Source organism: Myotis daubentonii, chromosome 15 (genome assembly GCF_963259705.1).
Source record: "Myotis daubentonii chromosome 15, mMyoDau2.1, whole genome shotgun sequence".
NCBI lineage: Eukaryota > Metazoa > Chordata > Mammalia > Chiroptera > Vespertilionidae > Myotis > Myotis daubentonii.
The window spans coordinates 18,204,279-18,316,468 of NC_081854.1; the positions used below are offsets into that span (position 1 = coordinate 18,204,279).

The following is a 112,190-nucleotide window of genomic DNA, read 5'->3' on the forward strand; positions in this document are numbered from 1 at the left end:
CTGACCTTTACCGTGAGCTGGGTCACCCCAGACCATGAGAATATAACCCAGACTCAGAAACATCAGGGATGCACCCAAAACCCAGCCCAAGACACCCCAAAATGAGGACTCTAGGCCCTGCCACCATTTGCCTCAAACCTCCAGCCCAAGACACTGATAGGATAAGGGAGATGGGCTCAGTCACCCCGACATAAGTGCCAGTAATTCCACACGTCACCCCAAAATTAAGCACCTAAACTGGACCTTCCTCATTGAACCCTAAACAAACATCAGGACCCCAAGATAAATCACCTGTGACCTAGCCAAATGGGCCCTCAGCTGCTGTAACCCCACTCAGCATGTGACCTCCATTCTCAATAGAAACCAGGAAGTGGAACTGAAACTCAGTCACCCCTCAACTAGGCAACCCCAATCTTGATCTCCAGACCCAGTCAAGCTAAACTTAGACTCTGGGCCCCACCAGCTTAAGATCCCCAAACTAGACATCTGGTTCCCCAGACTAAGTTTCCACCAGTGGTTCTCAGCCTTCTGGCCCTTTAAATACAGTTCCTCATGTTGTGACCCAACCATAAAATTATTTTCGTTGCTACTTCATCACTGTTATGTTGCTACTGTTATGAATCATCATGTAAATATCTGATATGCAGGATGGTCTTAGGCGACCCCTGTGAAAAGGTCGTTCGACCGCCAAAGGGGTCGCGACCCACAGGTTGAGAACCGCTGCACTAAACCAAGATCAGAACTCCCTCCACCCCCACAGCAGCAGCTACTCTGACATTAGTCATCTAGGTCTCTGCCATCACCCCCAAACCTTGCATCAGGAACCCCAGCATCAGCTGCCCTTAAAATACATATCTGAGCTCCGCCCCCCTCAGTCATCCCGTCATAAGACTCACAAACTCCCCAATAAGTGACACTGAAGCTTAATGATACCCAAACTACACTCTGGTCCCCAAGCTTTAGTTACCCACACGCTAACCATTAGGACCTCATAGGCTGTTACCCCCCTCAAAGTGGGCAAATCAAGTGAAGAGCCCCCACATCAGGCATCAGGAGCTGACCCCCAAGGTCAGCCATCCTAAGCCAAACTCTCAGAACCCCACAATCAGACTCAATCTCAGAATTTAGGGTGCCTGCCTCAAACGCCCCTGTAGTGTGTTGATGGTAACCCCTAAAAGCCCATGTTCTAAGCCGGGGCTTTATTGGAAAGGGTCTTGGCAGATGAATGAAGTGAAGGGTCTCCAGATGGACTCAGGCTGGATTAACTGACTGACAGCAGCAGGTGCAGCCACCAGCGGAGGAAGGAGCCTCCCCAGGAGCCCTCCGAGGAGCTCGGCCTTGCTGTCACCTTGGTTTTGGACTTCTGGCCTCCAGAACTCTGAGAGAATGCAGTTCTGTTCTTTTAAGCAACTAGTTTGTTACCAACAACAGGATACTAAGTCTCCCAAGCCACGCCTCTGTATCCTTAGACCCAGTGACCCCCAAAACTAGGGATGTGGACCTACACAGACAGCTGCCCCAAACTAGCTCTAGTCCCCAGACCAGCATCAGACCTGCAATCACCCCTAAATCTGTTAACTAGACCCTGAGGCTCAGGCAGCCCAAGGCGTGCACATGAAGTCACAGCCACCATCACCACTAAATGAGCCTTGGGGTCCCCCACAGGCAGTAACCTCTAGCTTCTTCATGGTCACAGCCGCAATTGACGGTTGACATTGAGACACCTCAAAATGAGGCACTTGGGCCCCTGGTCTCAGCACCCCTAAAAAATAAGCACCAGAGCCCCATTAGTTGGTAAACCCCAGACTCAGCATTTGGGCCCAAGGTTAGCCCATCCCAAACTAGGTCTCAGACCCCCAAATTAATTTACCCCTAATCCAGTCATCTAGGCTCCCCAAGGTCTGAGCCTCCACGCCAGTCACCCCTAACTAGGTACCTGAGTAATTAAACTCAGATACCCGCATACTAGGCAATAACACCCCAAACTATCACCCCACGCCAGGTACAACGAACCCCAGTGATAGTCACCTCATCACCTTAAACCTGGGCAACTAGGCTTTGAGGCTTAGTGAGCTCCAAATTGTATGTAAGTACTAGGAACTCTTAACTCGGCAGCGAGTTTCCCTCTCAAATGACCTCAGAACTAGGCATCTGAGTGGCTTTCCTCAGCTACCCCAAACTAGGGATCTGGTGTCTGTCCATCTAAATTGCCTCTAGCCCTAGCTGGTTTGGCTCAGTGGATAGAGCGTCAGCCTGTGGACTGAAGGGTCCCAGGTTCAATTACGGTCAAGGGCACATGCCCAGGTTGCAGGCTCGGTCCCCACTAGGGGGCGCGCAGGAGGCAGTCGATCAATGATTCTCTCTCATCATTGATGTTTCTATCTCTCTCTCTTCCTCTCCCTTCCTCTCTGAAATCAATAAAAAAGATATTTTTTTAAAAATAAATTGCCTCTAATTTGGCATTTAGGGCCCCAGCTTTAGTCCCCAAATTAGAATGCAGGCCACAGTCTCGCTCACCCCTAAATTAACCTTCGGGTCCCTACAGTCAGTAAAGCCATAGTGAGTCACTCTCCACGTAGGCCTCTGAACCCCCAGCTCGTCACCCACAGGCTGGTCATCTGGTGTTCCAGAGCCAGATATACCCACCAAACCAAGGTGTGGGACACCCAGGCTCAGTGACCCCCAAACTAGTCCCCAGTAGGACTCCAAAATGAACATATGGGCTGCCAAACGTGGTGACCACTGAACCCTAAACCGTCACTCTCAACTGGATAGCTGAGTCTCCAGACTCACTCACCCAATCTTTTTTTAAAATATAATTTTATTGATTTCAGAGAAGAAGGGAGAGGGAGAGAGAGATGGAAACATCAGTGATGTAAGAGAATCATGGATTGGCCGAAACTGGTTTGGCTCAGTGGATAGAGCGTCGGCCTGTGGACTGAGAGGTCCCAGGTTCGATTCCGGTCAAGGGCATATACCTGGCTTGCGGGCACATCCCCAGTAGGGGGTGTGCTGGAGGCAGCTGATTGATGTTTCTCTCTCATCGCTGTTTCTAGCTCTCTATCTCTCTCCGTTCCTCCCTGTAAAAAAAAAAAAAAAATCAATAAAATATATTTTAAAAAAAAAAAGAGAGAATCATGGATTGGCTGTCACCTGCAAGCCCCCCACTGGGGACCAAGCCCACAACCCGGGCATGTTCTCCTGACCAGAATTGAATCCGGGACCCTGCAGTCTGCAGGCCAATGCTCCATCCACTGAGCCAAACCAGCCAGGGCTCACTCACCCAATCTTTTTTTTTTTTTTGAATTTTGTTTTATTGCTTAAAGTATTACAAAGAGTATTACATATGTCTCCTTTTTTCCCCCTTCCCTTGACATTCCCCCAGCCTCCCCTACCCTCACTCACCCAATCTTGACAGGTCCACTCTAGGCATCAGTAGCTCCTTCAGCCCCATATAAGTCTGCACCACTGCAGATCTACAGCCTGGCTTTAGAGACCACAAATCAAGAACATGGACTCACAAATGCCCAGGCTTTGGCAGAAGGGACTTCAGTCACCCCAAGTTCATTATTTGAAATGCAGGTTGGCCAGGTGCTCAGTGGTTAGAGCACCAGCCCTTGGACAGAAGGTTTGCAGGTTCGATCCCTGGTCCTGGTCAGGGCCCGGGCAGGAGGCAACTAGTTGATGTGTCTCTCTCACATCAATGTTTCTCTCTCTCCCCTTCTCTGTCCTCCTTTCCACTCTCTTCAATGGAACTTCTTCCACCAAGTGAGAACACAGTGAGAAGTCACAGCCATGAACCAGGATGTGGGTTCTAACCAGAACGTTAGCATGCTGGCACCCTGATCTTGGACCTCCCAGCCTCCAGAACTGAGAGAAATCGAGTCCAGGACCGGGGTTATGTTTACATGAGAAAAACGACAAAGCTGGGTTCTACATGCAGAAGGACTCGGGACAAGTAGGCATCGCAGGCTGGCGTTAATGAGTGCTGCTCAGAGTTCCACCGACGACTTTGGACTTTGACTATTTGTAAAGCAGGTTGTGTTCTACAGAAACAATCAACTCTCAATGCCAACAGAAGCAACTGGGAGGAGATACATGAATATTTGGCATCTTGAGACTATAAGCAACTTGGACATACACAGGTATTTAGATGTGACTTTTGTCTGAAGATTAGTTTCCATATCAGAAGAAGAAGCCTCCATTCTCATGACTAGGACGGGAGCCATGTGATGGCTCAATAAGGCATAAAACTAGAAAGAATACTTGACATCTTTAGCATGTAAGCAAATGGTGTCATGTGTTGATTTATGCTTCTATGTCCTTGCCAGAATAGCTGAAGAGAAAGTTGTGGTGCATATTCGGCAAGAGCCTAATTAAAAACTTAGGATGGTGATCCAACAATCATGTTTCTCTCAAAACTGTGGCCCGGGTGAAGGTTACAAGTAAACCAGGATTGCTGTCTTAGATGACACCTAACAATATTTAGTTCTCCTTGTTTAGTTCATTTCCAATTTAAAAAAAATAAACAAGACAGAACTGCACAGATTTAATGATCTGTGTAGGAAATTTTTTCTGATGAGTTTCTTCATTAGATTTTTCTTGGCACCATTTGAAAATTTTTAAAAGTACTGACAAACTCATAATATTTTTCTATTTGAGAAAAAAAAATAAAGATCAATGGAAAAACTATCATTGGGTAAGGATGAAAAATAAATAAATAAATAAATAAACAAACAAACAAACAGACAGATAGACAGATAGATAAATGAAATGAAATGCAGCCCATCTCCCCACAGTAGGCATCTGGGTTCCCAGTTTTATCATCTGCAACAGCGCATTTTACCACCATAACCATTTGCCCCTGAAATAGACTGACTCGTAATCCTATTGTATCTGATAAAGGCATCTGAGCCCCCCAACCCCTGCAGGGCCAGAAGGCCCCCCCAACTCATTTGTTGTGCCCCAGCCTCAATCCTTCCCACCCCTGGTATCTCTACCCCAGCGTCTGTCGCCTCCACACTCACATATGGAGATGCCCAGCCTTGAGAGCCATTGGTCTTCATGTCCTAGGCATCCCCAAGCTCCTCGAGTGGGTCCTGGGCCCTGGGGTCCTGACCTCCTGACTCCCTGCTTCAGTAACCCCCACCCCAGGCCACAATTGCTCAGAAGTCCACATTCATTCAGGTCCCCCATTCCGGGGAGTGGGGACTCCCTGACTCAGTCATGTGACAGCTGTCTCAGACTCAGCTGCATTTGTAAGGCACTGAGTTCCTAGGCTCTGCACCCCAAACTAGGGGACTGGAATGACAGCTCTGACCACCTCAAACTAAAAAAGCCGCTCCTCAGTCCCATGGCCTCCAACTGCATAGCCACACCCCCAGGCTCTGTGCCCTGAATTAGACAACTGGCCGCCATGTTGCCACACACTACACAGATTCCTGGTCTAATGCCCCAAACTAGACCCTGTACCATAATCTCTGTCATATGAAGTTAGGCTCCCACAGCCATAGTCACACCATCCCAAACAGAGCACCAGACCCTCAGTATGAAAACATAAGCGGTCTCCACAACGTCATGTCATCTCACATAGAGCCACTGGACCCCCAGTTTGTGCCTCCCCAAACTAGACAACTGAGCTAGGCTGTCACCCCAAAATAGACTACCAGGACCCAAGTCGCTGAGAACCCTCCAAGGTACCCACAGGACACAGACCAGTCCCCATCTCATTTCCTTCAAACCCACCAGAGTCCCCAATCTTTGTTACCTCATCACCCACAAATAGATAATGAGATCCCAATTCTGTCATCCCAAGCTACATGACTTGCCCCATAGTTTCTAAACTTAAACTGAATTATTATTCAAAGAAATTGGCCCCAGACCCAGAGACAAGCAGTCAGTGCCATCTGAAACTGAAAGACTGTATCCCCCACGATGTCACCCCAAAGCAGGGCCTTTGACATCTGGTTTCATCATCTGATCCCAGTCTCTGTCTTCTCAAATAGGACAAAAGGGCCCAGTCATGTCACCAAAACTAGAAAACAAGACCAACAGTTTCTGTCACACCATCTAGACAACTAGACCTACAGCCTGCCACCGCAAACATGACAATGGATGACTAAACTCTGCCACATCAAACTAGACAACCAGAACTCAAATGGTCTCCACAAGTTAGCAAGCTGAGCACCCAGTCCTCCACCCAGACTCCACAACCAAACCTCCAGTCTCAACCACTCTGCCACCCCACCCCAAAATGTCCTGGGATGCCAGCCTCTGTCCCACAAAACTAGACAATCAGACCTTAATCTCTGCCATCCTGAACACACTCTAAGATCTCAGTCATTATCCTAGCAAACTAGACCCATAGTCTCTGATACCCCAAGTAAATCCTGGGGCCACAGCCTCTGTCCCCTCAAACTAGACAACCAGACCCCAGTCTGTCACCTCAAATACAGCCTGGGACCCCAGTCTCTGTCCTATAAAACTAGATAGCCAAATCTCCAATCTCTTTGCCCAAGTGCTCCTTGCTACCCATAGTTTGTTACTCAACACTTAACAACCAGGTCCCAGTCTGTCACCCCAAATATGTCCAGCACCCAGTCTCTGTCCCGTAATACTAGACAACCCAGCCCCCAGACTCTGCTACCCAAACAAGACAATGGTACCTCTAGGCTCTGTCACCCCACAGTGAGCAATAGATGCATAACATGTCACCTCAAACTAGAGACCTGGACCCACAGCCCCACTAACCTTCATCTTCTGGTCCCATTCATTCCAAAGCAGGCAAGCAAACTCCCATTCTAAGTCGCCCAAAACTAGACCCTGTGACCCCAGTGATTTCTTCTCAAACTGGACAACCGATCCCTCATCTCTGCCATCACAAAGTAGACAACGATCTCCTGGTCCGTCACCCCAAGCTCAACTTCCGAGTCTTTGTCAGCACAAGCCAAGTCCTGGGATCCCAGAACCCCTAGTCTCTGCCACCCCAATCTAGACAAATAAACCCCACTTTTTAAAAAATCCTCACCTGAGGAGAATATTTTTCCATTGATTTTTAGAGAGTGGAAGGGAGGGAGAGAGACACACAGAGAGAAACATCAATGTGAGAGAGACACATCGATTAGTTGCCTACTGCATAAGCCCTGACTGGGGTTGGGGATTGATCCTTCAACCAAAGTATGTGCCCTTTACTGGAATCGAACCTGGGAATCTTCAGTCCGCAGGCCAATACTCTAATCACTGAGTCAAATGGGCTAGGGCAACTTCTGATGTCCCAAATTAGCCATCTGGACACCCAGCTTCTGGGACTCCACACTAAACAAAGAAACCCATCGTCCTCTGAGATCTCAATCACAACCACATCGGTAATCTCTGCTCCCAAGCCCAACAGTAGGACTCAGTAGGTCTGTCACCTCAACTAGGAAACAGACCTGGAGTGTCTGTCACCTCAACCTAGCCCGGTGATCACCCACTGTCTCTCATCCCAAACCAAAGCTCTGAACCCCACTGTCATGCATCATCCCAAGCTAGATAAGTAGTCCCTTGGTCTCTATAACCCCACGCAAGACAATTGGCCTTGTGTCTCTGGCATCCAAAATGAGACTAGAAGTCTTAGACATCCCCATAGAGCCCACCAGACCCCCAATTTCTGTCACTACAAACTAGTAATTGAATGCTCAGTCTGGCATCTCAACCTTAAAATTTTGGTGTCTCATTCAGCAACTAGACTACCATTCTATCACCCCAAAAGAGACTAGGCCCCAATTCTGATATCCCTAAAGAAGCTCCACTTTTGGTTACCCCAAACTAGACAATCAGACCCTCAGTCTGTCACCCCAAACTAGACCTTAGAATTCCATCCCCCGTCACCTCAACCTTGACAAGAATTGTAGTCTCTGACACCTCTAACAACTCCGTCCGTCATTCCCAACCAGAAAAAGAGTCCCTAATCTGTCACTTAAACTGAGAACTAGACCCACTGTGTTTTTCAGACCAAACTAGACAAGCAGATATTCCCCAAACTAAACAACACAATCCTCCCAGTCACTGTCACCTCACACTAGGCAACGAGACTCCCAGTATCCGTTGTCCCAAATTATACAACAGGACCCCTGGGCTTTGTCACCACCAACTAGACAGTGTTGGTGCCTCCAGATCCCAATCAGGTTGCCTCCAGCCAAGGGGACACCCTACCATGTCATCCCAAATGAGGGCCTGGACTCCTAGCATCATCACTCCCAATTTGCCACCTAGACACCCAGGCCTCAAGAACCCCCTTCTCTGTCACCCCAAGCTAGATAAATGACCACCAGTCTGTCATCTCAAAGTTGGCAATAGATTCCCTATTTCTACTACCCCGAACCAGAAACTGGGTTCTCAGCCCAAACAAGACAACCAGATGCCCCGTCTGACTGCCAAAAGGAGGTGCAGGCACTCCCTGGCTCTGACACGCCATACTGGACAACTGGATCCCTTGTCCTTGTCACACCAAACCGGGGCCCACAGGCTCTGTAATCATGAACTTGACAGCCAGATCCCTAATCTGTCACTCCCAATCAGCCTCCATCACCAAAACTGACAGCCAGACTTTTGGTCTGTCTCCTTGATGAGACACCAGGCCCCCAAAGCAAACCTCTGAACGCCGGCGTTACTCAGGCAGGGATGGATGGGAAATGGTCCCTAGGCCTTGACAACCCTGCATGGAATCTTCCGGTCTCGGCATCTCAATAACTCAACATCAGAATCAGTGGCCTGTAGTCAGTCACCCCCAGGTTAAGCTTCTGGACTGAGTCTCAGCCTCCCACTGGCCCCTGGCCCCAGGCTGCTGACCACTTGCCTCAGTGACCTCAGCCCTGGGCCCCCAGTCACCTCCAACCAGGCACCTGACCATACTCACTCCAGACCCAGCAGCCTAAACTGGATGCAGTGACCCCCCCCCTCCCCCCCAGTGTGAAGACCTGGTCTTCCCCAGGAACACTGGTATGTGAATCAACAGACAAAATGCTCCCTGTTACCCCCAGATGGGGTTGGGGATGCTGGTCTCCCAGTAACCCAGGTGCCTGACTCTGGGCCTCAGGCCCCGGGGGGTCTCCTCTGCAGGACACATCCATTTCTGGCTCCCTCCTTGGAGGTCTGGATTCTGGAAGAAGCACGTTCCGCCCTCTGGTGGCTGCCACTGGAAGCGCGTCCCTGGTAGGACCAGTATGAACCCAGACACCCAGGCCTCCTGGTGTTTGCATCCTGCTGGAAGCCTGAAGTGTGGGATGACCCCTTCCACTCTGCTCCCACGCAGGTCAGTCACCAAGTCCTCACCCTGTTCCTCCTGAATCCACCTTCCCTGTCTCTCCTCTACATTCCACGTCCCTGCCTCATCTTCCCCAGCTTGGCTCATCCTCCCTGGTCTCCCTCCCTCCAGCCCATCCCCACATCACCCCAAGGGGTATTTCTAATGCTCACACTTAACCCTATCCCTTCCCTGCTCCTCAAAGCCCTTCCATGGCTTGCAGGTCCTGCGTGATCTGGTCCCCAACATCGTCTCCTAAGGCTGTCCCCTCACTCCTGAGCATGGCCAACCTCAGGGCCTTTGCACTTGCTGGTCCTTCTGGCTGGAATACTGTTCCCCCAGATCTCCAAGAGGCAATCTCCTTTTCACTGCCCAGCGAGGCCCTGCCCTTCCTCAACTGCTCTCTAGTCTCACCCAATCCCGTTTTATTGGCTTCAGTCTGCGTACGACTGAGACTTCCCCGCTGCTGGTTGTCTGGCCCAGGTATTGCACCTTCCCACTGAATGTGAGCTCTGAGTGAGCAGGGCCTTGCCCACTTGCCACCCTGACATTTCCCCAGCATTTTAGCCAGCGAGTCCAGTAGGAACAGAATCCGAGCCACAAATGTAGCTTTACATATGCTACTTAATCAATTATGAAAAATGTAAAAGGAGAAAACAATTTAAACCAGTATATCTAACGTATTATCCTTCCAACACATAACCAATATAAAAAATTGAGACATTTTACACTCTTGTCCTACTAAGTCCTTGCAATCTGTTGTTTTGCCCTCACAACATGTCTCAGTTGGGACCAGCCATGTTTCAAGTGCTCAATAGCCACACGTGGCTGGTGGCTCTCATGACTGACAGGATGCTGGGTCCTCCATGGGCACTTGATAACATTTGCTGAATCAGTGATGAACCATGAGTTTTGGTGATGAGATACAATGTTGGAGAGGCCATGCCTCTGCTTAGAACCCTTCCCCTCAGCCCTTCCTGTGGCTCGTGTCCCTCAGGGCTCACCGAAATGTCACCTCCTCAGAGAGCCCTCCAGGATCAGCCCCATCTGAAGTAGCTTTCCAGGCCCTCTCTGTCACCTCACATTGTTGTCATATCTGTCTAATGCTTTCCCTACCAGGTGTTTCTCTTTTGTCAGTATTTCCACACGACAGTCCTCACATGACAATGAGAAGCAATTCCTGTCCCTTTCGTCTCAGAGTAAAACCAGAGCCTGCACTGAAGCCTGCAAGGCTCCCAAGTTTTTTTTTTTTTAATTGATTTCAGAGAGGAAGGGAGAGGGAGAGGGAGAGGGAAACATCAATGATGAGAATCATTGATTGGCTGCTGCCTGCACGCCCCCTACTGGGGATGGAGCCGCAACTCAGGCATGTGCCCTTGACCAGAATCGAACCTGGGACCCTTCAGTCCACAGGCCGACGCTCTATCCACTGAGCCAAACCGCCTAGGGCAAGGCTCCCAATTTCCCCAGCTCAGCTGCTCCAGCCACCCCAATCCTCAGACCTCCAGAAACACTGTCATCTCCAGGCCTTTGCACCAACTCCCTGCTTCCTCTGCCCATTCTCCCTCCCAAAGATCTGCAGCTATTCCCTCATTCTATTTGGGTCTTCACTCCAGAACTTTGTGCCCTTAACATAGCAGGCCCGGGGCTGTTGTCCTTAGAGCCGCCTGCCTGCGTGTGGGCCCTTGGCTGGCATCTGGGAACTTGGACTTCAGGACAGTTCCCACCATTCCCTGAGAAGTGGCTCACGTGGCTGAACAGTTTGTGAAATGCTATTGTTTATGCGGAACACCTGCTTTCCTCCTGGGGGTCTGGAATTTTGGTCCATGTCAGGCAGGGGACTTCCGTGGCCAGCCCCGGGGGAAAGCCTGGGCCCCGAGACTCTAGGGGCTTCCCTGGCAGACACTCCCCACATGCTGTCACAGGTCACTGCTGGGGGAAGGAGCACGCCCTGTGCCTCCGCTGAGACGACTCCGGGACACTTGTGCCCGGTTCCCTCTCCACTTCGCCCCATGTGCCTTTATCCTTTGCGATTTTGCTTTGTATCTTTTCACAATAAATCCCAGCTGTGTACCAAGTCTTCCCAGTGAATCATCGAACATGGGAGCCCTGGCACAGTCTCCCTTCCCAATTCTTTTCTCCTCCTTCCACTTACCACCACTGGCGATGCTCGAATATTTTAATTATTTATCCTGCCTATTGTCTTCCCTGCACGGCAGGGCCCCTCTGCCTGTCTCTGAGGTGTCCCAGCATCACCCCACACCGACCCACAAAAAAATATCCAGGGAGAGTATGGTATGTGCTGAACGACAACTACAACAGCTTTATTTCCAAAGCTGGTTCCCTGGGCTTATGATGGGAAGGCAGCTGTTGGCTGGAGTAGCAGAGCTGTGCGGGCAGGGACAGGGATGGGCAGCTGGCTCTGGAGGCTGGCAGACCCCTCACACTGGCTCCATCTGCAGCTCTTCCCCATCCACGGCCTCGATCTGGTGGAAGGCGGCGTGGGAGCCAATGACCACAAGGGTGGCTCCTGCAGAAAAATGGACAGTTCAGGGCCTTGCTCCCTCTCCTGGTACCCACCTTCCACCCCCACTAGCCAGACCCTGTACTTACCCAGAACCCAGAAGACGGCTGAGCCTGCACCAGCCAGCCAGAAGAAGGGAAAGGAGACGGCTCCAGCCATAGCATACTGATGGGCTGGGCTCAACTCTCGGCCTGGGGGACAGACAGCATTGGGGCAGCTGCTCTCTCCCAGAGTAACCCCGAAAGCCCCTCAACAGCCCACTGGGAGCCTCAGGATCACCCAAACTCCTCAGACCAAGGCCCTCCAAGTCCAGGCCAACCCGTGTCTCCAATGTCTTCACTGTGAGCACACCTTCCTCAGCCTTCCCCCTGCCTCCAACCCCACTTCCTCTGGGAAGCTCCCGGCTCCCACTCCCCCCAGATTAGGGCTCTCCTGCTCCAACCGGCTCTCACACAGACCAGGAGTCTCAAACTGGTGGCCCAAGGGCCAAGTCTGGCCTGTAAACGCACAATGTTCCCCAAGAATTTGACTTGAGGCTGACAGAGAAACCAAACTATTTCACGTAACAGCACGGACTTCCGGTTTCTCGGCAGTCTAGGACAGATGTGCAGGCCCCGGGCGGCGGCAGCTGACACCAGGCCGAGGCTGTGTTCCAGCCGCTCCCTCCATGCCCTGTGCTTGCCCACCATCCTCTCCACCGGCCCACCTTTGTCATGCACGTAACCTGCAGACCCCTGTAGGACTACCTGCTTATCGGATCCCAACGCCTCCCTATCCCCACTCCAAACCTTGAGCACCCCCACCCAGGGACTCGGGCCCCTTTCTTCCCAAGGCCTCAGCTTCCCTCTCTGAGAAGTCTCAAGATTTTTCTGATCCCACCCTATGAGGCAGGACAGGGATGGGGACAGATCTAGGGCAGCGCAACGTCGCCACCTGGTGTCCAGTGTGTGTTTCTACAGCTGATGCTTTCCTCAAAGAGTAAGTTTAAGGGACAGGAGCAGGTGGAGAGTGGGTTCCGGGTACCTCATCCTAGGTTTGGGGAATAAAAATGTGGGTGGCTGAGTCTGAGTGGAGCATCTGGTGCGTCTGAGATTTTAGGGTTTGGGGGGGTCTGGTGTCGATCTAGGCGTGGGCAGACTTGGGTTTGGTTCTCAGGCTTTTGTTCCAAGAGACCAGGAGGCCCCTAGACTCTAGGGATCCATTTGCAGGGGATTTCTCACCAAAGAGTACGAGCTTGGATTGCAATGTGCGCAGATAGAGGATGTAACAGGCACCAAAGAAGACGGCCAGGGCCACCAGCAGCATGGGAGACGTAACCCTGCAGGAGGCGGGGAGGCATCGGTCAGGCAGTGGGGCTGGCCCAACCAGGGGGACCCGGACCTTACACCCGCGGATGGCGGCTATGTCCTTGAGGTCTGGCAAGTTCTGGTCACATTTGGTCAAACTGGACAGGCTGATTGGGAAGTAGGGACCAGATCTTTGGTGAGAGAGTGGCAGAGCTGGGCCTGGCCAGAGAGAAGATGGGCTGGCCGCTGAGGGCTGGGCCGACCAGCAAGACCTGGTCGGGGAGGGTCCGGGCGGGGCCTGGCCGGTGCGGGAGGGTCCGGGCGGGCGGGGCGGGGCCGGGCGGGGCCTGGCGGAGGGCACTCACACGCAGTACACGATGAGGCCGAGGAACACGAACACATAGTTGCTCTGGTAGTACTCCACGTTTCGTACGAGGCGCTGGCACAGCTCGCCCAGGTTGCGGGGCCGCGAGAAGCAGCGCTGGTCCACGAAGGCGCCCCAGGGCCGGATGGCGGCGCGGTGCCGCTCCAGCCACTCGTGGCCCACGCCGGAGGGGATCAGTTTCGGCAGCAGAGTCCTGGTGGGCAGGGCCAGGTCAGTGGGAGCCGGGATGGAGGCCGAACCCCCCCCCCCCCACCCCAGAAGGCTGCGGAAGCCCAGACTCTGGGGTCCTGGGGCGTCAGGGTGCAAGGCTCCTGGACCCTAGGGGATGGGGGCTGAAGGCCCAGACTCCACAGTCCTCGGAGAGGAGACCAGAGGCCCATACTCTAGTGTCTGGGGGCCTGGATTCCTGGGACCCGAGGGAGGAGGGGGACGGAGGGCCCGGGAGGGTCTCGATCAGGGGGGCTACAGCCAGCCTGCTCACGTGGCGCTCAGTCCTTCCGCCTCGGCATCCTTCTGCTGGTCCTTCTCGGCTGCCATGTCTGCGTCGTGAAGGGTAGAACCGCTGTAACGAGTCCTGGGTCCTGCGGACCCCGCCGGCCCCTCGGGAGCCGGGCCCCACCCAGCAGAGCCTACGTGGCGCCGTTCGGGACTGGAGTTCTGTCGCTAAGCATTGTGGGAGTTGTAGTTCTGTTGGTGTCGGGGAGGGTGGACGCCGTGATGGTGGTCCCAAAACATCTTGGGAAATGTAGTTGCGTAAAGTGACGACAAGCGCCTCTGGGCATTGTGGGAGTTGTAGTTCCAGAAGTCTGGCGTGTGGCGTCGGGAAGATTGTCACTAGTGGCCATTAAGGGAGCTCTAAGGCAGAAGCAGGTGCTATGTACAATGGGGACCGTGAATGCTGTCGTTCTGACTCTAGAGGGCATACGAAACACTTGGAGACTTCATAAAAACACTGATTCAGCAGATCTGGGGTGAGGCCCATTTATCTGATTTTTACCAGTTCTTAGGTGATGCTGATGTTACTGGTGCATGGACCGCGTTTTGAACAGTGAGACTGTAGAGAATTCATGGGAATCTTATTACTTCCTTCCTCAAGAGGCAGAGACTAGTGAGAGGGCCATGGCTGCTGGAAGGAGTATCTGAGGTGGGGAGCAAAACTTCCCCCACCACCCTTGGGCTCCCAGAGATGAATGGTTTAGGACTAGGAATCATAGGGACACCCCCTCCACCACCACCACCACCCTCCGTGAGTAGGAAGAGGGAAGTTGGGAAAGGGAAAAGGTTGAAATTTTTAAAAAGGGAGTTGTTATAACCAAAAGAGCTGAGTGAGAGGTGAAAATCAGGTTGTGTTGACCTCATCAGCTCCCTGAACCTCAGTGCATTCACCTGGACAATGAGGATCCTGACAGTACCCGCACCCAACGGGGTTGTGATAATTCAGTTACATGGTCCATGTAAAGTGTTTGAGTCTTGACACTTAGTTCAGTAAATGGTAGGGGATGTTATTGCTCCTATAGCATCATGCATGTTATGATTATGTCTAGAGTTCAGCCTTCTCAAATTTAACAGTAAGATATTAAGGGCTGCGGGCCCCTTGGATATCCCAAAATCGGAGACCTGGGCCTTTTCCCCTAGTTTCCACATCCGTGTCTCTCAGTCTTTGCCCCTACCCTGCCTCTGAGCGAGTTGTGGGAAAATGACTGGCATTCTAAAGGGTGCACAAAACAGCCTCAGAATGTGTGTGAAGTGCCAGGAAGCCTAGACTGAGGGCCTCATTTTCCAAGGCTGGATTCCCACGTGGGATATCCAGGTGACTCTTAACCCCAATTCTTGTTTTCCAAGGTCCACATCCCTTTTGGGTTTGGGCTTTGAAGTGGCAAAGAGCCAGTCAGCTGGGGAATAAGACACAAACTTCACAGGATCAATTTGGCATGGGCACAGGGTGATCTGGGGAGGCAGGAAGTGATTGCACCCTAAGGGGCCTCTACCCATGCTCTCACCCAGGAGGAGCTGGGAGAAGGGTGTTGGAGGGCACTTCCAGGAGTTGGGGGACATCCTTCTGCCTCAGGGACTAGTGGAGCAATAGGAAGGGAGGCCCCTGAGGAGGGTCTGAACCTGAAGCTGAAGGAGCCACACTGTGAAGACCCGATTGGCTATTACTGTTTATCAGCGCCAGCTTTGGGCCGAGTCTTGTTCAGGTTTCCCACTTGGCTTCAAGAAATCAAAGGACAGTGAGTGCACACTTAGCCCAGAGTGTTAATGGGGCAGCAGCACCCGAGTTCAAAGCGGTGGGGGCAGCAGGGGTCACCAGTGAAAGAGCCCCCAAGAGGAAGATAAATACCGGGGAGCAGAGAGTTGGAGGCAGAGGTCCAGAGTAGCTCCCTTGGCCAACCTGGGGAAACTTGGATTTGACTTTTGTTATAAGAGCTGTTGGGTGGCCTTACAGGAACTCAATGAAAGTGATTGTACTCCATAACCCACCAGTACTTGCTCTGAGCAGACATAATGGGCAGAGGCCTGAGGTGCTGAACACATGGGCCATGGACGGTGGTGGGGTCCAGAGGCCAGGACATTGTTGGTGAGGCCTCTAAGCAAAGCATGGGAGGAACTTTGAATCAAACTTTGAATCAAGGGTTTGGGGAGATGGGGCCTTGCCCCAGGGTCAGTGTGGAAGAGGAGACCCCTGAAACAGATATTGTAGGAGATGGGGCCCCACGGCAGAGAGAGATATTGTGAAAGATGGGAGAATCCCTGAGACAAGGGGATAGTGGGAGATCAGGTCCTTGAGAGAGGGGGCCTATGGCAGGGGGCCCAAATTAGGGGGATGGTGGGAGATGAGGGGGTTGCCTGAGAAGAGTGTGGGAGGTGGGCCTTGGCCCCACAAGCCTCTATCCCAAGGTCTCCTTCCTGCCTCTTGGATCCTCCGAGGAAGAAGAGCTGGGAGGGTGAGAAGACCTTAGTACAGATAATCAGAAACCTGGGTTATATCCCTGCCGTGTGACCTCAAGAAAGTCCCTCCCCTCTCTGGGCCTCTGACTGCCCCCATCTCTGGGAGCATTTCTTACCTGGTACCCGATGAACAAAGTAGTTTCTGCAGCCTCCGTAGGAAAGGTCCAGGCTCATGCAACCCCGCCCCTCAGATCAGGCACTCCTTCAGCATTGTTTGTGCAGTGCACATGTGCACGCACTCACTCACACTTGTGAACTCAGCATCCTGGCCCCAGCCCCTCCTCTGACTCACACCTCCGGGCTGTGTTAGAAAGGCTGCCTCAGGGAAGTGGTATACCTGCCCAACCAGAATGGCTAAAATTCACAAGACTGACTATATCAAGTGTTGACAAGGATGTGGAGCAAATGGAACTTTCATGCACGATTGTAATGCAAAATGACGCAAGAGCTTTGGGAAAGGTCTAGCTGTTTCAATTAAAGCTAAACAGATTCTACACCAGCCGTGGGCAAACTATGGCCCACGGGCCGGATCCAGCCCGTTTGAAATGAATAAAACTAAAAAAAAACCAAAAACCGTACCCTTTTATGTAATGATGTTTACTTTGAATTTATATTAGTTCACACAAACACTCCATCCATGCTTTTGTTCCGGCCCTCCGGTCCAGTTTAAGAACCCATTGTGGCCCTCGAGTCAAAAAGTTTGCCCACCCCTGGTCTACACCATGACCAGTCGTCTCACTGCTATGCATGTACCCAATGTGTCAATACTAGAATGTTCCTATTCCTAGCAGCACCAATTACAATAGCCCTCAAAGTGTAAACAACCCGAATGTCTATCAGCAGGAGAATAGATGGACACATTTTGTTATAGTCACGCAGTGGAATGCCACGCAGCAATGAAGAGGGGGCCACCGATTACATGCGACAATGTGGCGTAAGGGATGATGCTCCAACCACCGGAGCCACACTGGCCCGTTGTACAGTGTGGATGTAATTTTTTACACTGCTGAGCTGTGCCTTTAAGATTTGTGCACTTCACTATATGAAAGTTTATCTCAATAAAAAGAGAGCGAGCCCTGGTCAGTGTGGCTTAGTTGGTTGGAGTGTCATCCCATACACCGAAAGGTGGCAGGTTCGATTCCCAATCAGGGCACATACCCAAGTTTTGGGTTTGATCTTTGGTTGGGGCACTTACGGAAGGCAACCAATTGATGCTTCTCTCTTACATCGATGTTTCCCCCCCTCCTCTCTCTCTCTCAAATCAATTTAAAAAGAGAGAGAAAAAATAGCACAGTGACTTAGAGCTTGGATAGCCTCTACAAATCTCAGATTTGTCTCCTCTCTGCTGTGTGACCTTGAGCAAGTCACTTTCCCTCTCTGTGCCTCATACCTGTGAGGATTAAATGTGTTTATATACATAGAGTGCTTAGAAGAGGGTAGAGCACAGAGTGGATGCTCAATGAATCACCACCATCACATCATCACGTTGTCACTGTCATCGCCTCCCTGGGGTCCTATTCCAATATGAGAGGATCCGGAGTGTGATTCTCTTCCTCTCCCCTGTTCTGATCCCACAATCCCATCGCCCATCGCCTGTCGCCGGTTGAATCCAAGCTGCTTGCTTTCACTGTAACCCTGAGGTCCTGTGCCTCCCAAGCTGGAGCCAGTCCACGTTCTTGGCATTGTGTGAACCCCCAGCCCCGTGTGCCAGCACGGGGGACGCCTTCCCGCCCCCTCTTCCAGCCCAGAAAGCAAGCACAACACACACGTTTCTCTCTCCCCACTGATATATTTGATAATTGTCCAGAACCAGAGATGGCATCAGCCAGGGTGAGGGACGCTGAGGGGGAGTAAAAAAGAGCCCAGGGAGGGGGCTGGGAAGTAGAGGTGAGGAGAGGGAGAGGAACAGAGACACAGAAAAGAGAGGAGAGAGGCGGGGACGGGGGGTAGGGAGGGGTGGGGAGAGAAGCCAGCAGAGGGAGAGGGCTGGAGATACTTTGAGGGGGTGGGGCCAAGGTGGGGACCAAGGGGAGAGAGGACCCCTCCCCAGAGAATACAAAATTGGGGGGACTGGAGGGGGCTCTCCTGGGCTTCGAGGGCAGGGAAGAGATGGGTGAGGTGGTGGGGTTGAGGTCAGTAGTAGGTTTCCTTCTCCACCCAACCTGGAGCGGAAAGAAACAGACACAGAGAGAGACAGGCATGGAAAGAAGCACCAGGACAGAGAAAAAGAGAGAGAGACACACACAGGAAGGAACCAAGAAGGAGAGAGACACACGTGGAAAGACAGAGAGGAGGCCCAGAGAGGCAGGGAGAGGAAAGAGTTGGAAAGGGAAGGGAGAGACGAGGACATAGAAGGGAGGTGGGGAGACAGAGAGTGAGGTTAGCGCCAGACCAGCCGCCGGGGTGCCGCCCCGCCCCGCCCCCGCTGTGCCTGCCTGTTCCCTCAGCCACTCCTCTGCCCCGCCCTTCTGCCCCTGTAGCCCCTCACCCCCGGGGTTCCTGCGCAGGATGAGTTTGCGAATTTCGTCATAGACGAAGATGAGGAAGCTGTAGGGGAAGGCACAGAACCACCAGCTGGGCCTGCGGAGATGGGACAACAGGAGGCGTCAGTGTGGGGCCGAGATGGGGCGGTGGGCAGAGTCCCAGAAGACGGGGGGGGGGGGGGACACACGCAGAGGGGGGTTCTCCCTTGACCCCTCCTACCCACAAGAAGGGGTACCTCGGCCATGGCAGCGGGCCGGGCTCTTCCGAGCACCCACTGTGAGGACACCCCACAGTGGAGGGGAGGCTTGGTGGCTGCAGAACAGGGGCTGCAGTGGGGACCCAGAGAAGGGGGTTCTGGGAGACACCAAGAGAGGGGGCCTGTGAGGTGGCCCCTGGGGAGATTCCTGTAGGGTCCTCCCGGCGGCAGGAAGTCCTGGGAGTGTGAGGGGCACTCACTTGAGAGGGTACATGCGAAGGGCCACGTCCATGCCGGGGCAGTAGGACAGGAAGGCAGCGAGGGCCGTCTCCTCAAACAAGCCGAAGATCAGGATCTTGTTCCTGGAGGCACAGGCAGGGCTGGAGCAGCAGCCCTAACCCACCCACAGACAGAGGCGCCCCCAAGGCAGGCAGAGAGGCCGGCACAGAGACACAGGGACACAGACAGAAAGAGGCAGAGAGGCAAAAAGGGAACCGGGCAGATGGCCACAATGAAAGGTAAAGACAGGAAGGCAGAAACCGCGACAGACACGCAGGCAGGCAGGTGCGTGAAAAGGTAAAGCAGATCTGGAGAGGGACCCAGGACCACACACACACACACACACACACACACACACACACACACACACACTACAGAGATGCAGAGAGAGGGAGAGGGATCAACTGAGAGGCAGAAAACGGGAACAGCGGGAGGGGAGGCAGCCGCGCACAGCCCTCACTTCATGCCCTGCTGGAAGACCGAGTTCCTGCGGGTCTTGCAGATGATCAGGTCGGCCCACTGGACGACCACGATGCTCACAAAGAAGGCCGTGTGGCACGTGAACTCCACCACTTTCCTCTGCTCGTACGTCTGCAAGAGCCATGACAGCGTGCAGGACGCAGTCAGTGTGGCTGCGGCCCGGCCCCAGGCTCCCTGTCTGCACCCGGGCGAAGCAGGGACTGTCCCGATGGGGTCCCCCAGGACCTCAGAAAGGTCTCCCCTCTTAGGCTCATGCCCCATGGGAAGTCAGGGATGTACTAGGAAGGAGAGGTTAACGGTGACCCCAGTCGTCAGTTGGGGACCAGGACCATCTCTGGCATCGAGGGGTGTGGGAGGAGGTCGAGGACCCCATGGGCCTCCGAGGGGACAGCCACCAGTAAACTTTGAAGGGACAGACAGCGATGGGAAGAAGGCAGCGAAGGTGTCTCGCCTGGCAGGGCAGAGAGTGTGTGGCCCGGAGGCACCAGGCCCTGACAGGCTGGGCCCAGGGCTCCGGAGGCCCTGCGTGTCCAGCAAGGGTCTGCATCTGGACTCTGTGGCAGAAGGGCCGGCGTAGGAAGCAGGACAGCTTGCCTGGGGGACGCTGGCTGGGAGCCCCTGCCATGCTGTGGGGCCAGCCCCACTCACCCACTGCTGCCCGTAGCTGTCCTCAAGGTCATTGATGGTGCGGTCATCCCAGTTCAACCGGATGCCCACCAGGTTGCCAGGCAAGAAACCATTTTCTGCCAGGATCACAAAGTAGGAGAAGAAGCCTCCGAGAGCTTGGATCATCCCTGAGAGGAGGAGAGAGGGAGGCACGGAGAGGCTCAGGGGGCCGACAGCCAGCCCACGCACCTCGGGGGCCTCTTGAGACCCCCACCTGGCGGACGATGGGCCGCCTCAGTCCTCTTGCTAAACAGCATCCGGGGCTGGGCTCTCAGAGGCCCGTCTGGTGGCGAGCGCCTGAGATGGGTCACCTGGGACAGAAGCCTCGGGGAGAGGGCTCCCCAGACGGATAACCTGGTGGCCCCCTCCCACCTGACGAGGCCCCCTGAACACCAGGACATCCCCGAGGACGCTTGGGCTTGAGTCTTAACCATGGGCAGGAATGACCTCCCCAGGCTTCTGATCACCACGGGGAAGCCTCTGCTTCCTGGAACATCCCAGTGACGGGGAGCTCAGCCCCTCTAAGGCTCAGCACACATCACCTCTAGCAGCAGGTTGAGGAGGGGGCAGAGAGAAAGGCCCTCATAGAGCTCACAGGCTGGTCTCATCCTTCCCATCACGGAGGTGGGGGAGCAGCCTGGGGCCAACCCTGTTCTGCTACTCAGTGTCCCATGTGCCCCCCGGGTGCGCCCCCCTCCAGGCCTGTCCCCCACCGTGGTGACCACCACCCATCTGTAAGCCGCTTCTTCCAGACCTGCAGCACCAAGTCCTACTTGTTCTCCACTCATTCGGCACAAGGTTTCTGGGTGCCCACAGTGGGCCAGGCACTGCGCTAGGTCCTGGGCCCACAGCCGTAGCCGAGACAGGGTCCCCAGATCCTCACCGATCTGCCCGTAGGCCATGCTGATGAGCCGCTCGTTAACCAGCTTGTCAGTGCGCGGGTTCCTGGGCTGTCTCTTCATGATGTCACTCTCTGCAGCCTCGTATGCCAATGAGATGGCAGGGACCTGGGCGGGAGAGGCCAGGTGAGCCGGGGAGTGAGGGACCCTGCCCCCAGGGCCCTGGGCGTGGCTGTGGGCTCACCATGTCAGTGCCCAGGTCGATGCAGAGGATGGTGATGGTGCCCAGAGGCAGTGGGATGTTGGCCATGATGAACAGTAGGAAGGGTGTGATCTCAGGGATGTTGCTGGTCAGGGTATAGGCAATGGACTTCTTCAGGTTGTCAAAGATCAGGCGGCCTGTGGCAGGGACAGGTTCAGACCCCGGGTGCTCACACCATCGCACCCTATTCCCTCTGCCCCTTCCCTGCCCAATTCACGGGTCCTTGCTAATCCATCTCCTCACCTGCCCACTGTCCACACAAACGTCCAACCATCTTACCCCTGTCCAAACTGTTCTTGAAATACAACCGCTTTGGGAGACGGTTTGGCAGTCTCTAAGGTTAAATCTCCCCTTCCCTATTGACCCAGTAAACCTGCTCTAGGCTTCTACCCAAGGGAAATCGGTGCTTCTGTCCACCAAAAGGCAAGTGTGGATGCTCAGCATAGAGTTAGTCACGATAGCAAAAGCCAGAAACGACCCCATGTCCATCGACAGGGGAGTGGATAAATATACCAGCCCATCCACACAGTGGAATACCACGCAGCCAGGAAAAGGATCAAGCTGAGTCACACCCACCTCCATGGATGAATCTCACAGATGGTCCACTGAGTGAAAAAAGCCACACACAAAAGCTTTCATATTGCACGATTCCATTTAGATGAGATTTGAAAGTGATGTATAGAGCCAAAAGTCAAGCTAGTGGTTGTTTCTGGGAGCAGGGATAAAGGCTGGAGGGGACCTGATGAAACTCAAGGGGCTGGTGGTTGCACAGATATGTACATGTGTAAAAGTCATTGAGCTGCCCACCTTACTGTACATGTCATAATCCAATAGCCCTGGCTGGTTTGGCTCCGTGGGCGGAGCATCGGCCTGCGGACTGAAGGGTCCCAGGTTCGATTCTGGTCAAAGGCACATGCAGGCTCGATCCCCAGTGTGAGGTGTGCAGGAGGCAGCCGATCAATGATTCTCTCTCATCATTGATATTTTTATCTCTCCCTTCCTCTCCCTTCCTCTCTGAAATCAATAAAAATATATTTAAAAAAATTCAATCAGTTACAGTGTATACAAAGTACAAAGAAACTAAATACGACTCCAGCCAGCCCCTTACTCCACCATCTCTCATGTGCTGAGAGACAAGAGCAACAAGATATGTCGTGAAGAAGGAACAGGAGCCCTGGCTGGTTTGGCTCAGTGGCTAGAGCGTCGGACCAAAGGGTCCCAGATTCGATTCCAGTCAAGGGCACATACCTTGGTTGTAGGCTCCTCCCTGGCCCGGGGCCCTGGTCAGGGCTTGTGCAGGAGGCAACCAATCGATGTGTTTCTCTCACATTGATGTTTCTGTGTCCCCCTATCTCATCCACTCTCCCTAAAAATCAATGGAAAAATATCCTCAGGTGAGGATTAACCAAAAAATAAAAATAAAAAAAAGAAAAGGAAAGAAAAAAATGAGGGACAGGAAAGCAGGCTGCAGGCAGGTATGGATGGTTTGGTCACCTTTGTGTAACAAGACGATTAGGTGTTTACACCTGCTATTCCCTTTCCCTCTAATGCAGTGGTTCTCAACCTTGGCTGCACATGAGAATCACCTGGGAATCTTTTTAAAATCCTGATTTCTGGGCCTCATCCTCCAGTAACTCTGTTTCTTTGTTACTAACGTTGTGGCCCCACCCCATACCAAAGAAACAGAATTTCCGGCGGATGAGGCCCAGAAATCAGGATTTTAAAAAGATTCCCAGTGATTCTAATGTGCAGCCAAGGTTGCGAACCACTGCTCTAATGCATGCACTGCTCTCCACAAACTAGCGGTATCTCACCCTAAGACATGTATGGATGAAACAATTACTTAAATGTGCTTGAACGTGATCCAGGGTGTGTAGTGGGGGAGGGGAAATGAAACAAGATCTGCATGAGCTGTAACCGTCTGAGCTGGGTGTCGGTGACAGCGGGGCTCGCTATGCTGTTCACTCTGCTTTGGAGATACCAGGGACTTCCCCTCATGGGAATTAAACTCTGCTTTTGTCACCCCAGGGAGGCCTGTCCTCCCTCTCTGAGGAGGAAGGAACCCCGTTAGTATCTGTCATAGCACCCTACTTTCTTTCTTAGCACTTATCGCAATGTGCAGTTATGCATTTATTTGTTGGTGAACTTAAAGCTGTCTCTCCCACAGAGGGACCATGCCTGCTCTGCTCACAGCTGTGTCTCCAGCACCCTGCGTGATGCATAAAGGAGGATCCTAGTAAATGTCTGGAAGGCGTGAGCACGCATGTCCATGCGTGTGTGCATTGCTTATGCGCAGATGCACAGGGTTAGCCATGGTGTCCTCTGGGAGGCAGGAGACAAGGGAAAGGGCATTTAATGTGTCACTTCAGGCTCAGCTTTCCTGTTTGAATTCTCTCTTGCACATAGTTTTTTACACGGGGGACATTTCCGATGGGGAGAGAGAAGCTGGGAGAAAGGACGCCGCAGCACGAACAGTGATTACTTGTGGGTGGTGAGGTTCCGGGCAGTTCCAACTTCCTTCTTCACGCTTCTCTACATTTTAGATAATTACCACGAGCTACTTCGACGATCAGAATAAAAGTAAACGTGAACAAGCCCCAGCCTGGCCTGTGCGGCTCAGTTGGCTGAGTGTCCTCCGGGCACCGAAAGGTTGCTGGTTTGCCCGCTTGATCCCCAGTAGGGGGTGTGCAGGAGGCAGCCAATCGATGTTGCTCTCACACTGATGTTTCTCCCTCTCTCTTCTTCTCCCTTCCTCTCCTTATAAAAATCATTTTTTAAAAAGGAGAACAGGCCCCATCGGTGGCTGTATCAAGACCCGTCAGGAGGCGGGGCCCGGGCTGTGTGGCCTGGGCTCCCAGGGCCCCTGTCTCACACACTCAGGTTCGTCTGCCTGCAGCTCCCTCCCTGGCACTGCCCACGTGGTCCTGGGCAGCTTCCAGGCCCCTGACCCCCGATGGGTGAGGGCTCCTGCGGGACCCTCTGCTCCGTGGTTGCACTTACAAGGGCTTAAAAATGCTTCTGAATCTTCTCACCAGCCTGGGCCTGTGCTGGGCAACGCCGGGACCCAGGAGGGCATCCTCTCGGCCCTGCCCCCAGGAAGCCCCAACCCCGGGGGGAGGGAGACTGAAAGGAGAAGCCCGGGCTCCTTGGTCACAGTGGGGTTCCGGGGTCTCCTTGCCATGCGTCCCTGGCCTAGGCCCCTTCCCCTTCCCCAGCCTCATGCAGGGACCCCGTGTCCAGGGCCACCGGCCACTCACCCTCCTCCACACCCGTGACGATGGAGGCAAAGTTGTCGTCCAGCAGGATCATGTCCGCCGCCTGCTTGGAGACGTCAGAGCCAGCGATGCCCATGGCCACCCCGATGTCGGCCTTCTTCAGCGCGGGGGAGTCGTTCACGCCGTCCCCAGTCACAGCCACGATGGCCCCCTGCAGGGAGAGAGGGTGAGGAGGCTGCCCGCGTCCGGCCCTCCCCCCCGCCCCCGCAGGAGCCCGGCGCAGCCCACCTGTCTCTGACAGCCCTCCACGATGATGAGCTTCTGCTGGGGGGATGTGCGGGCGAAGACGATCTCCGTGTGGTTCTGCAGGATCTCGTCGATTTGCTCGGAGGTGAAGTCCTTGAGGTCGGTGCCGTGGATCACACAGGCCTTGGCGTCCCTGGGAAGAGCCGGGAGTGGTCAGGACGTGTGGGGAGTGGTGCAGGGGCCGACGGGCAGGGAGCCGGCAGGCCAGAGCCCAGGCGGGGAGGCAGAGGACCTGCTCTGAAGCGGAGGCTCAGGGAGGCTGAGTGACTCGGTCAAGGTCACAGGGCCGGTGAGCGCAAAGCCGGGATGTGAGGCTACGCCAGCCTGCAGTCCTCACCCAGGGCGCTGGGTCCACAGAGGAGGCCCGGCGGGAAGGGGGCCGGCCGCCCCCCGGGGAGAAGGTGCTCACCGGGGGTTGACCTGGCTGACGGGAATGTTGAGCCGGGCGGCAATGTCCTCCACAGTCTCGTTGCCCTCGGAGATGATGCCCACACCCTTGGCAATGGCCTTTGCCGTGATGGGGTGATCGCCCGTGACCATGATGACCTGTGGGCATTGTTTGGGGATGGTCCAGCCTCTGCCCCGGCCCCTGGGGCGCCGGCCCTGTCCCCCCAGCGGCCCCTGGCCACACCTTGATGCCTGCGCTGCGGCACTTGCCCACTGCGTCCGGGACGGCCGCCCGGGGCGGGTCGATCATGGACATGAGGCCCACGAAGCACAGGTTGTCTGTGGTGAAGTTCACGTCATCACAGTCGAAGGCAAAGCCCTTGGGGAACTGCTCCTCAGGCAGGTAGTAATGGCAGAAACCTGGCGGCAGAGACGTGCGGGCGTGAGGCTCCCGCCCCGGGCCTCCGGCCTCTTGCCCCACGGCTCCTGGCCTCCAGTCCCAGCAGTCATCCCCAGTGGGCCAGCCGGCCAGCCAACAGTCATCCCCAAGGCTGTCATCCCCTCTCATTCATTCATTCATTCATTCATTCATTCAGGGTGCATTCTGGGAGGCCCTATTCTGAGCCAGCTCTGGGCAGTGTCACCCCGTCCTTACCCCCAGAGAGGACCCCGCCCCCGCTCCCGCCCCAACTCAGCCCCACCCATGCTGCGCACCCAGCACCCGCTCGCCCAGGCCTCCGAGCTCGAGGTAGGCGTTCTGGAAGGCTTCCTTCATCTCCTCGTCCAGGGGCTGCTCCTTGCCCTGAAGCAGGATGGTGGCGCAGCGGTCCAGGATGCGCTCGGGGGCGCCCTTCATCACCAGCAGGTACCGGTTGTCGTTGGGGTCCTCAGTCTCATGGATGGAGAGCTGGGGACAGGGGAGAGGGTGGGACTGCCTGACCCTCACCGGGACCTGGAGCTGCCCAAACCGGCAGGGAGAGGACCCCAGCCCCACCGGAGCCGGGCACCAGGACAGGCAGCCCCCTGAGAGGTGCTAGCTACACCTCTAGCTGAGATCATTGTTTCTCAGACCCTGCAGAGAGCTCTGCTCTCCCTGCCAGTTTCTGTCTCTACCACAGACATTTCTGCCCCTCCGAGTTTCCCACAGAAATGCCAGCTGTCCACAGGATGCGTGCCTCTCTCCCTGCCCTTGGCCTCCTTATCCCACATCTGGGCCTCCCCACATCTGGTCGGCTCACCTGTGAAATGCACCCAGATTCTGACCTCCAGGCCACCACCACCTCTCACATGGGACATCGCAGCAGCCTCCACACTGAAGCCCCATTCAGCCTTCCCTGCCCCATAGCATTTCTCCCCCACGGCAGACAAGTCCTTTAACAATGTGAGTTAACGGGAAGTGGTGCAGCCACTTTGGAAAACAGTCTGGCAGCTCCCCGAAATGTAGAGTTACCATGTGACCCAGCCATCCCCTAACATACCCCCAAGAGACATGCAAACTGCTCCCACCCAAAAACTTGTACGGTGAATGTTCGCAGCAGCCTTATGCACAGTAGCCGACGGGAACAAACACTGTGGCCTATCCGTACAATGGAAGATTATCCGGCCATGAAAAGGAACGAAACACTGATCCCTGCTACATGGATAAACCTTGAAAACATTATGCTGCGTGAAAGAAGCCGCATACAAAAGGCCATTTATGTGAAAAGTCCAGAACAGGCAAATCATAGAGACAGGAAGTAGATTAATGTTGGCCTAGGGCTTGGGGAGGGGGCGAGGTTGAGGGCAACAGTTAAGGAAAGCGGGGTTTCTTTTTGAGGTGATAAATGTGCTAAAATTGACTGTGTAGATGACAGCGCATACCTGTGAAAATACTGGAAGTACTGAGTTACACACTTTAAATGGGTGAGCTACGGCATGTGAATTAATCTCTTAAAGCTGTTTGAAAATGTGAGTCAAGCCCCGGCTGGCGTGGCTCAGTGGTTCGGGCATCGGACTGTGCACCGAAAGGTCGAGGGTTTGATTTCCGGTCAAGGGCAGGTACCTGGGTTGCAGGTTCTATCCCTGCTCCAGTTGGGGCTCGTGTGAGAGGCAACCAATTGAGGCGGCTCTCTCACATCAATGTTTCTCTCTCTTTCTCTTCCCCTCTCCCCCTCCCTCTCTCTCTTCTGTTTTCTTTAAAAATCAACGGGAAAAAGGAAAACAATATCCTTTGGTAAGGATTAACAAAAAAATATTGAAGAACGTAAGTCAGGTTCCATCTCTCCCCTGCTCAGAGCCCTCCCGTGGCTCATGTCCCCAACAGAGTCACACCCAAGTCCTCTCCACGGCCCGGAAGGCCTGCCAGGACCTGGCCCAGCATCCACTGCCCTCAGCTCCCACCACACTCCCTGGCTTTCTGCTCTGCCACACTGGCTGCCTGGCTGGCTCTTGTTGAAACACATCAACATACTCCTGCCTCAGGGCCTTTGCACATACTGTGCCCACTGCCCGGGACACTTCCCCTGGCTCCCACCCTCAGCACGATGACCGGCAGGAATATTCCCTGCTTCCTTGTGCCTTTGTCATTGTCTGTTTTCTAGCACTAGAGGGTAAGTTCCATGAGAGGGACTCACTGGGTATCCACCCCCAGGATCTAAACCACATGTGTGACACGCGGTGGCTGCTCAAAAAAAAATGTAAATGAATGAAAGAGACCCCCGGCTGGTTCCCACGCTCTGCTGCGGGAAGATCTTTACTCCTCTGCTTCCTGCTCCGGCAGAGACCTCGCTCTCGCTCAGCTCTGTTCCTCTCCCCGCCAGGTGGGCACTATCGTTCCCATTTTACAGATGGGGAAACCAAGGCTCTGCGAAGGTGAGTAACCCGCCCAAAGCAGGAGGGCAGCAGGCTGACCGCTAAGGCATCAGAGAGAAAGGGAGGCCCAGGCCGGTACCTGGTATTTGTTGGTGGAGTTAAAGGGGATCTCGGCCACTTTCTTGTTCCGTTCCCGCATCAGCTTCACGGAGCCGGACGACAGCTCGATGCACTTGAGCAGGGCCGACTCCGAGGCATCGCCGGCCACATCCCTCTGGGGAGAGAGGGCTGTCAGGGCAGAGCAGCAGGGGTGGGCGTGGGCGGGGCCAAAGCCAGGCGGGCAGCCAGACCCACCTTGAGCACAGGGATGTTGTCCTGACCGCCCTTGAAGACGGCCCTGTTGCAGAGCCCGGCGATGTGGGACAGGGCCACCCAGGTGTGCGAGCTCTTGTCGAACGAGGTCCCTGGAGGAGGCACGTGTCACAGCTGGGGACGTTTAGGGCCAGGCCCCCTCGGTCCCCGCCTGGACCCCACCCTCACCTGACTGGTCCTCCGTGGTGTCGGCCTCGTGGATCTGGTTGTCAAACCACATGTGGGCAACTGTCATGCGGTTCTGGGTGAGGGTCCCTGTCTTGTCCGAGCAGATGGTGGACGTGGAGCCCAGGGTCTCTACAGCCTCCAGGTTTTTCACAAGGCAGTTCTTCCGGGCCATGCGCTTGGCAGTCAGTGTCAGGCACACCTGCGGGTGCACAGGGACAGGCAAGGTACAGGCAGAGGCAGGCGGCAGGGTTGGACCAGCAACACGAGCGCCAGCCACCCAACTGCCTCGCCCAGGGAGAAAGGTGCCACCTAGCAATTCCACCCCAAGGCACAAACCAACAGAAAAATGTGTCTCAAAAGACATGTACTTGCCGAAACCGGTTTGGCTCAGTGGATAGAGCGTCGGCCTGCGGACTGAAAGGTCCCAGGTTTGATTCCGGTCAAGGGCATGTACCTGGGTTGTGGGCACATCCCCAGTGGGAGATGTGCCGGAGGCAGCTGATCGATGTTTCTCTCTCATCGATGTTTCTGGCTCTCTATCTCTCTCCCTTCCTCTCTGTAAAAAATCAATAAAGTATGTAAAAAAAAAAAAAAGACATGTACTGGAATGTCCACAGCAGCAGCACTTACAATAGTTTCAAAATGAAAACAACCCCAATGCCCACTAACAGCAGGAAGGACAAAAAAATTGTGGAAATAAAGATGGAATATTATACAGCAACGAAAAAGAGCAAGCTACTGTTGCAGGCAACTGCATGGAGAAATTTCAAAAATATGATGTTCAGCCCTAGCCTTTTTGCTCAGTGGATAGAGCATCAGCCTACAGACAGAAGGGTTCCAGATTTGATTCTGGTCAAGGGCATTTGCCCAGGTTGCAGGGTCAATCCCCAGTAGGAGGTGTGCAGGAGGCAGCCGATCAATGATTCTCTCTCATTAATGTCTCTCTTTCTCCCTCTCTGAAATCAATAAAAATATATTCAAAAAATACCAGGATGTTCAGCAAAAAAAAGAACCAGAAACAAGAATTGACACTGAATATTCCAATTGACCTGAGCAGGAAAGCTGTGCCTCAGCAGGGCCCGTGTAGGGGTTTCCCTGGGGGTGGACGCAGGAGCTGGGTGAGGTCTTGCAGGGGATTCTGGGGACCCTGAGCTGGTGCAGCTGACACGAATGTTCCATTTCCCTGATGCTCAGTCTGTACATTCTCATGTGCAACCCCGTGTGTGTATTCGATGTCTGTGAACAGCCTTTGGCCAAGAGTAGCTTCAAATACGGTGAAGTGGGAAACTCTGCCTGCTAATATCCTATATAATAAAGAGCTAATATGCTAATTAGACCGAACAGCAGAATGACCGTCTGGACAAAGCCGAGGCTGCCAGGGCCGGCTGGGGCTGCGAGGGGTTGTGAGAGCCAATCCCCTTTGCATGAATTTCGTGCATCGGGCCTCTAGTATTAACTAAAAGGATCAAGAGGCAGACGAGTCTTCCTAGGACTGCCCCTTCGACGTGCGTGAAAACTTCTAACATGCTGCAATGTGCCCACGCCTGTGGGAGGAGTGCAGAGAGCGGACTTCCGTAAGGGGGCTGGCGGCTGGCGGAGGAAAGGGGACTGTTATCTTATTTTTAAACTACTTTAATGTCTTTTTTCTTTTTTTAAATATATTTGTTATTGACTTCAGAGAAGAAGAAAGCGGGAGAGAAACAGAATCCTCAATGATGAGAGAGATGATCGTTGATCGGCTGCCTCTTGCACACCCCTTACTGGGGAATGAGCCTGAAACCCAGGCATGTGCCCTTGACTGGAATCGAACCTGGGACCCTTCAGTCTGCAGGTCGACACTCTATCCACTGAGCCAAACCAGCTAGGGCTTTAACGTCTTTTTTAGATTTCTATCACTATCACTACGGTGTACGTCTTAAATTTGTGAGTTAGCTTTAAAAAGGTAGAATTGTTAGCCCTTTATGCCTTGTAGTGTTTCTCAAGATTTTTGTTTGTTTGTTTGTTTGTTTTGTTAATGAGGTTCTCTGAGTCCCAGGACCCTCCTCATTCAAGATCTAGGAGGCTCAGCCTGAAATACCCAAGTTGCCCTTATCGAGAACATTGAAATCCACACCCCAGCCCCTCCCCGCTCAGACCCAGTAGTATCGGGTCCTCCTCCCCGAGACCCAGGGGTCTGGACCCCCAGCCCTCCCTCCCCCAAACCCACTGTAAAGTCCAGGCCTTACAGTGACCGTGGCCAGCAGGCCCTCTGGGACATTGGCCACGATGATGCCGATGAGGAAGATGACAGCCTCGAGCCAGCTGTACCCAAGAATGAGGGAGAGGACGAAGAAGGAGACGCCCAGGAAGACGGCCACGCCAGTGATGAGCTGGATGAAGTGCTCAATCTCGATGGCGATGGGTGTCTTGCCCACCTCCAGCCCGGAGGCCAGGGTGGCGATGCGGCCCATGACAGTGCGGTCCCCTGTGGCCACCACCACACCCCGAGCCGTGCCTGTGGGGCCACAGGGGATTAGGCTGAGGTGTGGGGAGGAGCTCCGTGAGGTTCAGAGGGTCCTGAGCCCGTCTGGCCCAGCCCTGCCCGACCAGGTGCCCCCACCGCACCCCACCGCACCTTCCACACAGTTGGTGGAAAAGAAGGTGATGTTCCGAGTCTCCAAGGGGTTGTCGTGTGTGCAGTCGGGAGAGCGGGTCTGGGGTTCTGACTCGCCGGTCAGGGAGGAGTTGTCCACCTGGGGGTGGGTGCGGAGGAGAGAGGGCTTAGCCCGGGGCCTGGGATCAGGGGCCATTTGTCCACAGGAAACGGGGGCTAAAGTCTGTGTCTCTTGAGGTCACAGCTAGAAGCCTGGGTGGGTGGGTGGGTGAGTGGTGTTTGAAAGGCCAGAGGTTGGGTTCCTGCAGATGGATGGAGAGGGTACAGGGCTTCTGCCAAAGTCTCAGGCACCTATGGGTCTGCGGGGTGGGGACAGGAGCCCAGACCAAGCATGTCAAACTCACGGCCCACCGGCCACATGCAGCCCACAATGAATATTTTTGCGGCCCAGCCAATATAATGGTCTGTAAGAAACGTTTTAATAAAAATTTCGTAACTTAATTTTTACAATATCCTGTTATACATAATTATTAATTAAGAACTACAACGCTCACTAATGACTGGTTACTATAAATCATGTTGCATTCAATTCCCTTACGTGCCTTACGTGCCTGCGCACCATTTCTCTCCTCCAATACTAGCAGCAAATATTTTAGCAGCCGATTGCCACGTCATTAGCCTTGGACTGACTTGTTTGGTGTGCGCAACGGGAAATATTTTGCTTTCAGAGAACAAGAAAAATAGGTTTGTTTGCGTTACGCTTATTAATTTGTGCAGTTATTCTGTGACTGGTAAGTTCATGTTCAAGAAAAAATATTAATGTTTATTAAAATGTTCTATTATTTTATGTTAACGATTACTTATTTATTTCATACCTTTATATTCAGCATGTCTCTATCAAAATAAACCTACGTTCCTATGAAAATTGAATCTTTTGTTTTTTTGCACCACATAAACTTAAACCCTGTTTATTTGGCCCATGTTAGCCTTTGAATTTGACATGCTTGGCCTAGACTCCTAGGTTTGAAGGAGGAGGGCTGGGGGCCTGGACTCCTGGGTGTGAGGGAGGAGAGGCTGGGGCCTGGACTCCTGGGTCTGAGGGAGGAGGGGCTGGGGGCCCGGACCCCTGGGTCTGAGGGAAGAGAGGCTGGGGGCCTGGACTCCTGGTTCTGAGGGAGGAGGGGTTGGGGGCCCGGACTCCTGGGTGTGAGGGAGGAGGGGCTGGGGGCCTGGACTCCTGGGTGTGAGGGAGGAGGGGCTGGGGACCTGGACTCCTGGCCACTCCAGGAAGAGCAGAGCTGGGCCCCAGGCCCAGGCCCACCTTGCAGCCGTGGGCTGAGATAATCCGCAGGTCTGCTGGGACTCGGTCTCCACCCTTGATCTCCACCAGGTCCCCGACCACCACCTCCTCAGCATTCACCTGCATCTTCTCACCTTCCCGGATCACGAGGGCTTGCTGGGGAGGGATGGAAAGGAGTCACCTCCCGGGCTCTCTCCCTGCGGTCACTTGGCATGGCACCCACCACCTGTCCCCTCCCCTTTGGCCTTTCCTGGGCACCCGCACCTGGGGAACCATGTTCTTGAAGGACTCCATGATCTTGGAGCTCTTGGCCTCCTGGTAGTAGGAGAAGCAGCCGGTGATGATGACCACGGCCGCCAGCACGATGCCCAGGTAGAGCTGCGGGGAGATGCAGGGTCAGGCTGGCCAAGCCCTCCCCAGCCCCACCCCGAGTTTGTGGAATCTGGGAAGGGAGCTGTGTGTCAATGGGGGTTTGTAATTGTGTGTCTGACCCCAGGGCTGTGTCCATGTAAAGGTCTGTGTGTCAGTCTCTCTTGTCTGTGAGTCTGTCTGCCTATCATGTGTGAGTCCCTCTTTCTGAGCATGAGTGTTTGGGTGTCTGGGTCTGTCCATCTCTCCATTTTGTACATCTCTGTCTGCCTTCTGTCTGTGTTAGAGGATCTGGGGTGTGCTAGTGTCTGTCCATGTGTCTGTCTGTTTAGGTCAGTGTGTATGTCTGACTGTCTGCATGCCTGGCTTTAAATTCATGGGACTGTGTTTGAGTCTCTGTGTGTGAACCTTTGTCTCTGTCTGTTGGTCTCGCTTCCTGTTTGGGTTTTGATTTCTGAGAATTCTGTGTGTTTGTGCCTGATCCTCATGTTTGTCTGCTTGCAACGCTGTGTGTTCGAGTTCCTGTGTCTCTTTCCATCAGCCTGTCTGTACCCATGTGCCTGAACTAGGTGGCTGCGTGGCTGTACCCAAGTGTGACTGCATTGACTCTGTGCATGTATATATGTGCGTGTGTGTGCAGGCAAGAATCTATATGTAATCAGTGTGTGGGCCTGTGTTCATGGGCATGTCATGTGTCCCGGTGTTTGTAGCTGGGCCCTAACAGCCACGTAGTTGGGTCTGCCTGGGTCTCTACATGAGCAAGCTCTCTCTTTGGGCTCTTTCAGGCCACAGCCCCTGGTGGTGCCTGCCCCCGAGGCCACCGAGATCACAGAGTCTTGGGACGGAGCCCGGCTTATGTGTCCTGCTGTGTGATCTTGGGTAAGGGACTTGGCCTCTCTGAGGCCGTTTCCTTTGTCCCTTCTCCAGTTCTTTCCTGTGATGATTGTGAAAGGCAGAGGAGGAAATAGAGGGGAGTGGGCTCTGAAAAGTCTACGGGGACAGGGAGAAGCGCCTTGTGCAGAGCAGGGGGGAGGGCACTCACGTTGTCCCCAGAGGGGTCGTCCTCGGTGCCCGCCTGGATGCCGTAGGCCAGGAAGCAGAGGATGGCCCCAATCCACAGCAGGATGGAGAAGCCCCCGAAGAGCTGGCGGCAGAACTTGACCCACTCGGGGGTGGTGGGCGGCGGCGTGAGCGCATTAGGCCCGTCCCGGGCCAGGATCTCCTGGGCTTTGCTGTGGGTCAGACCCTGGGGGCACAGGACTCACACAGAACCTTCCCCGAGCAGCCCTGGCACCCCAGCACTCCATGCGCACCCCAGGACCCGGCCCGGCCCGGCCCACACCCAGGCCCGCGCACCTGCACGCAGTCCGTGTTGTACTTCCGGCAGACCTCCTCCACCGACATCTTGTGCTCTGTCTGAGGAACGGGGGTTTGAGGGGAGGCATGTGAGTGTGGGGCCCAGGGCTGGGGTGGGGCCTGTCTGGGACCCGGTGCGGTGCCAAGGGCGGGGCTTACCATGGCCACCTCCTTCTTGAGGTCCTCCATGTCCCGGCGCTCCTTGGCGGCCTTGCTCTTCTTGGGCGAGCTCTTGTCATCTTTCTTGTCCTGCGAGGTGGCGACACGATAGCTGTCAGAGCCACCAGACTGCGGGCGAGAAGGGGTTACGGGGGCACCGGTCCTCCGAGCCTCTCTCCCCTGCCCTGTGTCTCTCAGCCTGTGTGGGATTCCCTCTGGCTCTGGGTGTCTCTCAAACTTGTGAGTCTCATCTCTGCCAAATGGCCCCACTGCTTCTGGCTCCACGTGCTGCTGGGGGTCTGTCCCTGAGGGTCTCCATCTGGGTGTCTGCGCGTCTCTGTTTCTGCGCCCAGGTCTGCGGTCACCCCTTCTGTCTCTATGTGTCTTTTTACTTCTGTGTGTCTCCTCTGTCTCCTTCTCCCCCTCCCCAGGCCTGTCCAACCTTCCAAGTGTCTGTGTCTTGTATCTGCCTGCCTTTCTCTTGATTTGTCTGGGTCTCGTTTATGCCTCTCTATCTTGTTCTGTTTTGTCTCCCCCCATCTCCTTCTACCTCTGCATCTCTGTGGCTATTTCTATCCCTGATCTCTCACCCTCCTCACTTAATGCTGTCTGCCTGTGTCTCTCTCTGTCTCTGAGTCTCGCTGCCTGTGTCTCTCTATGACTTTTGTTTCCCTCTGCTCTCCAGCTCTTTATGTCTCTCTGTCTCGCACACAATGTCTGTCTCCATCTCTTGAACCATCTCTGTCTGCTGAGTCTGTCCCTCTGGGTTCCTTCTCCAGACCCAGGAGTCCAGGCCCCCAGCCTGGGATCTCAGCCTCTCTAAGTGTCAGTATTTTCTGTCTTCGCATCTTTCCGCATCCTTATCTCTGCCCCCTCTCGGTCTTGTGTCTGCCTTCATCTCTCGATCTGCCTCTGCTCTGTGGGGCTCGGTGAGTTTCTCCCTAACTGTCTCTCACTGTCTCACTCTGCAGTCTTCCTCTCTGTGTCTGTCTGTCTCTGCACCCAGCCTGGCGTCTGTCCCTCCAGCTCCAGCTCCAGCTCCAGCTCTCATGTATGTTGCTCGCCCTGGTCTCCTCCGGTCTCTGACCCTGGGCCTCACTCCCCAGCCCCACGGATGTTTCAGTCTGTCTCTCAGAGGACCCAGCACATCTTGGGAGACAGCCAGCCTGAGGGCTTTGATTGACAAGCTGTGGGTCCCTGCCACTCTCCTGTGAGCAGGTTGGACAGGGGTGGACACAGTCAGGTCTCTGGAGGACAGAGTGGGAGCTGGCTGGGATTAGGGGTGCACAAGAGCAAGAGGCAGAAGCCCCAGGCCTGGCTTGACTGGATGCGGTGAGGGCGAGTGACCCAAGTCCCAGTCTGGCCGCCTGGGCAGATGGGGAAGGCAGTGTCCTGGGACGGTGACAGGAGGGGTGGGGAGAGGCCGAGTGCTGGTGGAGGGCTGCTGACAGATCCCATGGGCCCATGGCCAGGCCAGGATCCCGGGCTCAGCGAGGCTCAGCGATAATCTCCTCGTGACCTTGCAGAGGGCTGAGCTGCCTGCTGTCTGCCCCCAGACCCGAGGCTGAGCTTGGGGGGCTACTAGGCAGGGCTGCAGCCTAGAGCTTCTAGGACAGAACAGGGGGTGGGAGGGAGGGTTGGCCCTGGGCCAGCCCTGCAGCAGCATTGCGCCTGACACGGCGCACAGAGGCTTGGGGACAGTGAGGACACTCCTTCAGCCTCAGTCCCAGGAGGGGTCTCAGCCTCTGCAGAGAAGTAGACCCATGGAGGAGAGATGTGGAGATATAAGCTCCTGGGGTCAGGGTAGAGATAGGAAGGGGGAGGGAGGAAAAGAAAGATGGGGGCCTGGCTGGAGTCGGGAAGAAAGCCAGCTGTGCACCTCAGAAGCCTTAGGGGAGGCTGGGAGCTGATGCTCTGGTCCCTGTGAGGCCTAGGAGTGGGACCTGGACCCTGGGTCTACTAGAGGAGGGACTGGGGGCCTGGACTCCTGGGTCTGAGGGAGGAGGAGCTGGGGGCCTGGACTGCTGGGTCTGAGGGAGGAGGAGCTGGGGACCTGGACTACTGGGTCTGAGGGAGGAGGAGCTGGGGACCTGGACTGCTGGGTCTGAGGGAGGAGGAGCTGGGGACCTGGACTGCTGGGTCTGAGGGAGGAGGAGCTGGGGACCTGGACTGCTGGGTCTGAGGGAGGAGGGGCTGGGGGCCTGGACTCCTGGGTGTGAGGGAGGAGGGGCTGGGGGCCTGGACTCCTGGGTGTGAGGGAGGAGGGGCTGGGGGCCTGGACCCCTGGGTCTGAGGGAGAACGGGCTGGGGGCCTGGACCCTGGTCTGAGGGAGGGGGCTGGGCGACCTTGGCTCTTGCTTGTCCTTGCCATGACCAGACTCCCTTGGGGACAGGCTTCCATCTGTTGGAGGGGGAGCTGAGACTTTCCCAGTGAAGGCAGGAGACCCAGAGGGGTGCACTGCTGGGCGGGAGCACCTTCAAGAGTGGGGCGCGCGTCTGTCTCGCTGCAGTCTGCCTATGGCTCCTTGACATTTTCTGTGCTGTCCGCCTCCCTGACGCCCTCAGCTCACACAGTCTCGGTACCTGGCCAGCCCGTCCCTCCCCCCTCAGGGTATCTGGGCATCATCTTTGGGCATCTCTCCCTCCACCTCCCCTACTGCCTTCTGTCTCCTCCTCCTCCCACTGGGGCTAACTCAGGTTGTGTCTGGAGAGCACGTGTGTCCTTGGGTCACCTCTCCAGCCTGTTTCTCTCCTTGTCTCTCTGTGGCTTACTAGGTCTCTCTGCCCGTGTCTCTTTCTTTGTCTCTTTCTCTCTGTCTCTTTTGGAGTATCTCTTTGTCCCTGCATTTTTCTCCATCTTTCCATGTAAGCACCTCACTTCTCCTCTTGTCCCCACTTCTTTTCCTAAGTTCCCCCAACCCTCCTGCCTGCCCCCCACCCCCACCCCGCCCCCGCCCCCCACAGTTCCTTCTCTAAGGCCTTTAGCCACAGTCCTCTCTTCCATCTGCCATGGCATCCCCTCTCTCCATCCCACTTACCTGGAAGCATCACTGACTCCCACCCCCCCCTTCCTCTCCCTAGTCCTCTCCCCACCCATTTCTTCTCCCTATCCCCCCTCACCCACCTCAATCCACAGATCTGAAACCCCATCCCCCACCCCCATCCCTGGGCCCATCAGCTGTTCATCCGCCATCTTTCTCCCATCTCTTTTATTCTCTTTTTCTTAGCTTCTCCCACCCAGACCCTCTCTCTGCATCCCACCCAGCCTAGCCCACCCGCTCTCCCATCCCTCCCCTCCCCCCCCACCCCCCGCACGCGCCCCAGGCACTCAGGAAGGAATCCAGGGCTGCTGGGGGTCAGGTGGTCAGCCAGGAAAGGAGGCGGCATCTGTTGGAGAGACTCGCAGACAGACAAGGACACACGGACACCGAGGCAAGGGCATAGCCAGGCATGCGGGATCCCCCTCCCACCGCCCCCCACCACGCATTTGCAAACGTTTGCCTTCAGCCAGGCACTCCGTCCCCAGCCAGGGTTCTCCTGCTCCTCCCAGCCCCAGTGTTTGCTCCCCCAGATAAGGGCTGCACACAACCGCAGCCCCAGGCCGCACTGCACCGCACTGCAGAGACCCCCTCCCCCCCTCAGGCCTGGAAGGAGAAAGAGAGGTCATCTGGTCCCCACCCGGCCAGGGAAGCAGAGGGGCTTCAACACCCCCAGACACAAACACCAGCCGGCAGACACACCCAGACGTGGCTGCAGAGGGTCAGACACACCGGGCTACACAATCGCAGGCGGACGGTGCTCCCAGGGCCTGGCAGAGCCAGGAGCTCACACGCGCGCACAAGCACACGCACGCACAGAGCCTGGGCATGCCACAGCATCGGGCGGGCAGGGATGCGGAGGCCGGTCCGTGCCCGCGGACCCGCACACAGACACGCCGACATGCGGCACAGACCCCGACCCAGGTGGCCAAACACATTCCCCCGGAGACACACAAGCGCGGGCCGGGTCAGCGCGCTCATAGCTGGACCCTCCAGGTTGCACACACGCACCGCCCCGCCGCCCGAGCACCTACCCCCATCTTGGCGGCTTCAGAGGTCACGGGCCCGCAGGCGGGGAAGGGGCCGGGGAAGGGGCCTCGGGTGGGCTCAGGCGCGGGCTCGGGCTGGGGGCCTCTGCAGCGCCCGCGCCGTCCGCGTCCGTCGGCGGTCAGCCCTACCGCACAGGGTCTGCGGCGGCCGCCGCCTCCGCTGTCTCATATGCCCGCGCCCGCGGGGGGGACCGGCGCCGGCCAATCAGGGGCGCCGCCGCCCTGACGAACAGCCCGCGGCCCCGCCTCCGGTACTGCAGCTGTCCTCCCCGCCCCCAGCCTCCGCCAAGGGAGAACGTTGCAGGAGGGGGATCCCGGAGATCCCCCGCCATGAAAAACCTAGAGACCCTCACAATGTGGGGGCGCCTCCGAGGAGGGGGCACTGAGGGAGGGAGAGCCCCGGAATTCCCTTCATTGTGGGGTGTGCCACGAGGGGGAGGGCTGGGCTGTGGGAGGTGGACACCCGGTGCGGGAAAGCCCGGTAAACCACCGCAGCAAGGCGGGGGGCCCAGAGCACCTCTGTCCGCAGTGAGGGGGGGGGCGGCTGGAGACTGCGTGGGGTTCTGCTCAGGAGGGGGCGCTGCAGAGGGCACAAGTGGGAAGGGAGACCCCACAATGAGGAGGGGGTGCTACAGAGCGGGGAGGAGACCTGAGGCCCCTCATTGCGTGTATTCCTCCTGCCCCTCACCTTGGCAGAGCCATCCAATAAGACACAACGCACAGGTCCACAGGAGACACATCACAACCAGAGGCCGCACTCAGCACCACAGCCACGGTCACCCAGGTAGCCCAGACCCTGGGGACACACACATGCACCACTCCATCACACCCCCCCTCAGCTTGACCATCACAGTACCCTCACTCACACACACTGCACTGCCCCCTCACAAAACCTCAAGCCAGCCTCACGAACACGGAGAAATGAAATGCACATAGCACAAACCTCACACACCATCACACCACAACACGATCACAGTCACAAAGTGCCATGTAGATTAACACACCCCCTCGGAACACTACACCATATCTAGCCTCGTTCCAGCTCACATAGAGACCCAAAACCACGCCGCCCACAGAACCCACACATCCACACTCAGCGTCATCGCACACCACAGGCCTCACTGCCTCCAGACACCACAGGAGCCTTTGTGGACGCTGTGGCATGGTCACACAACATACACACACCATCACATATGCTCCTCCCCAGTATATCTGGGCATGAACAAAGGCCCACAGTGCCAGAATGACAAATTATGGTTGCTAATTGTTAATGACGGACTCACACAGCACAATAATTCACAGAAACATCACTCGATGCCATCCCACACACCTCCCATGCTGTACACACCATCTATTGGGGTGCTATTGTGTACACCTTTGTGGCACCTCCAAATACACCCCAACGTCCCCACCCATACGCCACATACATCCATGTTGGTATGCGTATGCACATACAGACACACAGCCGGCACCCATACCCCAGGCCTGCCACATACACCGGGACCCCAGCAGTCACCCACTGGAGCCCGAGGAGTCATGGCCTCCCACCACACCCCTTTTCTCTATGAGGAACGCTCCAGACTCTCCCTGAGGAGAGCAGAAGGAGCAGAGAACCTGTCCCTGTGGCTTTCTCAGAATGTGGGTCTCCTCTCCACCTATGGGAGTGTTCACAGGCAAGGAGCAGTGTGAGCCTGGTGTGTCAGTAGGAGGCAGAGAGGCAGTTCCTTGGCTTCTCCCAGCACCCAGAGCCTCAGCCCAATGCCCTACTCTGACCTATCCCCTTCCCTCTCTGCTGTCCCGTGTTGCTATGGTAACAGGGAGGCCGAATATGCAGCAAAGGAGGCTGGGCCAGCAGACCTGGCCTGTCTCCATGGAGACTGGGGAAGGGAGGGCACATTTTTTAAGCCAGGTATTTGGACCCCAGGCTCCTCTCCCCAACTCTGCCTCCTTCCTGGGGGAGCAAGAGAGAACCTGTCAACATATCTCCTCCCTCTCCTGACACCCTGGCCTGCAGGAATGAGCCAGGACCATGGGGAAGGGATGGAAAGACAGAGAAGCCTGGAGGTGTCTGGGTCCCAAGAGATTCTAGGTTCTCTCCTCCTACTCTCCAGCTGGGCTCGGGAAGCCTTGGTCCCCACACCCCACGCTAGACACGCACTCCCTCCTCAGGCACCACCCTGGTGAGACTGATGACTGTGCATGGTGCTCTGCGGAATTGGGGGGGAAGACTTAGGAAGGTCACAGGGATGGACAACGACAAGGGAACTCAGCACTAGAGACAGGGACACCTAAGAGGAGAAATGGACACATAGTCCAGGACCAGAGAGAGGCAGATACAGATGGACAAAAACAGAGATGAGAAAATGGATGGAGGGAGACAGAGCAACAGAAGTACTCATTGAAGGTGACACAGACACAGGGACACAGACAGTTAGAAAATTGGAGACACTCCAAGATAAAGACTGGAGAGACTCAGAGCAGAAATGGGGGTGGGGGTGAGACTCGGAAATGGGAAGAACCCAGAGATGATCAGCAGTGTGGTATTGGGACCAGGACTGGGAGAGACTAGAAATGTCTGCAAATGTAATCTAGTCACTGGACAGACTCACAGTATGGGCCAAGGGCAGAGACATTGATTAGAGTCTGTAAGAGACATGTGGAGACAACAGAACCATTGAGACACAAACTCACTCTCACACTTGTCCCTGAGGGCAAGTGTCTGATACAGAAGGGGCTGAATGAGGGTTGGGGGTGCTGTGTGATTGGCAGGTATCTTGGGGTGTGACCTGCCCGAGTTCTACCAAGGCAGGCCCGCCGGGAGGCAGAGCAGTGCTGCAGCCGGTCCGGTGCTGAACGGACAGCTCCCTGCTCTGGGCCACAGGGGCAGGGCCAGCCTCTCTCCCTCGCGCTGTCCCTGTTTGGCTTCGCTCACTGCTCTAGTCCCCTCCGGTCACCCTCTAGTTTCCTATGGCTTCTTGTCTCTCACCTTCTCTGATCCACCTCAATCCCTGCTTCTCTCAGCCCCAATTCCCAGGTATCTTACCCTCCCTGCTTCCTGTCTCCCCCTCCGCCCATCCCTCTCCTGCCCTCCATTCTCTCATCCTTTCACCTCATCTGCCCCTAACTCTCCTTCCCTATCCCTCTCTGCACCCCTCATTCTCTCTCCCTATCTCTCCCCCCCATCTGGGTCTCTTCCCATTCTCTCTCTCCCCCACCTCTCCCCTCCTACTCGGCCTTGTTTTGGCTCTCGCTGTGTGACCTTCACTCGTCCTTTCTCAGCTGCAGTTTCCACAGAAACCTCCAGCTGGGCGGGGGAGGGAGGGACAGAAAACAGACCCACCCTCTTCCCTCTCTGCGGGGATTTATCCTCCCTCTCTGGGGGCTGGGGAGGTACATTTTCAGCAGACACACTGGGTCAGCCACAGACGTTTGAGCATGGCCTCACGGATGTATGTACACGCACATATGCGCATGACTGCAACGTCGCCAATCATCCCTGCCTAGGCACACACCACCAGCACACGGCCCCCAGGCACCACCGCACTGAACAGTTCACGTGTCCTCCCCTCCCCCAGCCCCATCTGGTTTCTGTCTTTCTGCGTGTTTCCTGGTGTCTCCGCCTCTCCAGACTCCCGCATCTCTCTCCATCTGTCTCCGGGTCTTTGTCGCAGCCTCCTTCTGTCCTGAGAGGTCAGTGGAGATGGGCCAGCTGCTGGGACCCGGGCTGACCTGCTGGTTGTGGGCAGGGCCAAGGATGGAGAGTGCAAAAGTGACCATCCAGTCTGTGGTTTTGAGCAGACTCCCTGGGCGGTCCAAGCCTTTAATGCCCTCACGCTCCCAGGAAATGAACTCGGGGTATCCCCGGTTTGGGGGTTTTGTTCTTTTTTTATTCCAACGGGACTGGGGTGTGGCAGGGGGAGGGATGAGGGCCCAACTGACCCGCTCCCTGGGGGGTGTCTCATAGAAATTCTGAAGTTTCTCCCCCCAAAAAAGAGAGAAAAAAAGAGGCGAGGGGCGCCAGGGGACACCCTTCTGCCCAGAGGCCCTCCTCCAGAAGTGGGGAGCTGCGTCAAGTCTTGGGAGCCTGAGCAGTCCCAGGACAGGGTTTTCCTGGCAGACTGCTCCCTGCTCCCGGGGATAAGCCCGTAGTCCCCGGCCCCTGGAGTTCTCAGTTCCTGCGCTCCTCATGTCCGCAGTCGGGGGCAGAGTGCGGGGTCCGCCGCACACTCTGGCGACTCCAATAGGGGGCGCAGGCAGGCTCCGGAGCGGGCTCGCACTTCACCCGGAACCCAAGGCAAAATCGTGGCGACCGGCCGCCAGGGCACAAGTCCTGTTCTTCGATCGCAGGGGAGGCGGGGCGGCCAGAGCCTGGGGCGGGCCTGTCCCTGCGCCGGCATGGCCCTGCCCATGGTCACTCGTGCTCGGTGAGCTCGCGCGGGCCCGGTCGCGGCCGGGGCGGACTGGCGGCCTCAGCAGGGGCTCCCAGGCCACGCGGGGGCGCGCCGGTCCCGGACGTCCGCAGCGCCTGGATGCGCCGGCACTCCTGGCAGACGCGCACGTGGGTGCATGGGGTGGAGGCGAGGGGCCGGGACCCGCCTGGCGGCCCCGGGTCGTCCAGGAGGCGTTGAGGGCCCCCGTGCGCGCCGCCCGCGTCCCCGCCGGCGCCGGCCGAGTAGAGCTTGCCGTTGCTGAGGCGCATCTCGCGGACGGCGCGCAGCGAGAGCAGGGCCCGGGTCGGGGCCCCCGGGCGCCGGCGCCGGCGGGAACGCGACGTCTTGCGGCAGGACACGGCGTGCCGCAGCTCCTGCAGCATCTCCTGGCACACGGACACCTGCGGGCAGCGAGGGGGTCACCGGCCCTCGCTCTCCTCGCCACCACCCATTCGCCAGGCTCTGCGTCGGTCTCTCCCCTCCCCGCCACCCCAGCTTCTCTTCACACCCCCTCCTCTCCTCTCCACACCCCACCCCACCCCGCCCCACCGGCTTTCCTCACCTTTCTCCCCGCCCCACCCCCAGGCCTTTCATCTCCTTTCCCTTCCCTCCTGGTTCCTTCCTCTCACCTCTCCAGCTCTCTGCTCCAGTCTCTCCACTTTTCTCTCCCCTCTCCGTTCTTACGTGGGCTCCTTCCTGAAACTGCCCCTCACTTCCTCTCTCTCGTCTTTTCATTTTAAATTTTCTGCCTCTAGTCCTTCCATCTCCTGCCTCTGACTCATGCTGTCATTATTGCTAGGCATATATGTTGAGCACCTACTGTGTGCCAGGCACTGTTCTGGGCCGTGGATACAGCAGAGAACCAGACAGCAGTCCCTGCCCTTGTGGAGGTTATATTCCAGTGTGCAAGTGCAAAAAAAAAAAAGAAAGAAAGATGCAAACGCAGGTGGTATGTGAGCCGATGATGAGTGCTTTGCAGAAAAATAAAGTCCACAAAAGTGGTGGGGCGTATGGGTGGGGAGCGAGGCTGAATTTCAACAAGGGGCAGGTAGGGAAAACTCATAGAGAAGAGGTGTGCCCTGGAGCCTGGAGGGAGAGCAAGCAGCAGCCGCCCAGGAGGACAAAGTTGCGGAGGTGAGAGTGGTGGATGTTCAGGAACCACGATAATGAGGTGTGCAAGGGGGAGAGAGGAGCAATGGGGCCAGCTCATGGGAGGCCAGAGGACACTAAGGATTTGGCTTTTACTCTGAGTCGGATGGGAGCCAGTGGAGAGCTTGCCAGGGGGGATGCGGTGCTCTCACAGGATCATGGAAGTGTTGAGACTAGACCAGTGGTCGGCAAACTGCGGCTCGGCAAACCGCGGCTCTCGAGTCACACGAGGCTCTTTGGCCCCTTGAGTGTGGCTCTTCCACAAAATACCGGCTCTTCCACAAAATACCGACTTCTGCACACGGGCCACGAAGTTTCAATTGCACTGTACGTGCACGCCCGCACGTGGTATTTTGTGGAAGAGCCACACTCAAGGGGCCAAAGAGCCGCATGTGGCTCGGGAGCCGCAGTTTGCTGACCACGGGACTAGACTGTAGGGAGGCCAAGGGCAAGAGCAGGGAGGCACCGAGGCCGCTGTGGAGGCGAGAAAGGGTTGGACTCTGGGTACAGTATTTTGAAGGTGGAGCCAACAGGACTTGCCAAGAGATCAGATAGAGGGTGGGAGAGAGAGGAAGGAGTGGAGGGTAATGCCACATATTTTGACCTGAGCAACCAGAATGACGGCGTTGCCTGGTGGGTGGGCAGGAACCCCGCCCCGCGTTGGACACCTGCGTTACCTGTCTGTTAGACATCCACGTGGAGATAGATGTCCAGTACAAACCCTGGGCTCAGGGAGAGGTCCCTGTGAGATACACATTTGGAGGCGAAGGTAGGCAGCCCTCAAGATCCCACCCCCTGGTGTTCCCACCCTTGTGTCAGCCCCTCTGCCTTTGCGTCCAGGTTGCTGTATGACCAACAGAACACGCTAGGTCAGCTGACATGCTGGCTTCTGCCGGCTCGCGGATCACTCACTCAGGAAGGTCGGCTGCCACGCCGTGGACACACACAGCCCTGGGGCGGCCCCTGTGCGAGGAACTGGGGCCTCCTGCCAGCTGCCATGTGCATGTGTGCGCTAGTCGTGCTCTTTATTTTCTGTATCTCAGGATGTTTTGATATCTTTAAAATCTTGCTGACCAGGGAGAGACTGCCCTTCTCAGAGGGAGCCAATTCTTAGAGGTAGATAGCAAAGGGCTACCGGCCCACCTTCCACATGCCAACCAGCCAATCCCAAGTCCACACCCCCACCCACACCCTTCATGTACCTCTCACACATCAAGCTGCCCTAACTCACCTGGGACCACGCACCAGACAACTGGAGACCACTCCTCTAGCCCAGAGCCGGCTGACATGATCCAAACCAGCCAGTTCTAAGCTGTTGCCCTGCCTTGTCTTCCTTCAGAAACCCCAGTAAAGGCTCTGGCCTAGGCCCATGACACCCCACCCCCGCCACCTCCTTCTGCTTCTGCACAAACCTTGTGCTTCCCCATGTGGTGCTGTGTGGCACGGTGGGCCCCCTTCTCTTGGAAAATGTAATAAAAATATTCCTTCAATGGCATCGGATTCTCTGTGTCTTCACTCAATCACCTCCATAAATTAAAATCCACAAGTTCAGCCATGCATGCCTGGCTGGTGTGACTCAGTGTTGAGTCGACCTATGAGCCAGGTCATGATTCGATTTCTGGTTAGAGCACATGCCCAGGATTTCTGGCTCCATCCCCAGTAGGGGGCATGCAGGAGGCAGCCAATCAATGATTCTCTCTCATCATTGATGTTTCTATCTCTCTTTCCCTCTCTCTTCCTCTCTGAAATCAATTTAAAAATTTTTTTTAAAGCTACAGGGACATTTTGAGGCAGAGCCATCCCAGAAGTGGCTCCTCCCGCCCAGCAGAGTGTCCATGACCTCAGCCGAGACCCTGCGTGACCAGAACGGCCCAGCTAAGCTGCTCCCAGTTCCTGACCCACAGAAACTGAATTGATATGTTTGCTGTTTTAAGCTGCTGAATTTGGGGACAATTTGTCACATGGCAATAGATAACTAACACAGGAGTCCACAGCATGGAGGGTCTTACCATGAGGCTGATGGGATCACCAAGGAGAGAGGCAATCCTAGGCCCGCGCACAAGAATTCCCACAAAGCAGTGGCCAGGGAGGTAGAGGAAAGCGAGGTGGGTGGGGAAGAGTGGGTTTTGAGGACAGAATGATGGGCCGGGCTGAAGCCTATCGCAACCTCACGTGTGATGAGGCCTGAGCTTCCGACACTGGATTTCAGCCGTGGGGGCTGCCGGTTAAAAGAGTTGCTTCAGTGGAAAGGTGGGGGCAGCAGCTGGACTGGAGTGTGTCCGAAAGTGAATGGGAGGAGAGGAACTGGGAATAGCAGGGAGACACAAGTCTCAGGGCTGTCAGGGAAGAGGAGCGTGGCTGGTGGCTGGGAAGGGAAGTGGGCTTGAGAGGGTTTTTTGAAGATGGGAGAAATGACAGCACATTTGTATGCTGCCGGCCTTGATCCAGTAAAGAGGGGAACGGATGATGCTGAGGCAAGGAGAGAAGTGCTGGGGGGTGTCCCGGGGAAGACGAGAGGGGAGGAGATGGGGCCAGATGGGGCCTTAGCTAGGAGCCTGGACCTTCACCTTCATGGAGTAACTCCCAGGGCCGTGGAGAAAGTAGGCGGCAGCCAGATGTGGAAGGGGTCTCTGCACTTGTTCAGGAGAGCAGAAGCAAAGTCATCAGCCAACAGTGAGGATGGGAGGAGGGCTGGCTGGCAGGGAGAGGGAAGGTCCGAACAGGCTGGGAGGGCAGGGGCAGGAACAGTCTGGCAATGGAGGAGTGGGGCTGGCAGCACCCGAGGCCCCGGACATAGTGGGAGACCCGTCAGCAATCCAGGCTCATTCAGCTGCATTCTCCTCGCCTCTCTCCCCGTTTCTTCTTGCTTTACTACCTCTGCCTCTCCCCACATTCTCTCGCTGTGCCCCTTCCCACTCCTTTCCCCGGCATCCTCATTGCTGCCTCTGCCCTCCTCATGCCTGTGGATTCTCCCCCCAAACTGCTCTCTCCTCTTCTCAACCTCCTCTACCCCTGAACTCTCCCAGACCCCCTCACCTCCCTGGCTCCCCGGCCCCTCCTCGCGGCCTGTTTCCCTCCAGTGTGGCTCCCAGTGCTACAGTCTTCATGCCCCTCCGACCTGGATGCCACTGCTACCCCACACCCTTTGCCAACCTCCTCACCTCTTCGGACTCGGCTGACCTCCGCGTGGACCATATAAACTCCATGACGGCCACGAAGACAGCAATGATGAGGCCACAGATCAGCACAACGAAAATGCCGCCAATGTTCTCCATGCCCAGACCTGGGGGTCGGGGGAGAGCCAGGGGTTGAACTGTGCGGGCACGCGGCTGTGAAGGGTCTCCCAGGGGGCACACGTGCAGGCGGCTGACCTTTAGCGCGACGGTCCTCCTCCTTGGGACACCGGCTCCCCTCCCACCACTTGCGCTTCAGGATCTCCAGCCGGTTGTTCTCTTGGAGCTGCAGGATGGCCAGTGTGATCTCGTCCCGGAACGGCGAGCCTGGGCGGCACATGGGGCGAGCGACCATGGGGCCCGAGCCCTGCCCACCAGACCCCCACTGCTCCCTGTCTCCACTGTGTCCCCAGGGTCTGCCCTGTACACCTTTGAGTCTGACCACTGCTCCCCTGCAACCATGCCTGGCCACGCCCACTGCACCCCAGGTCAGATTGGCCGTGGCCCCTCCCTGCAGCCCCCTCTCATCCCCAGCCAGGCTCTTCTTCACACAGCAGCCAGAGGAACAATTTCAGAAACAGAGACCATGCCTCCCTCATACTTAAAACTCTGCAGTGGCTTCCTGGGGCTGTGAGGACAAAGTCCTCTCCTGGCCTACACAGTCTAGCCCAGTGGTTCTCAACCTTCTGGCCCTTTAAATACAGTTCCTCATGTTGTGACTCAACCATAAAATTATTTTCGTTGCTACTTCATAACTGTAATGTTGCTACTGTTATGAATCGTAACGTAAATATCTGATATGCAGGATGGTCTTAGGTGACCCCTGTGAAAGGGTCGTTCGATCACCAAAGGGGTCGCGACCCACAGGTTGAGAACTGCTGGTCTAGCCGCTGGCCAGGCCACTGGGGTTCCGCCACCCCCACGGCCCTCAGCTCTAGCCACACTGGCCTCCTGGCTGGTCCTCCAGGAGGCCCCCCTCACCCCCCCCCACCCCCCGGGAGCTTTCCCTCTGCCTGGGATGCTCCTTCTCTCAGTTCACTGAGCGCTCTGCTCATGTGGTGCCTCCTCAGGGGTCTTCTCTAACGGACTTTATTTAAAATGACACAAAGCGCTCTACTCCGTCAGTTCTTCCCCTTAATTTACTTCAGAGCAGTTGTCACCACCTGACATCACATTATAGAGCTGTGTTCACTGTCGGTTTGCTGTCTGTGCCCCTAGCAGAGGACAGGAGGGCGGAGCTTGCCAGCTCCCCGCTGTGTTGTCCCAGCATCCAGCACACGCCTGCACACGGCCAGGCAAAAGACCCCCAGCCACACCTCTCCTCTGCATGGCCCAACCCTGGACCACCTGTCTCCTCCAACCACCCCATGCCTACCCTCTCCTGTGCTCATTTCTTCATTCACTGCAATACGTCTTGAGCATCGACCAGTGCCAGGAACTCGGGATATGGGCGAACGGGCTGCTTAGCTTTTATCAGGCACCTACTATGTGCCAGAACCTTGGTTTATAGAACTGTATTCACGCCTCACAGTGATCCTGTGAGGCAGGTATTACCAGCCCCAGGGCAGGTGACACTGAAGCTGAGTTGGGGGGCAGAGGGAGCAGGCATTTGAATCCAGGTCAGTGACTCCAGAGCCTGTCCCCGCAAAGCACCAGGCCACACTGCTTGCCCGGCACAGTACCGACGCTGCTGCGAAGCAGCTAAGATTGGGGGTAACGTGTTAAACAGTAATATGTGACTTTCGCAGCAGTCATCAGCATATGAAGAGGTTTAAAAGCTAAAATGCCCAAATTTGGTGGCAATATTGGTGGTGAGCTTCCAGCACTGAGCCCTGGAAAAGCATGTCTAAGTCTTGCTGGCCGATCCACCCATTCTTCTATCCTCCCTCCGCGCCTCCACCCAGCCAGCAGTATCCATCAGCCATTTTCTGAGCACCTATTCTGAGCCAGGCTGTGGTTCTGGTGCAGAGAATCTGAAGTAATGAAACCAGGTCCTCACCCTCGAGGGGCCCTGGAGCCATGTGGGGAGGCACCAGCCTCCTGCCGTGTGCTGACCTGCACAGTCTCCCGCACCCCCAGCAGCCCTGCGGGGCTGGAACGGATTGCTCCGAGGCCCGTTTTCACAGGTTGAGGGCACAGAGGCTCAGGAAGGTGACATCACCTGCCCAAGGCCCTACAGCCAGGAGGCCCCGCGGCCGACCCAGCCTGTCCCAGGCCTGCTTGCCAAGCCCCCAGTCCTGCCACCACATACCCAGCGGCATGCCGATGCCGTAGCCCTTGGTGTCAAGGAGGCCCCCGATCTGGGTGAGGTTGCAATTGAGGCGCCGGTGGTACTCGTTCATGGTGGACTCGAGCAGGAAGGCATAGCGAGAGTTGAGGACGCGGGCGATGCCCTCCTCTGTGCTCTTGACAAACACGCTGGGCTGCTTCGACTGCATGTAGTTCCACATGCGCTGGTACGTCTGGTACCGTGAATTCTGGACAGAGTGGCACAAGGGGGAGAGATGAGGGGCTTTCCACCCGCTGCCCTTCCCCTCAACCCTGTCCCCTGCCCTCCAGCAAGTCTCCCTCAACCCAAGAGAGAGCGAGGAGAGCAGAGGAAGACAGAGGAGAAACCAGTTGGACAGACTGCTCAAGGTGCGGTCCAAGACACCCCACACTCCCCAGCCAGTGAGACCCCAAGGACCAAAGACTTGGGAAGAAGGGGTCACGGTCTAGTTTTCAACACCAGCCCTGGCTTCCCAGTGCTCCCAGGCCTTATTCATAGAACCTGGGAGTAGATGCTCAACCCTTAACTCTACTGGGGGCCCAGTGGTTCAGGAAGACCTGAGTCCATGCTGAATAGGACAGCTTACTTCCTATAGGCTGGGAATGACTACTCCCGCCCCGACCACCTGACGCCCGCCCTCCTGCACCCACATCTCCCTCTTTGATCTGAGGTCCAGACTCTGCTCTTCCTTGGTACCCCACAGACCCTGCCCCGTGGCTCGGCAACCTTCCAACCTTATTCCAATGGCCTCCCACCTGGGGGAGCTGGTCCCGCCACCCACCTGAGAAACCTGGGAACTCACCCGCTCCTTCTCAGCTGCTTACCCCTTCAGCCAGCGGCCACTGCCCAACTCCAGCCTTCTCTCCTTGTCTACTCCCACTTGTCTACTCCCAACTGCCCCAGAGGGAACGTCCAGCTTTTAAAGGGGTTACCCCTCAACCGTTCCCACATCCCCACTCACAGGGTCCAATCTCAGCCCTACCCTGGCATTCAAGGCCTCTGCAGTCTCTCATCCAAACCTCCTCGCCAGGCTTGCTTTCCTTTTGATTTCTTCCCACCACCCAAGACGCACTGGATAAGCTCCCTTCCCCTTGAAGGGCCTTCCCTCTTCTTCGCTGGCCCATTACGCCAGGCCTGACCCCCGCAGCCTCCAGGACCCCATTGGCCTGTCCGGCACTGATGTGGCACTGGATCCCGCACCTGCTTCCTTTCCCCTATTCCGTGGGTGAAAGTCCAGGTTTCCCAGCCAGACAGCAGACTCCTCATGAGAGCACGAGCGTGTCCTCTGCTCCCTGGCCTCCCGGACTTTCAGGACATTCAGGTCCTCTGACCCAGGAGGTCCGGCCCAGTCCCACCCTGAGCTGCTATGCATGGTGGGGACCCTGACACCAAGCCCAGACAGCTTCGGGGACCCACCTGGAAGAAGGTCATGGTGGAGCCAGCGTGGATGGTGCCATACTCAATGTTGGTCTGGTCCGCCAGGTCGTCAGCCGACTCCACAGGCACCTCCATGCGCTGCACGGTGAGGAAGGCGGCCAGGTTGGCGGTGTAGGAGGAGATGATGATCAAGGTGAAGGCCCACCTGAGGGGCGGGAGGGGTGAGCTACAAGCTGGAGTCACCCTGCCACCCTGCCCGTGGCCATGGGTCCCATTGGTGGTGCCCCTCAAGGACCTGACAGTTAGAAGGCTCAGTGACTGCTGATTAGTGGGAGACTGGAGGCCTAGATTCTGGAGCCAGCCTCTCTGGGTTTAAATATCGCTTCTAGAGACTTCCACTTCCAGATACAGGAGAATAAGGTGGTCTGGGAGTATTCTCCCACCAAGAAAAACTAGAAAACTAGACAGAGACAGAATATAGAAAAACAATTAAATACATAGGACAACAGGCATCACAGGGCTGTGATCCCTGAGGGGAAATAAATAAATGAAGCGAGCCTTGGCATTGCCAAGGCTGCGGGTGGATTTAATCACAGACTGCAGTGCCAGGCAGGAAGGAAAGCCCAGTCTGGCAGTCTCGCTGAATTGTGGAGATGGAGATCAGAATTCAAGACGGCTGGGATTTGCGGGATAGAGTGCCTAAGGGGAGCGCTGCACAGAGAGGGCTCCAGAAGTCTCACGGGGTCCCCTTGAGTCTTTGGCTGAATATCAGTCTGTTCGCACAGGGTGAAATTCCAGACAGAACAACTTTCAAAGAGAGAACAATTCCCAGGGCTGCAAATCTTTTGAGCTCCCTCCAGCCAGAGTTGAGAGATCTCATTGGATTCATGAGACATTCAGAAGAGACCCCAAAGGACAACACATTACAAATAGAGTCAGCTTAGCCCTAGAATAGAGGCCATGCTAAACCTGCACCAAAAGAACAGGCCTGGAAAGGATAAAAATAATCTAGAAGTAGCTTAACTGCCTGCCAGAAAAAGTCTAAGACTTGTTTGAGGCGTACTTTCAACAATGTAAACAGTGTGAAATTCACAACGTGTGTTATCCAATAAAAAAATTACCAAATAGCCGTGGCTGGATCGCTCAGTTGGAGCGTCATCTCATGCACCAAAGGGTTACAGGTTTGCTCCTTGGTCGGGGTGCGTATGGGGGCAACCGATTGATGTTTCTCTCTCATCAATGTCTCTCTCTCTCTCTCTCTCTCTCTCTCTCTCTCTCTCTCTCTCTCTCCCCCTTCCTTCCTCTCTCTCTAAAGTCAATAAACATATCCTTGGGTGAGGCTTTAAAAAAAATTACCAGATATACAAAAGCAAAGGAAACTGTAACCAAGAGTCAAATCACTCAATTGAAAAGACCCAGAGTTGACAGAGAGGACAAGGACATTAAACAGCTATTATAAACATGATCAGAATGTCAAGGATATAATGTCAAGGATGAGCATAACGCAGAGGAAGGTGGAAGATATAAGACAGAGTGAGAGGAACGTCTAGAAACAAAATATACGACACCGAAGAGGGAAATTTTACTGCAAGGGATTACACAGATCAGACGCTGCAGTAGAACGGAACAGGGAATTGGGAGAAAGTGAAAGGATCTATCCAAAACGAAGCACAGAAAGGAAAAAATGACTGACCATGAGCACGGAGCCTGAGTGGCCTGAGGAATAATATCAAGTGATCTTACATGTGTGGCTGGAGTCCCAGAAAGACGAGAGACAAGGAATAATAGAAAAATATATATTTGAAGAAGTAATGGCCAAATTTCCCCCCCCCCCCAAAATTTAATAAAAACAAAGGTACAGATTCAAGAAGCTCAATAAATCCTAGTAGAATAAACAGACATACACACAAAACACATCAAGGCACATTATAACCAATTGCTGAAAACCAGTGATAAAGAGAAAATCTAAAAAGCAGCCATGAGTGGGGAAATATATTAAACACAGAGAATCAAAGATAAGAGTGACAGGCTTCTTGTCAGGAAGTATGCAAGCCAGAAGGCAATGCAACAACATGCTGAAAGGAAAAAGCAACCTGCCAACCCAGAATTCCACATTCAGAAAAAAGACCCTTCAAAGAATAAAACACACTAATGAATTTTTCGTGCAAACAAAAGCTTGGAGAACTAATTGCTAGCAGACCTGCACTTTAAGAAATGCTAAAGGAAGTTCTTCAGGTAAAAGGAAAATACTAGATGGAAATTTGGAAGTACATAAAGGCATGAAGAGCATCAGAAACGGTAGATGTGTGGGTAAATATAAAAGACATATTCCTCATTCTTAAAATTTCTCTAAAAGACATTTACGGTTAAAGTAAACACACACAGAGAGAATGTACTGTGGGGTTCGCAAAATAAGCAGAAGTAAAAACATAACAACAGTAGCTCAGAGGACGAGAGGGAGCTGTGGAAGCACATTGTTGTAAGGGTCTGACATCTTCTGTGAAGTGGTATAATGTTACCTGATAGTACTTTGTAATAATAAAAGATGCATATAAAAAAATAAAACAAAGAAGTATAGTAAGTCAAGAGCAGAAAAAGCAGAATTTTAAAAATCTCAATAAATCCAAAAGCAGGGAGGAAAAAGAGAGAATTGGGAACAAAGAACAGATGGGACAAATAGAAGAAAAACAGTAAGCTGGCAGATTTAAACCTGACCATACCAACAATTACAAGAAAGGTCTCAATCAGGGGTTGGCAAGCTATGGCCCACAGGCCAAATCCGGCTTGCCATCTGTTTTGGTACACAGGCTAAGAATAGTTTTCACATTTTAAAATAATTTAAAAGAAAGCAAAAAGAAGGGTCATATATCATGACACATGACATAAAATCCAAATTGTAGTGTCAGTGTCCATAAATAAAGATTTATTGGAACACAGCCACACTTACTCATTTGTGTATTGTCTAAGGCTGCTTTCACGCTGCAATCAGAGTTGAGTAGTTACGACAGAGACTGCATGGCCAGCAAAGCCTAAAATATTTACTATCTGGACTGATAAAGAAAAAGTTTGCCAATCCCTGCTTCAAGGCCTAAATATAATACATAAGGAGGTTGGAAGTGACAGGATGGGGGAAAGATATACTCTGCAAACACTAAGCATAAGAAAGCATAGCTATATCAATATTACAGGTAACTTCAGAACAAGGACCGTTACCAGGAATAAACAGGGACATTATAATGAGAAAGAGATCAATTCATCAAGAAGACATAACAATCCTAAACACTTACACATCTACTTATAGAGCTTCAAAATTCACGAGGCAAAAACTGATGCAACTAAAAGGAAAAATAGATACAATTTCTCCACAATTACAGGTGGAGATTTCAACACGCCTCTCTCAATAATTGCTAGAAGAAGTAGACAGAAAATCAGCAAGGATGCAGACGACGTGAATAATGCTATCAGCCTACTGGCCCTGACGGCCATTTACCTTCTATGCAAGTGCACACAGAATAGCTATCAGGAAAGAACGTATTCAGAGCCACAAAACAAGTCTCAATAAATTTCAAAGGATTAAAATCCTACAGAGAATATTCTCTGACCACAATGGAACTAAACGAGAAATCACTAATAGGTCTCTGGAAAATCCCCAAAGCTGGCTCCATCACTGCCTAGCTGCGGACCTGGGTCACCAGTGAGGTAAGTACAATTGTGGCCCTCCTCACAGGGCTGGTGAGAGTTACATCTGTGCAAGTGCCCACGGGGCCCAAGGGCAGTCAGTCTTTCTTCCCTGGCCCTGTCTGTCCTACCACCTGGGAGAGAGGCCAGGCTTCCTGCAGATGGTACAGCTCTGAGAGGGCCTTCCAGGCCACACCTCCTCCAGCAGGTAATATTGAAAACAGCCCTGGCCTTAGGTTGCTGGTGTGATTTCAGGTCAGGGCACATGCCCTGGTTGTGGGCTCGACGCCCCCACCCCTGTAGAAGGCAGCAAATTGATGTTGCGCTGTCGCATCATGTTTCTCCCTCTCCCTTCCTCTCTCTAAAAATCAATAAACTATTCTTTTTAAAAAAGTAATGAAAACAGCAGCTGCCCTTTGCTGAGCACACGTGCACAGCACTGTGAAAGGCGCTGGGGTGGGGTGGAGAGGAGGATAAGAGAGGAATAATACAGCCTCCTGCAAACCAAAACCAAAACCCAACACACACAGACCCAGTCTGATACCTCCTCTCCGGGAACCAAGTCTCTCCGAACCCACCACACCGGGCAATGTTGTCATTCACATAAGACAAAATTATTTAGTGCTCGGCAGACACCAGGACCACTAGACCAGTGATGGCGAACCTATGACACGTGTGTCAGAGGTGACAAGCGAACTCATTTTTTTGGTTGATTTTTCTTTGTTAAATGGCAATTAAATATATAAAATAAGGATCAAAAATATAAGTCTTTGTTTTACTATGGTTGCAAATATCAAAAAATTTCTGTATGTGACACGGCACAAGAGTTAAGTTAGGGTTTTTCAAAATGCTGACACGCCGAGCTCAAAAGGTTCGCCATCACTGACCTAGGCCCTGAAAATACAGCGTGGCTGACTGGTGGTGGGATGGGGGTGGGTGAGAAGAAGGGGCCACTCACTGTGACAGAGCAGGGGAGCCAATGGGGAGTTTGATTTCAGAGTAAGGATGTGAGCTCCGTTTTGGACAAGTTGAGTTTTAAGGAGGCCATCGGGCACCCAAGCAGGGTGGGTAATATGGCCCCGGAAGCACAGGGCAGGGGGCCCCCCTCAGAAGCTGCCCGTTTAGGTGTGGAGCACTCTGATGGTCAGAATGACGGAGGGGGCCCCTGGTGTCAGTGGCCGAGATCAGGTGTCTGACAATGCAGCGAGTCTCCACAACAGGGGAAATCCGGACCGTGATTATCTGAGCCTATCTCCTCGGTACATAAAAACCAAAGTATTTTTACATGTTACAATAGAAACTAAAATTTTTAAATTTTTAAAAAATCCTCACTCAAGGACATTTTTCCATTGATTTTTTAGAGAGTGGAAAGGAAGGGGAGAGACAGAGAGAGAAACATCGACTGGTTGCCTCCCACATGAGCCCCAACCGAGGCACATGCCCTTGACCGGAATCTAACCCAGGACCATACAATTCGTGGGCTACGCTCTATCCACTGAGCCAAACTGGCTAGGGCAGTGGTCGGCAAGCTGCGGCTCGGCAAATCGCGGCTCACGAGCCACATGTGTGGCTCTTTGGCCCCTTGAGTGTGACTCTTCCACAAAATACCGACTTCTGCGCATGGGCCACAAAGTTTCAATCGCACTGTACATGCACGCCCGCACGTGGTATTTTGTGGAAGAGCCACACTCAAGGGGCCAAAGAGCCGCATGTGGCTCGCGAGCCACGGTTTGCCGACCACTGGGCTAGGGTAAAACTGAAATTTCTAGAAATGCACCTATTACTTAGATTGAGGAAGAACTCGGTGCTGCTTTGTTTGAAACTTCACCAAGAACTGCTCACCATTTTGGGAAATTGCATCTCTGACAGCACAGCCCTGCTCGTGGTACCTGAGTCACCAAGTCAAGACACTAGGACCAGCTGCATCCATAAACCGCCACCTTCTCCTTTATATTCGTACAAACGCACTCATTCACCGACTATTTCAGTGTCGTCTCAGGTGTTGAAATAATTGTATTAAACGGCCTCACTTCCTGTGACTACACATTCGCATCACACGCAGGCACCTGACTGTTGCAGCCAGTCTTCTAGCATCGTCCCACCCAGCTATTATGCTTCACTAGCCAGCTGTTTCATCATAAATCACTTCCCTTTTTCTCCTTCTGTATTATAATTAGGGCGTTTTATTGCTTTGTTTTAAATCACATGTATAGGTAGATAGATTACCCTTGAAATTCATCGGGGTGGAAAACATTTGTTGTAAACAGGACGTCACTGATGTGGAGGGAGGAAAGCCATGAGATGCAAAGGTGAAATGAAACAGGATCCAAAGATGCAGGTGGAAACTGGGAGGAATCAGCAAAGGGTTTCTAGCAGGATGGTGGGAACAGGGGGTATTGGGCTTATCAATAAAGGGGTCCCGTGTGACCCCAGTGGAGATCCAGATACTGGCTAGATCTGAGGTTTGGGGGCTTCTTGCCAAGAGGGTGTGAGGAAAGGGCAACTGGACCTGAGGAGGAGCTGAGGACAGTGGCAAAGGAGCAGCCAAAGACACGCCTGGGAGCCTGCCTAGGTGAACTGATGAGAAAGTAGGAAAGCGGAAGGTCCAAGGACTCATGTCCTGGAGTGACCGCGGGAGAGCCTGACCACTGACTCAGCTCAGAAACTGACTTCCACGGCGGAGCCGTGCCGAACACTGACCAGCCCTTGGTGTGGCTGTAGGTGGCTGTGGCCCCACTGGACACTGGTGACGAGGAGCCCCGGCAGTGGGTCCTGGCCCGGTTGCTGCTGTTGAGGCGGCAGCCAAGTCTGACAGGGTACTGGCACCTGCACCCACCACCCCACCACTGGCCCTGACCTGCCCAACCATCGGGCCAGGGTCACTTTTGAAGATAATAACCACCTGTGGAAACATCTTTTGAACGAGCCAATGTGTGGGAAGACTCAGGGTGAAATGAGAGTGAGCCAGGTCAAAGGCTCTAGGGAGGGAGGATGTGACTGGGGGTTTCCTGGTGACAGGGATGGGCATGGGCGGGGACTGCCCAGCTGGGGAAGCCAAAATGGCCTGCAAAGAGGAGGTCCCTGATTCCCAGCCACCTCCTCACACACGTGCCTCCCCAGGCCTATCTGGAGTGCACCTCCCTCTCCGTGGCACAGATGCCTGTTTCAGGCTTTAGGACTCAGCCTGTCACCTCCTCAGAGGGTCCCCCCAAGCACCCCGTTCTCTACTGCTCTCTCCCTGCGTCGGGTTTGGTTCCTCACTACCAGTGTCTGTGCATCTCATACGTCATTACACTGAAAGTACTAATGACTTTCACTTGGGGTGCACTGTAGGCAGAAGGAAGCCCCCCTCACAAGATGTCTACACCCCAATCCTTGGATCTTGTATGTTCCCTTACAGTGTAAATGGGTCTTTGCAGATGATGAAGTTAAGGGTCTTGAGATGGGGACATAACCCTGGATTGGCCGGGTGGGCCCAGTGAAATCGGTGTCCTTCTCAGCAGCAGGAGGAGGTCAGAGACAAAAAGAGAGACTTGAAGGTATTTGCTCTGGCTTTGAAGATGGAGGCAGGGGTCATGGGCCAAAGCATGCAGGTGGCTCCTAAACGCTAGAAAAGGCAAGGAGATGGGCTCTCCCAGAGTCCACAATGGTTCTCAACCTTCTTAATGCTGCAACCCTTTAATACAGTTTCTCATGTTGTGGTGACCCCCAACCACAAAATTATTTTCGTTGCTATTTCATAACTGTGATTTTGCTACTGTTATGAATCGTAATGTAAATATCTGATATGCAGGATGTATTTTCATTATTCGTGACCCACAGGTTGAGAACCGCTGCGAAGAATCGGCCTGCAGACACCTTGATTTTAGTCAGTGAGATCCATTTCAAATTGCTGACCTCCAGAACCTTACATTGCTTTAAGCCATTAAATTTGTGATTTTTGCAGGAGCACTAGGAAACAAATACAGAGTAGAAGACTTGAAATGAAGCAAATCCCAACAGGCTGGGAAAAAGCCATCAGTACTCAAAAGTTTCGAAGCCAGTGGACCAAGTGAATGGCAAACAAGGCCATCTGGTAGTTAGTCCCTCTTAGCTGGGAGAGAGAAACACCTGCTACCATTACAGTTAGTCTTGAATTAAACAAGTTGGGAATTAGACAACATCTTTGGCACATACGCTTGGCATGAAATATGATGTCCCTGTGTTTATGTATCTGTTCACTTATTTATTCTCGGCTCCTCTGCCTCTCGAGGGCTGATTCTTCACCCGAGTGCCTGACCGAGTGAGTGTGCAGGAATTCTGACTGAGAGGAGGCGAGGAAGGGGTGCTCCGTGAGAAGGCCTGATGCCTGGGACTGCCCTGGAGGAGTCACCAGGGGCCTAGAGAGCAGGGCTGGGGCTGGCTGGTGAGTGGCACTGGGGCCAGCTTGGCCCTGCCAGCCCTGCCTCTAGCCGACTGCATGCTCTGTAGTAAATCGCTCCTTCTCTCTGGGTCTGCCTTCTAACAAGCCAGGAGAACATGCTCTTCCCTAAGCAGTCTCCTCGGGTTTCTGTGGGTCTAATGAGGCAAAGGAGGTGAAAAGAGTTATATGATCTGCAACAAAGTCCAGGTGCTACTTGGAAGACGGGGAGCAAACTCGAGTGCTTATGGAGGCCAGGCCAGACGTGACTGGAGGGGGAGAGGGGACGAGGCCGAAGGAACAGACAGCAACGCCAGTTGGAGATGCCAGCTGAGCGCCACCAGAGCTGAATTTTCTAGAAGAGAAATCTGGATTTGTGAGTGAGTTTGCCCAATGTTTACATGTTGCCTACTAATTTTTTAAAAATTTAAACTGTGGGCCAGACACCATAAGTTGGTGTCCGCTCTCTAACATGTAGCTTCTCAGAGCTTGCCCAAGCTACCGGGTCCCCATAGGACTTGAGGGACCAAGTATCCCTGTCTGGGCCTTGGCCTCAGGATAGTGAAGGATGTCCTGGCTCAAGGATTCTGTCTCTGTGACCCCCAGAGCAACGTCTGAGACAGCGACAGCACTGGTACCACTCTGATCGTGACCCCTCATGTCAGCAGAAGCACTTTTCTGTAATAGCCTCACTGAATCCTTACACCCTGAGCCATGGGCGTTCTCATCCCCATTTTCCAGATGAGGAGACTGAGGCAAGCAGAGGAAATATGGCCTATCCAAGGTCACACAGTGAGTGAGTGGCAGAGTGGGGACTCAGCTCTCCCCACCCCATTCCCTGGCACACAGCTGGCAGTGGGGACCAGGGATCCAACCAGGCCTCAGAGTGACCCCTCCCAGTCCCAGGCGGCAGACAGAAAGCCTCTCACCAGACTCCGCTGACGCAGCGAGTGGACAGCGCCCGGGGCATGATCTCCGAGCCCTGCTGCATGAAGCCCCCGACGGGGAACCAGAGGCTGTTGCCCAGCGTGTACTGGTTCTCTAGGATGTGGGGGCGCGCCCGCAGGCATGGGTGTGGGTTATACCACTCGTAGGGGCTCAGCCTGCAGAGAGAGACGTGGTGGGGGCATATGAAGGGGGCCGAGGGGGGGTGGAGAGAAACAGGAATGAGATAGAGCAGCGTGATCAGGAGAGATGTGGGAGAGACAGGAAACGGAGGGAAAAGGGACCAAGATATGAACAGAGAGACACACACACGAGAAGGGGTGGGAAGAGAAACACATTGAGAGAGAGAGGGGCAGAGAGACACACACCGAGATGGAGAGACGCAGAGAAGAGGCAGAAAGAGACAGACAGAGAGAGACACAGAGAAACAGAGAAAGACAGAAAGAATGGGAAGGGGAGCAGCCCAGAGAGAGGGCCACAGAGCAAGTCAGAGCCACCGGGTGAAATGCAGAGACAGGGCCAGGACGGGAGAAGGAGGGTGCAGGGAATCCAAGGCCCCGGGTGGAGGCCGAGGATGTGCAGACAGAGGACAGAATGTGCAGGTCATCGTGGGACCCGGCTCCGGCCTCCTCCCTGCCCCCTCTTCCCAGGCAGCAGGCCGTGGGCTCACCTGGCAGCCAGGAACAGGATGCAGCTGACGGCCAGGTAGGCAAGAAGCATGAAGAGCCACACAGCAGGGGAGAAGGGGTCCAGGAAGGAGAAGTAGCCAGGCTTGCGCCCCTGTGGGGAGAGGGAGTGAGACCCCGAGCCACCCTGACCTGAGCTGAATGCCAACCCCTGCTCTCCACCACCAGCGGCCCATGAGACCAACTGGCCCTGCCCAGGTCCAGCCCCTGCCTCCAGCCTCCATGTCTCCACGGGAACCGTACCATGTGCACTCGGTAGAGGATGCTGATCCCCAGGGTCATGAAGGGTTTGGAGAAGTCGATGACCTTTTCCCGCTCAGCTGTGATGGTGAATGCAGCCACAGCCAGGTCTGCCTTCTGCTGAGGGGAAGCAGGGCGGGCAGAGGGGTGGGCAGGGAGACAGACAGGCAGTCAGTCAGGGAGAAACGCACAGAGAGCAACTAAGAGAGAATATCAGAAGCCGAATGAGGCCAGGAGCGAGGACAGGAGGGGGCAGGAGCCTGGACCCCCGTCACCTCACATCTGCTGGAAGACGCTCCTGTGGCCTGTTTCCTGCTCAGCTGCCCTGCCCCTTTCAGTCCTTCCCACCCCCGTCAAGTTCATCACTAACGTGCTGCTTTATAAAACCCGCCACTGACCCTCATGCCCCACTCTGGGGTCCTGGAGAGAACCTGGGATTGGTGTTGAGATGCCTGCACGCCGACCCACTCAGGACCCTCTGGGGGCCTTGGCTTCTGTCTTAGTTCAACAGCAACATCTGTCACATGCTTCCTCTGTGCCAGGCTCCATGCCAGACAGAACTGCATAGAGATCACCCATGTACTCCTCCCACCAGCTCCCTCAGGGCCACTACTAGCCTGTTCTGTGGATGGGGAAACTGAGTCTCAGCGGGTCAAAGGCACTAGCGAGTAAAGGCAAGAGCTATGGCCTCTACTCCCCTGCCCCTGGTGGACACTAGCAGCAGGTTCAGTGCCCAGCTCAACTGAGATCCTGACTTCGGGGTGGTGGAGCTGGGGTCCAGGTCTGACATGGGGAAGGGTTGGGGTGGGGCTGGGTGAGACAGAGAGAAGGCTGGGGCTGGCACACCTGGAATCCCTGCTCCAAAAGAGCCATCTCGCTCTGGCCGAAGTGGACGTTAGCTGACCTTTGGCTGTGGGCAGACACAGCTGGGAAAAAACCTGGCACTTCTCATACCCTCCCCTCAACCCCCAGACACACACACACACACACACACACACACACACACCCTGCACATGTGAGCACCGTGCACAGTCACGTCTACACCACCACCACTGTGAGCTCAGCACGCCACACCCACACAGGCTGACCAGTGACGCACCACCCACACAGACGCAGGCAGATAGATGCACGCCCTGCCCTGTACACAAGTGTGGGGAGGAGTGGAGACACACGGGAGAGCAGGCATTGCCAGAGGCATAGCGCCCACACTTGCACACGTGCCCCTCACACGCGTACATACATGATAGCCCAAGGGGGCTGGGAAGGGCCAGGTGCGGAGCAGGGATCCCCAGCTCTGCCCTGAGCTCTGGGTGACTTCAGGCAGGGGCTTCCACATCTATGGGCCTCTGTAAAATGGGGGTGAGGGCTGGGACCCAGCACCCAGGATGTCCCTTCCAGGCATAATGACTCTAGCAGAGACTTCCCTCTGGGGCTGAAATAAGAGTCAAGGTCCTGGCCCTAACAGTTTGGCTCAGTGGATAGAGTGTTGGCCTGTGGACTGAAAGGTTCCAGGTTTGATTCTGGTCAAGGGCATGTACCTTGGTTGCGGGCACATCCCCAGTAGGGGGTGTACAGGAGGCAGCTGATCGATGTTTCTCTCTCATCGATTAACTCTCTATCCCTCTCCCTTCCTCTCTATAAAAAATCAATAAAAATATATTAAAAATTAAAAAAAAAAGAGTCAAGGTCCTGTAACTCTGGCCCAGGGGTGATATGCACTCAGCCCGCAGGAGCTGAGACTGACAGCACATGAGGTAATACAGGCCCCGGCAGAGCCCAGGTGGCGAGAGAGGCACAGATCCAAAGGTAACCACAGACAGAGAGAGGTGGCACAGGCTGGAAACAAAACCGAGGACAAGGAGAGAGCTCGTGGGCCCAGAATGAAATGCAGGGTCAGGCCTCAAAGACAACGTGATGACAGAGAGAGAGGACAGACCCAAAAGCTAAACCAAGAGGAGAGAGAGATGGCACAGGCCAACAACTAGCCCAGGGCGAGGGAAAGGTGGCACCGCCACAGTATGACTTGGAAGCGGAGTGGCACAGCCCCAAAGAGAATTCAGAGGCAGTGGCGTGTGGCAGGGCCCAGAACACGGCTGGATTCGGAGAACACCCTTGGGAATCCCTAGTTGTTGAGAGTAAGGAGTGTTTCCCCCTTTCTTGTGCTACTTTTATGACTAACATGTGAATTGTCTAGAATAATCACAGCTAATACAGGAAGCCAATTATTTTATGCACCCAGGGAAGCTGTGTCCTGGCAAGGCCCTCCTGGGGGCCCGAGTCCCCATTTCAGAAAGCAGGAGGCAGTGGCATTTCAGAGAAGGGGTCCAAAGGACGCGGGGGTCCCCAGGCCAGGCGCTCAAGAGCCCACTTCCCAAGGCCTGCAGGGCTCCGGCTCCTTTCTGTTCCATCCCTGGCTCGCTCACCAGCCTCCTCACCCACTCCTGAGACCTGGCCTCAGGCCAAACCCTGGGCCGACAGCTTCTTTCCCGCATGCTCCACGTCTCCTCCCGTGGCAAGGGCAACGGCTCTGCTTCCAAGGCACTCCTGCGACCTGCCCACTTCTCTCCACCTCCACCCCCAGGCCCAGACCACCGGTCTTTCTCCTGACAACAGCATCAGCCTCGCTGGCTTCCCTGTGGCCACTCATAACCCCCAATCCAAAGGGGGAGGCCCCTGCTTAAAATCCATCAGTGGCTTCCCACTGCACCTAGGACCAAACCCTTTCACAGCCAAGAGACTCTACATGATCTGAAACCCATCTGCCCACTGGCCTCCCCTCGTGGCCTTTCCCCTCACCGACTGGCCTCCAGTCCACAGCGGCTGCTTTTCGCTCTTCAACACAGCAGGCTCAGGCCTCTGCACGTGCTCCTCCCGCTCTTCCTCACCATTCGAGGCTTCGCTCGTATCTCACCCCTGGGGCCCTCCCCACAACGCCCTCCAGGCCATACTCGCCCCACCCCATGTTCCTCTTTCTCATTGCCCGTTACCCTGTTTTACATCCTTCTTAGCACTACTGGAGGAGACCCTGTTTGCTTATTAATGGACTGTTTTCCCTACTAAATTACAAGTTCCTTGCCTATCTGGTTAGAGGTGCAGCCCAGAGCCTACACAGAGTAGGTTCCCAACATACTGCTTGCTTCTGACCAAGTCCAGCCTCTCTGAACAAACCAAGGCTGCTCTGGTTCCTCACCAAATTCCTGGGCCTCTGGCTGCTCCCTACCCTACCCTCCTCCCCCACCCCCCCACCCCCGGGGGCCAGCTACTTTCTGGCCTCTGCACCTGTGAGCATCCCACTCAGCCCTGCAGGACTGGCCCACCCACCCCTCCAGGGCTCCCTCTAGCCTTCCTTCCTCTGTTGTGCCTTCCATGCCTCCCCACAGACACCCCTTGATCTCAGCACTTAGCTCAGCTGGGAAACTATCTGTTAGTGTCTCTGCCTCTGCAACTGAACCTTCAAAGGCAGGGCCAGCTGGACTCCTGTCTCCTCTGCTGAAAGCCCAAGAATGTCACACTTCCTGAGGGAGCCGATTCCCAGAGGCTCTGAGACAGAAACCTCTCCTTCCTGGGCCTGAGGAACCTCACACATGTCCAAAGGCTCACACTGACAGCATCTACCCCAGGCCCAGAGCACCAGGGCTTTCTCTCCCTGGACTAAAGTCTTCTTTAGTCCCAGAGCAACCTTTAATTATGCATGCCATTTTACAGATGAAGAAACCAAGGCCCGGCTGGTGTGGCTCAGTGGTTGAGCGTTGACCTATGAATCGAGAGGTCCCAGTTCAATTCCTGGTCAGGATACATGCCCCATGTGGAGCGTGCAGGAGGCAGGAGGCAGCCAATCAATGATTTTCTCTCATCACTGATGTTTCTACCTTTCTCTCCCTCTCCCTTCCTCTCTAAAACCAATAAAAATATATTGTTTTTTTTTTTTTAAAAAAGAAACCAAGGCATGATGAAGGTAAGGACCCTGCTCTAGTTGATCCCAGAATTCAGAACCACTCATACTCTGAGGGGGCTTCACCTGTTGGCTGCTCCAGCCCCTCCTTCCACCCTCAGGGCATCTGAGGTCAGGGTGCAGGTGTGTGAGTCCTCCCTGCTTCCAGGGAGCCCAGAAATGAGAGCCGAATGATGAGAGGAGGGAGCGAATCCTGACAAGGTGCTCCTCAGCCAGCCCCGAGGCCCAGCGCCCTCCAGCCCCTACCTCAGCAGCCTTATCCCCCACCTCTGTAGATAAAATGTTTGTGTCCCCTCAAAACTCATGTTGAAATCAATGTGATGGTATTTGGGAGGGAGCCTTTGGGAGGTGATTAGGGCATGAAGTGGAGCCTTCACGAATGAGATTAGTGTCCTTACAAAAGAGGCTCCAGAGGGCTCCTTTACTCCTTCTGCCAGGTGAGGACACAGCCGCCTATGAGTCCTCACCAGACACCAAATTTGCCAGCACCTTGATCTTGCACTTCCCAGTCTCTAGAACTGTGACAAGTAAATGTCCACAAGCCACCTAGTTTATGGTATTTTGCTAGAGCAGCCTAAATGGACTGAGATACCTGCCATCTCACCCCATCTTCCATGTTCATGCATTCATTCAGTTACCTGTTCAACATGTACTTTCGGAACACCCAGCACTGGCTACTCACAGTTCTAGCTTTAAGAATACAGCAATGAATCTCTCTATATAAAAGCCTAATATGCAAAGTGTCCCCTTGGGAATTCGACCTACCTGGAGTTCGATCACTCGTTATGACGTGTGCTGACCACCAGGGAACAGCACGAAATGAAGAAAGGCCCCGCTGGCACCTGGCAGCCGGGGAAGGGAGGCCCTGGTTGGCAGCCAGTAGGGTCCTACCCATGCACGAATTTCGTGCACTGGGCCTCTAGTATTAACATATAACATCAAGTAGTGACAAACGCTACAAAGAAAAATAAAGCAGGGCAGCACGATTCAGACTGCCATCCACCCCACTGCAGGGAGGTCTTGGTACCAACAGGAAGGAAGTGTGGGAGCCAAACGTGAGAAGACCTGGGGAGAAAGTTCTGGGCTATGGGGCAGCAGGCACAGACCCTGAGGTGGGAAGCAACTTGCAGTGCTGGGTGTTTGGGGCAGAATGGGAGGCATGAAACATGCAACACAGCAGGACCAGGGCCAGGCAGGGTCTTGCAGGCCATGGCAAGGGGACTGGATTCTACTCCAAGAGTAACAGGACATCCCATCGGAGCATGATGTGATCTGGCTCCATGAGAATAGACACAGGGGCAAGAATAGAAGTGTGTGGGGAGGGGGGGGGCGGTCGGTTGGGAGTGAATTACAATGGACATGGAGATGCTGGAGGTGGGGCTAAGTGGTAGCAGGGAGAGGTGGTCAGATATAGATTTCATTCTGAAGCAGGGAGAGATTATTTTTTAAGGTATTTTTAATTGATTTTAGAGAGGGAGGAAGGAGGAGGGTGGAGAGAGAGAGAGAGAGAGAGAGAGAGAGAGAAATGTAACATTGATTGGCTGCCTCCTAAAAGCCCCTACTAGGGATTGAGCCCAAAACCTGGGCATGTGCCCTGACCCGGAATCAAACCGGAGACCTCTCGGTGCATGGGACCATGCTCAACCAACTGAGCCACACCGACCAGGGCCAGACAGATTCTTAAATTCTCCAAGTTCCTTTTAGGCTCCACTCACCTTTAGAACCCTCTTTCCACATCCTCCTCTTCCCCCTTCATTTCCCAGCAGACACCTCTTTCTTAGAGGAGACTTCCTCCCCAAGGGGGGCCGACAGTAGAGTAATCCTTACAGTGAAATCAGGAAGAATTCAAATGATGAGCACCCGTAGAATGACAGGGTTGCTGTCTAAACGCCTAAAAGCCAACCAAACCAGTTGTGATGTCCCCTGCCCCCCAAACCCGCCCTCTACACCAGCTCTGGGCAAACTGAGCTTCTGCTTTGCCGGGGCTCCCTGCCAGCCTCTGCCAAGAGGGGGCACTAGAGGGAGGCTGCAGGCTGGAGGAGGGAAAAGAAATCTGCTCCTTTCTGCACCTGCAGCAGTGGTTCTTCCCAGGCAGCAGAGGAATCCAGTTTGCAGCTTCCTAACACTTGCAGAACCAGCCTGAGCTGGGGACGCCAGAGCTGGTTGTCAAGCGCAACACCCCCCCACCCTTCAGAACTAGGGATAGAGCCACTCCCTGCCTTGCTTCCTCCATGACACTAGACAGCAAGGGTGAGGCCATGTCCAGCCCACCTGCCTGGTTTTGTAAATAAAATTTTATTGGAACACAGCCATGCCCATTTGTTTCATATTGTCTATGACTGCTTTTCCTATAACAGAATAGTTGAGTAGTTGGGACAATATGGCCCAAAAGCCTAAAATATTTACTATCTGGCCCTTTAGAGACAAAGTTTGCTGCCCCCAAGGCCTCCTTTTCTCTGAGTCTCCAGTAAGCTGACAACAGCCTGCCCAGGCCAGTGGCCAGCAAACTGCGGCTCGAGAGCCATATGTGGCTCTTTGGTCCCTTGAGTGTGGCTCTTCCACAAAATACCGACTTCTGCGCATGGGCCACAAAGTTTCAACCACACTGTACGTGCGCGCCCGCACATGGTATTTTGTGGAAGAGCCACACTCAATGGGCCAAAGAGCCGCAGGTGGCTCGTGAGCCGCAGTTTGCCGACCACTGGCCTAGACTCTGTTGCTTTTCCTGTCCTGGCCCTTCCTTGTTTCACTGTCCCGGCTTTAATAAAGGTAGTACTCTCAAAAGAAAGAAAAGGTTTGCTGATCCCTGCCTTGGAGTTCAACTTTATCCTCCCAGCTACTTAGTGAACTCCAATATCTGGCTGGCTTGTCCCCTGGCAGGATCCTGAGTGATGCAAAAAATGATGACACCAGGTCCCATGAGTGCTCAGGCCACATGGCCACTCACTGCCCAAGGGCAGCTGTTTGGTCTCTAGGAGGGCCCAGTAAGGAGAAGAGAGCATGATTTGTTCCAAACCCTAGCCGTGTAAGCTGTGAGTCACCTCTTGGTGGCTGCATTCCTGCCAGCACATCCCTGGATCTGCTAGGTCAGCAGTCCACGTGGCAGACTGGCTTGCACAGAGCCGGCTCCTGGCCTCCCTCACAATGAAAAGCCAAATGGGTTGTTTAGTAGATGGACTGAAGTAGCACACTCAACTCAGACTGCCCAAATCAAAAACGCACAACAAACGCCGCCAGTACCAGCCTCTGAGCTCTGCATTCCAGTTCGGTTTGGGCCCCATGTCTGAGTTTCTAAGTTTTAATCTTTCCAACGTCTTCTCTTTTTTAAAATACATTTTTATTGATTTCAGAGAGGAAGGGAAAGGGAGAGAGAGATAGAAACATCAATGATGAGAGAGAATCACTGATCGGCTGCCTCCTGCAATGCCCCACACGGGGGATTGAGCCCACAACCTGGGCATGTGCCCTGATGGGGAATTGAACTGGGACCCTTCAGTCTGCAGGCTGACGCTCTATCCAAGCCAAACCAGCTAGGGCTCTTTCCAACTTCTTCCCCTGTGCCCTCAACCCTCAGCTTTCTTAGAGCTGCTATTTCCACGATTCCTTTGTATTTTTCCCTTTTACTCTTCAGCCATCTGGTTAACAACTTTCCACCTGTTAACAATTCTTACATAGAATTCTCTCCGTTAAAGTAGCTGGTGCTTTTCATCTCTAGACTGGAGCCTGACCGTGGGCTGTCAGCACTTCCTAAGTGCTACTTCCTGCTCAATGGAGTGGGCCAGCCGACACTGTGTGGACTGTTGAGATCAAGTTCTCAGAGGCCTATGTGAAGACAGGAAGCAGGAGAGTTGAAGTTGCCCTGAAGCAAGACTGAAGGCATGGGTGTGCGCCTGCTTCTGGTGGTCCTGGGAAAGCCACGCAGAGAAAAAAGCATCTGCCAAGTCAGTAGCTCACACCAGCTGCCAAGGGCTGTGTTGACCTGCTATAGCAAAGACACTTCATTTGGGACAACAACTGCAACTGGAGTCACCACCTGATTACATTTATACTAACCCACAGTCATTCTTCAAGACCCTCTGCCTTCTGCACAGACCAAACAGACCAGACGAACAGGGATGAGATCACTACCCCGCTTCTTTCCAGCCATTAATGAAATGGCGGCACTAATCACTGCAATTCCCCCCAAAGGATATAGAATTGCTCTTGGATTACTATCCTGGGAAAGATGGGAGTCCTAGGGGCTTCCACTTGGCTCTTGCTACCATAATGGCCCTGACTCCAGCGGTCAGCTCTGCCAGCAACCACATGCATCTATCCCAATTATACGACCAAGACCTGGAAAACACAGGGTGGGTCCACGGGCCTGGCAGGCCCATTCTGAGTTGAACTTGGGCTCACACTCCATTTATCACCTGACCACAGAAGCCTCGCCATGGTCCCCCAGTCAAAGCAGGAAAAGTCAGAAAGATTTGCCATCTGTAAAAATGGCAGGGGGTTGTCTAAATATCTAAAAGCCAATCAAAACCCTCAGTGCGGAGAAGGAGTCTGTTTAGAAACCGGTGTGGTCTTCCCAGGGAGCAGTTCAACAATATATAACCAAAGCCATATAAAGAGTCTTCCTCTTTCACGCACTCATTCTAGTCAGAGAATCAAACAAAGCTTTTGTGCATAAAGATGTTTGTTTACAGTTGCTTATAACAGGAAAACAACAACAACAAAATACCTGGAAACAACTAAATGTAAAAAAAATGTTTCACTAATTATAGTATATCCACACAGGAATTAATAGGCAGCCACGTAACATCCTATTTAGGAGGAAACAATAAGATACCATTTTTAGCCTTTCAGATTGGCAAAGCTTTTTAAAAAGATTGATAATACCCATTGTTGGCAAGGGTGCAGGGATTTTGACATTCTTGTGCACTTTTGGTGGAAATATAAATTGGTGGAACCTTTTCGAACAGCCATTTGGCAGTATAAACTAAAAAACATTCATAGCCTTTGACCCAGTGCTTCCACTGCTTGGAATTCTTCCCGCAGGAACACACCCACAAATCCACAGGCCCAGCTAATGGTGGCATTGCCTATACTAGCGAAACCTGGAAACCACCCAAGTAGCCATCAACAGGGGGTGAGTTAAACAATGCACGCTCAGCACACAATGAAATCCGTATTTCTCCACTTGAATTTCAAATAGGCATCTCAAAGGATCCATGTCCAGAGATAACTTATTTCACCGACCCCGCCAAACTGCTCCTCTCACACCCTCCTGTGGTGGAAACCAGCCTCGCCATCCACATAGCTGCTTCGGCCAAACCCTGCGGTCAGCCTCCGTTCCTCTCTCCCCACTGGGTAGGCCTGACACGGTTACCACTTTAGCACGCACCAGCATCCTCACTCTTCCAAACGCTCCAATGGCCTTCTAAATGCACCATCCTGTTTCTACTCTTGCCCCATTATAGTTATTTTTCAAGAGAGTAGCGAAAGCGATGATTTTTAAATGATTTAAAAATTAAATCGAGGTTGCACATCCATACAATGGAAGATTATTCAGCCCCGAAAAGGAATGCAGCACAGACAGATGCTTCAATGTGAATGAACCTCGACTACATTTCGCTGAAAGAAGCCAGACACAAAAGGCCGCATATTGGATGATTCCATTGATATGAAAGATATGAAATAGGTAAATCCAGGGAGACAGAGCAGACGGGTGGTTGCCAGGAGCTTGGAAAAGGGGAAATGGGGTCCACTTAATAGGCATGGGGTTTTCCTTTGGGAGTGGAGAAAACGTTTTGGAACTAGACAGAGGTGATGGTTGTACAACACTGAATGTACTGCCACTGAACTGTATACTTTAAGATGGTTATTTTGTTACATGAATTTCACCCCAATAAGAAAAAGAAAAAATTTTTAAATTAGATCACAGCATATTCTTTGCTTAAAACCTTCCAATTGCTTCGCAACACAATAAAGTAACGTCCAAACTCCTTACCCACAGGCCCTTGTGATCGGGGCTCTGCTCTGGGGCTTTGCATTCTCCCTCACTCACTCCCCACCAACCTCTGTGAGGGAGGTAATATCACCCCCTGTTTAGAGGGGAGATTGAGCTCAGAGAGATGAACTGGTTTGCCAGGGATCACGTGCAACCTGAGGCTGGCTCTGCCTGGCTCCTAACCAGCTCACAGCTGGCGGCCGTGTGCCGTGTGGCCACCCAGACTCTCCTTCAGGATGGAGCACTCGTTGCCCAGCCGCAGAGTGCTGGTGGCCGACCACTCTCAGCTCTGGAGTGAAAGAGCCCCCTCAACCAAGGTCCTGACCCTCCCTGATGACAGTCCCCTGCAATGATGTATAGGTGGGAGTATAAAGGCTTTCCCCCTTACCTCAGGGGATGCCTTCGACGGCCATCCCAGCTCCAGAGCCGTCAGAGGGACAGCTGAAGCCTGTTTATAACTGCATCATAGCTCAGTTCCTTTCTCTGCTCAAGCCTGCTCCTTCACTCCCTCACAGGGCTGGTTTCCCAGGGCACCCCAATATACCTCCTGCCTACTAGGCTCCACCTTAAAGTCACTTCCTGGGACCCCAGCCTAAGACATCTGCTCTGCCTCGAGGGCCCGGCTGGAGGGCCCAGACTTTATCCTGCAGGCCCTGGGGCGCTACCGCTAAAGCATGCAAGTGACAGGTCAGATTTGCATTGTGGAAAGATTCCACTGAAGGGCAAACTGGAATAGGGGGGCGGAGCTGTAGGCCAGTGAGGAGGATGTGAGAGGGACTGGGCCTGAATGCAGTGATGGCAGGGAGGCCGATTCCGGCAGTGGCCACTGGGTGGAATAAATGGACCGTAATTCTAGACTGGCTGGTGAGTCCTGCGCCTGGCCGGTGCACCGGGCTGTCTTCCATCTGGAAGTCACTCATCAGCTCTGGGACAGCCTGTTGGGGTGCCAGCCCTGGCTCTGCCTGACACTAGCCGTGTGGCCTGGACATGATACCTTGGTGTCTCACTCTGTCCGTTAGAGAAAACTGGGCTAATACCAGGCCCTCCTTATGGAGTGGCCATGAAGAGTCAGAGTTAACACATGTTCAAAAAGCTTGGCCAAGGGCCTGGCTGGTGTGCTCGCTGCAGGCTTCCCGAGTACCTGCTGGGTGTCTGTAAAGGGCACATGCCTTGGATCAGAACCACCTGGGTGCCCTGTGTATGTGTGTGTGTGTGGTGGGGGTGGCGGGGCGAGTCCTTTCACTGCTGCATCCCAGAGCTCACACTGGTAGGAGGGCAGTGATCCTCTGGGCCATGAGGGATTGTTAGAAGGAGGTAACACTTTAAAAGCTCCTGGCAAGTGGTATGAAGTCAACAAATGCAGCTGCTGCTGCTGTGAGGTTGGTGGGAGCATCTGCGCAAAGCTCAGCGCACTCGGCCATCCCACGGCAGACAGCTGAGCCTGGGCAAGGCCAAACCCCGCCCGTCTTTTGCGCTGCCAGCCTGCTCCTCCTCCAGTGTTCTCTCCCTAAATGTCATTGCCATCGCCCAGCTGCCCGAGCCAGAAACGGGAGGAATGCCCACGTCTTCTCGCCTATATCCCCCAGCCTGCACTCCAGCCTCCCCTGGTCTCCATCTCTGCGGCCCACCTCCCCGCGGGTCATCCTGCCCCCCTCCTGCTGCCCCCCACCCCACTGATTCTGTTTGCTCACTTAAGCCAGTTCAAACCCTGGGGGGCACTTCCTGTGGACCTCCTTCTGAGACCAAACTCTTTAACCCACTCAGAAGGAGCCAGGCCAGGCCTGGCCACTAGATCCCCGGGATATAGTTCAAGGCCTGGTATACAGTAGACACTCAATAAATGCTAGGTAGCTGGGGAATGGACAAATGCATGAATATACGTATGTGCTGGCTGCGCCAATAGAAATAACATTAACGATAATATGAATAGGGCACCTGTACACAGGGCCCACCACCTGCCAGTCCTGTTCTAAGGCCCTACCTGGATTAACTCGTTTCATGTGAATGACAGCCCTGTGTGCTAACACCTGTGGTTTTCCCAATTTTAGTGGAAGAAATGCTGTTACAGGGAGGTTAAGTAACTTACCCAAAGTCACACAGCTACTATGCAGCAACGCCAAAATTCAAATGGGACTATAGACCACAACTGCAGCAACTGATCTGTGCTATGCTCTCCCAGGTACCATCGCACCAAATTCTCCCACAATCCTGTGGGGCAGGCCAACGCACAGCTGGTTAAGACTCCGCCCAAGGTCATGCAGCTGTCAACAGGACTATCCCGCTATTTCTTTGTTGAAGAATGAACTGGTGTCCAGTTTAGTGACTTCAGTTGGGGGGCAACTATGGAGTCTACTTATTTCTGGGGGCCTTGACTGACCTGTGGAAGTGGAGGTCATGCGGAAACTGGACAGTGGGGTGGGTGCTAGGCACCAGCTATCTCACTCCTCGCCTCCTGTCTCCTCAGGTTCTGGCTGCAGGGCCTTTAAACCACCTGGGGCAGAAGCTTTCAACCTGGCAGCCTGTGGAACTGTGCCTCGGGCCTGCCTGTGGGGTGGGGTTGGAGAGACCCAGGACCCCGGGGACACCCCACCTCCGCCTCCACCAGAGCAGCTCTGCTTTGTCCAGGGTTCTGAGGGCGCTTTCAATTAGAAAAAAGGTTCTGCAATCAAAACAACTTTTGAAATCTGTGTCCTATGGGATGAATGTCCTTGTCAAGCAAAAGTGGCCTTCTCAAGTCTACCCTGGTGACATTCAGGGGCTTTGATGCAGTGAATTCTGGGATGGAAAAGGCAGGAGAGTGAGAATCTCCAGTGCCCTTAGCCAAGTCCAATGTCAAGGCTGCCCTGACCGTTCACAGCCATAGGTCCTTGCTCTGCACACCTGCCTGGGTGTGCCCCAAGTTGGGGCCTGTTTGTCTCCCATGGCACAGTCCTGCCTCTGGGCATTTGCCCACAGCTTCTAGTGCCTGGAATAAAAAGAGGAACTATGTACGGGCACTCCTCTCTGACAAGCAATGTGTGCGGTGCTGTCCATTTCCTGTAGCTCTCACTGCAAACCTGTCAGATATCATTATCCCCATCCCGGGGAGGAGAAATTGAGGTTCAGAGAAGAGAAATGACACACTGAACACTCAAACCCAGGTCGGTCTAACTCCAAAATATTCTTTCCAGTGCACCCTCACCTATGACCTCTAGGGCCCTGCCTCTCCCTCCTCACCTTCATCCAAATCCTGCACACACTCAGGACCCACTGGCACTTCCAGTGTGCCCCACTCTCTTATCCCCCACCTTTGCAAATGCCATTTCCTGAGCTCCGAAAACAATGCCCTCCTCCCTTACCCCCTTCATCTTTCTGACTCCACACCCTTTGAGTATCCACTTGGGTGTCACCTCTTCCAGGAAGCCTTCCTTGGATGCCTGGCTAGGTAAGAATCCTCCTCTAAGACTGAACTTCCCCCATCATAGCCCCAAGGGCTCTGTCTTGCGGTCATTTGCTTTTCTGCATTCTAAGGAGACACTAAACTCTTGGGGGCAGGATCAAGGTCCACTGTGCTCACCTGTGCTGCCAGCATGGTACAAAGACATAGTAGGTGCTCAACAAACACTGATGGAGCGGACTTGATGTCTGCAATGTGCCAGACCTCCTGGCAGGTGCTGAGCATAGCGTATAAATGAGGCACAGTCCCTGCTCTCCTGGCCCAAGCCCTGCCTTTCTCTCAACCTACTTGTGCTCTGCCTGCTTCCACTCCACATCCCTTTCATTCGCTCAAACCTTTGAGCACCAGCTAAGCCCTGGTGGCACAGGGGAGCATTTGGCAAATGTCTGGGACATAGGAGGTGACCTACCAGCCAGACACAGGTGCACGGTATACCATGGGTGTAAGGAGCCCCCAGGGACTCATTCCTCTTCTGCTATGTACCAGGCTGGTTCTGAGACACCCCTTGCTGCCCCCTGCCACCTGCCCTTGCCCCACAGGCTGTGACCCCTTCCCCAGCCCTGGCCCAGAGCAGCCGTACCCGGTTGATGAGCTCGCCGACCATGCCTGTCCAGGAGCCGTTGGGCTCGGGTGCCCCGTACAGCCCGTCCTCCACCAGCCGCAGGCGGTAGCGGAAGCGCAGCAGCTCAGCCAGCTCCCGCAGCATGTCCACGCAGAAGCCCTCAAAGCGCTCATTTCCCGACAGGGCCTGGAAGTTGGGCCGGCGCATGACGTATGGGTTTTCCTGGAGAGGCAAGGGAGAAGGGGGGTCAGAGACCGGTGTCTGGGGGCTGGGTCAGGATCCTGAAGCCCAGGCTGGGCAGCTAGATCCAGAATCCACTGAGTGGGAAACAGGCCTGAAAGCCAGGGGCAAAAAAACATGGACCCTACCAGCCCCCAGATCACAGGTGCTGTTTTAATCTCCACCAGACACCCTGGCGTTCATTTGTCTCAATCTCAAATGCCTGTGAGGGAGGCAGGCAACCTAAGAGTGAATCAGACTGGATGGAGGTCATGCTGAGCTGGAACAAGGTCTTTCAAATTTCTGACTACGACCCAGAGTGAGATTCCTTTTACTTTGTAACCCAAACCACACACATATATGCGCATGTATTCACATGCCATAACGAGACTTGGTTCCACAAAACAGGCTTGTGCAGATGGCAATACACCCTGCTATGTTCCGCTCTGCTCCACGTTTATTTTCCCCACAACCTGTAGTGAGCCACTGAGAACTGACTTCAGGAGCCAGCAAGGGACCGAGGAGGGTCGCCACCAGGATTCAGCCCCGGCCCAATGCCACCAGGAGGGAGATGGGCGTGAGACGTCAGGTGGCCCATGTTGAGAGAATTTGGAAACCCAAGTGGTTTTGTAAGATCTCCTAATTATAAAGGTTAGTCACAATTCAAATTCTATTAACATTTTTTAAATGCTGCGCAGGCTAAACAAACACCTGACAGTTTGCAATCTCTGGCCTAGAGCTGGTTCTTACGATGATGCTTATTTCTGAGGGATTCGAGCAAATTTATGTATTCGATCAAAGCTCGACTGACTCCCATCATGCCAAGTAAGTGCAAACGCTGAGAGAATACTCCAAGTGTTGGTGGGACAAGGCCTCCAAAGATGCCCGTAACAAAGGGACACTTACCTTGACATAGTCATTTTCTAAGTGGCTGTTTGTGTGGTATCTCTGTGGACTTAGGAACAAAAGGAGTCAGAGCTTAGGAAAGAGCCAGGAGAGCTCTGGCAATAACAGCCACAACAATGAGCATGTGCTGAGCGCCTGCGGAGTACAGCCCCTGTGCTGCATGTGTTCTCAGGATTCTTTCCCTTTGATTCCACAGTGACCTTTGGTGGGAGGGGTTATTACACTTATTTCACACATGGGGAAACTGAGGCTCACAATGTCACCTCTGTTATTCAGCACATCATTACTGAGCTCTCAGGCAGACGTGGCTGCAATATTTTGCAGTTCTTCCCAGAGGTGGAGCTGATTTCCCCACCCCTTGGCTCTGAGCTGGCCTCAAGATTAGCTTTGGCCACCAAAATGCGTGCAAGTGATGCTGTGTGAATTCCAGAGCCGGGGCCTTCAGAGCAGCCTTCTGGGACCACTGTGTAAGGAAACCCAGGCCCGTCTGCTGAAGGATGAGTGAACCGAGGCGCTGGCCAGCAGCCAGCACCCACAGCCACTCTGGACCTCCCAGCCCAGCCTAACCACTGTGGGCACAGCAGGCAAGGGAGGGCGGCAGAACTGCTCTGTCAACCACAGAATTGTGAGAAATAATAATTATTATAGCTGCGAGCCTCTGGGTCTTGAGGTGGTTACACAGGTAAGTACAGTGAGGCCAGATCCTGTTATGAGCTCTGGGTTCCAGGACTCCACAAAGCCCTTCAGCTGAGGGGCGATGACATGCAGAGAAGTTAGTGCTTTTTTCCTCTCGACCAAGCTGCCTTTTCAAATCCAAAACTGTGGAACTGGGGGTAGGAATGTGAGATGCTACTAATAATAGCGGCGCAGCTAGTGTTTCCTGTGGGCTCGCTGTGACAGCTATTCTGTCAGCGTGGGAGGTCGGTATTATTACCTCTGCTTTAGAGATGAGGACACTGAGGTCCCGAGAAGTGAAGGAGTACGCGGCTGAGATGGACAGTCTGACTCCGAAGCTCTGCTCTGAAGCCCTGTGCTAGACTGAACTCAAGTGGACAGAACCCAAGAGCAACATGGGAGACCCCAGACATAGAGCTGGGGACCCAGGTCAGATATCAAAGCTGGAGAATAAAAAATCAAGTTATCTAGATAAGCTCCCACTGTTAGCTGGAAGGCTCAACTATAACCCTCTTCACATGCAAAGGAGGAAACAAGCTCAGGGAGGTCAAGTGTCTTGCCCAAGGCCACACAGCGGAAGCAGGACAGTGGGAAGGGGAGAGTGGGAAGATCTGGGATTCAAAACCCAGTTGCTGTGGGGTCCAATCCCCTTGTTCCTTCCAGCAGGCCAAGCTGATCTCAGATTCAAGATTGAGGCACTTGGGTTGTGGATTTGAGGCCTCAGGACCAGGGTCTGGGGTTATAGGGCCAGAAAGAGGGCCTGTGCCTGTGAACAGAACTCAGGATCAGAAAACAATGCTGTAGGACTTAACCTAGAGCCCAGAACGTCAGAACCAAGGCTCTTAAAGGAGCCTCTAATCCAAGGTTTTCAGGCTTCTTCAGGGACCTTCTGTGGAAGCACTGCCGACAGACAGTGGGCTGTTGCTAAGTCTGGGTTAAGAATTCATCCTACAAATGTCTGTGCACCTGTACACAAAAATGCAGGTCCTGGAATCATGGCAGCATTGCTTGTAGTGGGAACAAAGACTGGAGCAACCTAATTCGGGACAGGTTTAAAAGACTACTGACGTCATCAAAGTATCCCAGGCAACTACTAAAATAACAAGTTCTCTCAGATCTATTAAGAGGGAAAAAAACAAGCTACAGAATGTGTACAATATGCTACTCTTTGTGAAGGAAAGAGTGGGGACGTGCTTGTATATGCAGACCTTTTGGAAGGATGTGGCCTATGGGGAACTGGAGAGAAAAGGACACTGATTTTTCACTCCTTATATCCCCTCTTTGAATTCCATTTAATTTAGGTTTATATTACCGTCTGTTCCTCCCCCAGTTTAGACGTTTGAATAGTAACTAGTAAATATTTAAATTTTTTGAAGTATGACATTTAAATATAGGTGAAAATGCAAAAGGTCAAGAACCAAAGCAATTCTAAAGAACATGACAACCGGAGGACTTATCCATCAGATATTAATACTTAACTTAAAGATATGGTATGTAAGACAATGTGGCATGACAGCAAAGCTGGTCAAATGGATAAAGAACAGAATGTGGGCCCTAACCGGTTTGGCTCAGTGGATAGAGCGTCGGCCTTCGGACTCAAGGACACCAGGTTCGATTCTGGTCATGGGCATGTACCTTGGTTGCGGGCACATACCCAGTAGGGAGTGTGCAGGAGGCAGCTGATCAATGTTTCTCTTTCATCGATGTTTCTGACTCTCTCTATACCTCTCCCTTCCTCTCTGTAAAAAATCAATAAAATATATTTTTTTAAAAAGTCTGCCTGGAGTCTATTAAAAAAAAAAAAAAAAAAAAAGAACAGAATGTGGAAAACCCACACATGAGTGGATACTCAGTTATGACAAAGGTAAGATTGTGGTGAAGGGGTAAAGAATTACCATTTTGCCCTAGCTGGTTTGGCTCAGTGTACAGAACATCGGCCTGCAGACTGAAGGGTCCCAGGTTCAATTCCAGTCAAGGACACATGCCTGGTTGTGGGCTTGATCCCCAGTAGCGGTGGTGCACGAGGCAGCCGATCAATAATTCTCTGTCATCATTGATGTTTCTATCTCCCTCTCCCTTCCTCTCTAAAATCAATAAAAATATATTTTAAAAATGAATGACCATTTTAATAAATGGTGCTGTTCAACCAAGTATATTCATATGGTAAAAAAATGTATTCTGATCTCCTACCTCACATGATACATAAAAATCAATTCCAGGTAGATTGTAGATCCAAATATAAAAGGAAAATTTGTTAATTTTAGAAAACAAATAGACTTTATGACCTTGGTCCAGAGAATTATTAAATTCAAAAAGAATTAACCATAAAGGAAAAAAACACGATAAAGTGAACTTTAGTAAAATTAAAAATATTTTCATTGCCCTGGCCAGTGTAGCTCAGTGGGTTGGGGATCATCCCATGCACCAGGATGTTGCCAATTCGATTCCTGGTCAGGGCACATGCCTGGGTTGTGGCTCAATTCTGGGTGGGGAGCACACAGGAGGCAGCCGATTGATGTTTCTCTCTCTCTCTCCCTCTCTCTAAAAATCAATAAATTATTTTTTTAAAGATAAAATTTCATCAAAATATATCACTGGGTGGCCTGGCCAGTATGGCTCAGGTTATGGTGTTGTCTCATACACTGAAAGGTTGTGGGTTCGATCCTTGATTGATAGGTACATGGGAGGCAACTGATCAAGGTTTCTCTCTCACATGGAGGTTTCTCTCTCTCCCCCTCTCCTTTCCTCTCTCTCTAAAATCAACTTAAAAAACATATTCTCAGGTGAGGATTGAAAAATATATCATGGGGGGAGGGGGGACATACAAGTGAGAGGGCAAAGCAAGCCACAAAGTGAGAGAAGACATCTGTAATACATATTTCTACAAAGGATAGTATCCTTTATAGAAGGAATATATAAATAACTCACAAATCAATAAAAAGGTCATATATACCGATTTTTAAAAAATAGTAAAAGACTTGAGCAGAGACTTCCCAAAAGATTTCCAAATAGCTAACAAACAGAAAAAGGTGGTCAGCCTCCCTGATCATTAGGGAAATGCAGGTGAAAACCAGAGTGCAATTAGGTCCTGTATATGCTCATCACTGGAGAAAATGAGGAGTAACTGAAATGCTCATTCTCACACTACTGGTGCGAGTGCAAAGTGGCACTGCCACTATGGACAGCACTTCGGCAGCATCTCCTAAAGCTGATAGGCCCAGCAATTCCACTCCTGGGTGAACACTGGACGGAAACGCTGTGTTCACCAGAAGGCATGTAGTAGGTGTTCATAGCAGGACTTTTCATAATAGAAAAACACTAAAAACAACTCCTAAGTAAACTGTGTTACGTTCATAGAACAGAACATGTAACGATGAAACTAAACTAATCCAACATGGATGAATCTCACAAACACATCAACAGAGGAAGCCAGACAAAAGAGGGAACATAGGATATGAAGTTCAAAGGCGGAAAAGCTAATCTGTGGTGATGGAAGTTGAGATGGTAGTTGCTCTGGAGGGTCAGAGACCAGAAGGGACATGAGGAGGGCTGGGGTGGGAAGGCTGGTTCCATGGGTGTATTCAGTTTTTGGAAATTCGGCGAGCAGTACATTTAGGATTTGTGCACATTTCTGTATGCATGTTACACTTCCATAAAAATCTCTTAAAACTAAGAACAAAAAAATTAAGTAGGGTGGGTTCTAGAACATTCCTCGAAAGCTGCATGCCTTCCATGAACCCAGGACCCAAATCCATATCCAGGACTTCCTGGAGTGCTGTTTAAACAACCCTGATCTAGTCCAGCCCCTTCACTCTATGAACATTTCAATTCCCCCACTTTAAAGGCACGAACTGAGGATGGAGAGAAGACACCGACCAGGTTATGTAGCATGCGAATGGTAGAGCCAGGCCTAGAGCACAGTCCTCTGGGCTCAGAAAAGAGCAAAAATTGAGGCAAATCAAGGCAGTGTAGTGCAATGGAGAGGTATGTGGGCTCTGCCACCTTCTAGCTGGGTGACTGGGGCGGTCACTTAACCCTCATCTGAAAATCAGGGGCCATAAGGGTACCCAACTCAGGGCTGCCATGAAGATTAAGTGCTCAAAGACATCAGCCAAGATGACTGATGTTTTTATCAAGGATGCCAGATCACAAGAGAGAAGGGAAAAGGACTCGTGTGTGCTTACCACGATCATGCTGGGCGCCACCAAGGGTGTCTTCTGATCTCATGCAATCCCCCCACAACCCTTCAAAATGATATTAATAGACCCATTTTACAAATGAAAGTATGGACAACCTGAGTGGTAGGCAGTGAAGACAGGAATGCCTGACCCAGAGGCACCAAAGAGCAGGATGCGACATCACAGCTGCTTGATGAAGGGAATCATGGGGACCAGGTGAGGGCTCTCCAGGAGCAGGGCCTGAGGAAAGGCCCCTGCACAGCCTCACCTCCTGGGGCCTCCTCTTACACCCTCACCTTCCTGTGGGCCTCTCTCAACTTGCCACCAGCCAGCCCTCCCTCAGCTCCAGACCTGTGAGCCCCACCCCAGGGACACTCCCACCCTGTTGAGAAACTACTCCTGTTCCCTCCCGTGGCCCAGCCCTTGGGCATCACAGGCACCACACCCTATCTTCACTGCTTCCCAACATTCCGCATCAGATCCCCCTCCCTGCCCACAGCCCAGCCCAGCTCAGGCCTTGTACTCCCCCACCCGGAGCACCTCCCTCTCCTTCAGCCTCCCTTATGCACCCAGGAGCTATTCTGACATTCCAATCTGGCCCCGCCCCTTTCACTCAACACCTTCAAGGTACAGGGTAAGCATAAATGAGTCCTTCAGAGACCCTCCCACCTCTGTTGCAGCACTCACCACCCCTCCATGCTTACTAGGTGCCAGGCACCATGCTAGGCCCTGGGGACAGAGCTGGGCATAAGACAAGTCCTGACTACATCTTGCCCAGGCGTCCACACTGATTCAAGTCTGAATCCCCAAGTATCTGACAAAGGCCCTTGTCCAGAAACACAAGTCAGAAAATGTTAGTGAGTCAGCAGGCACATCTGGCTGTGCACACGGAGCCAGCTACCTCCACGTCCGATCTGACAAACGCTTCCTGAGGCCCCTGCTTCTGTGTCTCCTGCTGCCCAGATGCCCACCCTGCCTCCTCTGTGCACCCAACTCCTACGCAGCTTCTAAAGCCCAGTCTAATGCCACCTCCTCTGTGAAGCCCTCCTCGGGCCTTCCACAGCTGAGCCAGTCCCTCCTTTCTGTGTGAGAATGACTGTGTCCATGCCTGTCTCCTCCATTGAACTGGGGTCCCCTCCCCTCAAAAGTAAGGAAACCAGGAGGCCACGTGTGACTCATTCCTGTACCTCCAGAACCTGTGTAAAGCCTGACACACAGCAGCTTCAGAAAACATTTGTGGAATGAATGAATCCATCAAGAGAATGAGTATCAGGAAGAGAACACTGGCTTATGGGCCTTGGGGAGAAGAGGTAAGTGTGAGAAGAAGCTCGAAGTCCCTAGGTCAGGGCTGGGGAACGTCTGGCCCTAGGGACACACAAGGCCTGCGAAATCATTTGGTCTGGTCCTGTCAGGCATTAGGGGAGAGTTAATTAAATGTTTGACCAAGTATAGCAGGCTAATTTTTAAATTGATCCTTTGTATGGCCCTTAAATGATGTTATAAATATCCAAATGGCCCTGGGCAGAAAAAAGGTTCCCCGCCCCTGCCCTAGGATCATGGCTCTGCTCTCTTGACACCCCCTCCCAGACCTTTGCCCCTGCTCCCCACCAAGGACCCTATCTCTTCAGGCCCCGGGAAGGCCCTGGAACGGGCAACACTCCCACAAGCGCGAAGGTCTGACTTCTGCCAGCCAGCCTGCCTCAGGGCTCTCAGTGAGGCTGTTACGAAGTGTCTGGTTTCCTGTCTGCAGGCCATCTGTCCCTCCCCAGCAGGATCACTGGCCCTTATCCAGAGGGACTCGAAGTCCACTTTTAGATCAGAAGTTCCCTAGGGACTGAGGGAATGGCCCGTTGACACTGCTTTAGGGGGCCTCTGACATCCTGTGGAACCTGTGGTAATGCTTTTAACCTCAGCATCCATAGCACTAGCCAGCTCAGCTCACAGAGGCACTGAGGGACCCCCAAGACGTGGATGCCAGTGGGCCAGGGACTTGGCTGCTGCAAAGAGCATGGCTGCGGCATGCCCAGCCTCTAAGCCCAGCTGCTCCGGACAGCTTCCTGCTCACCAGATCCTGTGTGCCACCCCTCCCTGACCTCCTAGAGGCCACTGTGCCCGGCGGGTGGCAGGGCTGCAGGGGAGAGGGCATGGCCTCGAAGACTAACACTCAGCTCCAGCAGGGACTTGCTGTGGGGCCTGTTGCCTTACCTTCAAAAGAAGGAAAATAAGACAAACCTTATGGAGTAGCTGAGAGGTTTAAAGAGTGACACCTGGAAAGGGCCTAGCACAGTGCCCGTGCAGAACAGTGCTCAGTGAATATTCCTGACCCACAAGGCCTGGCTCTGGTCTGGCAAATGCAGCAGCAGCACCAGTGAGCTGCAGGACAATGAGGGGACGAGAGGACTGGAGATTCAGAGCACAGGCTCTGGGGCCTCAGAGCCTCACTTCCATCCTGACTACGCCACTTACTTGCTGTGAGACCCTGGGCAAGTCGCTTCACCTTTCTGAGCCTCGGTTTCCACATCTTCAAGATGGACATTAAATAAGTGAACATGTGTGTCAATACACTTGGCAAGTGTGACAAAATGGCCACTCCTGACCGTGACTGACGGGGCCTTCCGTGGGCCAGACACTGTGCGGTGCCCTGCCTGCGTGGCCGCGTGGAATGCTCATGGCGCTCTCCTGTGAGCCAGGCCTTCCTCTCCGCTGTGCAACGCACAGCAGGCTGGCAGAGCCCGGGCTGGGCCGGCCGTGAGGGCAGAGTCGGTGCCTCCCCCGCCCTGGCAGCGATTAGGATGGTAACACCGTGGCCCAGTCCGGGGTTGTTGGGTGCATGAGTCACGGCCCCATGGCGCTGTGCGCTTTGCCAGCTGAGGCATCCCTCCTCCTGACCAGGACTGGGCTGGGCACCGTTCAGGAAAGGCCCCTTCGTTTACTGCCGCCCCGCAAGGGCCACTCACCAAAATGGTCGTGACCACCAGCGTCTTGTTGGCCAGCGTCTGCGACAGGTTGATGTCCAGGGTGGTGGCGTTCATGGCCAGGGTCCGGTTAGAGTACCACACCCCGATCTGGGGAGGAGAGGGGTATGGTCCTCTAACTGGTGGGGTCCCACCCCGCCCTCCCTCCTTTCCACCTCCACCCCACCCCACCCAGTCAGAGCTCTGGCTTCACCCTGGGCCTGCTCACCTCACGGTGGCCCTGCCGGGACTTCTCCAGGATACGCAGGGTGTAGTTGGTCCTCTGCCCTTTGCTGTTGAATTCGACCCGCCCGGTCAGCCCGTCATACTCTACCTAGCAGGGTGGGAGGTGGCCAGAGGGAGGGGTGGCAGGAGCCCAGAGAGATGGGTAGGAGAGGCCCAGAGGGAAAGAGACAGAGGTGGAGGGGACAAGAGAGAGGGAGAGGGACCAGGAAGGACCACAATTAAACAAGCAAGACCACACACCAGCAAACGCGGGTGATGGAACAAAGACACAGGACGCAGCAGTACCGGCGGGCAGAGGAAAGCCAGGAAAGAAGGGACAGAGGGAAGAGCAAGGAAGAGGCGCAGAGGGAGCAAGAGGCGTTGGGTGGGGTTGGAGGTCGGGGAGAGGGCAAAGGGCCGAAAGGTGGACACAGTGAGTCCCCCACAGGAGGCAGGCTGATTGCCCTCAGCCCTCCCACTCCCAGCTCACCATGCGCAGGTAGTTCATGAGGCTAGTCCCGTGGGGCCAAATGTTGGCCGACGTACAGGCCAGTGGCTTCACACCGATCTCCTGGCTGCGGTTCAGCTCCCGGACGGCACTCACCACCACATGCACGGCATCAAACATCAGGGCTGCCGACAGCTGAGTGGGGGCAGAGGTGGGGCAGGACAGGGAAGAGGCAGCTTAGCCAGGGGAGTCCCCGAGCCCCCTGGTGCTACCCCCAGCCCTCAGACAACTCTCTGGTGTCTTTCTCAGGGAATGCTTGCGACAGGGAAAGGTGTGCATGCTGCCAGGTCTCTATGGCAGCATCTCTTCCTGAATGCGTGTGACCATGTGTCTGTTCACGGGAGGGCATGTCTGAGTGTGCCTGGACAGCCAGTTGTGTCACCCCCAAAGGGGGTGTTCATGGGCCTGAGGTGAGGGTACGCCTGGGAATCTGCATGTCTGTACGGCTGATGCAGGCTGTAGACAATGGCCACAGCCCCTCTCTCAGTCTGCCTAGGGATGTTTATGTGGGTGCGGCTGGGCAAATGCTCCTATTTGTTTATACACAGGGAGGGCGGGGTGTCTAGGAGGCAGGAGCACATAATGGCTATGAGCCCGGGCCTGGGAGACAGGCAGGTCTGAGCTGAAGGCCCAGTTCTACTATTCCCTGTAGTGGGCCAAGTCCCCACTACCCTCTGAACCTCAGTTTCCTCCCCTGTATAGTGGGGATAATTGCCATCTCTGCCTCTGAGTACTAGGGTGGGGATCAAGCAAGATAATGCAGCAAAGAACTCCAAACAGCGCCTGGCACACGGTGCGGGCTCCATACAAGCTGCCACTGAGCTGTGATTGATGGCACAGGGCGTCTGTGAGTGTGTCTGCGAGAGTACGTCTTAGCTGGGTGGATGTGCAGGTGTGAATCTCGTGCTATGCAGGTAGGCGCAGGGGTGCGAATGAATGTGCCTCTGTCTGTGTCCATGTGTGCACATCCGACTGCATGGCTGGTATCCGTGAGTTTCTGTGCACGTAGGACTGTCTCAGTATCTTGGTGTATGACTAGATGTCTGTGAGCAAACACACATAAATATGCATCTTTTGTATGTTTGCATTTATTCAGCATATATTATCAGAAACCTACTCTGAGCCAGGCTGTCTTAGTGCTGGTATATAATGGTGAACAGAGAGAAAGCCCTGCCCTCAAGGAACTTAAAATCATGTATGTGTATTGATATCTAAGCAAAATATAGAGCAAGCCACATGGTAATTAGATAAGCAAAGACAGGTGCTATGGAGGAAAATACAGCAGGGAAGGGGCTATATCGTGAGGAGTTTCCCATATTTTCAATGGGACCAAGGACGGTCTCACAACTAAGGAGACATTTGAGCAATGACTTGGTGATGAGGAAGCGATGCACAGGCCCTGAGGTGCGCATGTGCTGGGGCGGCAGAGGCACCTGGAGACCAGGGTGGCTGCTGCGCCGTGGGAGGTGGAGAGGAGGACAGGTCAGACTTATCTCAGAGTGAGGCTGCATGGCAGGTATTCGGGAAGCGAGTGGGAGCACCAGAGGCTCTGAGCACCAACTGGCAGAGATCTGAAGGGGCCGAGTATCTGTGTGCAGAGTGTCTGTGTGCGGGGGCCAGGGGCCGTGCTCACCGCAGGGCCCGGGTAGGTGCTGGCTTCGCAGTTCTCTCTCCAGGACATGTTGAGGCTGCGCACAAACTCGGGGTAGAAGGGGTGCGAGGTGTTGAACATGGAGAAGCCCAGGATGTTGGAGGAGTCCTCCACGATCCCGTCCAGGTGCAGGATGGGGAAGTCCTGGGACGAGAAGAAGGGTGAGCCCGGGGCCAGGCACCACTGGTGCAGATATCACGGGAGGCAATGGGGTCACAGGGGCTGCTGGGGTACGCACCATGGTGGTGAGGATGTACTTGTAAAACGCTGAGATCATGCCTAGCTCTGAGGCCTGGAGAACACCGGCAGGAAAAGAGGCGACCAGAGAAGCAGAAATGGGGAGAAACCGAGAGGGAAAGAGATATTTAGAGACAAGCCTGGCGAGAAGGCACCCTGTGGGCAATACAGTAAGAAACACCCAGAGACAGAGAGAGACAGGAAGAAGACACATGTGGGCAGGGGGAGACCTTGATCCCTCGCGTCCAACCCTGCTGACTGGTAGCCCAGGTGGGATGTAGGCGCCTTGAATGCCAGCGCCTCGCTTTAGGTCACTTAAAAGGCTGCCCTCTGGAGACAGGCACAGGGACACCTCAGAAACAGGGCAGGTGGGGAGGACAACCTTAACCTTAATGCCCAGGCTGCCCACACCAGGTTTGGGCTGCTGACATGTAAGGCTCAGCCTGGTCCCAGGTCAGATAAACTACCCCTGCCACCTTTACAAGCCCTTTGCAGCAAAGGCAGCCAATATGGCTCTAAGAGTTCATGTTTTGAGCCCCTTTTCTCACAGCCCCTGAGGATAACAAAGCTAGAAGACCTGGCCAGGAATGCCCAATCCTGCCCCACAATGGACATTAGAACTTTAACCGGCACCAGCTTGCATTGCCTGAGTGTCAAGAGCTGTGATCATGTGGGTTATAGCCCATTCCACGACAGGGATGGACAGGCTCGAGAGGAAAGTGACCACAGGTCCCTGGGCTCACACGGGGAGGGCCAGGTCTCCGGCCCAGGCCTGCCACCTGAGCATAATCTTTCCTACAAGCCACCCTGCCTCCAGAGCCTATGGGTGCTGTCCACACCTCGTCCTATAAGCTACAATCAGCAGTGACATATGGTTTTAATTTTTTTTAAACTGGAGAAAGCCCTAGCCAGTTTGGCTCAGTGGACAGAGCGTTGACCTGCGGACTGAAGGATCCCAGGTTCGATTCCGATCAAGGGCACATGCCCAGGTTGTGGGCTCGATTCCCAGTGGGGGGCATGCAGGAGGCAGCTGATCAATGGTTCTCTCTCATCATTGATGTTTCTATCTCTTTCTCCCTCTTCCTTCCTCTCTGAAAACAATAAAAATATATTTTAAAAAATAAAAACTGGAGAAAAATAAGTAATACAGGTTAGATTATGAGGAAAAATTAAGAGCAGGGAAGCAACGAATGATGAATGAACGTGGGTCACTGGTGGACAGCATGTGGCGGGCCAGCATCTGACACGGCCTCTCCTGGGTGGCCTTGAGGCAGACCGTTCCCCGCAGGAACCCCAGCTTCGTCATCCACAAATGATCATCACACGTGCCCACAGGGTGGGTGACGGCCAAACTAAAGAATACGTGCAAAGTGCCTCAATATACAGCAGAACACGCACTTCGTAAGGATACTAGGAAGCTCCCCGTAGTCTGGGCCAGGCAGGGTCCCATGCACTTTCCCTACCACTCACTCATTAACCCTCACTGCAACCCACCGAGGCAGCAGCTGTTCGCAGGGAGGGGAGGCAACTGTCCAGAGTCCAACGAGGGCTGCAACTGGGGAACATCTGAGCCGAGGGACAATCTTCCTGATTATCTCTGCACGCAGGAAGCAGGTCTCCATACCCCATGTGACCACCGAGGCCTATGGGCACTAGGCCATGTGCTCTGTCCCCCATGTTTCTGCCCCTGACCCCGTAGGGAAGCAGAGACAGGGGACCCACCTTACGGAGGATGAGGTGGGAGATGGAGGCATTGGCGTCGATGATAATGGTGGACACCTTGTCATCACGGATCTCCTTGAGCAGCGGCGTGGGGTCCCGGCTGTCATCCAGCATCCTCACTGACAGCGTCTCCTTGGAGATGAGGAAGCCTCGAACCAGCTCCTCCAACCGTAACAGGCCTGGGGGTGGGGTCAGTCCTGGATTAGAGCCCCTCCATGTGCCTGACATGGGGCGAACACTCCCTCCTCCTCGCCACCATGGGGGAACTGGGGAGAGGATGAGGGTGCACTCAGGAGATGGGCAGCTGTCTGTCCAGAGTGCAGCTGGCTGTCTTGGGGTACTGGACCCAGGGTCCTCCCAAATTAAAACCCCAACCTGCACTTCCTCCCGACCTCCGGAGGCCTTCCCCCTGCCACCTTCTGCCCCCACTGGTATGTGTGACAGGCATCTCCCACTTCACACGTGCAAAGCCACAGTCTGCTCTTCTTGCCAAACCAGCATGTCTCCCAAGTCGGTGAGCAACTCCAGCTTGCCAGTCTCTCAGGCCAAAAACCCTAGACAGCCGCCTGGCCTCCTCTTTCTCACACCCACACCCAATCTACCTAAGCTCTACCTTCAAAACACATTAGACCCATCGACTGCATACCCCACCATCACTGCCCTGACCCAAGCCAGTGTCATCTCTTGCCCGTTACAACAGCCAAACTTGCCCCCAGAGTCTGTTCCCTACTCTGCAGCCAGAACCATGGAAAGCAGACATGACCCTTCTTTGCTCCAAATCTTCTAACAGCTTCTCGTTCATTCAGAGCGAAGGCCAACGTCTGCGAGGCCCGCCGCCATCTGCTCACCTTCATTCTCTCCTGACTCATCTCCCGTCACGCCCTCTCCCCGGCCACACAGGTGTCCTCCGTGTCTCACACTATCCTGTGGCCTTTGCACTTGCTGTTCCCTCTGCCTGGAACACGCGTCTCCCAGATCCCCGCACAGCTCCCACCTTCCACCTTCAGATCCTCACTAAGTATCACGCCCTCGATGACTCCCACACCCACCATTCCATTTCAGACTGCCCCCTCATTCCAGCACGCCCAGTCCCTCACCTGTTTGTTCACAGGACTTTTCCCTTCTGACTAAACGTCCTCATTTGTGTTCATTGCCTAGCTCCTCCCTCTAGAATGTAAGTTTGATAAGGGCAGGGATGCCGGCCTGGCTTGCACACTGCCATATCCTTAATATCAAGCAAAACGCCTGGCACATAGCAGGTGTTCAATAAACACCCTTTGGGACAGGAATTCTTCCTGGAGGTTTCTGAGCATACCCTCTCTCTCCAGCTTCTCCAACATCTCCACCTAAATGTCTCACAGATCTCCAACCCAACTGTGCCCTTGAATGGCTCTCTCCTCCTCCTTGACAGGACCTGGTCACAATTCATGACCCTGCCCTCTCTCCTCCCTCACAACTCTTCTCAAATCTGTGGTTTGTCCATCCCACGGCCCCACCTGGGTCTTAACCAACACCATGTCCTCTGCCTCTCGCTGGTCTCCCTGCCATCTCTCATGTCACTCTCCAGTCCACTCCCTGCACTGCAGCCAAAGACTGCTTCCTGCACCACAAGTGGGGCCTGTCCCTCACCCCACCCTACGTGGGAACCTTCACCATCTTCAGGATAAGATGGACGCAAGGTCCTGCCTCGTGCTCCTATACTCCTGCTGCAGGGAATGACTTTGAGCCTCTCAAAGGGGCCACACTCCCTCGGTCACAACTTGGCCTGCCATGCCCTCAGAACATGGTCCCCCTCCCCCACCCTTCAGGCCCAGCTGCGATGTCCCTTTCTTAGGGATTCAGGTTCCAAACCTCCCAGGCTTTGTGCTTCGACAGCCCCTGCTCAACTCCTAACACAGCCCGTGTCACTCCGTATCACAGCTGCTCTCAACCACTGTGTCCTCCACTGGCTCGGAGCTCCCTGAAGGCAGGGGCCATGCTGAGCAGGGGCCTTGCATCTGGCAGGTGCTTCGTACTATCTGTGGGCTAAATGGTCCCTTCAGGAAGTGGGGTGAGGGCTCAGTGGAACCAGAGCTCTGGGTTCCTGAAGGGAAAGGTATAGTGGGGACCAAGAGATCGTTCCAACCAGGGGGCACTGATGACTATGGGAGACTAGATCACTTGGGAAGGGAGTTTGGGGAACCGAAAACGAAACGTCCAGTTTCCTCCCTCACACTCGGCCTTGGCGCAGATGAGGCTGGCCGAGGGGTAGTTGAAGGACTTGAGGATTCGGGAGACCGCCAGGCTGACATCCTCGTTACTGGGGTACAGGCTGACAGATGCAAAACGAAGGTACTGGAGGCGAGGCGTCTCCTCGGGACCCACCTTGATGTGGGGGATCTGGACAGAGAAGGAGCTTTTGCTTCTATCCTGCTCCCTCCTCCCCATCCCCACCTCCCCGGGACCGCACCCTGCCTCACCTCCTTCTCCCCACAGATATGGCTCACGGTGGACGCAGATGCAGGGCTGGAGGAAGGCCCCAGGACAGACACGACCCCCTTAGGCAGGATCTGACACACTGCGAGGGGTAGGAAGAGACCACAGAGTCAAGGACCCTTTCCCTCCTCCCCATCCCCACCGCCAGGGAACCACCCCAGCCCAGGAGTGGAACTGACACTCCTCCACCATGGGGACCCAGGGGCCCAATCCCTGCCACCCTAGGGAGGGGGCACAGACGGAGGGAGACAGGGAGAAATGGCAACAGAGAGACAGGTCAAACCAGAGAAAAACAAAGGGATGAAGAGGAAATACCAGGGGCCTCCTCGGGCTGCAGATCCAGTGCCAGGTCACTCAGCCTGCATTTTCCTCAGCCTTTCCAACCATGCTACAACCTTAGGTGCATCCAACACCCCCTCCTCCCCGAACCCGTGGCCAAGGTCCCCCCTACCCTCTGCACCCCAAACACCATGCTTCTGTGGCATTTGCTTGCTCTACTTTCTTCCACATTCTTTCCTCTTAAACTTGTGTGCATCTCAAGCCTCGAAAGAAGCTGTTGCTATGGCTGCCCAATGCCCATTCTCAAGGCAGAACCCTGACTTTTCCTCAGGGAAGCCCCGTGGTTCCCAGGATCGACTGTCACCTGACCCAGGATTACCGAACCATATCGTCCTGGCCACTGTGATTGGTTCGGAGGCTGAAACGGGCTCACACCAGGCCTTGGGGAGCCTTCCCCAGGTCTTCTGCTACAATTATTACTGGGTTTGCTAAATTGGTGATATAAGTTCTGAGCTGTTGGAAACACACTGCCACCAGTTGGGAAGAGCATTCCTGAAAATTAAGCCAACTTAGAGAAAAGCAGGACCCAGAGGTGAAGACAGAGAGATCCCTGCCACATTCAAATAAAAGCATCAAAGCTAAATGCCTTATCTTCCTCCAAACTTGCTCCTTCTATAGTTTCCACACTGGTGAGGACTCACCATTCAAATACCTGGAAATGTGACCCTTGCTTTCAATATGTCTCCCGATAGCCAATTAGACACCAAATTTTCTTTTTTTGTCCTCAAATCTTCTCATATCTATCCTCTTCTCTTCGACTCCTCCTCCCCTGCTCTACTTCAGGGCTCTCAACTCAGCCTCCTCACTGATCACCTGAATCTAGCCTCTGGATTCACTTTCACCAGCTCCCTGGTCTAAACCCACCAACAAGTCCCCACTGCCTACAGGTGAAGGCAACATCTTCAAGCCGATGCTGCAGGCCTCCTGGAGCTGGCCTGCCAGTCTGCCCAACCTCACCTCCCACTCCCAGTCACACTCTAGTCCAGATGTCGTCTCTCATGATCCCCCTAAACATGTCCTGAGTCCAGGTGGTCAGGATGGGTGTAACCCCGCACCCTGTTCCTTGGCTCTGAATACTACCCCGCCCCCCCCGTATCCTCCACCCCAGCTCCAGACTACAAGCACATGCCCAGAACACCATCTGTCTCCTCACCCTCTATCCCAGCTTCTCCCAATTTATATTCTGTGCTGCAAAAGTCAAAAAGTCCGGGAAACATTACTCCTCATTCTCCCTCTCAGTGATTTGAAATATACACGAACATAATAAACGCTCTGATAAGGCCTGCAGGAAAGAAATCTGTCTAAAACACATTTGAAGGCAGCATCTCCTAAAGGTCTATAACTCCAGCATGTTAACTGACATTCATTCAATCCACAGTGTTCAACGAATACTTATGCACCCTACTCTGTGGCATACTTTGAGCAACACCACTCTTTGCATATACTTTGTTCATCTTTCAGAGCTCAGCGTCAGTTTAGCCTTCTCCAGAATGCCTTCGGTAGCCCTGCCCCTTAGGCCCCTGCCTTATTGCCTGGGCCCCTCATTACTCAGCCCTGGAAGCTAAGTGTCCTTGGTCAACTATGAAGCTTATTTTTCTTTTAAATACATTTTTTATTGATTTTTAGAGGGAGAGAGGAAGGGAAAGAAAAACATCAATTGAGGGAGAAACATTGATTTGGATGCCTCCTGCACACACCCCTACTGGAGATTGAGCCCGCAATCTTGACATGTGCCCTGACTGGGAATCAAACCAGAGACCTTTTGGTGCACTGGAGGACGCTCAACCACTGATCAACACCGGCCAGGGCAAAGCTTATTTTTCAAATGAGGCCCTCAGGGCAGGACTGGGCCTGATGCCCTCTCCATCCCCATCCCCAGCAGCACCATCTCTGGGAGACAGGCAGAGCTGACATGAAGGAAGGGGCGAATGGAGCTAGAAGAGGACAAGGCGAGCTAAGGAGGTAGGGGGGCTGAGGGACCCACTGAGGGCTACTAACCAGCCCAGCCTCACCCCACACCCCCGAGGCCCTGCTCACTGGTGTCCGTGGTCTCGTACTGGCTGTCCCGCTGCAGCTCAAAGATGTCCACTTCCACTCGGGCCTTGGCTGGGACCTCGATGATCCCGTTGATCTGCTCCCGGGCCAGGGCCAGGGCCAGACGCTCACCACGGCCACACACCGTCTGATCATCCAGGATTGCAGCTGAGAGGACACAGGGGTTGGGGACCAGACTTCGAGATCCTGGGGTGGGAGTGGGGATGGGAACTGGGGTCTGGACTCCTGGGTCTGAGGCTGAAGAGAACCGAGTCCAGGGAAGAAGTAGCTGGGGACTGCCGCTCCTCAATGCTGAGGAAAGCTGAGAGCGGAGGCCCGGATCCCTGGGTCCTGAGGAAACGGCCTGCCTGGGTTCCCAAAGAGGAGCCCAGGGTCCGACGGGAGGGTCTCTGAGGAGGCAGGGGCAGGGCTGCAGGGCCTCACCCATGCGCAGTGATGAGAGCACCTGGCAGCTGGGGCTGGCAAAGGCGACAATCAGCAGCAGCAGCAGCTCAGCCGGCATCTTCCTCCCCTCCTCATGGGGACGCAGCTGCCGCGGCCCCCACTCGCCACCTGCAGGGATCACCATGGGGAGACTGAGCCCCTTTGGAGGACTGCTGGACAGGGTGACCACGGACCTGGGACATTGTGAGTGAGCTCTGAAGGGCCCTGCCCTCATTAGAAGCTGACAAGACAGTGCTGAGGGCATTGCTAGGAAGGCAGCTCAGGCTGCAGGAGCACTACCAGGGAGGCGCTCACAGCACTCAGGCACTGAGTGGGAGAGCCACTGCTGGGGAATATTCACAGCTACCAAAATGGGAGGGAAGCATGATATGGGTCTCAGGTGAGGGCGAATACCAGGGACCATCCCCACCCCAAGAGGAGACCAAGAAGTGCCACCCCCCCACCCATTCCGCCCTTGGGCCCTTGTCTCTGGGCAGGCAGCTGTTACTAGGCAACAGAAACCGGCTGGAGAGGATGCAGTGGTTGCTAAGCAACCCCTCCCAGGCCTCACTTGCCACCTTCCTGACGTCCCTGGTTCCCACAATTCCACAGGGAGAGAGGCCTGGACATCCGGGGTCTGGAGGGTAGAGTATCCGGGAGTTAGGAAACTTGGAGAGAGGGGAAAAGATGGAGAGAGGCACACATGGAGACACATAGATAGACCTAAATCAGCTAAGGGGCTAAAAGAGTAAAGACAAAAGGGGGAGGGGGAGAAGAGAGAGACAGAGAAAAAAAGGCGAAGAGGGAGGAAATATGAAAAGACTCAGGAATCCAGAAAGGGAAATATAGGCAGAAATACAAGTGACCAGAAAGATGATAAGAAGACAGGGAAATGGGGCTAGAAATGGAGAGGACAGAGGAGGAGAGTTACAAGGAGATAAGGAGAGAACTAGGAGAGAGAAGGAGGGAAGGGACTGGAAGGTAGGGAGACACGGAGATGGAGAGAGAAGGGGTAGGACAGGCAGAAGAGAGAGAAGTCAAGATACAAGAGAGACAGAATAGAACAGGAAGACAGAGAATGGAGACACAAATCCACTCAAGATGCCACCAAAGAGCCAAAGGGAAAGCAAGGCAGGGAGTGCACTGTCTGCCCAGCTCTGGGCAGCTAAAGATTGGGGGAGACCGTGCATCTTTGCTTCCCACAATTGCTCCCCACCTCTAGCAAGTTAGAGATTCCTGTGTGTGCCCCAGCCTTCTGCAAGATGACCACTGGGCACGGGTGACTTGAGCCAGATGTGCGACTTCCCTTGGACAAGGGCCATGCCCCGTGGGTTTCTCTGGGAGAGGGTTACTGTGAGACCCAGAGTGCTGGGAGGTGAGCCTTGGGGTCGCCCTGTACTCCGCCCAATCTCCAAGGAAGGAGCGCTTGCTTGCGCTGGTAAAAAGGCAGAACGAAACCTGCCTAGGGAGGGCAGAGACACAATGAACACTTCAGACTGTCCCTTCTGGCCAGGAAAACCTAGGTCAGGGCAGCAAGAGGCCCCATCAGTCCCCGCTCTGCCCCAGACTCCCATGTGACCTTCAGCAAGTCTGTCTGTCTGTCTGTCTCTCTGTGGGGGCTTCTGGGAAGATAGGCTGGGGGTATAAAAGGGCATATTGGACAGGCTGAGGGTTGCAGACTGCAATTTGGATCTAAGGTGAAGGCCTGTCAAGAGTGGAGCAGCAAGGAAGACTGGGAGACCCAGAAGGAGAGGTCAGAGGGGAGGAAGTGGAGGCTGGGACTGGGAGAGAGGCAGAAATGAGGCTGTCATCCTGCGACACCAGGGGCTTTGGGGCAAATCAGGGAGCAGAGACTAGAAGATGAAAGACTGAGGAAGATACAGGGGCCAAAAGGGCAGGGGCCCAAGGGTGCCAGACACAGGTGGGAGCAGAAAGACAGAGATAGAGCGCTGGGCCAGGGATGGGGGGCCACAAGATGGACACAGGTGCATAAGAAGTCACAGACAGAAAGACAGAGAGACCTAAAGTAACCGGGACTAAATAAGAGAGAAGGACACACAGACATCACCTAGGAGACACCAAAGGAGACAGACCAGAGAGAGGGTGTGAGAGAGGAAGAGAAGGCAAGCCTAATTCCCAGGCTCAGGGGCTTAGGTGAAATACAGCAGCAAACTGAGCAGAAGGGACTGAATTAGGGGGGTCCTGCCAGGGGAGGGAGACAGACAAGTGGGCATGTGAGATACTGGTATCAAGGGTGAGAAGGCAAATGGGGTGAGAGAGGGGGCCAAAGAAATGACAACAGGTACAAGAAGTGTGGGGAGGAAAGAAATTGCTAACCTCTGAAAAGAAAGAGGGCTCCTTGGAAAGAGAGGAAAGAAGTGTGTCAGAGCCACACAGCAGATCTATAGGAGAAGGGGTGTGCAAGACTGAGAGAGACAGACAGAGACAGACTCAAACCAGTGGAGAGAGGGAGTGAGAGTCAGGGAGGAAAACTGAGGTGGGAGACTGAGAGACCTGGAGGGGCACAGGCAGGGACAGGCAAAGCACCCACAGGAGGGGAGCCAGTCCGCATAGAGGTGCACCCGCTCAGAGTGCCTGCTGGCACGTTGGGGGACCTGGAGCATTGAGGGGGCGGGTGAGGGGAGAAGTGGGAAGAGGATTGGGGGGATTGTGGGCAAGGCCATCAAGGAAAAGAAAAGACAAAGTCACAAAGTGGACCACGGAGAGGGGCAGTGGCTAAGGAGTGAGCAATGAAGGGGATACACCCAGAGTGAATCTGGGGAGGAAAGCAGAAAAGTGAGAGAAGGCAGCTGGCCTCCAAGCCCAGGGTTAAAGAGGGAGGAGGCCAGGTGGGCAGAGGCCCAGGCAGAGCACAGAGTAGACAGAGTGAAGTGGCAGGAGGGCTAGATTTGGCATGGCAGCCTCCAGAAGAGACAAGAGACAGGGGAGTTTGGAGAGGGAGAAAGAGAGAGAGAGGGAGAGGGAGAGAGAGAGAGAGATCAACGGAGACACATCAAGAAATAGTTAGGATACCGGCAAAGAAGAGAGAAGTTGGACAGAGTCAGAAGCCCCACAGCCACGTGAAATGGAGATTCAAAAACAGACAGACTTTTCCAGGAGATAGAGACCAGATGGCATGGGGATGGGTCCATGGCAGGCAGAGAGGATGAGGCTCAGAGGAAAGAAGAGGGAGACGGAGGAAACAGTGGGTGCGAGCAGAGCCGGTCACCGGTCACCGTGGAGCCAGGCTGGAGAGAGCAGGGGCGGAGACGTGCCAGGAGTCCGGAGGAGTGAGGCCACAGGCAGCCCCTCAGGACCCCAGACGCTGAGGGGCAAGGGTGAGCTGTGTACCCAGAAGAAGGGGTGAGAAAGGGCCAAGGGGAATGGAGGTTGGGACATGGCAGGCCCCTGGTGGGGGAGGGTATTTGCCGGTCCCAGGAGCAGAGAAATGTGCCCCCCCTTCCCCCCACTTCACCAAGCGGCAGTAAGTACAGCCTTCAGGACTCAGGCCGGCCCCAGCCCAACCCCTGCCCTGCGGACACTTACGGATCCTGGTGGGACGGAGGGCAGGGCTCCCTCGAGGCCCGAGAAATGACAGCGGGGAGATGCTCTGGCACTGGGCGGTGGTGTGGCTGGGGCAGGGAGGGGGGGAGAGGGCAGTCCACGGGGCCCCCTCCCCCACCTCCGGTGGTGGCCCCAACTAATCCAAAACGGGCTCCTCAGGAGCAGGGAGGAAGGACAGGTGAAAGAGGAGAGGGTGGGCGAGGAGGGGAGGAAGGAGAAAGGAGAAAATGGAGGAAAGAAGGGGAGAGAGGAGAGGGCGAAGGAGCAAATGGAGGGGAAGGAGAGAGGAGAGGAGGAGAGGAAGGTGAAAATGGGAAGGAGGGGGCACAGGCAAAAGCCGGGGGAGGGGGAAGCCGGCCCAGGAAAGGGCCCCTGCCCCCTCCCCTAGCCGGGCAGGCCTGGGGGGGCCACTGGGGGCGAGGACTGGGTGGAGACAAGGAAGCCAGCCATCAGAAGTGAGGGAGGGAAGGGCTTAATGGGGGGGAGGGGGCACCCCTTCCCCCCTCCCCCCAGCCTTGGCCCAGCCCCGGATGAGACTAGGGTCTGGAGTCCTCAAGCCCTTAGCCCCCGAGGGAAAAGCATGCTGGGGGTGGGGAGAGGCTGAGGAGTGGAGTGGCTGGGGAGGATGTGATGCTGGGAGACTCAGAGAGCCAAGAAGGGAACAGGCAAGGTGGAGAGATGGGAGGGAGGGAGAGGACAGGGAGGGGAGGAAGGAGAGGAGCAGGTGGAAGAGGAAGGCAGAGGAGGGTGGGGGTGTCCCAGGGGGTGCCCAGCGCAGGGCCTGGGTGAGAGGGCCTGGCCACCGACTCCTGGTCTCCTGTGAGGATCAGCCTCCGGCTCTTGGTCCCCAGCTGGGCCTGCCTCTCTGCTGCTGGCCGTCACCGCTGCCCACTGCCGCCTCCACCACTGCCACCTCTCCTTCTCCCCTCCGAGGCTGAGGCCGCTGCCGGCCCGCCTGCCCGCCGGCTGCCTGCCTGCCACCCGCGCTGAGTCCTGGAGCCAGGGGGGGCGGAGAGATGAGGGAGGCAGGGAGGAGGGCGGGCTGGAGAAAGGGAGGGAGGCAGGCAGAAAGAGAGGAGGGAGGGGAGTCAGAGGAGGGGGAGCCGGTATTGGTTGGGGTTGGGGGCCCCCTTGAGGAGAATGCTGATGAGGAGAAGGCCCTGCATTGGATGGAGGGCCCACCCCCAGGCCACCCCCTCCACCACACCATGCCACCGCCCTGCCCAGGCAGCCCTTGGGCACTGGAGCCGATGAGAGGTGGGGAGACCTAATGAGAAGGCCATGCTGTGCTGCTGGGGGAGAGAGCTGACAGGGATGAAGAAATAGGAAAAGAAACAGAAAAAGTGCCATCAAGACCCACGGAGTTGGGCCAGGGTTCACAAACCCCACAAGGACAAGGACAGGGAAAAGCCCAGAGAAACGAGAAAAAGGCCCAAGGAGACAAGGAAGCAAACCACAGTGACAAGCAAAGGACTTCAGAGGCAGGGCGGCTGTGGACCCAGAGAGCCCCTGTGAAGATGGAGAAAGGTCTATGGGAACAGAAAGCCCTCCTCAGGGATGGGGAGTGGTCCATGGTGATGAGAGAAAGCAATGGACAAGAGATGCCCACGGAAATGGGAACAAGAAAGCACATCACAGAGAAGGGAGGCGGGCCAAGGAGAGTGAGAGAAGGTCACAGGAATGGGCAGGAGGCCCACAGACACCAGGGAACCTATAAAGATAAGGATGCAGACACAAGAGGCCCACTGAGGCAGGAGCAGCCAGCCCATAGAGGAAAGGGAGAAGCCCCCCAAAACAGAAATAGCCCCCACAGAGGTGAAGGGTGGTGAGTATGGGAATTCTCCATAATGCATAGAGAAATCCTTGGGACCCATGGAGATGAGTGGGTGGGGAGTAGAGGCCCTAAATTCTCTAGTCACCTGAAGAGAGGCAGTGGGAAAGGGCAGGGAGGTGGAGGGCAAAGCCAACTGAAATGGGAGACTTCCTCCCCCTCAGGAGGGAGCTGAGCAGGGCAGGGAGCTGGAAGAGAGAAGCAGCAATACAGATCTTGGAGTCGGGGTGGGTGGTGCACGCCTGGGGGGGCGGGGGGGGGTGAAACTTTGGGGAAAGAAACATGACAGTTGGTGCTGAAGGCTGAGTCCATGACTCACCACCAGCCCCAACTGCTCGTGATGGGGAGGAGACACTGACACACTCACATGCAGCACCCCAGCACACGTGACTGCATGCCTCGAGCACACATGTGGCACGTGGCAACTCACAGTGGCTTGGCATGGGAAGCCCTCCGCAGCTGGCATGTGGGGCATCCCCAACATACATCTGACACATACATCTGACCCTGAAGGACCACCAACTTTGCACATACCTCCCTTGCTTATGCAGGGACTCCAGCTTAGAATGCTTGTCCTCTCTAAATTGAACCTGCCCCAGAAGTCTTAATCCTGTGCCACCATCTCTGGGAAGACTGACCTAGGCCTCAGTTTACTCCTGTATCATCTGAAGAGAAGGGACTAGCCAATCCGGATAAGTTGGGAGGTCCAAGCAGGTCAGAGCAAGAAAGGGGTCTGACAAGCCAAGCTGGCTGGCATTTTCTTCTTTTTTTTTTTCAATTAAATATTTTTATTGAATTTTAGAGAAGAAGGGAGGTGAGAGCAAAGCATCCATTGGCTAGCTCCTGCATGCCCCCTACCAGGGATCAAGCCCCCAACCCTGGGCATGTGCCCTGACTGGGAATTGAACTGGCAATCTTTCGGTGCACAGGATGACCAACCCACTGAGCCACACCGGCTAGCTGGCATTTTTAAGTGGGAAGAGGAGGCCTCAGCAGGAGTGCGAACCTGCCCAGGAGGACAGAACTTGTCAAGGGCTGAACCTAGCTGCCAGGCTCTCTAGCTCCGGCCCCAGGTGATTTCACCCTGAGGGAAAACCCAGATTACCAGTTTTAGAGCTCACTGATTCCCACCAACTTCTTTCCTCTACTTCTTGCACTTAATCCATTCAACATGCCACTGGGTCCCACCTGCCAGGCAGTAGAGCCTGGGGATCATGAGTGCAAAAACCTTGGAGTTAACTCCTGGGTTGGAATCCTGGCTCCGTCTCTTCCTAATTATAGACAAGTTACTTAACTTCTCTGGGCTTCAGTTTTGTGTGTGTGTGTGTGTGTGTGTTTTATTTTTGTATTTGTTTTTTGTAAAGTGAAAATAATAGCTCCTCCCTCTAGGGTTGTTGAGAGGATTAAACCGCATAATACATGGAAAGCACCGGGCACAATACTGAACGCTTAGTACACTCAGGACATGTTCCAAGCTATTATTACTTGAGGTCCTAATAATAAAAATAACTCTTACGTAGCTTTTTCTCTATGCCTCACAACAATCATATGGGACAGGGGCCATTATCCCCATTTCACAGATAGGAAAACTGAGGTCCAAGGGAGATGACTTGCCCAAAGCAACAGCTAGGAAGTGGCAGGGCCAAGATTCCACTCCAGTCCAATCCAACCCAGCCAGCCTGTTTTAATGACATGGGCCTGGTGTTAAGGAATTTAATCTAGCAGTGGTTCTCAGCCTTCTGGTCCTTTAAATACAGTTCCTCATGTTGTGACCCAACCATAAAATTATTTTCGTTGCTCCTTCATCACTGTAATGTTGCTACTGTTATGAATCGTCATGTCAATATCTGATATACAGGATGGTCTTAGGCGACCCCTGTGAAAGGGTCGTTCGACCGCCAAAGGGGTCGCGACCCACAGGTTGAGAACCGCTGACTAGTGGGGACATTAGGACGCCTGGGTAGAAACCAATTGCATGACATAGCAAAGTTATAACGGGACCGGGACCGGGACCGGGACCGGGACCGTCACTCCCAGGTCTGACTGTGTGCGAAGCCCCCTGGTAGCTTTTTAGCCTCAGGAAGGTAAAGGACCAATTCCTCTGAGACTCGTTACTCATCAGAGAAATGGGGGCGCGGGGTGTGATCCAAGCCAGTCTCTGGCAGCTGCCCTGTCCTTGGGTTCAGGGAGTCGCTCTAGAAACATTTGTTACAGCTCTGGTTGGGGCAACTCACTCGCAAACTCGGGGACCCGTAGGTCATCTACCTCCCTCCCCACTCACACCCTCCGTTTCTTCACATCAACTGCCTCTCTCTGCGTTTCCTTTTTTCTTCAGGTTTTCCTCATTCCCTCAGATTCCCTCTCTTCTTGATTTTCCTCTGACATTTCCCCTCCCCCCTCCCTCAGAGTCCCTCCGTTTTTCTCCTCTTCCTTTATTCCTCTCTTCCATACAAAGTGAATCTGGAGCCTTAATTTCCAATTTTCTTCCCTCCCTGTGATTGGTTCCTTCTCCTCTTTGAGCTGACTCGTGCTTCTTCACTCTCTCCCTTCGCTCCTCGGAGTTCCTGCTCCTCAACTCCCCCGCCCTACCCCTCGGGGAATCGTGTGCCTCAATTTCCCGACTTTCCCTCTCTACCCCCACGCGACTACCCGCCTTGTCCCCAAGATGGCGCCCGCAGCCTCACTCCGCCGCCTGACGTCATCACGCTGCCCCTCCTTCTGAGCCGTCCAGTGGAGTCGACTTGGAGATGGAGGAGGAGCAGCCTCCAGGCGTAAGGGGGCGGGCACTATCAACCCGGACCAGCCGGAGAGGAAAGGTCGCTAGGGGATTGGTTGGGCGCTGAAGGGATCCAGACGCTCCATACTATTGGTCCAAGGCTCGGAGACGTAAGTGCCTATTGGCCAAACGGCAGGGGCTAGACGGGCGATGATTGGGTGCGTTTGGACGTCGCACGGCGGCCGAGGAGGAAGGTGGGAGGAGCGTTGCTGAGGGCGTTTGGGGGCGAGAGCGAGGCTGCGGAGCAGGCGAGAGGTGACGGCGGGAGCTAGAGAGAGCGCAGCGGTGGGGTGGCCGCGCAAGGGGAGCGGTGGCCCGGGCCCGGGCCCGAGGCGTGCGAGACGGCGGAGGCGGGTGAGTGCCGGCGGGCGGGCGGGCGCGCGAAGGGCCGGCCCAGCCGCTCACCCTCCCTGCGGCCTGCGCTCAGCACCCCGCCTGCGCGCTGTGGGCCGGAGGTGGGGCGCGCGCCGGCGGTGAGTGCGGAGCGGCGCCAACCGCCGGCGGGGCCTGTGGGCAGCCGGGCGGGGGCCGGGCTGGGGCGGTGGATGGGAAGGGGTCTAGAGTCGAGTCACGGGGCTGAGTGAGGAGGGTCCGGGCTCGGGTGGAGGCCTGGGAGGGCCCTCTGTGTCTTCAGGAGGGACTCCAGGGCGTATCGGAGCGAGGGGCTTGGCGTGGGGCAGTCCAAAGCCGAAAAGGGGTGGGCGGTCAGAAGTCACTTGGGTGCCCGGGGAGGTTTAGGACATGAGAAAAAGAGATAATTAACTTAATGTAAAGAGAAGATTTAGTTACACTTGGAAAAATTAGGCCAGTGAGAAGGGTCTTGACCTGAAAAGATATAGGAAACGGACATCCCCAGAGGGCAGATTTAGAGCTGAGGGGGAATCCCAGGTGTGAAGAATGGGGTTATATTAATGTGAAGGGGAGTTAAACCAAAGTGAAGGAGGGTTGGATACCCTTGGAATGGGTTGAGAGGGGTCTCTGTGCAAAAAAGGGTTGTTATTTGAGAAGGATGTCTGGGTGCCCCTAGAAGGAGGGAGGTAGTCCTTTGGAAAAGTATAGGGAATTAGGTCAAGGTGAAGAGTGGAAATTGGAGGAGTTTAGGGTGTTGAGAGAGATCTGTTCTGGGGTCGTGGAGGGTGTCTGGGTATCACTGGAATGAGAATGACCTGTTAAGTTGATAAGAAGTTGGGGGTCTGGGTATCCCCAGAGTATTTAATACTGGCTGGTGAGAGAATCCGGATGTGAGGAAGGGGGATCTGGCTCTTCTCTGTCATTGTTAAAGTGGGGGTCAAGGGGAGTTCTGTATAAGAAGAAAGGTTCTGTGTATCCCTAAAGGGGACTTGGGCAGTGGAAGGGCCTATGTGTGAAAGGAGGTCAAGCTATTAGATATCCCTGAATTGGGTTAGTGTGTGTGTGGGATCTTTCTGCAAATAAGGGGAATTCAGTTGATATGAAGAGGGGGCCTTAGCATCCCTGGAATGAGTTATGGTGGGAGGGGGTCTTTTTGCAAAGAATAGGTAAGGTTAATAATGTGAAAGGGGGTCTGGGAACCCCTGAATGGGTTAGGGTGGTTGTAAATGAAGACAAGGGGTCTAAATCAATGTGAAAAGGGGATTTGGGTATCCCAGAGGGAAATTAGAATTGCAGATGAGGTCTCAGTGCAAAGAAAAGGTGATTGATGTGAAGAGTGTCTGGGTACCCTGGAGATACAAGTTAGGGTGGTGGGAAGGGTCTAGTTATGAAAAATGGGTTAGGTATTTGTGAAGATGGGTCTGGGTATTTTGGATAAGGGGTCAGGGTTGGGGGAGAGGGCCTTTATTTAAAGAGGACCTGGGTATTGTGGGGAAGTGGTTAAGTAGGAAAATCTAAGTATGGGGTTGGATTAGGCCAATGTGAAAAAAGTTGGTTGGAGAAAGGGATAGTTTGATGTGAAGATCGTGGCCACCAGAGGGAGAGAGTGTGGATAGTAAGGGTTGTGTGTAAAGGAGAGGAGTTGCACAATGCGAGGGTGCTTAAAGGTGTGGGGCATGAGGAAGTTTGAGTGATCTAGGTGTAAAAAGAGGTTCAGAGTCTCGGGGAGTGAGCAGAGGAAGAGCAAGACTGGAAAAAGTAGGTGGTTAAACCCTTTGTGGACTCCCCTGGGAGTGGAAATGGATAGTGAGTTGGTAGGGAGAGGAGTCAGTGGAAGGAGGTCTGAGTGGAGAGGACAAGGGTCCCTGTGTGATGGGTGGGGCCTTGGGCCAGCTTTGAGGCATTGGAGAATGAGGGATTGGACAGGTTACAGGGATTGGGTGGGTGGAGTTTGATTCTAGTTGATTCAGTAGATTCACCAGGAATGGACTGCTGGGAAGATTTTTGTGCTTGGTGCTCTTGTGTGTTGGGAGAGGAAAGATTGTTAGGAAGAGAGGTGGGAGTGGAAAATGGAAGCAAGAAGTTAGAAGAAAATATAGATCTAGGTGGGGGGATGATAAAGGGAAAGAATCACTCCTGAGAAGGACTGAAGAAGCAGTGGCTTAGTTGTGATTTGTCCCCAAATCTCCCCTTTCCCAGCCCAGGGCCTTGCTGCCGCCATGACTGAAGAGTCAGAGGAGACGGTCCTGTACATTGAGCATCGCTTTGTCTGCTCTGAGTGCAACCAGCTCTATGGATCCCTGGAGGAGGTGCTCATGCACCAGAATTCCCATGTGCCCCAGCAGCACTTTGAGCTGGTGGGTGTGGCTGACCCTGGAGTCACTGTGGCCACAGAGGCAGCTTCTGGCACAGGCCTCTATCAGACTGTGGTGCAGGAGAGCCAGTACCAGTGCCTGGAATGTGGTCAACTGCTGATGTCCCCTAGCCAGCTCCTGGAGCACCAGGAGTTGCACCTAAAAATGATGGCGCCTCAGGAGGTAGTGCCAATTGAATCGCCACCCAAGGTGCCCCCCCTGAGCTCCAGTACCATCCACTATGAGTGTGTTGATTGCAAGGCTCTCTTCGCCAGCCAGGATCTCTGGCTGAACCACCGGCAGACGCACCTCCGGGGCACTCCCACCAAGCCTCCAGCCCCAGTTGTCCTAGGATCCCCCATGGGCCAGGCCCGTGTGGCCGTGGAACACTCATACCGCAAAGCAGAAGAGGGTGGGGAAGGGGCAGCTATCCCTTCTGCTGCTGCCACCACTACTGAGGTGGTGACTGAGGTGGAACTGCTCCTCTACAAGTGCTCTGAGTGCTCCCAGCTCTTCCAGTCGCCAGCTGACTTTCTGGAGCACCAAGCCACCCACTTCCCTGTTCCTGCCCCAGAGTCTGAGGAGCCTGCCTTGCAGCAGGAGACCCTGGCCCCATCACCTGCAGAGGTGCCTGTGACTCAGCCTGATTCCCTGCCATCCTCTGACCACAGTTACGAACTGCGCAACGGTGAAGCCATTGGGCGTGATCGGCGGGGGCGCAAGGCCCGGAGGAACAACAGTGGAGAGCCAGGTGGGACAGCCACCCAGGAGCTCTTTTGCTCAGCCTGTGATCAGCTCTTTCTTTCACCTCACCAGCTACAGCAGCACCTGCGGAGTCACCGGGAAGGTGTCTTTAAGTGCCCCCTGTGCAGTCGTGTCTTTCCCAGCCCTTCCAGTCTAGACCAGCACCTTGGAGATCACAGTAGCGAGTCTCACTTCCTGTGTGTGGACTGTGGCCTGGCCTTTGGCACAGAGGCACTCCTTCTGGCCCACCGGCGAGCTCACACCCCAAATCCTCTGCATTCATGTCCATGTGGAAAGAACTTTGTCAACCTCACCAAGTTCCTTTATCATCGGCGTACCCATGGGGTGGGAGGTGTTCCTCTACCCACAACACCAGTCCTGCCAGAGGAGCCTGTCATTGGTTTCCCTGAGCCAGCTTCAGCAGAGACTGGAGAGCCAGAGGCTCCGGAGCCCCCAGTGTCTGAGGAGAGCTCAGCAGAACCCGCTGCCCCAGGTACCTACCGCTGCCTCCTGTGCAGCCGTGAATTTGGCAAGGCATTACAGCTCACCCGGCACCAACGTTTTGTGCACAGGCTAGAACGGCGCCACAAGTGTGGCATTTGTGGCAAGATGTTCAAGAAGAAGTCTCATGTGCGCAACCACCTGCGCACACACACGGGCGAACGGCCCTTCCCCTGCCCAGACTGCTCTAAACCTTTCAACTCGCCTGCCAACCTGGCCCGCCACCGGCTCACGCACACAGGGGAGCGGCCCTACCGGTGTGGGGACTGTGGCAAAGCTTTCACCCAAAGCTCTACACTGAGGCAGCACCGCCTGGTGCATGCCCAACACTTCCCCTACCGCTGCCAAGAGTGCGGAGTGCGTTTTCACCGCCCCTACCGCTTGCTCATGCACCGCTACCACCACACTGGCGAGTACCCCTACAAGTGTCGCGAGTGCCCCCGCTCCTTCCTGCTGCGCCGGCTGCTGGAGGTGCACCAGCTTGTGGCCCATGCTGGGCGCCAGCCCCACCGCTGCTCATCCTGTGGGGCCGCCTTCCCTTCCTCACTGCGGCTCCGTGAGCATCGCTGTGCAGCTGCTGCTGCCCAGGGCCCACGGCGCTTTGAGTGTGGCACCTGTGGCAAGAAAGTGGGCTCAGCTGCTCGGCTACAAGCACATGAGGCGGCCCACGCAGCTGCTGGGCCTGGAGAGGTCCTGGCTAAGGAGCCCCCAGTCCCCAGGGCCCCACGGGCAACTCGCACACCAGTTGCCCCCCCAACGACCCTTGCAGGCACTGCTGCTGCAGCCCCTGTGGCCCCTGCCCGACGCCGGGGCTTAGAGTGCAGCGAATGCAAAAAGCTGTTTAGCACAGAGACATCACTGCAGGTGCACCGGCGCATACACACAGGAGAGCGGCCATACCCATGTCCAGACTGTGGCAAGGCCTTCCGTCAGAGTACCCATCTGAAGGACCACCGGCGCCTGCACACAGGTGAGCGGCCCTTTGCCTGTGAAGTGTGTGGCAAGGCCTTTGCCATCTCCATGCGCCTGGCAGAACATCGCCGCATTCACACTGGTGAAAGGCCCTATTCCTGCCCCGACTGTGGCAAGAGCTACCGTTCCTTCTCCAACCTATGGAAACACCGCAAGACCCACCAGCAGCAGCATCAGGCAGCTGTGCGGCAGCAGCTAGCAGAGGCAGAGGCTGCTGTTGGCCTGGCAGTGATGGAGACTGCAGTGGAGGCGCTGCCTTTGGTGGAAGCCATTGAGATCTACCCTCTGGCTGAGGCCGAGGGAGTCCAGATCAGTGGCTGACCCTGCCAGCTTCCCTCTTCAGAAGCACCATGCCCTGTTGCTGAAGAACCCGCTCCAACATCCCCTTAAATTTCTGTACAGAACCCCTTCACCCTTCCCAACTGCTATGTAAATTCTGTAACTGGATTTATTCTCTGATGAGGAGTGTTCTGGGGTCCCTAATATGCATAAAAGTGCCCCTCACCCTTCCACTTGTTAGCACTGGTGGCCCCAAAGTGAAATAGTCAATAAAAACTGATTTGGACATTTATGTGCTTTTGGCTGTGCGGGGTGGAATTTGGGAACCATGAGCCCAGATACTTTTCATGGCTGTGTTCCCAGCATCTAGAATGGCCTGGCTAGTAGTAGGAGCTCAGTAAATATTTGCTAAATTGAAGAGGACCTGAATTCCAAGGTTATGGTATGGCATCTGGGGAGTAGGACTTCACTCTGGTTCTAGATGGAGGCAGCATGGTGCTCTTGACACTAGAGGTCCCCACAGTTCCGTAGAAAAGCCTGAAGCTGTTTTTACTGATGGTAGGAATATTTGGGGAAATCAGATTCTCACCACTGCTGTTTCCCACTTCCTGGCCTGATGTGAGTTGGCTTCCCCGGGGCCATCTATTTTCTCACTGGATCCCTATGGGCATATGCAAGTCTGGAAAAGGCATGATATTCCCGGCAGTAGGGGAGGGTGGCTCCTAGGACCAGACCCAGCTGTGGACTTGAAGATTCTAAGGGTTGGCTGGGGGAGGAAGCTTCAGAAGAAGTGACTTGATACCCACCTGAAGTTGGAGTCTGACTCAGCTAATAGGTGTGTGTTGGAAGAGGAATGGGTGGTGTGGCTGACTGATGTTTGAATAGTTTGTCTCAAGTACTACCCTACATTTTTTGGAATTTTTTTAAATCCTCACACAAGGATATGTTTTTACTGATTTCAGAGAGAGAGAAACATCGGTTGCCTCCCGTATGCGCCCCACCAGCGATCAAATCCACAACCTTTTGGTGTTCGGGATGATGCGCCAACCAGCTGAGCTACACCGGCCAGGGCTGTTTAGAATAATTTTCAGACTGATCCTGTGAGGAAAACATTATGCAGGGAAGGAATCCTTGGGCAAGGGAGGTGACTTGCCCAAGATCATTTAACCCAGAGAATTAATCAAGGGCAGAACTTGAATTAAAGTTTAATTTCATTTGGTTGAATCACCATATGCTTTATACTCTGCTGCCTTCTACATACTTGGGGGGTGGGGGTGGGCAAAGGAGATGGTGAGTGTGTGGGCAGTGGGAATGTTCAGTTACAATGCAGTCTCGTTTTTAATTGGCAAATCCCAAGGAAAACAAGTGCCTCCCCCCACCCCCCACCCCTGAACTTCAAAGATTACTCCAGCCTTTTTATTAGAATTCTTATTTGGAACACTAAAAAACGAGAAATAAGAGGGAAGCTGTTTGTACTGAAACCAGGGAAAAGGGAGGCCCAAGAGCTGCCCACTCAGTCTCTGATGACCACTTGGGCTTCCACATTACTCTGGACTCCCTTCAGCAGTCCTGTTCCCCTCTAGGCACTGGGGCTTTAAGACGGACTGGGTTAGCCTGTGGCTCTGGTGAGAAAATGAGGGCTCAGTGAGGGAAGAGATGGAAGAGACCAAGGCCACACAAGTGGTGGGGCCAGGCTAGAAACCAGGTCTAACACCATTAATAGGTTTTGCTACATTATGCTTATTGTAATCATTTTAAAAAAGAAAAATCACTCACCCATTTGGTATCTTGACAGCTCCTAATGAAGAGCAAGTGATCTGTGAAGCAGTTTTCACAGAGTGTTAATCCTAGGCACCTCTTTCAGTAACTTTATACCCTGCACAAAGGATTCCAGCCAAGTCAGCCCAGCATGCCCCCCTGCCTTAATCACCAGGTAAAGATTTGTCCTTAAACTGCCTCTTCTCACAAAAACCTGTAACATCCTATCCTGACAGTCATATCAAATCAGTACTGAGGACAATCAGGATTTGTGCTTGCAAACCCAGCTAAACAGCAGGCTGAAAAACTCAAGGTGTGGTTGACCCTAAAATAAAGATGTTTTGAGCAGAGACAGGAGGCTCTGTGACAGTGGGTGACCACCCTGCCTCTATCGTGGTTCCTTTTTAGGAAACTTTGGACCCCCCACCCCACCCCGAGGAAAAGTTATGTGTGCAAACAGATTTATGAACAAGACTCATCATTTACCATCACCCTGCTGAAATTTCCACAGTCCTCAATTAACCACTGTCAGAAAAGGTGGCACTAATCAAACCCTTGTTGGATGCTGGGGATTGAGTTGGACAGGCAAAGGTTCCCCCAGAGCTATGGATCCAACAAGCATGTATGTGTGTGACCTTGGAATCCACGTTCTGAACACAACAGTTCTGATGCAGGTGACTCGCAGACCCCTCTAATAGCTTTGTATTGCCAATTTATAGTTGGATGTGGAAGCTAATAAGCAGAACTGTTAAGGGGACAGAATAGTGGTCCTCTAGTGCCTAATGTGTTCTCGACAAGAGGAGGCCCAAGTATGACTGTACAGGAGAAGGCATGTGGAGTGATTAAGCACATTCATGGGGCTACAGGTAGTTGCTAGTTCAGCTCCAGAGTGCTCTCAGGTGTGGTGTCTGCTTGTCACAGGATTGATGACCTGAGTGACAAGGAACTTTTGGGTCTGTATGGTTCTGACCATACCACCTTGCAGGCATCCTCAGAGTATTCTGAATCTCCATTCCAACATCCCATTCCCCTATCCCTACTGACTTGTCTCTCAATCTTGCCAAAACAATGCAGTGCTGATACTTTTTAAATCTGAGTGATTGAAACCCTCCCACTCTTCCTTTCTCCTCTTCCCCATCCCTCACTATTGAATTTGCAGAATCCCAACACCTGAGTGCCATACATCAGAGGATGAAACAGTGACAAGGAGACCTGATGGCAGTGAGAAAACCCAGCTGTGATACCGTTCCCGGTTTTCAGTGGTGAAGTCTTAGTGATCAGTCCCTGGACTACCCTGAAAGCTGTTGTTACTTTCAAATTTTTTGTGCCCATTTAGTATGGGCACAAAAATTTGAGTGTAGTGCTGAAAAAAAAAGGGGGGGTATGTACTTTGTTTCACCAACTTCAAGTCAACTCTTTTTGTTTTAAATGTATATTTTTAATATTTTTACTTATTTCAGAGAGGAAGAGAGGGAGATAGAAATATCAATGATGAGAGAGAATCATTGATTGGCTGTTCCATGTGTGATTGAGCATGCAACCGGGGCATGTGCCCTCACTGGGAATTGAACCTCGACTTCCTGAGGTTAACGCTCAACCACTGAGCCACACAAGCTGGGCCAACTCAGATTTTTTTTTATTGTTTTTTGTGAATCCTCACCTGAGGATATTTTTCCATTGATTTTTTAGAGAGAGTGGAAGGGAGAGGACGAGAGAGAGAGAGAAACATTGATGTGAAAGAGACACATCGATTGGTTGTCTCCTGCACGCACCCTGACCAGGGCCAGGGAACCTGCAACCAAGGTACATGCCCTTGACTGGAATCAAACCTGGGACCCTTCAGTCAGCAGGCCGACGCTCTATCCACTCAGCCAAACCAGCTAGGGCCCAACTCAGTTTTTAAAGGATTTTGTTAGTCCTCTGGGTATGGAAGTGGGGAAATACTGGTTTCCTGTTTTGTTTTTTTTTGTTTTTTTTTTTGTGGTTCTCATTTATTAAAGACAATGTGCTTGAAATCTGCATCATTTAATTCTTACCAACCCCAGAATAGGTATTGTCCCTGTTACAGATGAGGACATTGAAGGTTACATATCAAAGATCACATATCTATAAAATGGCAGAACTGAGATTTGAATTCAGGAATTTGAATTCATCCTAAGTTTCAAACCTTTGTTTTCTGATTGGCAAAAAAACAACTTCTTTTTTTTAAATTCTCACCCGAGGATATGCTTTTCATTGATATTTAGAGGAAGGGGGAGAGAGAGAAAAAAAATTGATGTCATCATCGACAGGTTGCCTCCAGTAAGGGCCCTGACTGGGGATTGAACCCACAACCTGGGTATGTGCCCTGACCTTGACTGGAAATTTAACCCACCACCTTTCCACCTTTTGCAGGACAGCGATCCAACCAACAGCCACGCCAGACCTTCCTTCTGAGTGAATGTTTACCTAAACAGAAGTAAAGCCTGCCCCTCCCCAGCGCGCACATACCCACCCCATACCCTGATGTCTCCCACCAACCTTCCCAGGAAAGACAGGAGACCAAGGGAGAGCCGGCAGCATTTCTCTCTGTACAGTTTTTAATTTTTATTTTTTGATGTTGTTCAGATGAATGACACACTCAAGTTACAAAAATGGGGCCTTAAAAGAAGCACATTGTACAATGAACAAGCAGATTGGAGTTAAGAACACTGAAACGCTAACCCGCTACCACGAGAAGAGACAGGAAGGGGGTGCAGGATGGGAAGGGAAGGGCTACCAACACAGGGGTCAGACAGAACTGAAAGGGGGGGCTAACCTGGTGAGAATGGAGAAGGTCTCCAGGGCCTAGTCAATTTCCAGAAGCCACTTCTTGGTCTCCTATGCCCACTCGTTGCCACCTCCTCCCATCCCCATTCCACCCAGTCATTCAAATGAGTAGGTGAAAGACACCCACCCAGCAAGGGCTGAGCCAACCAGATCTTTACATGGTGGGGGATCGCCTTGCCCTAGTGCAGCCTTGGATTTGGGAGGTAGTGGTGGCAGCAGTGGGATAAGAAGCCTGGAAGGAGCCAGCAGAGAGAAGTTGATCAAAGATCAGGCCCCTGCTTTCCCCCAAAGACTCCTTGCCCCTTCCCTACCCACCATGATCCAAAGGCCTTCTCTACAGTTGTTGAGAGAGGCCCCCAGTCACCCTGCAATTATATAAATAAATAAATACTGAGCCCCTGGGCTTGGAGGACAGGATGGGGGAGGGGCAGCAGGGACAGAGGAAAGAGGAGGGGAGAGGAAGGGGGAGGCAGAGAGGAGGGGTCACAGACATAGTAAATAGTTGTCTCCGTCCCAGCAACACTTCTGTCTGGATTTTTCTCTCCTTTTTGTGTTTAACAAGGAGCTAACATCTCAAGGACAAATACTTAAAAATATACATTATTTTTTCTTTTTCTTTTTTGTTTCGCCTTTGTCATCGTCATCTTGCTTTGGAGACTGCT

The 112,190-nt window shown here is 54.0% G+C and overlaps 4 protein-coding genes across 8 annotated transcripts; 1 reads left to right on the forward strand and 3 right to left on the reverse strand.

The window, feature by feature from the left end:
• Nucleotides 1-11,579: 11,579 nt before the first annotated feature.
• Nucleotides 11,580-14,134, reverse strand: RABAC1 (Rab acceptor 1). Its single transcript, XM_059666380.1, has 5 exons — nucleotides 13,960-14,134; nucleotides 13,459-13,671; nucleotides 13,028-13,125; nucleotides 11,897-11,998; nucleotides 11,580-11,813 (listed from the first exon to the last, which is right to left on the reverse strand). The coding sequence occupies exons 1-5, from the start codon at nucleotides 14,013-14,015 to the stop codon at nucleotides 11,725-11,727; spliced, it is 558 nt and encodes a 185-aa protein (XP_059522363.1). The 5' UTR covers nucleotides 14,016-14,134; the 3' UTR covers nucleotides 11,580-11,724.
• Nucleotides 14,135-18,196: 4,062 nt separating this feature from the next.
• On the reverse strand, nucleotides 18,197-38,887 carry ATP1A3 (ATPase Na+/K+ transporting subunit alpha 3). Of its 2 annotated transcripts, none has more exons than XM_059666382.1 (23): nucleotides 38,721-38,887; nucleotides 34,649-34,738; nucleotides 34,490-34,549; nucleotides 34,176-34,379; nucleotides 33,029-33,142; nucleotides 32,786-32,920; nucleotides 31,486-31,603; nucleotides 31,097-31,365; nucleotides 28,872-29,070; nucleotides 28,686-28,795; nucleotides 28,471-28,605; nucleotides 26,256-26,448; nucleotides 25,786-25,961; nucleotides 25,564-25,700; nucleotides 25,137-25,287; nucleotides 24,891-25,059; nucleotides 21,616-21,770; nucleotides 21,416-21,539; nucleotides 20,515-20,660; nucleotides 19,847-19,977; nucleotides 19,368-19,469; nucleotides 18,916-19,007; nucleotides 18,197-18,589 (listed from the first exon to the last, which is right to left on the reverse strand). In XM_059666382.1, exons 1-23 carry the CDS (start codon nucleotides 38,724-38,726, stop codon nucleotides 18,561-18,563), a joined length of 3,045 nt encoding a protein of 1,014 aa, XP_059522365.1. In that variant the 5' UTR covers nucleotides 38,727-38,887; the 3' UTR covers nucleotides 18,197-18,560. The 2 variants fall into 2 exon arrangements, with proteins under 2 accessions (XP_059522365.1, XP_059522364.1); XM_059666381.1 differs by having other exon boundaries at nucleotides 34,649-34,777.
• Nucleotides 38,888-42,526: 3,639 nt separating this feature from the next.
• GRIK5 (glutamate ionotropic receptor kainate type subunit 5) lies at nucleotides 42,527-98,158 on the reverse strand. 3 transcript variants are annotated; one of them, XM_059666383.1, is made up of 20 exons: nucleotides 97,137-98,158; nucleotides 93,591-93,719; nucleotides 93,150-93,314; nucleotides 90,758-90,855; nucleotides 90,512-90,677; nucleotides 88,299-88,477; nucleotides 86,578-86,631; nucleotides 86,322-86,483; nucleotides 84,671-84,823; nucleotides 84,185-84,289; nucleotides 83,959-84,066; nucleotides 75,042-75,245; nucleotides 61,085-61,201; nucleotides 60,826-60,935; nucleotides 60,140-60,313; nucleotides 51,173-51,338; nucleotides 49,739-49,964; nucleotides 47,686-47,814; nucleotides 47,476-47,597; nucleotides 42,527-43,566 (listed from the first exon to the last, which is right to left on the reverse strand). In XM_059666383.1, exons 2-20 carry the CDS (start codon nucleotides 93,667-93,669, stop codon nucleotides 43,147-43,149), a joined length of 2,937 nt encoding a protein of 978 aa, XP_059522366.1. In that variant the 5' UTR covers nucleotides 93,670-93,719; nucleotides 97,137-98,158; the 3' UTR covers nucleotides 42,527-43,146. The 3 variants fall into 3 exon arrangements, with proteins under 3 accessions (XP_059522366.1, XP_059522369.1, XP_059522368.1); XM_059666385.1 differs by having other exon boundaries at nucleotides 42,529-43,566; nucleotides 61,085-61,198; nucleotides 97,137-98,157; XM_059666386.1 differs by lacking the exon at nucleotides 86,578-86,631.
• Nucleotides 98,159-101,947: 3,789 nt separating this feature from the next.
• ZNF574 (zinc finger protein 574) lies at nucleotides 101,948-107,248 on the forward strand. 2 transcript variants are annotated; one of them, XM_059666387.1, is made up of 2 exons: nucleotides 101,948-102,115; nucleotides 104,312-107,248. In XM_059666387.1, the coding sequence occupies exon 2, from the start codon at nucleotides 104,332-104,334 to the stop codon at nucleotides 107,002-107,004; it is 2,673 nt and encodes an 890-aa protein (XP_059522370.1). In that variant the 5' UTR covers nucleotides 101,948-102,115; nucleotides 104,312-104,331; the 3' UTR covers nucleotides 107,005-107,248. The 2 variants fall into 2 exon arrangements, with proteins under 2 accessions (XP_059522370.1, XP_059522371.1); XM_059666388.1 differs by lacking the exon at nucleotides 101,948-102,115 and adding an exon at nucleotides 102,213-102,234.
• The last annotated feature ends 4,942 nt before the right edge of the window (nucleotides 107,249-112,190 follow it).

Bases quoted from the DNA above. Each gene is read 5' to 3' on its own strand.
- ZNF574 (XM_059666387.1), top strand. From the start codon at position 104,332: ATGACTGAAGAGTCAGAGGAGACGGTCCTGTACATTGAGCATCGCTTT.
- RABAC1 (XM_059666380.1), bottom strand. From the start codon at position 14,015: ATGGCAGCCGAGAAGGACCAGCAGAAGGATGCCGAGGCGGAAGGACTG. The intron at 13,672-13,959 runs GTGAGCAGGCTG...CCTGCCCACCAG, and splicing joins GCGGAAGGACTGAGCGCCAC to GACTCTGCTGCCGAAACTGA. The intron at 13,126-13,458 runs GTGAGTGCCCTC...CGCCTCCTGCAG, and splicing joins GGCCTCATCGTGTACTGCGT to GGTTACGTCTCCCATGCTGC.
- GRIK5 (XM_059666383.1), bottom strand. From the start codon at position 93,669: ATGCCGGCTGAGCTGCTGCTGCTGCTGATTGTCGCCTTTGCCAGCCCC. The intron at 84,067-84,184 runs GTGAGCAGGCCC...TCTCCTCCCCAG, and splicing joins CCCGGCAGGGCCACCGTGAG to ATCGGGGTGTGGTACTCTAA. The intron at 60,936-61,084 runs GTACGGTTCCCG...CTCTCCCCACAG, and splicing joins TCCTCTACCGAGTGCACATG to GGGCGCAAGCCTGGCTACTT.
- ATP1A3 (XM_059666381.1), bottom strand. The intron at 28,796-28,871 runs GTGAGGGTGGGG...TGCCTCCTCCAG, and splicing joins CACCACGGAGGACCAGTCAG to GGACCTCGTTCGACAAGAGC. The intron at 21,540-21,615 runs GTGAGCCCACAG...TCTCCCGCCCAG, and splicing joins TCGACCTGGGCACTGACATG to GTCCCTGCCATCTCATTGGC.